Source organism: Coregonus lavaretus (genome assembly GCF_964263955.1).
Source record: "Coregonus lavaretus genome assembly, chromosome: 1".
NCBI lineage: Eukaryota > Metazoa > Chordata > Actinopteri > Salmoniformes > Salmonidae > Coregonus > Coregonus lavaretus.
In genome coordinates, this window is record NC_139988.1 from 19,129,322 (window position 1) to 19,251,217 (window position 121,896).

A 121,896-nucleotide genomic window follows, 5' to 3' on the forward strand; every position below is an offset into this window, starting at 1 on the left:
AAAAATCTCTGAAGCTGGAGACACTTATCTCCCTCCCTAACTTTAAGCATCAGTTGTCAGAGCAGCTTACTGATCACTGCACCTGTACACAGCCCATCTGTAATTAGCCCACCCAACTACCTCATCCCCATATTGTTATTTACATTGTTATTTATTTTGCTCATTTGCACCCCAGTGTCTCTATTTGCACATCATCTTCTGCACATCTATCACTCCAGTGTTAATACTAAATTGTAATTATTTTGCACTATGGCCTATTTATTGCCTTACCTCCATGACTTACTACATTTGCACACACTTTATATAGATTTTCTATTGTGTTATTGACTGTTCGTTTTTGTTTTCCATATGTAACTCTGTGTTGTTTTTATCGCACTGCTTTGCTTTATATTGGCCAGGCCGCAGTTGTAAATGAGAACTTGTTCTCAACTGGCTTACCTGGTTAAATAAAGGTGAAATAAAAAATCCACAGATCCTTCATCTGAAGACAGCACCTGCCAGGTTATCACCGAGACCAGCAGCACAGACACTCCCCCCACTCTGACCCCCTCCAAGCAGGCTGAGGCAGATGATGCAGAGACGCTGCGGAGGGCCAGGGAGGAGGGCCGTGTGGAGGTAGTGTTCCCAGGCTTGGTAACACAGGAGGGCTGCTGCCGCTTCGTCAGTGAGATACTGAAGTGTATCCTCTACCAAAGACAGCAACTGCCTATGACCTATGACCAGCTGGTTTACTCTCAGAAGAGACAGCAAGCTGCCATGCAGGTGAGTACTGGGCAGTGATGCTTCCAATGTTCTCAACCATGTTTCTCTCACTACATATTTAACATCAATGACAGTTTCTCAATTTGTCTTTCCTCGGTTCCTTGCTTCATCTCTCCTCACCTCCTCAAAACACATTGGAGAAGGTCGGAAGGCATGAACCTTGGGAACCTCCTCCAATACAGTTGAGAAGATGAGGACGAGGAATCGAAGAAACACTGGCTGCTATAATAGCCCTACTCCTAGCAGTGTTGTCTAGGATCTATGAGTTGCTGTTTAACCTCAGGCCCTCTCTCTTCCTCTTTACCCAAGAATGAGGCGGTGGTGGGCTGGAGGCCCGGTCAGTCCGCCGCAGAAGGCCTGGACTGGAGGAGGTGCCAGCGTACCCTCCAAGACCTTGAGGAGGTGCTACAACAACTGGAGGTGCTCTTCTCCCTCTCCCTGGTCCCCCGCGTGCTCCTCCTGCTCGGGGGCTCCCTCCTCCTTCCCAAGGAGCTGTACGAAGTCAACATGGAGGACGTGATACTAGCCGCCGGCGACCTGAGTCTCCGCGTTTCCTCGTGTTTGCGCCAGGTCTTCCGCACGCTCTTTGTGGCCGACCTGTTGTCTGACGCTAAACCTGTCCGGCTCACAGCCACGACGGTCATGGTTCTGGCCCATAGGGACTGTGGCGTGGGGTGGTTCCGGCCCAAGCTGAATTTCAAGGTCCCCACACGGGTGAAGAGCCAGGTTATTTCTCTGTCTTGTGACCCCAGTAGTGTCTCTGAGTCTGGGACGTCTGAGGGAGGAGGGCAGACTGACTGGCAGGACTATGTATGGTTTCAGGCCCCCATGGCTATCAAAGGCTTCAGTAAATGACATACAAGGGACAAGGAAGGTACGCTCATCCACAGCCATAGTATGAGATGAGACAAGGTCCTGTATTCAGAGTCTGAAAGTAAGAGTGCTGATCTAGGATCCGGTCGCCCCGTCTATATAATCCTACTCGTACTGATCTAAAGGCAAAACTGGGCCCGTCTTTATGAAGTGTCTGAGTTGGAGTGCAGATCTAGGTTCAGTTTGACCTTTTGGATCACAATGACTAACATTATATAGACAGAGGGCACCTGATCCTAGATCAGCACTCTGAGATCATTTGAGCAAATGGACCTGTTTAAACGCAGCCCAAGTGTTGACTAAGCGTATTGACACATTTGCCATACCTCTCTCTCTCAGGGACCCCTGTCTCTCTCGCTGCATTTACACAGGCAGTCCAGTTCTGATATATTTGTCACTAATTGGTGTTTTGACTATCTCAGATCAGGTCTGAAAAAGATATTGTGAAAAGATCTGATGTGATAGGAAATACCAATTAGTGAAAAAAATATATGAATTTTGCTGCCTGTATAAACGCAGCCTATGTAACCCTGAGCCCAGTCCAGGGACTGTGTTTTTTTAACAATTCATATGAATGACTGGTGTGATCTGTACAGAATGATTTTAATTAATTATATTTTGTCTTCGCTATGTATTTACTTATAGCTTGGATACATGCTGTAATGAAGCAGTGTTGGTGTTCTCACTGTGTATAATATAGCCTACTAAATGATTTTATGCACAGTATGCCTACTTGTCATCTGGTTGAGACGCAATACTGGCTGTATCAAATCAAATTTTATTGGCCACATGCGCCGAATACAACAGGTGCAGACATTACTGTGAAATGCTTAGTTACAGCCCTTAACCAACAGTGCATTTATTTTAAATAAAAATGTAGAGAAAAAAAGAGCAGAAGTAAAATAAAATGACAGTAGGGAGGCTATATATACAGGGGGGTACCGGTGCAGAGTCAATGTGCGGGGGCACCGACTAGTTGAGGTAGTTGAAGTAATATGTACATGTGGGTAGAGTTAAAGTGACTGACTATGCATTAATAATTAACAAGAGTAGCAGCAGCGTAAAAAGATGGGGTGGGGGGCAGTGCAAATAGTCTGGGTAGCCATGATTAGCTATTCAGGAGTCTTATGGCTTGGGGGTAGAAGCTGTTGAGAAGTATTTTGGACCTAGACTTGGCACTCCGGTACCGCTTGCCGTGCGGTAGCAGAGAGAACAGTCTATGACTAGGGTGGCTGGAGACTTTGAGAATTTTGAGGGCCTTCCTCTGACACTGTTAGTTGTCGTGTCTTGGTTGTCAATTGCTTAAAAATGGATGTCTGAAACAATCTTTTGTAAATATACAGTACTGTATGTCAGTTTTAGCTGGATCACTAAATTATTTCAGGTTTATTTGAATTGTACACATTTGCAGCTAAAAGCTGAATTGTTGTATACAGCCCAGGACCAGGCTTAAGCTGTGTCTGGGTTATTCTGGGAAACCAGCCCCACCAATAGTAGATACTACAAAATACTTAACAAACAAGCCAAGTAGTACAGGGTTGCCACAATAGACATGATTACAGCAGTAGTGCATTATTGCAACAAGGACAAGAGAAGGAAAGAGCTGAAACAAATGTGATTGATGCTGCTTCCACACAGTTGTCATGACTCTCCTGACAGTGGATCAAAGGACCCATCAGCTAGGCAAATGTTTGAGGATAGCCAGACCCCCTCTCTCCCACAGAAGAGGGGAAGGGGGGGGTCTGTGCCGGTCTTGACACCTTAACAATGGGTCGTAAATTTAAGCAGGAGAGAACTCTCTTCCTGGCTCTATAGTATTGAGAAAATAATGCCTTTGTCTAGAGAGAGTTTTGCGCCAAAACCTTTTTCCCTAAAAAGTGAACATTGGAACATTTATATCTATCATCCAAATGTTAAGAATGGTCAGTGGGGATCTAAAGAATAATCATGTCATATTGTTTATTATTTTGTGATGTCATTAAGGATGGTATAACGAAATAACTAACTCATTTTACATTTACATTTTAGTCATTTAGCAGACGCTCTTATCCAGAGCGACTTACAGTTAGTGCATACATTATTTTTTTTCATACCCCCTGTAGGAATCAAACCCACAACCCTGGCGTTGCAAACGCCATGCTCTATGCTACATCCCTCCTGGCCATTCCCTCCCCTACCCTGGACGACGCTGGGCCAATCGCGGCTGGCTACGACAGAGCCTGGATCCTGGAACTCGGAAAGTGTACACATTCTATTTGTCAAGTTTACATCTAAATGTTGTATTAAATATATGATTAAGTATGAGAGTATTTTGGTGAATATAGGAATGTGATTTTAGTCTTCTAATGAGAATTGTTTTTCATGTAAACTTTTGCCTAGTCAGTAACCACGCCCCAAGGGAGCACAGACATTGTGTCGGCGTGATGGAATGCCCTCTTTTTACCCGAGGATAAAATGCCTTGGTTACGAAATTCACTCAGACCAGGGGCCTGTTGCACAAAACTAGGATAAGGGATTAAGCCAGGATATCTTGGTGATCCTGGCTCAATTGATCCGTAATCCGGTTGCACTAAAGATGGATAGGGGGCAGGAGGATATGTTATGGTATAAATTACCATGGAGATTTATTCTGTGGAGCTAGCCTGCTCCAGACCAGGCTAAATTCCAGGATCTATTTAATCTCATCCCTAATGTCAGTCAGCAGTCACCACAAATGGAAACCAATAGTTATTTCACTGCTCACTATACATTGTTATCACATATAACTAGACCCACTGTCATTATTTAAACGTTTGTGATCATTAATTTCAATGATTTTGGATAAAAAATGATTGTTAGATGATGTTGCTATCATTAGATAATTTACAGTTTCCCATAGACTATAAGGCTATATATAAAATGATAGAATATTAGGGCCACAGAGGGGAAAAAAACACAAGTCATAATATTGTAACCAGTTGTTTTAAAGGAGGACAGTTGTTAAAATGACAGATGTGGGGCATTTCGTGAAATTGTACTTCAGTATGGTTTCATAAACAAAGACATGCTGATGTGCCAGAATATTAAGTATCACATTGTCATAAGTATCAAAACTGTAAAAACAATATGTAGCTTTTCTGCAGAAAGAACCAGCCTCATAAATTTATGACTTTATCCTTTTTCTTCAGTGTGGCCCTAGTACTCTGTCATATAAACAAATACACATTCCATATGAATATAAAAACACAATGTGTAACATTATGTTCCTTTATTGAATAAGGACAAAACAAAGCAGGTAAACCATCAGCTCCTTTCGAAACTGAAGTCACAGTGACTCTACAAGATGGAAAGCACAGAATCCAAGCATATTATACAAAATGATACATACACATTCAAAGGTCTGTATATAACACACCCTGCATGTCTGCACACTAAAATAAATGCAGGACAAATCCATACACATCAACTGAACAGACAAATGAATGGATGCAGTAGCCTCCCTGCAGCCTTGTATTACACACAGTATACCGCACAAACATCATAAGAGGCCAAATTCGTAAAAAAACGAACCCAAAAAAAACCAAATTCCTCTGCCACCGCAGGACATATTTAACCAAAATTGAAAGCACACATACTAACTAAAATAATTCAACACATATTGGTCCCTCAGCAGCCGACCACTGTCGTCATCAGGGAAGATTGCCGGATTGTCCCAGTCCATGGCTGGTGGCACTCTGGGGGCCCTCTCCTTCCTCAGGCAGGCCACATTGTGGAGGACAGCACAAGCCACAGTAATATCACATGCCCTAACAGGGCTGACCCTTAATTTGTGAAGGCAGTGAAAGCGTGCCTTCAGGAGGCCAAAGGTCATTTCAACTCTGGCCCTGGTCCTGGCATGGGCATGGTTGTAGGCCTGCTGTGCTTCCTGGGGGTCTGTGAAAGGTGTCAGGAGAAAAGGCTGGCAGCCATACCCCCTGTCTCCCAGCAACACACCAGAGAATTCACCTGTCAACACAAAATCTCATCATTACTACCTCATAAACACAGTGATATTCTTGACACAGCCATGATGGTTATAAATAGGGGTTGTGTGGCTTACCTTGTGATAGGCACTGATAGATTTCAGAGGCCCGAAAGATTCTGGAGTCATGGACTGAGCCAGGCCATTTTGCCACAACATTGCTGATCACACAGTCAGCATTGCAGACCATCTGAAATCATAAGATGAGGAATATTACACCAATCAATGCACATCACTGGCAATGCAGAGTGTTCGTCAATGGACAATATCAAAAAGTTATGTTCACCTGAACATTAATGCTGTGAAAGGATTTCCTATTCACAAAATCGGCCTCATGGGCACCTGAGGGGGCTTTTATCCTTATGTGTGTGCAGTCCACTGCACCAATGACATTGGGGAAACCTGTCACACAAAGTAATGAGTATCCTACTATGTGTTAACAGTTGTCCTGTAATTTGTAGATCCTCTTACCTGCAATCCTATAGAACTCCTCTTTGATGTCACAGAGTCTTCTGTGGCCAGGGAAGGAGATGAAGACATCTGCTAATGCTTTGATAGCCAGACACACACTCCTTATTGTGCGGCAAATTGTGGCCTTGTTCAGCTGTTCTGCATCCCCCACTGAGTACAGGAAGGCTCCACTAGCAAAAAAGCGCAAGGCCACACAAACCATTTGCTCCACACTCAGTGCATGGCTCCGTGCAGTGCGGTGCTTAATCCTGGGACCCAGTAGTCTGCATAGATACCTGATGCCATCTGCAGAAAACCTGTATCTTTCATATAGATGGTCATCAGGGAAGGCCAGTGGGTCCAACCGGTCCCTGAAGACCCTTTCTCGCCTGAAGGCTCTCCTCAGCACAAGTGCTTCTTCATCCACCACATCTCGCACGAATGGGCATGCCATTGTCAGAGCAGAAAGGAACACACAATTTTGGGCCTTCATATAGGCTAGTGGCCACACCTGGTGCTGGGGGGGTGGGCAAAAGAGGGCGATGCCTTATAACGATGACTTGGTTGTACTGATTGCTGGGAAAATAAAAAAAACCTTAGAAAGATGCCACCGTCCTGTGTGCTCACAATAAGAGCTCATATGTCATGGCTCACTTGACTTTACGAGAATATATCAAATTTTTATTTTGAGCTGTGTCATCTTCTTGGAGCTGGGGGAGGAAAGAAAAATAATGATTAATACATTTGTGTTACAGTTAGCATACAGTGTACATTGAAGGCATATCTCACCTCCCTCTCAAGTTTTTTTATTTCAAGGTCCAGTTTCCTAATTGTCCTCTTTTTTATTTCGGACTCCAGTGCAAGATTTTCCATCTTTTTCTTCTTGTACTGAATGTCTATGTCTGCCAGTTCTATTTGGCGCCGGAGGTGGTTGCCATACAACTTTCTGATAGCTTGTGAGCTCTGTGAACACAATACAATTAGCGCAGCTGGAATTTGGCAGGATGTGGTGTCCTTTTATTAATACGCACTATGTTGCCAGGCTGGTTTTCCCACTGTATAGCATCTGGGTCCTGTAAAAGAAATTAGATTTTTTGATTTTGATGAGGACTCCTCACCATTGTAGAGTAAATAGTACTTTCACAGTCTTAACATGATACCTCATGCCTTCTGGAATCCAGAGAGATGGTCTCCTCCTCATCATCGTCTCCATCATGTGCTGTTGCTGCTGCACTGGGGCCTTCACCCTATCACATTTAATCGGATTCATATTGAAGCTAGTAGACAAGACATGCCAGGCCTACAGTATGCCTTTGATGGAGTACTCACTGGATCAGCATCGTCTGGTGCTTGTGCTGGTGGCTCTAACAGGAACACAGTGCTGCCAGACACTGCAAGGCAATAGGTAAACCAAAGTCAGACAGTCCAAATTGATTCAATATGAATGTGGTTGTATCCCATGTAGAGATGGAAGGACATACCTTGAATGAAGCGGGTGGCATCTTGGGAGGAACCTATGCTCGTCTCTTTCCCCCCAGGGATCCCCTCTAAGACGGGCCTGCCTTTATTTAGCTCCAAGGCCATGTCCTCTGCTGGGGTAAGGTCAGCCTTTGGTGACCCACCACCCGTGCCTTGTCTGTGGGTATTCTTTTTCACTGCTAAAACAGTACAGACAATGTGTGAGCAGGCACCTTCTGGGTACAATATATGCTTGTGCTTTGTTAAATATTAGTCAGGGACCATACCATTCTGCAGAATGTTCTTGTATTTGATTTTGACCTGCTGCCATGTCCGTTTTGGCCCGTTCATGTTTAATCTACACACACACACACACACACACACACACACACACATTTAATGGAGTCACACTGCAAAAAATTACTTGGTATTTTTGTCTTGTTTTCAGTAAAAATATCAAAAAATGTATCATAGCTTTATACAGTGTGATGGAGTTACTTTACACAATTTCACTCATATCTGCAGTGCATTTCAATTAAAAATTTAACCGTTTCATAATTACAGTACAACTGCATTTTTGGAGATGTGAATTAAATATTTGAATTGTAATTGTGATGTTTCAGCGGAGCGGTGAGTGTGTAATTGTGCACTACTTACGCATTCAGGCGGTCTGCAATACTTTGCCACGCTTTTTCTCTTTGCTTTATCACTGTGGCGGTGTTGCCTTTCTTCTTAATTATATATTTTACCTCCTCGTATGCCTCCATGAGGATTTGTGCTTCCGACGGGGAAAAGTACGCGGCTCTAGTTGCCATGGTAAATCAGTTAATCTGTGATCTGTGGCGGGGTCTATTTGAGTGAGCCGTGAGCGCGCACCTATCCAGGATTGGTTTCACCTGGCTTAATGAATCCGTGTCTGCTCATCCTGGCTTGGTCTTTGTGCAACCAATTAAGCCTGGACGCACATGTTTTGGCTTCATTGAGCTCAGCTGAGTCATTTATCCCGGATGTCTTAATTCTACTTTTGTGCAACAGGCCCCAGCTGTACATGTAAAGTATTCTAGAACTTTGAATAACGACACGAGGGACCTGGGACACAGGTGAGTGCAATTCATTATCAGGTATAAAACCAGCAGGTTCCATACCTTGTAGGGCAGGGTTCCTCAACTGGAGGCCCGTGAATGAGTTCATTATTTTTGAGACAGAAAATACTAAAAACACCAGCAAATTGGCTCCAAGTGATTTTAATTTAGGAAATCTGTTCCAAAGTATTACCACGCATAATTTTACATTTCCATTTTAGTCATTTAGCAGACGCTCTTATCCAAAGCGACTTACAGTTAGAGTGCATTTTTTTTTTCATACATACATTCTAATACAGAGATATGTGATCGTATACAAATGTAAGCAAGGTTTGAAATTATGTTTTTGCCAAATATTATAACTCGTTGGGCTTCTTGCAGTCAATTTGTTTCGGCCCCCTGACCATCCGCTTAACAAAACATCGGCCTGCGGCTGAATCTAGTTGATGTTCCCTGTCATAGGGTAAGAGTTGAATACCCCTGTACTAGAATGTATAACTAGCCAATAATCCTTAAAGCCATGCAATAATAGGCAATAAATCCTAGGCCTTTTTAGTTTATTATCGCTTATATATATAATATATATATATATAATAGGTTTAGATTTGAGAAATACATTGGTGAGCAGAGTCTCATGTGACGTTTAATAATACAGTATTTTTCAATGATTTATTTAGCTGTACAACCAGGCAAACAAAACCGGGTAAGCTGCTCTGCAAAACAAACGCACTTAGCTACGTGTTAACTTTGGGTTGAAGTGATTGATGGAATCAAGATCAAGCCACACCCCTCAGCAAGCAGAAAGTGACGTCACCGTGTTTATATAAGAGCATAAATCGTCTGAGGCAAGGATTTGTTGTTTACGTGATACGATCGGAGTTGCAATTAAAATAGATATCAAACGGGAAAATGAACATGGAATGGAAGATCGTCGTTCCTTTGCTCGCGGTGGCCTTTACCGTGGCGAGCGCCGGTTTGATCGGAGGCCCCATGGACGCAAATATGAACGAAGAAGGAATGAGAAACGCCCTGCAGTTCGCCGTGGTCGAACACAACAAGAAAACAAACGACATGTTTGTCAGGCAGGTGGCCAAAGTTGTCAAAGCGCAGAGACAGGTCAGTTCCTCTTCCCTTTATTAGTTCAACGACAAGATCATTTTGGTAGTTTATTGTGTAGTCTACCCAGTGAACAAAATGACGTTGAAAATACGTATATTCCAGACGTCGAAATTAGGTTCATTGTTGGTTCTGAATGTATATTGAAAATATGTATTTTCCGGATGTTGACAAAAGGTATTTTCAGGATGTTGAAAACACCTATTTTCCGGAAGTTGGATATACCTAATTTATGGAAGTTGAAAATGCGTATTTTATGAATGTTGAAATTACTTTCTTTTGTCATTGTTTCTATGGAAAAATTTCAACTGTACATTCACTTATATCTACAGTCGTGGTCAAAAGTTTTGAGAATTACACAAGTATTGGTCTTCACAAAGTTCGCTGCTTCAGTGTTATGAGATATTTTTGTCAGATGTTACTATAGTATACTGAAGTATTATTACAAGCATTCCATAAGTGTCAAAGGCTTTTATTGACAATTACATTACGTTTATGCAAAGAGTCAATATTTGCAGTGTTGACCCTTCTTTTTCAAGACCTCTGCAATCCGCCCTGGCATGCTGTCAATTAACTTCTGGGCCACATCCTGACTGATGGCAGCCCATTCTTGCATAATCAATGCTTGGAGTTTGTCCGAATTTGTGGGTTTTTGTTTGTCCACCCGCCTCTTGAGGATCGACCACAAGTTCTCAATGGGATTAAGGTCTGGGGAGTTTCCTGGCCATGGACCCAAAATGTCGATGTTTTGTTCCCCGAGCCACTTAGTTATCACTTTTGCCTTATGGCAAGGTGCTCCATCATGCTGGAAAAGGCATTGGTCGTCACCAAACGTTCTTGGATTGTTGGGAGAAGTTGCTCTCGTAGGATGTGTTTGTACCATTCTTTATTCATGGCTGTGTTCTTAGGCAAAATTGTGAGTGAGCCCACTCCCTTGGCTGAGAAGCAACCCCACACATGAATGGTCTCAGGATGCTTTACTGTTGGCATGACACAGGACTGATGGTAGCGCTCACCTTGTCTTCTCCGGACAAGGTGTTTTCCGGATGCCCCAAACAATCGGAAAGGGGATTCATCAGAGAAAATGACTTTACCCCGGTCCTCAGCAGTCCAATCTCTGTACTTTTTGCAGAATATCAGTCTGCCCTGATGTTTTTCCTGGAGAGAAGTGGCTTCTTTGCTGCCCTTCTTGACACCAGGCCATCCTCCAAAAGTCTTCGCCTCACTGAGTGTGCAGATGCACTCACACCTGCCTGCTGCCATTCCTGAGCAAGCTCTGCACTGGTGGTGCCTCGATCCCGCAGCTGAATCAACTTTAGGAGACGGTCCTGGCGCTTGCTGGACTTTCTTGGGCGCCCTGACGCCTTCTTCACAACAATTGAACCTCTCTCCTTGAAGTTCTCGATGATCCGATAAATGGTTGATTTTGGTGCAATCTTATTAGCAGCAATATCCTTGCCTGTGAAGCCCTTTTTATGCAAAGCAATGATGACGGCACGTGTTTCCTTGCAGGTAACCATGGTTAACAGAGGAAGAACAATGATTTCAAGCACCACTGTCCTTTTTAAAGCTTCCAGTCTGTTATTCTAACTCAATCAGCATGACAGAGTGATCTCCAGCCTTGTCCTCGTCAACACTCTCACCTTTGTTAACGAGAGAATCACTGACATGATGGCAGCTGGTCCTTTTGTGGCAGGGCTGAAATGCAGTGGAAATGTTTTTTGGGGATTAAGTTCATTTTCATGGCAAAGAGGGACTTTGCAATTAATTGCAATTCATCTGATCACTCTTCATGACATTATGGAGTATATGCAAATTGCCATCATCAAAACTGAGGCAGCAGACTTTGTGAAAATTAGTATTTGTGTCATTCTCAAAACTTTTGACCATGACTGTACATGTCAATGAAGAAAGCATTATCACATTCAACATTTTTAATTCAAAATAAAATAAATTAGCAAACTGAAGATTGCAGTATGGCATATTTATTATAATAATACATTCCTCCCATCTGTCACATGCACTTATGTTATCTTTTTCAAAAAGCTTTAAAGCTGGCAGCGATGATGTTCAAAATAACCCAACCAAAATAATAAACCAACTACAATGACATTCTTAGGAACGGTTACAAAAATACTTGTTTCTTGCAATTACTGATATACTGTTTATCTAGCTTAGTTGAATGCACTGACTGTAAGTCGCTCTGGATAAACTGAATGACCAAAATGTAAAAAACTAACAAAGCATGCTGGGTATTATTCTAAAGAGCTTTGCCCTAAACATGTACAAATTTGGTCAGTCCTGACCAGACCAAATCTGAAAGAATCATAGACATCGAGGCGATGTTTCACAAGTTTGAACAGCACAGTACAGTACGGCACAGTACAGAGGTTTATTTAGTAAAGTACAGTACAATATAGTTTAATTCCGTAGAGTAAAGTAGGGTACAATATGGTACATTATACTGTGTTGTACTGTACTGTACTGAACTATACTTCATTTTCTCTGCTGTGCTGTACTGTACCGTACTGTGTTGCGCTCTACTGTGCTGTGTTGCGCTCTACTGTACCGTGCTGTATTGCGCTCTACTGTACTATAGCTTACTGTGCTACACTGTGCTGTACTGTGCTGTGCTCTACCGTTCTGTGTTGCGCTCTACTATACTGTACCGTACCGCGCTCTACTGTACTGTGCTGTGCTGTCCAAACTTGTGAAACATAGATGTCTATGATATGTTCAGATATGGACCAAATCAAGGCCGTTCCGGGCTGGACCAAATCTGAACCAAACATAGACGCCCAAAATACATCGGGTCCGTGCTTACTGGGTAGTTTGCTCATGTTTCATTCCTCAAGTGAAATGGGCCTAATCATTTAACTGTAAATCGCTCTGGATAAGAGCGTCTGCTAAATGACTGATGTAGAAAATGTAAATGGTAGAAAATGTAAATGTATCTTATTGTCAGGAATTATACAATGGGTGGGTCTAATCCTGAATACTGATTGGTTAAAACCGCATTCCAGCCGGTATCTATTCCACAAGTTACCACCGGCTAAATCTATGACGTTAAAATGCCTTTTTACTCTGTTATGTCTAACTGTGCAATCCACTGGCTCATTAGCCCAGCCATGCAATTTATAAACTTGATCTCCACTATAAAAAGCATCTAGACATTATCTGTGGTCCTCTGTAGCTCAGCTGGTAGAGCACGGCGCTTGTAACGCCAAGGTAGTGGGTTCGATCCCCGGGACCACCCATACACAAAAAATGTGTGCACGCATGACTGTAAGGCGCTTTGGATAAAAGCGTCTGCTAAATGGCTTATTATTATTATTATTATTATTATTATTATTTATTATTATTATCTCACATTTCTTTTAGACTGACATTTAGTTTTCAACAGTGGAGATTTGTATAAACTTTGTTGTGTCTCTCCAACATTTGCAACATTGTTTCAATATTCAGATTCGATTTCCAGCTGTCCCATAGTAATGAATGTGTCGGGAGTTGGGATGAGACGGACAGACAGGCAGCGTTTCTCAGCCAGTCGAAATCATGAATCAGCTGGCATAATTTGTATGGAAATATACAAAGAAATCGGAGGGAAAAAAAGGTAAAACGAAACGATTGTGTTAGCTGTGTTGTTGGCTAGCTCCTCTGAACAACAGTGTCCTGACAAGTGAGCACGTTTTCTATGCCTGGCGAAATCGCGCCTCATTAGCTCATTGTTATGGATGTATCCAAATAAATGTCACTAGAATACAGCTTAAGCGAATGCAAATGCAGCTACTTTGCTGTTATTCTGGCTGCACTTTTTGACGTGACTGTAAGTTAGCTGTAGTTGGCAAACTAGCAAGCAAGGGATAAGAACATTGCCAGCCAGTATGGCAAAGGAACATTTAGAACGAACGACTGGGTCACGTCTCTAGCAACCGAACCGATAGAACGAACGACCAGCCAGCTTGGGTAGCAACCTTAGATTTGTGTCGGGACTATAGCTTGTGGAAGGATGAAGTAGTATGAATAAATATATCAAAATAAAGTTTTTAATAAAAATGTCAGTCATTATTTGAATATGTTGGTAACCCTATTCATTTCTAAACCAGGCAAGCATCTGCGCTGATTTGAGAACACAACATAGTAGCAAGCAGAAGGGGAGGATCGTGGATGGGATTGTCACACCCTGGCTCTGGGACTCTATATGTTGAGCCAGGGTGTGTTCATTCTATGTGTTTTTCTATGTTGGTAATTCTGGTGTGTTTATTTCTATGTTGGCTAGAGTGACTCCCAATCAGAGGCAACGAGTGTCAGCTGTCGTTGGTTGTCTCTGATTGGGAGCCATATTTATACTGTCTATTTTCCCTTTGTGTTTGTGGGTTCTTGTTCCGTGTTTGGTCATTGATACCGTGGACGTCACGAGTCGTTTCTTGTTTTGTATTTCATGTTTAAAACTTTAACTAATTAAAGTATGTTTGTTCATCACGCTGCGCCTTGGTCTGTTCCTTACCTTGATCGTGACAGGGATTCTGGTTTTACCTGTTCAATTATTTATCATCAGTGCATGATAGGGAAAAGAGACTCTAGGATTAGGCCTAAATGCTGTTTACCAGCTCTGTTAGTTGACCTCATAGCCTGAGTGCCAGTGTTTGTGCTATAATGTGCTTTGTTTTGCATGACAGTTCTGTAAGGAGTTGGCAAAAGAGCAGATATAGACTGCCACCATGGCCTAATCTAAAAGGACATGGACAATCAGTAAAACTTGGAAAATTACTTTGAAAGCAGATATGATTACTGTATATGTGAATGATATGATCCCATGACATGATGGCCATGATTAAAAGGATTCTGTGTAACCCACCCTCTTGTATTCCACCCTGTTGTAACCCACCCGCTTGTATCCCAGCCTCTTGTATCCCAGCCTCTTGTATCCCAGCCTCTTGTATCCCAGCCTCTTGTATCCCAGCCTCTTGTATCCCAGCCTCTTGTAACCCAGCCTCTTGTATCCCAGCCTCTTGTATCCCAGCCTCTTGTATCCCAGCCTCTTGTAACCCAGCCTCTTGTAACCCAGCCTCTTGTATCCCAGCCTCTTGTATCCCAGCCTCTTGTATCCCAGCCTCTTGTATCCCAGCCTCTTGTATCCCAGTCTCTTGTAACCCAGCCTCTTGTCTACAGGTGGTATCTGGGATGAAGTACATCTTCACAGTGCAGATGGCCAGGACCCCGTGCAGGAAGGGAGGTGTTGAGAAGGTCTGCTCCGTGCACAAGGACCCGGAGATGGCTGCGGTAAGGACCACTAGGGCCTAGACTAGCCTGGTCCCGGATCGGTTTGTGCTCAGGCGACTGGCACTGCAACTCAATATTAGGAATAATGTTTTGTACACTCAGTGTATATAGACTAATGTGTGTGCAGCCTTTGGCCGTGTTCGAGAGCATCAAAACTGTGAATTGTGACTGACTGATAATGAATAGTTATTTATGATGCAAGTTGATTTGTAGTTCAGGCAGTCGGCTGCAATGTCGAACAAGCCCTTTGTCAAGCGTTCTGCTTGCTGAAAGGTTATGTTATTATGCCAACTCATGTTGCTTCATGTTGCTTTCTGTCTCCTCAGCCCTACCAGTGCACCTTCGAGGTGTGGAGCCGCCCCTGGCTGAGCGAAATCCAGATGGTCAAGAACCAGTGCAAGCAGTAAAGACACAATGAAGAGAAGAAGACTTCAATCAATGTCTAGTCTACCAAATAACCAGTATTATCTAGTGTTATTTGTTAGTCTTACCAATGCAGTTCAACCTCCTTCTCAAGGATATATTCAGAGAATCCAACTAATAACTGATTTTAAAACGTATTGCATTCCCACACTAATATAAGCACTTAATACAAACACTGCTATCTTGAAAATGTAGTATTAAAATGATGCAACAGTTACCTAAATAAAGAAATGCTTTGGAACATTTACATGTAGTTATTTGTCTAATTTTGTTGGCATATGCCCAAACCACTCCTTTACAAAGTAAGCTATAGATGTGTTATTTTCACAAGAATGTGTCCACGGTTGAGAAATACAACTTTCAGTCACGCCCAATGAGTCACATAGACCACAGAAAACAGGACGGGACAGATGAAAATATAATAAGACATCATAAAGGCTCATACATTCCACATTTAAGCAGGGGCAGCTGGCTATCTGGCAAAAGGCAGATGGGTTGGTCGGTTTTTAGCCCAGTGGGCCTGTAACTAGTTTTTTGTGTTGCGAAAAATGATCATTATCTGGCTAATGGGGGCCTCAAGGAAAAAAATGGGCCTGTGTGTTTGAAATGCCAGGGCCGATTTCTGGTCCCAGTCCGCCCCGTAAGGCATCACACCTGTTGTATATCACAACATTTAAAAATTGATAATAGGTCAGAGAGACAATTATGGTTTTTGCCACTGCACTTGAAGAAACTTTCAAAGTTCTTAAAATTTTCCAGATTGACTGACCTTCATGTCTTAAATAAATGATGGACTGTCGCTTCTCTTTGCTTATTTGAGCTGCTCTTGCCATAATATGGACTTGGTCTATCTTCTGTATACCACCCCTACCTTGTCACAACACAACTGATTGGCTCAAACGCATTAAGAAGGAAAGAAATTCCACAAATTAACTTTTAACAAGGCACACCTGTTAATTGAAATACATTCCAGGTTACTGCCTCATGAAGCTGGTTGAGAGAATGCCAAGAGTGTGCAAAGCTGTCATCAAGGCAAAGGGTGGCTACTTTGAAGAATCTCAAATATAAAATATATTTTGATTTGTTTAACACTTTTGGTTACTACATGATTCCATATGTGTTATTTCGTAGTTTTGATGTCTTCACTATTATTCTACAATGTAGAAAATAGTAAATATAAAGAAAAACCCTTGAATGAGTAGGTGTGTCCAAACTTTTGACTGGTACTGTAAGTATTCAGACACTTTACTCAGAACTTTGTTGACGCACCTTTGGCAGTGATTACAGCCTCGAGTCTCCTTGGGTATGACGCTACAAGCTTGGCACACATGGATTTCGGGAGTTTCTCCCATTCTGCTCCGCAGTTCATCTCAAGCTCTGTCAGGTTGGATGGGGAGCGTTGCTGCAGAGCTATTTTCAGGTCTCTCCAGAGATGTTTGATCGTGTTCAAGTCCGGGCCACTCAAGGACATTCAGTGACTTGTTCCTAATGTTTTGTACACTCAGTGTATAACAGCAACATTTACATTTTAGTCATTTAGCAGACGCTCGTATCCAGAGCAACTTACAGTAGTGAGTGGATACGTATTGGTCCACTGTGTGAATCGAACCCTCAACCCTGGCGTTGCAAGCTCCATGCTCTACCTCCTGAGCCACTTCACACGTAACAGATAGGGAACTGTCATGTATTTGTACAGTTGAAGTCGGAAGTTTACATACACTTAGGTTGGAGTCATTAAAACTAGTTTTTCAACCACTCCACACATTTCTTGTTAACAAACTATAGTTTTGGCAAGTCGGTTAGGACATCTACTTTGTGCATGACAGATTATTTCACTTATAATTCACTGTATCACAATTCCAGTGGGTCAGAAGTTTACATACATTAAGTTGACTGTGCCTTTAAACAGCTTGGAAAATTCCAGAAAATGATCTCATGGCTTTAGAAGCTTCTGATAGGCTAATTGGAGGTGTACCTGTGGATGTATTTCAAGGCCTACCTTCAAACTCAGTGCCTCTTTGCTTGACATCATGGGAAAATCAAAAGAAATCAGCCAAGACTTCAGAAAAACAATTGTAGACCTCCACAAGTCTGGTTCATCCTTGGGAGCAATTTCCAAACGCCTGAAGGTACCACATTCATCGGTACAAACAATAGTACGCAAGTATAAACACCATGGGACCTCGCAGCCCTCATACCGCTCAGGAAAGAGACGCGTTCTGTCTCCTAGAGATGAACGTACTTTGGTGCGAAAAGTGCAAATCAATCCCAGAACAACAGCAAAGGATCTTGTGAAGATACTGGAGGAAACAGGTACAAAAGTATATATGTCCACAGTAAAACGAGTACTATATCGACATAACCTGAAAGGCCGCTCAGCAAGGAAGAAGCCACTGCTCCAAAACCGCCATACAGACTACTTTTTGCAACTGCACATGGGGACAAAGATCGTACTTTTTGAAGAAATATCCTCTGGTCTGATGAAACAAAAATATAACTGTTTGGCCATAATGACCATCGTTATGTTTGGAGGAAAAAGGGAGGAATTGCAAGCCGAAGAACACCATCCCAACCGTGAAGCACGGGGATGGCAGCATCATGCTGTGGGGGTGCTTTGCTGCAGGAGGGACTGGTGCACTTCACAAAACAGATGGCATCATGAGGAAGGAAAATTATGTGGATATATTGAAGCAACATCTCAAGACATCAGTCAGGAAGTTTAAGCTTGGTCGCAAATGGGTCTTGTCGTATATGATGAGTGGTAGCAATTATTGCTGTCAACAAAAAGTCCGCTATGCTGCATCGTGTTAGAGGCTTTTATTAAAATCACGAATTTACAGCATAGATACAGACTCGCGATGTCCGGAGAACGGCTCCCAGATTGCTATGGCCGTTCTGCCGTCTCATCGTTTACCCCCTATTTATAAACAATGCAAAAAGAGGAGTGACTCCCCTCTTCTGGCCAATCACCAGTCTCCCCTGGGGCATCACCCTCCCAACGCTACATTTGAACTAAGATCATAAAACAACATTCTTTGTTCCTCCAAAACATTTAACAAAGGCATAATCTTCAGATACGATAGTCTTCCAAATGGACAATGGCTTAAGGACAACAAAGTCAAGGTATTGGAGTGGCCATCACAAAGCCCTGACCTCAATCCTATAGAAAATGTGTGGGCAGAACTGAAAAAGCTTGTGTGAGCAAGGAGGTCTACATACCTGACTCAATTACACCAGCTCTGTCAGGAGGAATGGGCCAAAATTCACCCAACTTATTGTGGGAAGTTTGTGGAAGGCTACCTGAAACATTTGACCCAAGTTAAACAATTTAAAGGCAATGCTACCAAATACTAATTGAGTGTATGTAAACTTCTGACCCACTGGGAATGTGATTAAAGAAATAAAAGCTGAAATAAATCATTCTCTCTACTATTATTCTGACATTCACATTCTTAAAATAAAGTGGTGATCCTAACTGACCTAAGACAGGGAATTTTTACTAGGATTAAATGTCAGGAATTGTGAAAAACTGAGTTTAAATGTATTTGGATAAGGTACATGTGAACTTCCGACTTCAACTGTATATTTCTCCATGTCCAATTTTATCTGTAGTGTCTAGGGGTTCTTTTTGCCTTGTCTGTCAAGGTTTACGGTTATATTTTCCAGATTAACAGAGTTAAGGCTGACCCAATTCAGGTTTTTGTGGACCGCTGGCCAGAATTCAATGTAATTCTCTGCAAACCATTATGTGAGAAGGTAACTACCTGAAATTAGTTAATAAAGATGCACCCGTACCAAACTTATAGAACTAATGTGTATTTTGTTGTCTCAACTCCTCATTTGCCCATTTTGCAGGAGGGGGACCTTTTTAAAGATGTGTTTTTACTAAAGATTAAGCTTCTTTTAGGAATATCCTTGGAGAGAACAACATAATTGACTGGACAATGTTCCTCTCTTTAGGTAATTACACTGTAATTACACTACCTGCCACTTGCACTTTGCCTGTTTACGGTGACTGTGGAAGCAATGTGAAGGTTAACCTCTACGGGATCGAAGTCCCGTATACGGGACGGTTGAGCTAACGTGCACTAATGTGATTAGCATGACTGTTGTAAGTAACAGCAAACTTTCCAGGACATAGACATGTCTTATATGGGCAGAACGCTTAAATTCTTGTTAATCTAACTGCACTGTCCAATTTACAGTAGCTATTACAGTGAAAAAATACCATGCTATTGTTTGAGGAGAGTGCACAACAACAAAAAACGTATCACTGCAACTGGTTTGATACGTTCACCTCTGAAGGTAAATAATGTACTTACATTCAGTAATCTTGCTCTGATTTGTCATCCTGAGGGTCCCAGAGATAAAATGTAGCATAGTTTGGTTTGATAAAATCAATTTTTATATTCAAATGTAGGAACTGGGTTCTACAGTTTGAACCCCTGCTGTCTCTGGCTCCACACCTACCCTGCCCGGCCATCTAGATGTGTGAAAGTTAGTGTGTAAGCTAATGATCCATCATGTATGACATTCCTGGGAGTGTGTAAACTTACATTTTGTATTACCATATCATTTTTGTATGTTCTCTATAGTTATGTACTTGAAAATGTATCAATTGACCAATTCGGCACATTTGGGCAGACTTGATACAAAATAGTCCAGTATTGCAATGCTTCACTGGATCAATCTGAAACTTTGCACACACTGCCAAAATCTAAATTGCGCCTAAACTGCAATATTATATTGTGGCCTTTCTCTTACATTTCAAAGATGATGAAAAAATATATACAGTGATCCCCTGCTGATTTTGTACGTTTGCCCACTGACAAAGACATGATCAGTCTATAATTTTAATGGTAGGTTTATTTGAACAGTGAGAGACAGAATAACAACAACAAAATCCAGAAAAACGCATGTAAAAAATGTTATAAATTGATTTGCATTTTAATGAGGGAAATAAGTATTTGACCCCCTCTCAATCAGAAAGATTTCTGGCTCCCAGGTGTCTTTTATACAGGTAACGAGCTGAGATTAGGAGCACACTCTTAAAGGGAGCGCTCCTAATCTCAGCTTGTTACCTGTATAAAAGACACCTGTCCACAGAAGCAAGATATAGCACATAAACAGGGCCGTCTGAAGTTTGCCAATGAACATCTGAATGATTCAGAGGAGAACTGGGTGAAAGTGTTGTGGTCAGATGAGACCAAAATCGAGCTCTTTGGCATCAACTCAACTCGCCGTGTTTGGAGGAGGAGGAATGCTGCCTATGACACCAAGAACACCATCCCCACCATCAAACATGGAGGTGGAAACATTATGCTTTGGGGGTGTTTTTCTGCTAAGGGGACAGGACAACTTCACCGCATCAAAGGGACGATGGACGGGGCCATCTACCGTCAAATCTTGGGTGAGAACCTCCTTCCCTCAGCCAGGGCATTGAAAATGGGTCGTGGATGGGTATTCCAGCATGACAATGACCCAAAACACACGGCCAAGGCAACAAAGGAGTGGCTCAAGAAGAAGCACATGAAGGTCCTGGAGTGGCCTAGTCAGTCTCCAGACCTTAATCCCATAGAAAATCTGTGGAGGGAGCTGAAGGTTCGAGTTGCCAAATGTCAGGCTCGAAACCTTAATGACTTGGAGAAGATCTGCAAAGAGGAGTGGAACAAAATTCCTCCTGAGATGTGTGCAAACCTGGTGGCCAACTACAAGAAACGTCTGACCTCTGTGATTGCCAACAAGGGTTTTGCCACCAAGTACTAAGTCATGTTTTGCAGAGAGGTCAAATACCTATTTCCCTCATTCAAATGCAAATCAAATGCAAATCATCATCAAACATCTTTGACATACGTTTTTCTGGATTTTTTTGTTGTTATTCTGTCTCTCACTGTTCAAATAAACCTACCATTAAAATTATAGACTGATCATGTCTTTGTCAGTGGGCAAACATACAAAATCAGCAGGGGATCAAATAATTTTTTCCCTCACTGTATATAGAAAATGCATGTTTTTTTATTTTTTATTATCTTTTACCAGATCTAAGGTGTTATATTCTCCTACATTAATTTCTACAAACTTCAAAGTGTTTCCTTTCAATGGTTTCAAGAATATGTATATCCTTGCTTCACGTCCTGAGCTACAGCCAGTTAGATTTGGGTATGTTATTTTAGGCGAAAATTGGAAAAAAAGGGTCTGATCCTTAAGAGGTTAAGTGCTGTAATTGTGGGCGAGAACACAGTGCAGCATTTGGTGGATGCCAGGTGCAGGGAGAGGCTGGAGATATAGGATCCGTCATGATGTAACATATACAGAGGATGTGGTCCTCTGTAGCTCAGCTGGTAGAGCACGGCGCTTGTAACGCCAAGGTAGTGGGGTCGAACCCCGGGACCACCCATATACAAAAAAAAAAATGTATGCACGCATGACTGTAAGTCGCTTTGGATAAAAGCGTCTGCTAAATGGCATATTATTATTATTATATTATTAAAACAGATTAGTAGAACTACAATGCGGACTGATGGAGCTTACATGGATGTTCCTGTAGTAAGTGGACCTACTGTAGGGGCTGGTGCTTCTGATGGTCCTGGCATGGTTTCAAGGCCTGTTCAGAAATGTTGTGCTCATGAATGTGCGGTGTCAAAGGGCACTTTGAAAATGAATAAAGTTGACTTCATATATTTTATTGGTAAGGTTATCAATACGACTTGGGTTATGGAAAGCAGAAATGCCAGGTTGAAGGTTATTGTGGAGATGGCAAAAGAGATATTGGGGGTAACAGATGTTACTGTTGAAATGGTTGTTGACATGCTGAACAATCCTAAGGGTGGATTGTTTCAGCATGATATAGATCAAGTTTAATGGGGTTGGGGAGGTTTTTTGGGGGAGAGGGTGTGGTAGAAGTTAGTAGGGATTTATTTGGTTTGGAATTTTATTTTCATGGTAGTATAGAATTGGGCAGATCATGATTGATCGGACATTCCAGCACAGTAGGTGGCGGATGCACTTTAAACATTTATTTGTGGTCTGCCATGATATCATAGAAGAAGAAGAAGAAGAAGAAGAAGACAGGCAGTGTCTTAGGTTAGCTATAAACTTCTTTGAACCAGCACTTACAAAAAAATATTGTCGTTTTGAAACTGCAGTAAAAGTGCAGTAACTGCAGTCGACTTTGGTATTTTGGACGCAGTAATTGCAGAATAACTATTGTGTACTGTAGTTGAACTGCAATTATACTGCACTCTAACTGCAGTTACACTGCAAAATTCCTTCAGTAAAAAAAAACGCAGTATTTTACGCATCCTGCAGTTATACTGCACTCTAACCCATTATTCAGCATCATCTAGAGATGTGTGCTACACAAGTTCAACATCACCTTCTGTTACCATTTCTGGCAACCCGTTTACACATACAGTTTGACACATACTGCACTGCAACTGCCTCTGCAACGTAATGTTGTAAGCAAACGCAGCGTTCCATTGGAAATGAATATACTTCTAGTGTACCAAAACGCAAAAACACAGTCGGTGTGTTCAAAGCATTAGGTCAATATTTTTTCGAAAGGGAGCTTTTGTCAAATTAAAGTCCGATTTGAATTTTCATAGCAAAGCTGGATCCCTTCTAGCAATGACTTTCTAACACTCGTCCACAGATAAAACAATGAGATAAATTAAAACATATTTGACTCGTCTACCCACGTTTCCCATGATGCAACGCACTGAGTGGAGTTTTTCAAAACGAACGAGCAGGGAAATTCTCATGGGGAGAGTAGAGACAACGAATACATTTACAAATGATCACAACCTTCAATCAAAAATGCGTCCTAACTTCGCAAGGAAACGGGATCAACATACACATTCAATTCGACACCGAATGTAACGTCCCTAGCCGGACAAACAACTTCTCAGACGAACCACCAGCTACGGAAACCTCTGGCGACTATCCCAGAAAACACCGACAACAACAAGCAATTGTACCACACCAAACAGCTCCAATTCAAATAAGCTATCGTCAGATGAGATGAAATCCAAAGATATCGTAGTAGGCACGGAAGATAAGGAAAACTACATCCACGCTGGTGTCTCTGATGTTGGTGCGTCTCTCTTGTATTCTTATTCACTTGCGCATGATGTTCACGTGTTGCATGTAGGTAACTACAGTACTTGTAGCTACAGTATCTCTCTCCATGTCCATGATAAATGTATCATACGTCAGTCAGCCAGGTCATACGCATACGTCAGGTGATCAATTCTTTGAAACAGTTATAGCAATTGTTTGTATTGCAAAATTGATGACAGCCTAGACTGGTTGCCTCCCACAATGGTGCCTAGGGTCTGGGTTTCCGAGACTAATGACAGCCTATTGCCTAAAAAGTTGTTATTTGACAGTGATTTGACAGTGTGATCTGCTCTAAATCTAAGGTGGACCTATCAGATTATTCTATTGTTCTAGCCACAGATCCTTAACCTGGCAGGTGATGTCTGCAATATGTTTCTTTCACTACATATTTAACATCAATGACAGTTTCTCAATTTGCCTTTCCTCGATTCCTTGCTTCGTCTCTCCTCACCTCCTCAAAACACATTGGAGAAGGTCGGAGGGGATGAACCTTGGGAACCTCCTCCAATACAGTTTAGAAGATGGGGACGAGGAATCGAAGTAACACTGGCTGCTATAATAGCCCTACTCCTAGCAGTGTTGTCTAGGATCTATGAGTTGTTGTTTGACCTCAGGCCCTCTCTCTTCCTCTTTACCCAAGAATGAGGCGGTGGTGGGCTGGAGGCCCGGTCAGTCCGCCGCAGGCCTGGACTGGAGGAGGTGCCAGCGTACCCTCCAAGACCTTGAGGAGGTGCTACAACAACTGGAGGTGCTCTTCTCCCTCTCCCTGGTCCCCCGCGTGCTCCTCCTGCTTGGGGGCTCCCTCCTCCTTCCCAAGGAGCTGTACGAAGTCAACATGGAGGACGTGATACTAGCCGCCGGCGACCTGAGCCTCCGCGTCTCCTTGCGGTTCCGGCCCAAGCTGGATTTCAAGGTCCCCACACGGGTGAAGAGCCAGGTTATTTCTCTGTCTTGTGAGGAGGGCAGACTGACTGGCAGGACTATGTATGGTTTCAGGCCCCCATGGCTATCAAAGGCTTCAGTAAATGACATACAAGGGACAAGGAAGGTACGCTCATCCACAGCCATAGTATGAGATGAGACAGGGTCCTGTATTCAGAGTCTGAAAGTAAGAGTGCTGATCTAGGATCCGGTCGCCCCGTCTATATAATCCTACTCGTACTGATCTAAAGGCAAAACTGGGCCCGTCTTTATTGACATTTACATTTAAGTCATTTAGCAGACGCTCTTTTCCAGAGCGACTTACACATTTATGAAGTGTCTCAGAGTAGGAGAGCTGATCTAGGTTCAGTTTGACCTTTTGGATCACAACATTATATGGATAGAGGGCACCTGATCCTAGATCAGCACTCTGAGATCATATGAGAAAATGGACCTGTTTAAACGCAGCCCAAGTGTTGACCGAGTGGATTGACACATTTGCCCAGGGGCGGTGTGTTCATTAGGGCGATATGGGCGATATGGGCGACGCACTGCCAAACGGGAAAAGGAAGGGATTTTTTTTCTAATCAATTATATCACGGCAACAGTAGTTTTCAGTGTTCTAATCTAGACGTCTGATCTGCCACTAAATGTCCAATCAGGCTAAAGTCGTGCTTCAAATGGCCCCGCCCGTTTTGGGGCGATTTCAGTCAGGTTGAAAATCGCCCCAGAAGTCTCTCAGACTCTCATGTAAAATCTTTTTTTTTTCAAATATCAGAGCTTTCAATACAATCTCTATGGGTTCCGGGAGGGCTTGCACGTACGCGCTTTCGTCATACGTAACATAACCATGAACATAACTAAGAAAAGAGCGGGTAGCAGCGTCAATCAATTCACGTACTACTGTCAAGATTGCTAGCGTTCAGTGCAACTCGATTGTCTCTTTGAAATAAGTTCATTTTTGTCTGCGAACAAATCAAGATAAATTGGCAACGAAACAATTAGGACCTCCCAGACCAAATTTAATAATTCAACAGCTTTCTACTAAAGGGGGAAAGTCCTACACCCGAGGATTTTCCAAAAATTGGTACGAACGAAAAACCTGGCTAGCAGGCTGCGATGTAGCTAATGCAGTCTTCTGCTACCCCTGCTTACTCTTTCACCCTGAAGGCGGCACGACAGACAGCACCGCTTGGACAGCGACTGGTGTAACCGACATGCACCATCTTTCAGAAAAGATTAAGAAACATGAGCTGTCAAAGACCCACATGGATAGCTGTTTGAGATTGTCTGCTTTGGGGAGAGTGAACATTGCCACTCAACTGGATGAGGGATACAGGCTAGCTGTCCGCCGCCACAACGATGAGGTTAGCAAGAACCGCCACATCCTCAGCCGGCTAATCCATTGTGTGAAGTTTTGCGGCGTGTTTGAGTTAGCTTTGCGAGGCAAAGATGAAACTGAGGGCTCCACCAACCCTGGTATTTTTCTTGGACTTGTCAACTTTGTGGCACAATTAGATGAGGTGTTTGATGACCATCTTAAAAATGCTAAAGTTTTCAAGGGCACATCAAAGACCATTCAAAACGAGCTACTGGAGTGTATGCTAGCGGTCATGAGGGAACATATTGTGGAGGAGGTGAAGTCGGCGAACTTCGTAGCTATCCAAGCTGACGAGACCACGGACGTTTCTACACAGACACAGCTGGTGCTTGTGCTGAGGTACATAGATAGCAAGAAGATTTTATTTTTTTCCTGGGGCTTTTTCACAAAATCATGCCCCACGTCGACATTCTGTACCAGAAGCTACAGAAGAAGGACATCGATGCTGTCTTCATCAAACGTGCCCTCGACAGCTTCACAAGCAGTGTGCAGGCCATAAGGTAAGATTAAACAATATCATTCGATCTTTCTCAAAGCAGAGCTTTATTTGAAAATGTATGCATGAAAGGAGACATCATCATATTTACAAATCTATACAATTGGCCAGAATATGGTTGTTCATTTTTACAAAGCCATACAGATAGCTGTGTTTACCTTTTCTAGAAATTATTTTCAAATTCTGTTTTCAGGCAAAATGTCTATCACTGTTCATTTTCACAAATCTATACAAGAGGGCAGAATATGGAAGTCTATAAAAATGTCTTATTACCAATAACTTGCATCAATGTTTTCAGTAGCCTCTATCAAAAGCTCCTGCTTGCTTGTTGTGAATTATGCTCAGGTGCACATATTTCCAATTCAACCATGAGGCCTTTTTGAAGCAAGTAATGTGTATATCAGTATTGACTTATATGCTGCCCCTGTCTTCATGTTGTTGCTGGACATATCTTTTTTTAAATGTGTGTAGGTCACCTAAATCATCAGAAAAATTGCCCCCCCTGAGAATGTTTTCAGGAGCCGCCACTGCATTTGCCATACATCTCTCTCTCAGGGACCCCTGTCTCTCTGGCTGCGTTTACACGGGCAGTCCAGTTCTGATATTTTATTCACTAATTGGTCTTTTGACCATCTCAGATCAGGTCTGAAAAAGATATTGTGAAAAGATCTGATGTGATAGGAAATACCAATTAGTGGAAAAAATATATGAATTGTGCTGCCTGTGTAAACGCAGCCTATGTAACCCTGAGCCCAGTCCAGGGACTGTGTTTTTATAACAATTCATATGAATGACTGGTGTGATCTGTACAGAATGATTTTAATTAATTATATTTTGTCTTAGCTATGTATTTACTTTTAGCTTGGATACATGCTGTAATGAAGCAGTGTTGGTGCTCTCACTGTGTATAATATAGCCTACTAAATGATTTTATGCACAGTATGCCTACTTGTCATCTGGTTGAGACGCAATACTGGCTTTACCTGTACTGTTCGTTGTCGTGTCTTGGTTTTCAATTGCTTAAAAATGGATGTCTGAAACAATATTTTGTAAATATAGAGTACTGTATGTCAGTTTTAGCTGGATCACTAAATTATTTCAGGTTTATTTGAATTGTACACATTTGCAGCTAAAAGCTGAATTGTAGTATACAGCCTAGGACTAGGCTTAAGCTGTGTCTGGGTTATTCCGGGAAACCAGCCCCACCAATATTAGACACTACAAAAGACTTCAGACTTAACAAACAAGCCAGACATTACAGTCTCCACAATAGACATGATTACAGCAGTAGTGCATTATTGCAACAAGGACAAGAGAAGGAAAGAGCTGAAACATCTATGATTGATGCTGCTTCCACACAGTTCTTGTGCAATATGGAAGACATTTGTAACCTGAATCTATTAGTGCTGATCATTCAGCTGTCTTATTACGGTACTGGTTAATTATGTTTTGACTGATAGTATACATTATCATTTATGTTTATTTTTTATTTATCTAGGCAAGTCAGTTAAGAACAAATTCTTATTTACAATGACGGCCTACCCCGGTCAAATGACTAAACTTGATCACATTACATTGATCTTAAATGATAATAGCATCGTTTGATAGAGTATTTAAAATATTGACTTGATAAGACAGTTGTTTGTGATTTTGAGCTTTGATTACAGTATAAAATGGTTTTAGAGAAACTTGGACTATAGTTAGTAGTTAGTGTTATCACAGAGGTGCACAACTAACTAAGTCCCTGAAGTTCTGCTGGTTCTCTTCCTGGCACTTGGCTGGAGAGTGCAGTGCTCATACCTGGGTTATGTTCATTACATACCAAATCCACGTCCCACACCTTCTCCTGACGGTCCCAAACGCTTCCTTCTCCTTTTCTTTGGGCCTAACCCTTCATTTCTGCAAATCTTTATTAAGGTGTCAGCAAATATGGTGGGCACTTCACCACTGCACTTCTAATACACTGCTCAAAAAAATAAAGGGAACACTAAAATAACACATCCTATATCTGAATGAATGAAATAATCTTATTAAATACTTTTTTCTTTACATAGTTGAATGTGCTGACAACAAAATCACACAAAAAATTATCAATGGAAATCAAATTTATCAACCCATGGAGGTCTGGATTTGGAGTCACCCTCAAAATTAAAGTGGAAAACCACACTACAGGCTGATTCAACTTTGATGTAATGTCCATAAAACAAGTCAAAATGAGGCTCAGTAGTGTGTGTGGCCTCCACGTGCCTGTATGACCTCCCTACAACGCCTGGGCATGCTCCTGATGAGGTGGCGGATGGTCTCCTGAGGGATCTCCTCCCAGACCTGGACTAAAGCATCCGCCAACTCCTGGACAGTCTGTGGTGCAACGTGGCGTTGGTGGATGGAGCGAGACATGATGTCCCAGCTCAATTGGATTCAGGTCTGGGGAACGGGCGGGCCAGTCCATAGCATCAATGCCTTCCTCTTTCAGGAACTGCTGACACACTCCAGCCACATGAGGTCTAGCATTGTCTTGCATTAGGAGGAACCCAGGGCCAACCGCACCAGCATATGGTCTCACAAGGGGTCTGAGGATCTCATCTCGGTACCTAATGGCAGTCAGGCTACCTCTGGCGAGCACATGGAGGGCTGTGCGGCCCCCCAAAGAAATGCCACCCCACACCATGACTGACCCACCGCCAAACCGGTCATGCTGGAGGATGTTGCAGGCAGCAGAACGTTCTCCATGGCTTCTCCATACTCTGTCACATCTGTCACATGTGCTCAGTGTGAACCTGCTTTAATCTGTGAAGAGCACAGGGCGCCAGTGGAGAATTTGCCAATCTTGGTGTTCTCTGGCAAATGCCAAACGTCCTGCACGGAGTTGGGCTGTAAGCACAACCCCCACCTGTGGACGTCGGGCCCTCATACCACCCTCATGGAGTCTGTTTCTGACCGTTTGAGCAGACACATGCACATTTGTGGCCTGCTGGAGGTCATTTTGCAGGGCTCTGGCAGTGCTCCTCCTTGCACAAAGGCGGAGGTAGCAGTCCTGCTGCTGGGTTGTTGCCCTCCTACGGCCTCCTCCACGTCTCCTGATGTACTGGCCTGTCTCCTGGTAGCGCCTCCATGCTCTGGACACTACGCTGACAGAAATAGCAAACCTTCTTGCCACAGCTCGCATTGATGTGCCATCCTGGATGAGCTGCACTACCTGAGCCACTTGTGTGGGTTGTAGACTCCGTCTCATGCTACCACTAGAGTGAAAGCACCGCCAGCATTCAAAAGTGACCAAAACATCAGCCAGGAAGCATAGGAACTGAGAAGTGGTCTGTGGTCACCACCTGCAAAACCAGTCCTTTATTGGGGGTGTCTTGCTAATTGCCTATAATTTCCACCTGTTGTCTATTCCATTTGCACAACCGCATGTGAAATGTATTGTCAATCAGTGTTGCTTCCTAAGTGGACAGTTTGATTTCACAGAAGTGTGATTGACTTGGAGTTACATTGTGTTGTTTAAGTGTTCCCTTTATTTTTTTGAGCAGTGTAGCTATCCAGAACCTACAGAACATAGAGGGGTAGGGAGCAATTTGGGATTGGCTGCTGTTGCATCATCAGCCCTACCACTTCTCCATCTTCCTAACAAACTGCAGCAGGTTGTTGGCCAGGAGCTGTGGCTCTTCGAATGCAGCGAAGTGGCCTCCTCGGGGGAAGTAGGAGTAGATGTTCCTGAACCTGGCCCACGGCTGGGGCACAATGTTATCTCATTGAGGAACGCCGCCAGGCCTGTAAGCACATATTGTACACCTTCCTGAGGACACAAGAGAGGTGAACAAACACTGCCGCACATTTACATTTTATTCATAGCAGACTCTCATTTAGCAGACGCTCTTTCCCAGGGTGACTTAGAATCAGGGCATTCAACTAAAGTAGGTCAAACAACCACTTCCAGCCCCTCATTAGGAGCCTGTTATCATAACCCAAAGCAAACATGATTAGGGCTCTGTAATTCAGTTGGTCATGGGTTCAAGTCCTGCAAGGATCACATACAACAACTACAAATGTACTGTAAATCACTTATGGCATATTCTTTTTATTAAAATAGGTATTAAATGACAGGCCCTTTAGGGAGAAAGCCAACAGCCTCATGTCATACTGGAGCACTGTGCCTCCACACAAACACTCACTCGTTATCCAGTCTGTTCTCGATGTTGGTCTTGAGGTTCTCTTTGTAGAACCTCATGGAGGAGACGATGGAACCCGTGGTCCAGTAGATCACGGTGTTGGTCAGCAGGTAGTCCAGGGTGAACTTCCTAAAGACAGGAAGAAGAAGGCTTTATCAATGACCAATCAGCAGCTCCGACAACAGGAAGAATGCTGTGTCTGCCTCTGAAAATTGTACTCTATTCCCTATATAGTGCTTTACTTTTGATCTGGGCCAATAGGGTCAAAAGTAGTGCACTATCTAAGGTTAAGGTTCAGTTTACAATAAGGGTTAGGGTAAGGATTAAGTTTAGGGTTAGTTGAAATGTTACTGATAATCTGTAGAACATCTACAGATGGACTAATCAAATAAAGTGTTACCCAAGTCCATGTTGTTTAAGTCAGTCCAGGTGGATAACTATTCCAGTCTTTAGGCAGCCAGGCCTGCTGGCGTGTCATTCACCCCTCAACCTGCAGGGGAAGACAGTCCACAACATGACTACAGCCACCTCGAATCCAGCAAATATAGGTTTCTTCAGAACGCCTGGATTAGGATTTAGAATTTATTTTGTTGTCCCTGAGGGGAAATGTGTTTTGGACATTAAAAAGTGCTGTTGCTTCCACAAACGATATCACAGGTTAAAAACATATATGATCATACAATACATCATATTACTACTTTGAATTTCAGATGGGCAGTTTGTGTGTTTGACAGTGAGGTAAAAACGTGTGTGATGATCACGTTCTCACCAGCGGAGTCTGGCTTGGTGGCCTGGATGTGCAGGTAGCCAGTCTCCCTGAGGATCTCGTATATACAGCACGTTCCCCTACATGAGACCTACTGAGCCATACAAACTCCTGACATCCTCCCGGGTGAACCCAACCAGCCAGGGCAGGTAGCAACCAATCAGGACAGAAAACAGGACACCCAACACCCTCTGTTTGCCAGTTAACATGTTGAGGTGGAGACCTTTCACACACCCACAGTAGCACAGGAAGAGAGAAAAAAAGGGTATAAAAATAATAAAACTGGAATAAAAAGAGAGAAAAAAAATATAATTTTAATGAGAGAATTAAACAAAGGGGGTCGTCTGCTTAGTGGGGTTTAGTGTGGATGATTTGACTCAAGTTCAATGCTCTTAAAACATTTGAATCTGGGTACACTAATGTCCCTGTGGCCCTAACCCTTCGAAATTTGCAGATCTGAAAGGTCTGTGTAGGTGTAAGCAGTATAGTGGTGGCGCTTCCACCATATTGCTTGCTTCCACCTAACAGATCAACAAAGACTAAAGGGGAAGGGTTCCAAGGGGAAGGGGAAGGGAGAGGATTGGGGCAAGCTGTCTCTGTTCTTAGGCTGCGTCCCGATTTTCCACCCTTCTCCCAAAGTGTACTGATGCACACTTTTTTTCTCATGGATTAAACATTTACATTTACATTTTCGTCATTTAGCAGACGCTCTTATCCAGAGCGACTTACAAATTGGTGCATTCACCTTATGATAGCCAGAGGGACAACCACTTTACAAAAAATTATTATTATTATTTTATTTTTTTGGGGGGGTAGAAGGATTACTTTATCCTATCCCAGGTATTCCTTAAAGAGGTGGGGTTTCAAGTGTCTCCGGAAGGTGGTGAGTGACTCCGCTGTCCTGGCGTCGTGAGGGAGCTTGTTCCACCATTGGGGTGCCAGAGCAGCGAACAGTTTTGACTGAGCTGAGCGGGAACTGTGCTTCCGCAGAGGTAGGGGGGCCAGCAGGCCAGAGGTGGATTAACGTAATGCCCTCGTTTGGGTGTAGGGACTGATCAGAGCCTGAAGGTACGGAGGTGCCGTTCCCCTCACAGCTCCGTAGGCAAGCACCATGGTCTTGTAGCAGATGCAAGCTTCAACTGGAAGCAATAAACCATACTGGCATATCACTCCAGCCAATGCTTACACCAATCACATCCTTTCAAATCCATGATTGGGAGTGTACAAGTGCACACATCTAGAAAAGAGTGGATAATTGGGACTCTGTTCTTACTATGGCTTCATCTGGGCCATGTTGGTAGTGATGAGTGAGCCCCTGTCTCCTCCCTGCAGATAATACTCAGAGAATCACAGACGCTCCATCAGCTTGTGGAAGACCCTCGCTGCATCCAGAGTGTTAAAGCCTGCCGGGGGGGACACCACAGAAGAAGAGCAGATACAATTAGTTAGTATGACACCAGAGAAGAAGACCATTGCCCTTAGTATCCTACCTATTCCTAGTACAGTGAACTAATAGTAAGACTTTACTGAATAGGGCTGGATTTAAAAGTAAAATGAAGATGAATGACCAGAATCAGAAAATTACGATGGACAATAACGTATTCTTCTTCTTCTTGAATCTCCTTATTGTATTCACATTGAACTATGAAATGTTGCTTGATAAATTGTTTAAATTAAAGGTAGAAGTGGGACATTTATTACTATTATACCTTCTAGTGTACAAACTTTTACAGATGCACCATTGAGAGCATTCTGTCGGGCTGTATCACCGCCTGGTACGGCAACTGCACCGTCCGCAACCGCAGGGCTCTCCAGAGAGTGGTTCGGTCTGCCCAACGCATCATCGGGGACACACTGCCTGCCCTCCAGGACATCTACAGCACCCGGTGTCACAGGAAGGCCAAAACGATCACCAAGAACCTCAGCAATCCGAGCCACAGCCTGTACAGAAGGCGAGGTCAGTACAGGTGCATCAAAGCTGGGACCAAGAGACTAAAACAGGTTCTATCTCAAAGCCATCAGACTGTTAAATAGTCACCACCAACCGGCCTCCGCCCAGTACCCTGCCCTGAACTTAGTCACTGTTGCTAGCCGGCCACCACCCGGTACTCTACCCTGCACCATATTTTTACATTTTACATTTTAGTCATTTAGCAGACACCATAAAGGCTCCTGCCAATGTACATAGACATGGAACATTGGTCACTTTAATGGAACACTGGTCACTTCAATAATGTTTGCATACTGTTTTACCCACATCATATGTAATATACTGTATTCTAGTCAAGGACTATCCTATTTAACTATTGCTGTACATATACTATTCTATCGTACATATTCTTCAGATATATTACATATTCTAACCATATACTGTCCATAATGTCTATACATCCCATCATATTGTTAGTTATACAACAGGTGGGTGTAATCCTGAATGCTGATTGGTTAAAACCGCATTCCAGCCAGTGTCTATTCTACAAGTTACCACCGGCTAAATCTATGACATTAAAATGCTTATTTACTCTGTTCCATCTGACTGAGCAATCCACTGTCTCATCAGCCCAGCCAGGCAATTTATATACTAGATCTACACTGTAAAAAGCATCTAGACATAATCTCCCATTTCACCCTAGCAGAGCTGGTTAGGCTGTTTTCATGTTATCTAGAGCATTGGTGACTGTAACTGTGCTGCTGGCAAGAATTGAATTACGTTTTTTGGCCAACGTTTACTGACCCCGGTCATATACCACAGGTGTTGCGGATTCGTAAATGCATCTATTATTTTACGCTCTGGCACACTCAGAAGAGAGTGCTCTGAAATCGGAGTAGACAGCCAGAGTGAATTTACGAACACACCCTATATTGTCACGGGTGTTGTTAGGCCCGAGAAGAATTCGAGAAGTGATTGACATACCGGTCAAAAGTTTTAGAACACCTACTCATTCAAGGGGTTTTCTTTATTTTTACTATTTTCTACATTGTAGAATAATAGTGAAGACATCAAAAATATTGAAATAACACATATGGAATCATGTATTAATCAAAAAAGTGTTAAACAAATCAAAATATATTTTATATTTGAGATTCTTCAAATAGCCACCCTTTGCCTTGATGACAGCTTTGCACACTCTTGGCATTCTCTCAACCAGCTTCATGAGGTAGTCACCTGGAATGCATTTAAATTAACAGGTGTGCTTTCTAAAAAGTTGATTTGTGGAATTTCTTTCCTTCTTAATGCGTTTGAGCCAATCAGCTGTGTTGTGACAAGGTAGGGGGGGGTATACAGAAGATAGCCCTATTTGGTAAAAGACCAAGTCCATATTATAGCAAGAACAGCTCAAATAAGCAAAGAGAAACGACAGTCCGTCATTACTTTAAGACATGAAGGACAGTCAATACGGAACATTTCAAGAACTTTGAAAGTCTCTTCAAGTGCAGTCGCAAAAAAACATCAAGCGCTATGATGAAACTGGCTCTCATGAGGACAGCCACAGGAATGGAAGACCCAGAGTTACCTCTGCTGCAGAGGATAAGTCCATTAGAGTTACCAGCCTCAGAAATTGCAGCCCAAATAAATGTTCAAGTAACAGACACATCTCAACATCAACTGTTCAGAGAAGACTGTGTGAATCAGGCCTTCATGGTCAAATTGCTGAAAAGAAACCACTACTAAATGACACCAATAAGAAGAAGAGACTTGCTTGGGCCAAGAAACACGAGCAATGGACATTAGAACGGTGGAAATTTGTCCTTTGGTCTTTGTGAGACGCAGTGTGGGTGAACGGATGATCTCCGCATGTGTATTTCCCACCGTAAAGCATGGAGGAGGAGGTGTTATGGTGTGGGGGTGCTTTGCTGGTGACACTGTCTGTGATTTATTTAGAATTCAAGGCACACTTAACCAGCATGGCTACCACAGCATTCTGCAGCGATACGCCATCCCATCTGGTTTGGGCTTAGTGGGACTATCATTTGTTTTTCAACAGGACAATGACCCAACACACCTCCAGGCTGTGTAAGGGCTATTTTACCAAGAAGGAGTGTGATGGAGTGCTGTATCAGATGATCTGGCCTCCACAATCCCCCGACCTCAACCAAATTGAGATGGTTTGGGATGAGTCGGACCGCAGAGTGAAGGAAAAGCAGCCAACAAGTGCTCAGCATATGTGGGAATTCCTTCAAGACTGTTGGAAAAGCATTCCAGGTGAAGCTGGTTGAGAGAATGCCAAGAGTGTGCAAAGCTGTCATCAAGGCAAAGGGTGGCTATTTGAAGAATCTCAAATAAATAATATATTTTGAATTGTTTAACACCTTTTTGGTTAGTACATGATTCCATATGTGTTATTTCATACATTTTACATTTACATTTTAGTCATTTAGCAGACGCTCTTATCCAGAGCGACTTACAGGAGCAATTAGGGTTGAGTGCCTTGCTCAAGGGCACATTTACGTCATTTAGCAGACGCTCTAGTCCAGAGCGACTCACAAATTGATGCATTCACCCTATAGCCAGTGGGATAACCACTTTACAAATTTTTTTTTTTGGGGGGGGGGGGTAGAAGGATTACTTTATCCTATCCCAGGTATTCCTTAAAGAGGTGGGGTTTCAAATGTCTCCGGAAGGTGGTGAGTGACTCCGCTGTCCTGGCGTCGTGAGGGAGCTTGTTCCACCATTGGGGTGCCAGAGCAGCGAACAGTTTTGACTGGGCTGAGCGGGAACTATGCTTCCGCAGAGGAAGGGGAGCCAGCAGGCCAGAGGTGGATGAACGCAATGCCCTCGTTTGGGTGTAGGGACTGATCAGAGCCCGAAGGTACAGAGGTGCCGTTTCCCTCGCTGCTCCAAAGGCAAGCACCATGGTCTTGTAACGGATGCGAGCTTCAACTGGAAGCCAGTGGAGTGTGCGGAGGAGGGGGGTGACGTGAGAGAACTTGGGAAGGTTGAACACCAGACGGGCTGCGGCATTCTGGATGAGTTGTAGGGGTTTAATGGCACATGCAGGGAGGCCAGCCAACAGCGAGTTGCAGTAATCCAGACGGGAGATGACAAGTGCCTGGATTAGGACCTGTGCCGCTTCCTGTGTAAGGCAGGGTCGTACTCTCCGAATGTTGTAGAGCATGAACCTGCAGGAGCGGGTCACCGCCTTGATGTTAGCGGAGAACGACAGGGTGTTGTCCAGGGTCACGCCAAGGCTCTTCGCACTCTGGGAGGAGGACACAACGGAGTTGTCAACCGTGATGGCGAGATCATGGAACGGGCAGTCCTTCCCCGGGAGGAAGAGCAGCTCCGTCTTGCCAGGGTTCAGCTTGAGGTGGTGATCCGTCATCCATACTGATATGTCTGCCAGACATGCAGAGATGCGATTCGCCACCTGGTTATCAGAAGGGGGAAAGGAGAAGATTAGTTGTGTATCGTCAGCGTAGCAATGATAGGAGAGGCCGTGTGAGGATATGACGGAGCCAAGTGACTTGGTGTATAGGGAGAAAAGGAGAGGGCCTAGAACTGAGCCCTGGGGGACACCAGTGGTGAGAGCACGTGGTGCGGAGACAGCTTCTCGCCACGCCACTTGGTAGGAGCGACCGGTCAGGTAGGACGCAATCCAGGAGTGAGCCGCGCCGGAGATGACCAGCTCGGAGAGGGTGGAGAGGAGGATCTGATGGTTCACAGTATCAAAGGCAGCAGACAGGTCTAGAAGGACAAGAGCAGAGGAGAGAGAGTTAGCTTTAGCAGTGCGGAGAGTCTCCGTGACACAGAGAAGAGCAGTCTCAGTTGAATGACCAGTCCTGAAACCTGATTGGTTTGGATCAAGAAGGTAATTCTGAGAGAGATAGCAAGAGAGTTGGCTAAAGACGGCACGCTCAATAGTTTTGGAAAGAAAAGAAAGAAGGGATACTGGTCTGTAGTTGTTGACATCAGTGGGGTCGAGTGTTGGTTTTTTGAGAAGGGGAGCAACTCTCGCTCTCTTGAAAACGGAAGGGACATGGCCAGCGGTCAAGGATGAGTTGATCAGCGAGGTGAGGTAGGGGAGAAGGTCACCGGAGATGGTCTGGAGAAGGGAGGAGGGGATGGGGTCAAGCGGGCAGGTTGTTGGGCGGCCTGCAGTCACAAGTCGCAGGATTTTATCTGGAGAGAGAGGGGAGAAAGAAGTCAAAGCATAGGGTAGGGCAGTGTGAGCAGGACCAGCAGTGTCATTAGACTTAACAAACGAGGATCGGATGTCGTCAACCTTCTTTTCAAAGTGGTTGACGAAGTCATCCACAGAGAGAGAGGAGGGGGGGGGGGGGGAGGATTCAGGAGGGAGGAAAATGTGGCAAAGAGCTTCCTAGGGTTAGAGGCAGATGCTTGGAATTTAGAGTGGTAGAAGGTGGCCTTAGCAGCAGAAACAGATGAAGAAAATGTAGAGAGGAGGGAGTGAAAAGATGCCAGGTCGGCAGGGAGTTTAGTTTTCTTCCATTTCCGCTCCGCTGCCCGGAGCTCTGTTCTGTGAGCTCGCAATGAGTCATCAAGCCACGGAGCTGGAGGGGAGGACCGAGCCGGCCGGGAGGATAGGGGACACAGAGAGTCAAAGGATGCAGAAAGGGAGGAGAGGAGGGTTGAGGAGGCAGAATCAGGAGATTGGAGGGAGAAGGATTGAGCAGAGGGAAGAGATGATAGGATGGAAGAGGAGAGAGTAGTGGGAGAGAGAGAGCGAAGGTTGCGGCGGCGCATTACCATCTGTGTAGGGGCAGAGTGAGTAGTGTGGGAGGAGAGCGAGAGAGAAAAGGAAACAAAGTAGTGGTCGGAGACATGGAGGGGAGTTGCAGTGAGATTAGTAGAGGAGCAGCATCTAGTGAAGATGAGGTCAAGCGTTTTGCCTGCCTTGTGAGTAGGGGGGGACGGTGAGAGGGTGAGGTCAAAAGAGGAGAGGAGTGGAAAGAAGGAGGCAGAGAGAAATGAGTCAAATGTGGACATAGGGAGGTTGAAATCCCCCAAAATTGTGAGGGGTGAGCCATCCTCAGGAAAGGAACTTATCAAGGCGTCAAGCTCATTGATGAACTCTCCAAGGGAACCTGGAGGGCGATAGATGACAAGGATATTAAGCTTAAATGGGCTAGTGACTGTGACAGCATGGAATTCAAATGAGGAGATAGACAGATGGGTTAGGGGAAAAATTGAGAATGTCCACTTGGGAGAGATGAGGATTCCTGTACCACCACCCCTCTGACCAGATGCTCTCGGGGTATGCGAGAACACATGGTCAGACGAGGAGAGAGCAGTAGGAGTAGCAGTGTTTTCAGTGGTGATCCATGTTTCCGTCAGCGCCAGGAAGTCGAGGGACTGGAGGTTGGCATAGGCTGGGATGAAGTCAGCTTTGTTGGCAGCAGAACGGCAGTTCCAGAGGCTGCCTGCGACCTGGAACTCCAGGTGTGTGGTGCGTGCAGGGACCACCAGGTTAGAGAGGCAGCAGCCACGCGGTGTGGTGCGTTTGTGTAGCCTGTGCAGAGAGGAGAGAACAGGGATAGGCAGAGGCATAGTTGACAGGCTGTAGCAAATGGCTACAAAAATGCAGAGGAGATCGGAATGAAATGAGCTAAGCATCTGGGAGAGGAGAGAGCAGGGCCTCCCTCACCAAAAACTTCTACCTCAGAAACTAAAATTGTTTCACTGAACCACCCGAACAAAAAACTCTCCCAACTTCCACCTTTAGAAATCAGAATTGTTGTGAACCACAGCGGTTCAATGTTTAAAGGAATAGACTCAACCCACTTTATTCAGCTAGCTAACTATGACACCATAGCTAACTAGCATGCTAGCATCCAATAACAATAACACACAGTTTAGCACCAACACTTGGTCACAACAAACCACCAATAGTGTGTTAACTAGCTAACTAGCATGCTAGCATCCAGTAACACACAGTTTAGCACCAACACTTGGTCACAACAAACCACCAATAGTGTGATAACACACTAAACAGATCATTCGTGTCTGTGTCAAGTTCCTTTCATGACGCAGCAATGATTAAACGTTGGCTAGCTAGGACAAGTATATTGTATTTAGCTACTACAGTACAGTTAGCTGGTCGTGTTGGGTAGCTAGCAATGGCCACTGTGTTGACTTTGTTTGAAGAACGGCTAGCTAGCTAGCTTCGTGCTACACCCGGCACACAATGGCTACTGTGTTGACTCTGACTCTGTTCGAAAAACGGCTAGTTAGCTCGCTTCGTGCTACAGCCGGCACGGCCGAAGACACTGCCAAGACACACCAATAGTGTGATAACACACTAAACAGATCATTCGTGTCTGTGTCAAGTTCCTTTCATGACGCAGCAATGATTAAACGATGGCTAGCTAGGACAAGTATATTGTATTTAGCTACTACAGTACAGTTAGCTGGTCGTGTTGGGTAGCTAGCAATGGCCACTGTGTTGACTTTGTTTGAAGAACGGCTAGCTAGCTAGCTTCGTGCTACACCCGGCACACAATGGCTACTGTGTTGACTCTGACTCTGTTCGAAAAACGGCTAGTTAGCTCGCTTCGTGCTACAGCCGGCACGGCCGAAGACACTGCCAAGACACACCAATAGTGTGATAACACACTAAACAGATCATTCGTGTCTGTGTCAAGTTCCTTTCATGACGCAGCAATGATTAAACGATGGCTAGCTAGGACAAGTATATTGTATTTAGCTACTACAGTACAGTTAGCTGGTCGTGTTGGGTAGCTAGCAATGGCCACTGTGTTGACTTTGTTTGAAGAACGGCTAGCTAGCTAGCTTCGTGCTACACCCGGCACACAATGGCTACTGTGTTGACTCTGACTCTGTTCGAAAAACGGCTAGTTAGCTCGCTTCGTGCTACAGCCGGCACGGCCGAAGACACTGCCAACCTACAGTAACTACCCACAACAACCCACGATGCCTAGCTATGACGCCATAGCTAACTAGCATGCTAGCATCCATTAACACACAGTTTAGCACCAATGCTTGGTTACAACAAACTGCCAAGAGTGTGTTAGCACACTAAACAGATAATTCATGTCCGTGTCTAGTTCCTTTCATAACGCATAACGAAGCAAAAATTAAACGTTGGCTAGCTGCACATTAACATTGGAAACAGCTCTCCACCGTTGCTAAACGTTACCAGTAGCTACCCGCTAGCTAGCTAGCCTCGTGCTTCAACACTAACCTACAATTACCTACGGAAACCTACAATAACAACATAACAACAATACTAACCTACAATAACTACAATACCTAACTACAACTAACTACCTACCTACGATCTAATACATGGTTAAGCTTTACTCAACACCATATGAGAAGCTTACCTCCTGCTTACCTCCTGCTAGAGAAAAACACAACCTCTCCCGATGGTGTCCACCAGCCCTGTAGTGACACTTGAAACCCTACCTCTTTAAGGATAGTTTTGATGTCTTCACTATTATTCTACAATGTAGAAAATAGTAAAAATAAAGAAAAACCCTTGAATGAGTAGGTGTTCTAAAACGTTTGACCGGTAGTATATGTTCATTAACTCTATTTTCATTAATTTATTCATACTATTTCATCCTTCCACGAGATATAGTCCCGACACAAATCTAGGGTTTCTACCCAAGCCGGCTGGTCGTTCATGTTATCGGTTCAGTTGCCAGAGACGCGACCCAGTCGTTAAGTCTTTTTGTTCTAAATCTATGGATGCTACCCAGTCGTTTGTTCTAAATGTTCCGTTGCCATGATGGCTGGCAACGTTCTTATCCCTTGCTTGCTAGCTTGCCAACTTTGGCTAATACAGTCACGTCAAACAGTGAAGCCGAAATAACAGCAAAGAGCTGCATTTGCGTTTGAAGGATTACTTTTATACTATCCCAGGTATTCCTTAAAGAGGTAGGGTTTCAAGTGTCTCCGGAAGGTGGTCAGTGACTCCGCTGTCCTGGCGTCGTGAGGGAGCTTGTTCCACCATTGGGGTGCCAGAGCAGCGAACAGTTTTGACTGGGCTGAGCGGGAACTGTGCTTCCGCAGAGGTAGGGGGACCAGCAGGCCAGAGGTGGAAGAACGCAATGCCCTCGTTTGGGTGTAGGGACTGATCAGAGCCTGAAGGTAAGGAGGTGCCGTTCCCCTCACAGCTCCGTAGGCAAGCACCATGGTCTTGTAGCAGATGCGAGCTTCAACTGGAAGCCAGTGGAGTGTGTGGAGGAGCGGGGTGACGTGAGAGAACTTGGGAAGGTTGAACACCAGACGGGCTGCAGAATTCTGGATTAGTTGTAGGGGTTTAATGGCACAGGCAGGGAGCCCAGCCAACAGCGAGTTGCAGTAATCCAGACGGGAGATGACAAGTGCCTGGATTAGGACCTGTGCCGCTTCCTGTGTAAGGTATGGTCATACTCTGCGAATGTTGTAGAGCATGAACCTACAGGATCGGGTCACCGCTTTGATGTTAGCGGAGAATGACAGGGTGTTGTCCAGGGTAACGCCAAGGTTCTTTGCACTCTGGGAGGAGGAAACAACGGAGTTGTCAACCGTGATGGCGAGATCATGGAGCGGGCAGTCCTTCCCCAGGAGGAAGAGCAGCTCCGTCTTGCCAAGGTTCAGCTTGAGGTGGTGATCCGACATCCACACTGATATGTCTGCCAGACATGCAGAGATGCGATTCGCCACCTGGTTATCAGAAGGGGGAAAGGAGAAGATTCATTGTGTGTCGTCTGCGTAGCAATGATAGGAGAGACCATGTGAGGATATGACAGAGCCAAGTGACTTGGTGTATAGAGAGAATAGGAGAGGGCCTAGAACTGAGCCCTGGGGGACACCAGTGGTGAGAGCACGTGGTGCGGAGACAGATTCTCACCACGCCACCTGGTAGGAGCGACCTGTCAGGTAGGACGCAATCCAAGAGTGAGCCGCGCCAGAGATGCCCAACTCGGAGAGGGTGGAGAGGAGGATCTGATGGTTCACAGTATCAAAGGCAGCAGATAGGTCTAGAAGGATGAGAGCAGAGGAGAGAGAGTTAGCTTTAGCAGTCACTCCAGGATAAGCCTACACGAAACACAGCCCTTATTTTAAGTGTTTCTAAAATCCCCTATGGGAAAAGGTAATGGTGGGGAAATTATTGGAAACATTTCCCTGTTTGACTGCTAGGTTTTATGGGTATTATGACCTCCACTGTGGGGCTCTATATCCTCCTAACACTGGCTTCTCAGCCATTATATCTTAAATATTACTGCACCAGCATTTCGCTACACCAGCTATAACATCTGCAAAATATGTGTATGCGACCAATAAAATTGTACTTGATTTTCTACAAGTCCTCCAGCCTGTGTTTATTGTTGTCATGATGAGGTTACTGTAGGCTATATAACAACCACAGAAGCCAATTCACAAATCTAGTCTAGGCAGGGCTCTCCAACCCTGTTCCTGGAGAGCTATCATCCTGTAGGTTTTCACTGCATCCCTAATCTACCGCACCTGATTCTAATAAACTGGTTGTTGATAAACTGAATCAGGTTAGTTACAACTGGGGTTGGAGCGAAAACCTATAGGAAGGTAGCTCACCAGAAACAGGGTTGCAGTCCCCTGGTAGTCTGTACTGTCATAATGCTATACCCTCAAACTCAACTCTGGACCTAGTAGCCAGTTCCACTGCCTTGTGCATTTTTTCATTGTTCCCTCTAATCAGGGACTGATTTAGGTCAGGTATAAAACCAGAAGGCACCGTACTTTGTAGGGCAGGGTTCCACAACTGGAGGTCTGTGGATGAGTTTATTATTTTTGGGACAGAAAAGACTGTAAAAACACCTGCAAATCGTCTCCAAGTGAGTTTCATTTCAGGAAATCTGTTCCAAATTATTCCCACGCATAATACAGAACTATATGTGATTGTATACTAATGTAAGCAAGGTTTGAAATTATTATGTTTTAGCCAAATATTATATATGTTTGGGCTTCTTGCAGTCAATTTACAGTCTACAAATTATTTGTAATGATGTTTCTGCCCCCTGACCATCTGCTCAAGAGACAATCTGCCTGCGGCTGAATCTAGTTGATGTTCCCTGTCGTAGAGTAAGAGCTGAATACCCCTGTACTAGAATGTATAAATAGCCAATAATCCCTTAAACCATGCAATAATAGCCAATAAATCCTAGTCATAGGTCTTTTTGGTTTATTACCGTGTGTGTAAAAAAAAAAAGACGTTTCGCTTCTTGAGAAATCCATTGGTGAGCAGCGTGTTTTGTGACGTTTCATAATACAGTATTTTTCAATGATGTATTTAGCTGTACAACCAGGCAAACAAAACCGGGTAAGCTGCTCTGCAAAACAAACGCACTTAGCTACGTGTTAACTTTGGGTTGAAGTGATTGGTGGAATCAAGATCAAGCCACACCGCTCAACAAGCAGACAGTGACGTCATCGTCTTTATATAATAGCATAAATCGTCTGAGGCAAGGATTTGTTGTTGTTTACGTGATACGATCGGAGCTGCAATTAAAAAATATATCAAACGGGAAAATGAACATAGAATGGAAGATCGTCGTTCCTTTGCTCGCGGTGGCCTTTACCGTGGCGAATTATTGGAAACATTTCCCTGTTTGACTGCTAGGTTTTATGGGTATTATGACCTCCACTGTGGGGCTCTATATCCTCCTAACACTGGCTTCTCAGCCATTATATCTTAAATATTACTGCACCAGCATTTCGCTACACCAGCTATAACATCTGCAAAATATGTGTATGCGACCAATAAAATTGTACTTGATTTTCTACAAGTCCTCCAGCCTGTGTGTATTGTTGTCATGATGAGGTTACTGTAGGCTATATAACAACCACAGAAGCCAATTCACAAATCTAGTCTAGGCAGGGCTCTCCAACCCTGTTCCTGGAGAGCTATCATCCTGTAGGTTTTCACTGCATCCCTAATCTACCGCACCTGATTCTAATAAACTGGTTGTTGATAAACTGAATCAGGTTAGTTACAACTGGGGTTGGAGCGAAAACCTATAGGAAGGTAGCTCACCAGAAACAGGGTTGCAGTCCCCTGGTAGTCTGTACTGTCATAATGCTATACCCTCAAACTCAACTCTGGACCTAGTAGCCAGTTCCACTGCCTTGTGCATTTTTTCATTGTTCCCTCTAATCAGGGACTGATTTAGGTCAGGTATAAAACCAGAAGGCACCGTACTTTGTAGGGCAGGGTTCCACAACTGGAGGTCTGTGGATGAGTTTATTATTTTTGGGACAGAAAAGACTGTAAAAACACCTGCAAATCGTCTCCAAGTGAGTTTCATTTCAGGAAATCTGTTCCAAATTATTCCCACGCATAATACAGAACTATATGTGATTGTATACTAATGTAAGCAAGGTTTGAAATTATTATGTTTTAGCCAAATATTATATATGTTTGGGCTTCTTGCAGTCAATTTACAGTCTACAAATTATTTGTAATGATGTTTCTGCCCCCTGACCATCTGCTCAAGAGACAATCTGCCTGCGGCTGAATCTAGTTGATGTTCCCTGTCGTAGAGTAAGAGCTGAATACCCCTGTACTAGAATGTATAAATAGCCAATAATCCCTTAAACCATGCAATAATAGCCAATAAATCCTAGTCATAGGTCTTTTTGGTTTATTACCGTGTGTGTAAAAAAAAAAAAAGACGTTTCGCTTCTTGAGAAATCCATTGGTGAGCAGCGTGTTTTGTGACGTTTCATAATACAGTATTTTTCAATGATGTATTTAGCTGTACAACCAGGCAAACAAAACCGGGTAAGCTGCTCTGCAAAACAAACGCACTTAGCTACGTGTTAACTTTGGGTTGAAGTGATTGGTGGAATCAAGATCAAGCCACACTGCTCAACAAGCAGACAGTGACGTCATCGTCTTTATATAATAGCATAAATCGTCTGAGGCAAGGATTTGTTGTTGTTTACGTGATACGATCGGAGCTGCAATTAAAAAATATATCAAACGGGAAAATGAACATAGAATGGAAGATCGTCGTTCCTTTGCTCGCGGTGGCCTTTACCGTGGCGAATTATTGGAAACATTTCCCTGTTTGACTGCTAGGTTTTATGGGTATTATGACCTCCACTGTGGGGCTCTATATCCTCCTAACACTGGCTTCTCAGCCATTATATCTTAAATATTACTGCACCAGCATTTCGCTACACCAGCTATAACATCTGCAAAATATGTGTATGCGACCAATAAAATTGTACTTGATTTTCTACAAGTCCTCCAGCCTGTGTGTATTGTTGTCATGATGAGGTTACTGTAGGCTATATAACAACCACAGAAGCCAATTCACAAATCTAGTCTAGGCAGGGCTCTCCAACCCTGTTCCTGGAGAGCTATCATCCTGTAGGTTTTCACTGCATCCCTAATCTACCGCACCTGATTCTAATAAACTGGTTGTTGATAAACTGAATCAGGTTAGTTACAACTGGGGTTGGAGCGAAAACCTATAGGAAGGTAGCTCACCAGAAACAGGGTTGCAGTCCCCTGGTAGTCTGTACTGTCATAATGCTATACCCTCAAACTCAACTCTGGACCTAGTAGCCAGTTCCACTGCCTTGTGCATTTTTTCATTGTTCCCTCTAATCAGGGACTGATTTAGGTCAGGTATAAAACCAGAAGGCACCGTACTTTGTAGGGCAGGGTTCCACAACTGGAGGTCTGTGGATGAGTTTATTATTTTTGGGACAGAAAAGACTGTAAAAACACCTGCAAATCGTCTCCAAGTGAGTTTCATTTCAGGAAATCTGTTCCAAATTATTCCCACGCATAATACAGAACTATATGTGATTGTATACTAATGTAAGCAAGGTTTGAAATTATTATGTTTTAGCCAAATATTATATATGTTTGGGCTTCTTGCAGTCAATTTACAGTCTACAAATTATTTGTAATGATGTTTCTGCCCCCTGACCATCTGCTCAAGAGACAATCTGCCTGCGGCTGAATCTAGTTGATGTTCCCTGTCGTAGAGTAAGAGCTGAATACCCCTGTACTAGAATGTATAAATAGCCAATAATCCCTTAAACCATGCAATAATAGCCAATAAATCCTAGTCATAGGTCTTTTTGGTTTATTACCGTGTGTGTAAAAAAAAAAAAGACGTTTCGCTTCTTGAGAAATCCATTGGTGAGCAGCGTGTTTTGTGACGTTTCATAATACAGTATTTTTCAATGATGTATTTAGCTGTACAACCAGGCAAACAAAACCGGGTAAGCTGCTCTGCAAAACAAACGCACTTAGCTACGTGTTAACTTTGGGTTGAAGTGATTGGTGGAATCAAGATCAAGCCACACCGCTCAACAAGCAGACAGTGACGTCATCGTCTTTATATAATAGCATAAATCGTCTGAGGCAAGGATTTGTTGTTGTTTACGTGATACGATCGGAGCTGCAATTAAAAAATATATCAAACGGGAAAATGAACATAGAATGGAAGATCGTCGTTCCTTTGCTCGCGGTGGCCTTTACCGTGGCGAATTATTGGAAACATTTCCCTGTTTGACTGCTAGGTTTTATGGGTATTATGACCTCCACTGTGGGGCTCTATATCCTCCTAACACTGGCTTCTCAGCCATTATATCTTAAATATTACTGCACCAGCATTTCGCTACACCAGCTATAACATCTGCAAAATATGTGTATGCGACCAATAAAATTGTACTTGATTTTCTACAAGTCCTCCAGCCTGTGTGTATTGTTGTCATGATGAGGTTACTGTAGGCTATATAACAACCACAGAAGCCAATTCACAAATCTAGTCTAGGCAGGGCTCTCCAACCCTGTTCCTGGAGAGCTATCATCCTGTAGGTTTTCACTGCATCCCTAATCTACCGCACCTGATTCTAATAAACTGGTTGTTGATAAACTGAATCAGGTTAGTTACAACTGGGGTTGGAGCGAAAACCTATAGGAAGGTAGCTCACCAGAAACAGGGTTGCAGTCCCCTGGTAGTCTGTACTGTCATAATGCTATACCCTCAAACTCAACTCTGGACCTAGTAGCCAGTTCCACTGCCTTGTGCATTTTTTCATTGTTCCCTCTAATCAGGGACTGATTTAGGTCAGGTATAAAACCAGAAGGCACCGTACTTTGTAGGGCAGGGTTCCACAACTGGAGGTCTGTGGATGAGTTTATTATTTTTGGGACAGAAAAGACTGTAAAAACACCTGCAAATCGTCTCCAAGTGAGTTTCATTTCAGGAAATCTGTTCCAAATTATTCCCACGCATAATACAGAACTATATGTGATTGTATACTAATGTAAGCAAGGTTTGAAATTATTATGTTTTAGCCAAATATTATATATGTTTGGGCTTCTTGCAGTCAATTTACAGTCTACAAATTATTTGTAATGATGTTTCTGTCCCCTGACCATCTGCTCAAGAGACAATCTGCCTGCGGCTGAATCTAGTTGATGTTCCCTGTCGTAGAGTAAGAGCTGAATACCCCTGTACTAGAATGTATAAATAGCCAATAATCCCTTAAACCATGCAATAATAGCCAATAAATCCTAGTCATAGGTCTTTTTGGTTTATTACCGTGTGTGTAAAAAAAAAAAAGACGTTTCGCTTCTTGAGAAATCCATTGGTGAGCAGCGTGTTTTGTGACGTTTCATAATACAGTATTTTTCAATGATGTATTTAGCTGTACAACCAGGCAAACAAAACCGGGTAAGCTGCTCTGCAAAACAAACGCACTTAGCTACGTGTTAACTTTGGGTTGAAGTGATTGGTGGAATCAAGATCAAGCCACACCGCTCAACAAGCAGACAGTGACGTCATCGTCTTTATATAATAGCATAAATCGACTGAGGCAAGGATTTGTTGTTGTTTACGTGATACGATCGGAGCTGCAATTAAAAAATATATCAAACGGGAAAATGAACATAGAATGGAAGATCGTCGTTCCTTTGCTCGCGGTGGCCTTTACCGTGGCGAGCAGCGCCGGTTTGATCGGAGGCCCCATGGACGCAAATATGAATGAAGAAGGAATGAGAGACGCCCTGCAGTTCGCCGTGGTCGAACACAACAAGAAAACAAACGACATGTTTGTCAGGCAGGTGGCCGAGGTTGTCAAAGCGCAGAGACAGGTCAGTTCCTCTTCCCTTTATTAGTTCAACGACAAGATTGAGGTTGACAATGGGTATTTTCACTACGTTAAAAACACCATTTATTTTGTGGATGTTGAAAATACTTTATTTTGTCGTTGTTTCTCTGGCAAAATTTCAACTGTACATACATTTACTTATATCTACATGTCCATGAAGAAAGCATTATCACATTCAACATTTTAAATTCAAAATAAAATAAATTAGCAAACTGAAGATTGCAGTCACATGCACTTATGTTATCTTTTTCAAAAAGCTTTAAAGCTGGCAGCGATGATGTTCAAAATAACCCAACCAAAATAATAAACCAACTACAATGACATTCTTAGGAACGGTTACAGAAATACTTGTTTCTTGCTATGACTGATATACTGTTGTTTATCTACCTTAGTTGAATGCACTGATTGTAAGATCTCTGGATAAGCTGAATGACATAAATGTAAAAACGAACAAAGCATGCTGGGTATTTATTCTGATGAGCTTCGCCCCGAACATGTACAAATTTGGTCAGTCCTGACCAGACCAAATCTGAAAGAATCATAGACGCCGAGGCGATGTTTCACAAATTTGAACAGCACAGTACAGTAAGGCACAGTAGAGTACGGTACGGACAGAGGTTTATTTAGTACAGTACAATATAGTTTAATTCCGTAGAGTAAAGTAGTGTACAATATGGTACATTATACTATGCTGTACTCTACTGTATTAAACTATACTTCATTTTCTGTACTGTGCTGCACTGTACTGTACCGTGCTGTGCTTTACTGTGCTGCGATGTACTGTACCGCACCGCACTGCACTCTACTGTACTGGATCGTACTGTGCTATGCTGTCCAAAGTTGTGAAACATAGATGTCTAATCTGAACCAATCATAGGCTTCTAGGTTTGGGCCAAATCAAGGACATTCCCGGGCTGGACCAAATCTGAACCAAACATAGACGCCCAAAAGACATTGGGCTTCGGTCCGTGCTTACTGGGTAGTTTGCTCATGTTTCATTCCTCAAGTGAAATGGGCCTAATTACATTTACGTCATTTAGCAGACGCTCTTATCCAGAGCGACTTACAAATTGGTGCATTCACCTTATAGCCAGTGGGATAACCACTTTACAATGTTTTTTTGTTTTTTTTGGGGGTGGGGTAAGGGGGGTAGAAGGATTACTTTATCCTATCCCAGGTATTCCTTAAAGAGGTGGGGTTTCAAGTGTCTCCGGAAGGTGGTGAGTGACTCCGCTGTCCTGGCGTCGTGAGGGAGCTTGTTCCACCATTGGGGTGCCAGAGCAGCGAACAGTATTGACTGGGCTGAGCGGGAACTGTGCTTCCGCAGAGGTAGGGGGGCCAGCAGGCCAGAGGTGGATGAACGCAATGCCCTCGTTTGGGTGTAGGGACTGATCAGAGCCTGAAGGTACGGAAGTGCCGTTCCCCTCACAGCTCCGTAGGCAAGCACCATGGTCTTGTAGCAGATGCGAGCTTCAACTGGAAGCCCAACTGGAAGCCAGTGGAGTGTGCGGAGGAGCGGGGTGACGTGAGAGAACTTGGGAAGGTTGAACACCAGACGGGCTAAGTCGCTCTGGATAAGAGTGTCTGCTAAATGACTGAAATGTAGAAAATGTAAATGAGGGTATTGTCAGGAATTATACAACGGGTGGTCTGAATGCTGATTGGTTAAAATTGCATTCCAGCCAGTGTCTATTCCACAAGTTACCACCGGCTAAATCTATGACGTTAAAATGCCTATTTACTCTGTTCCATCTGACTGTGCAATCCACTGTCATCAGCCCAGCCATGCAATTTATAAACTTGATCTCCACTATAAAAAGCCTCTAGACATTATCTCACATTTCTTTTAGACTAACATTTAGTTCTCAACAGTGGAGATTTGTATAAACTTTATCTGTCTCTCCGACATTTGCAACATTGTTTCAATATTCAAATTAGATCTCCAGCTGTTCCATAGTAATGAACGTGTCGGGAGTCGGGACGAGACAGATAGGCAGCGTTTCTCAGCCAGTCGATATCATGAATCAGCTGGCATAATTTTTATGGATATATACAAAGAAATGTCAATTGAGAAAAAAAAAAAAAGGGTAAACCGAAACGAAGTGCAGCTAGTTTGCAGTCTTTCCAGCTTCAGTTTGAAGTGATTGTGTTAGCTGTGTTGTTGGCTAGCTCCTCTGAACAACAGTGTCCTGACCAGTGAGCACATTTTCTATGCCAGGCGAAATCGCGCCTCATTAGCTCATTGTTATGGATGTATCCAAATAAATGTCACTAGACAACAGCTTATGCAAATGCAGCTACTTTGCTGTTATTCTGGCTGCACTTTTTGACGTGACTGTAAGTTAGCTGTAGTTGGCAAATTAGCAAGCAAGGGATAAGAACGTTGCCAGCCAGTATGGCAAAGGAACATTTAGAACGAACGACTGGGTCACGTCCATAGATACAGAACAAAAAGACTGAACGACTGGGTCACGTCTCTAGCAACCGAACCGATAGAACGAACGACCAGCCGGCTTGGGTAGCAACCCTAGATTTGTGCCGGGACTATATCTTGTGGAAGGATTAAATAGTATGAATAAATATATCAAAATAAAGTTTTTAATAAAAATGTCAGTCATTATTTGAATATGTTGGTAACCTTATTCATTTCTAAACCAGGCATCTGCTCTGATTTGAGAACACAACATAGTAGCAAGCAGAAGGGGAGGATCGTGGATGGGATTCTGGTTTTACCTGTTCAATTATTTATCATCAGTGCATGATAGGGAAAAGAGACTCTAGGATTAGGCCAAAATGCTGTTTACGAGCTCTGTTAGTTGACCTCATAGCGTATGATTGCCTGAGTGCCAGTGTTTGTGTTATAATGTGCTTTGTTTTGCATGACAGTTCTGTAAGGAGTTGGCAAAAGAGCAGATACAGACTGACACCCTGGTCTAATCTAACATGACATGGACAATCAATACAACTTGGAAAATTAGTTTGAAAGCAGATGTGATTACTGTATATGTGAATGATATGATCCCATGACATGATGGCCATGATTAAAAGGATTGTCTGTGTAACCCACCCTCTTGTATCCCAGCCTCTTGTAACCCACCCGCTTGTATCCCAGCCTCTTGTATCCCAGCCTCTTGTATCCCAGCCTCTTGTATCCCAGCCTCTTGTAACCCAGCCTCTTGTCTACAGGTGGTATCTGGGATAAAGTACATCTTCACAGTGCAGATGGCCAGGACCCCGTGCAGGAAGGGAGGTGTTGAGAAGGTCTGCTCCGTGCACAAGGACCCAGAGATGGCTGCGGTAAGGACCACTAGGGCCTAGCCTGGTCCCAGATCGGTTTGTGCTCAACCGACTGGCACTTAGGCTATCAGAGCTTCCTCAATGTCCGGCTTATGACTGGTTCATTTTTAGCTCGTAGATAGTTTATAACATGTTACAAACAGTCATAGCACATTGGTAACTAATAATTCAGGGTACCGTTGATAAACTACTCATACATTCTTGCTGAGGTTGAGGATCAGTTCAGTTGTTATTGCTATATGCTGATTATACAAAACATTAAGAATACCTGCTCTTTCCATGACATAGACTAACCAGGTGAATCCAGGTGAAAGCTATGATCCCTTACTGGTGTCACTTGTTAAATCAACTTCAATCAGTCCATGCCCGACAAACTGAGGCTGTTCTGAGGGCAGGGGAGTGGGGGATAACGTTTTGTACACTGAGTGTATATAGACTAATGTGTGTGCACCCTTTGGCTGTGTTCGAGAGCATCAAAAAATATATTGTGGGTAAATTGTGACTGACTGATCTACAAATAATGAATAGTTATTTATGATGCAATTTGATTTGTAGATCAGGCAGTTGGCTGCAATGTCGAACAAGCCCTTTGTCAAGCGTTCTGCTTGCTGAAAGGTTATGTTATTATGCCAACTCATGTTGCTTCATGTTGCTTTCTGTCTCCTCAGCCCTACCAGTGCACCTTCGAGGTGTGGAGCCGCCCCTGGCTGAGCGAAATCCAGATGGTCAAGAACCAGTGCCAGCAGTAAAGACACAATGAAGAGAAGACTTCAATCAATGTCTAGTCTACCAAATAACTAGTATTATCTAGTGTTATTTGTTAGTCTTACCAATGCAGTTCAACCTCCTTCTCTAGGATATATTCAGAGAATCCAACTAATCACTGATTTTCAAACTTATTGCATTCCCACACTAATAAAAGCACTTATTACAAACACTGCTATCTTGGAAATGTAGTATTAAAATGATGCAACAGTTACCTAAATAAAGAAAAGGTTTGGAACATTTATATGTAATTATTTGTCTCATTTTGTTGGCATATGCCCAAACCACTCCTTTACAAAGTAAGCTATAGATGTGTTATTTTCACAAGAATGTGTCCACGGTTGAGAAATACCACCGTCAGTCATGCCCAATGAGTCACACAGAACCCACAGAAAACAGGACGGGACAGATTAAAATACATTATAAAGGCTCATACATTCCACATATAAGCAGCTGGTCGGTTTTTAGCCCAGTGGGCCTGTCTAACTTGTTTTTTATGTTGTGAAAAATTATCGTTATCTGGCTAATGGGGGGCCTCAAGGGAAAAAATGGGCCTTTGTGTTTGAAATGCCAGGGCCGATTTCTGGTCCCAGTCCGCCCCGTAAGTCATCATACCTGTTGTATATCACAACATTTTAAAATTGATAATAGGTCAGAGAGACAAGGGACTACTAAAAACAAACAAGTTGTATAATAAGTAAAGGATTATTGGCTATTTATACAGCATTATAAACTGGGTGGTTCAAGGCCTGAATGCTGATTGGCTGAAAGCCATGGTATATCAGACAGTATATCACGGGTATGACAAAACATTTATTTTTACTGCTCTAATTAGGTTGGTAAGCAGTTTATTATAGCAATAAGGCACCTTGGGGGTTTGTGGTATATTGCCAACATACCACGGCTAAGGGCTGTATCCAGGCACTCCTTGTTGCGTCGTGGCTAGGAACAGCCCTTAGCCGTGGTATATTGGCCATATTAAATCAAATTTTATTTGTCACATACACGTGTTTAGCAAATGTTATAGCGGGTGTAGCGAAATGCTTGTGCTTCTAGCGCCGACAGTGCAGTAATATCTAACAAGTAATATCTAACAATTTCGCAACATATACAGTGGGGAAAAAAAGTATTTAGTCAGCCACCAATTGTGCAAGTTCTCCCACTTAAAAAGATGAGAGAGGCCTGTAATTTTCATCATAGATACACGTCAACTATGACAGACAAAATGAGGAAAAAAAATCCAGAAAATCACATTGTAGGATTTTTAATGAATTTATTTGCAAATTATGGTGGAAAATAAGTATTTGGTCAATAACAAAAGTTTCTCAATACTTTGTTGTATATCCTTTGTTGGCAATGACACAGGTCAAACGTTTTCTGTAAGTCTTCACAAGGTTTTCACACACTGTTGCTGGTATTTTGGCCCATTCCTCCATGCAGATCTCCTCTAGAGCAGTGATGTTTTGGGGCTGTCGCTGGGCAACACGGACTTTCAACTCCCTCCAAAGATTTTCTATGGGGTTGAGATCTGGAGACTGGCTAGGCCACTCCAGGACCTTGAAATGCTTCTTACGAAGGCACTCCTTCGTTGCCCAGGCGGTGTGTTTGGGATCATTGTCATGCTGAAAGACCCAGCCACGTTTCATCTTCAATGCCCTTGCTGATGGAAGGAGGTTTTCACTCAAAATATCACGATACATGGCCCCATTAATTCTTTCCTTTACACGGATCAGTCGTCCTGGTCCCTTTGCAGAAAAACAGCCCCAAAGCATGATGTTTCCACCCCCATGCTTCACAGTAGGTATGGTGTTCTTTGGATGCAACTCAGCATTCTTTGTCCTCCAAACACGACGAGTTGAGTTTTTACCAAAAAGTTCTATTTTGGTTTCATCTGACCATATGACATTCTCCCAATCCTCTTCTGGATCATCCAAATGCACTCTAGCAAACTTCAGACGGGCCTGGACATGTACTGGCTTAAGCAGGGGGACACGTCTGGCACTGCAGGATTTGAGTCCCTGGCGGCGTAGTGTGTTACTGATGGTAGGCTTTGTTACTTTGGTCCCAGCTCTCTGCAGGTCATTCACTAGGTCCCCCCGTGTGGTTCTGGGATTTTTGTGATCATTTTGACCTCACAGGGTGAGAACTTGCGTGGAGCCCCAGATCGAGGGAGATTATCAGTGGTCTTGTATGTCTACCATTTCCTAATAATTGCTCCCACAGTTGATTTCTTCAAACCAAGCTGCTTACCTATTGCAGATTCAGTCTTCCCAGCCTGGTGCAGGTCTACAATTTTGTTTCTGGTGTCCTTTGACAGCTCTTTGGTCTTGGCCATAGTGGAGTTTGGAGTGTGACTGTTTGAGGTTGTGGACAGGTGTCTTTTATACTGATAACAAGTTCAAACAGGTGCCATTAATACAGGTAACGAGTGGAGGACAGAGGAGCCTCTTAAAGAAGAAGTTACAGGTCTGTGAGAGCCAGAAATCTTGCTTGTTTGTAGGTGACCAAATACTTATTTTCCACCATAATTTGCAAATAAATTCATAAAAAATCCTACAATGTGATTTACTGGATTTTTTTCCCTCATTTTGTCTGTCATAGTTGACGTGTACCTATGATGAAAATTACAGGCCTCTCTCATCTTTTTAAGTGGGAGAACTTGAACAATTGGTGGCTGACTAAATACTTTTTTCCCCCACTGTACCTAATCCACACAAAACTAGTAAGGAATGGAATTTAAGAAAATATACATATATGGACAAGCAATGACAGTGGCATGGACTAAGATACAGTAGAATAGAATGCAGTATATACATATGAGATGAGTAGTGCAAGATATGTAAACATTTTAAAGTGACTGTAAACATTATTAAAGTGACTAGTGTTCCAGTGATTTCAATAGGCAGCAGCAGCCTCTAATGTGCTAGTGATGGCTATTTAACAGTCTGATGGCCTTGAGATAGAAGCCGTTTTTCATTCTCTCGGTCCCAACTTTGATGCACATGTACTGACCTCGCCTTCTGGATGATAGCGGGGTGAACAGGCAGTGGCTCGGGTGGTTGATGTCCTTGATGATCTTTTTGGCCTTCCTGTGACATCAGGTGCTGTATGTGTCTTGGAGGGCGGGTAGTTTGCCCCCGATAATGCGTTCGGCAGACCGCACCATCCTCTGGAGAGCCCTGCAGTTGCCGTACCAGGTGGTGATACAGCCCGACAGGATGCTCTCAATTGTGCATCTGTAAAAGTTTGTGAGGGTTTTAGGTGCCAAGCCGAATTTCTTCAGCCTCCTGAGGTTGAAGAGGCTCTGTTGCGCCTTCTTCACCACACTGTCTGCGTGGGTGGACCATTTCAGTTCGTCGGTGATGTGTACACCAAGGAACTTGAAGCTTTCCACCTTCTCCACTGCGGTCCCGCCGATGTGGATAGGGGGGTGCACCCTCTGCTGTTTCCTGAAGTCCACGATCATCTCCTTTTTTTTTTACGTTGATTGAGAGGTTATTTTCCTGGCACCACACTCCCAGAGCCCTCACCTCCTCCCTGTAGGCGGTCTCGTCATTGTTGGTAATCAAGCCTACTACTGTTGTGTCGTCTGCAAACTTGATGATTGAGTTGGAGGCATGCTTAGCCACGCAGTCATGGGTGAACAGGGAGTACAGGAGGGGGCTGAGCACGCACCCTTGTGGGGCCCCAGTGTTGAGGATCAGCGAAGTGGAGATGTTGTTTCCTACCTTCACCACCTGGGGGCGGCCTGTCAGGAAGTCCAGGACCCAGTTGCACAGGGCGGGGTTCAGACCCAGGGGCTCGAGCTTAATGATGAGCTTGGAGGGTACTATGGTGTTGAATGCTGAGCTATAGTCAATGAACAGCATTCTTACATAGGTATTCCTCTTGTCCAGATGGGATAGGGCAGTGTGCGGTGTGATGGCGATTGCATCGTCTGTGGATCTGTTGGGGCGGTAAGCAAATTGAAGTGGGTCTAGGGTGGCAGGTAAGGTAGAGGTGATATGATCCTTGACTACTCTCTCAAAGCACTTAATGATGACAGAGGTGAGTGCTACAGGGCGATAGTCATTTAGTTCAGTTACCTTTGCTTTCTTGGGTACAGGAACAATGGTGGACATCTTGAAGTATGTGGGAACAGCAGACTGGGAAAGGGAGAGTTTGAATATGTCCATAAACACACCAGCCAGCTGGTCTGCGCATGCTCTGAGGACGCGGCTAGGGATGCCGTCTGGGCCAGCAGCCTTGCCGGGGTTAACATGCTTAAATGTCTTAATCACATCGGCCACGGAGAAGGAGAGGCCACAGTCCTTGTTAGTGGGCCTCGTCAGTGGCACTGTGTTATCCTCAAAGCGGGCGAAGAAGGTGTTTAGCTTTTCTGGAAGCGAGATGTCGGTGTCGGCGACGTGGCTGGTTTTCCTTTTGTGGTCCGTGATTGTCTGTAGACCCTGCCACATACGTCTTGTGTCTGAGCCGTTGAATTGCGACTCCACTTTGTCTCTATACTGATGTTTTGCCAGTTGAATTGCCTTGCGGAGTGAGTAGCTACACTGTTTGTATTCCCAGTCACCTTGCCATGGTTGAATGCAGTGGTTCGCACTTTCAGATTGGCGCAAATGCTGCCATCTATCCACGGTTTCTGGTTAGGGTAAGTTTTAATAGTCACAGTGGGCACAACATCACCTATACACTTCCTGATAAACTCAGTCACCGTTTCAGTGTATTCGTCTAAATTATTTTCGGAATCTACCCGGAACATATCCCAGACCAGCGTTGAATAGTCCTTAGCACGGGTATTTCCTGTTTGAGTTTCTGCCTATATAAAGGGAGGAGCAAAATGGAGTCATGGTTAGATTTGCCGAAAGGAGGGCGGGAGAGGGCCTTATAACCATCCCGGAAGTTTGAATAGCAATGGTCGAGAACTTTGGCAGCGCGAGTTCAACAGTCGATATGTTAATAGAACTTCGGCAGCCTAGTCCTCAAATTTGCTTTGTTAAAATCCCCGGCTACAATAAATGCAGCCTCAGGATATGTGGTTTCCAGTTTGCATAAAGTCCAGTGAAGTTCTTTGAGGGCCGTCGTGGTATCGGCTTGAGGGGGGATATACATGGTCGTGAATATAACCGAAGAAAATTATCTTGGGAGATAATTTGATTGTGAGATATTCTAGGTCGGGTGAACAAAAGGACTCGAGTTCCTGTATGTTACTACAATTACACCATGAGTCGTTAATCATAAAACACACACCTCCGCCCTTCTGCTTCCCGGAGAGATATTTATTCCGGTCTGCGCGATGAACTGAGAACCCCTCTGGCTGGACCGATTTCAACAGAATATCCCAAGAGAGCCATGTTTCCGTGAAACAAAATATGTTACAGGCCTTGATGTCTCTCTGGAAAGAAATCCTTGCCCGGAGTTCGTCGATCTTGTTAACCAAAGACTGAACATTAGCGAGTAGTATACTTGGAAGCGGTGGGTGGTGTGCGCGCCTCCTAAGTCGAACCGAGTGCCTCTCCTCCGCCGGCGATGTTTTGGGTCAGCCGCTGGAATCAGTTCAGTTGCCCTGGGGAGAGCAAACAAAGGACCTGCTTCGGGAAAGTCGTATTCCTGGTCGTAATGCTGGTGAGTTACCGCCGCTCTGATATCCAATAGTTTTCCCCGGCTGTATGTAATGATACAAAACACTTTCTGAGCTAATAATGTAAAAAATAATAAATAAAAAAACAAAATACTGCAAAGTTTCCTAAGAGCTAGTCGCGAGGCCGCCATCTTCGTCGGCGCCAGATACAGACTATACCACACCCCCTCGGGCGTTATTGCTTAACTATATTATAGCATTACTTTTAGGAAAATGTTAAAGCATTTAAGATTTTTTTCTTCTCAGTCCAGTCTCTACAGCAGTGCTGAATAACACAAGACGTTACTGATGGCCTACTTGGCAAGTCACTAAGATGGATCTTGTCTTGGCTTCATAATACAACAGACTACAGAAATGTCCATGACTCAGAATACAGTTAACATTTTTATTTTGGTTGGTTAAAACATGGTCGCACGGCCTGTTTGACAGGACAACAACAAAAAACTAGTTTTATGAAATGAATAGGCTTCTGATTTTAAAAAAAGTAAATAAACATGTTTTATTTGGTCCCAACATTAATGGACATGGATAGTGCAGCAAATATGATTCTGCATAGATTACATTTCACAATTCACATTTATAACATGAATAGACGCCCAATGTCTAAACAGCCCCTGGCTAACACTAATAATTGAACTGGTACCCTGCAGCCCTGCATTGAGGGTCCTCAGTAAAGCCCAGGTTGGTGAAGAGGCTGTAGGACAGTGTGTTCTCCTCCTCAATGAAGCAGTACACTGGGTAGCCCTGAGCATAGAGCCTCCTGGACATGCTGCTGACCAGGGCTTTGGCCAGGCCCTGTCCTCTGTTCCCCTTTACAATATACCTGGAGCAGGGTAGGAACCATAGCTTTGGTAATTGTTTCCCAGGGGGAACATATAAAGCACCCCTTGGTCCGGTTCAGGTGAGAGCTGTGCAGATGTTACATGCTCCGAGGTGAAGTTTCCCCTAGGAACAGATCTAGGATTAGCTTCCCCTCCCACAATCCTAACCTTAAATTGGGGAAATGCAAAACTGACCCAAGATCAGCTTCTAAGGGAAACTTCACCCTACACTTAGGGTGTGTAGATGTTACCTACCAATTGCACAGTAGTCATACAAGAGGATCCAGCACACAGGCTTGTCTGTGATGCAGCATGTAAGGAAGTGACTGATGAGGTGTTTAATGTTCCTGTAGCACTGCTCGTCCCCACCTAAGTCAATGTGTGTTTCATTCAGGGAGGAGACCCACGATTCAATGCCACTGTGGAGGAAAGAGAATGGAAATGATGATACCCACACGTCGTTGAAGGAAAATTGTTGAATATAATAAACTACATTCATCAATCTGCCTCCTATATTATGTGAATAAATGCAACAGGCCCTGTACGTCTCAGGAGGAATCTAGTCACGGTAGCGAGCCTTACATCACCTCTCAATATGACTATAATGAACATGTGTATATCTTGAACCGTTATTCAATTATTAAGAGTATCACATTTCAGGAGAAGACCCAGATGCAGACAGTGTCCAAGTAACAAACGTTTTTTATAAAAACAGGGGGCAGGCAAACGACAGGTCAAGGGCAGGCAGAGGTCAGTAATCCAGATCGGAGTCCAAAAGGTACAGAACGGCAGGCAGTCTCAGGGTCAGGGCAGGAAAATATCAATAATCCAGGGTGGTGGGACACGGTACAGAACCTCAGGGTCAAGGTGAATGATCAAAACCGGGAAAACAGGAAGGCATTAATTTATTAAGGCAAGTAGATCAGAGATGTCAAGGTGGTACCCAAGCATGTGCTATATGTATAGTGTAAATAACAACTATCAATAGACCTACTAAATTATGAATGTAAGGTCAATCAAATAATTACTCTGTAAAACGAGGACTGCATTTACTCAATTCAACTAATAGGATGTATTAGTCACGACATAATTCACACTCCAACAATTAGAGTGTAGATGAAATACATGATACATTACAAAATAAAAACAGAGTAAATGACTATCAACTAAATAATACTTGCTGCAGAGGATAAGTTCATTAGAGTTACCAGCCTCAGAAATTGCAGACCAAATAAATGCTTCACAGAGTTCAAGTCACAGACACATCTCAACATCAACTGTTCAGAGAAGACTGTGTGAATCAGGCCTTCATGGTCGAATTCCGCATGTGTAGTTCCCACCATAAAGCATGGAGGAGGAGATGTTATGGTGTGGGGGTGCTTTGCTGGTGACAATGTCTGTGATTTATTTACAATTCAAGGCACACTTAACCAGCATGGCTACCACAACATTTCTGCAGCGATACGCCATCCCATCTGGTTTGGGCTTAGTGGGACTATAATTTGTTTTTCAACAGGACAATGACCCAAAACACAGACAGGCTGTGTAAGGGCTATTTGACCAAGAAGGAGAGTGATGGAGTGCTACATCAGATGACCTGGCCTCCACAATCCCCCGACCTCAACCCAATTGAGATGGTTTGGGATGAGTCAGACGGCAGAGTGAAGGAAAAGCAGCCAACAAGTGCTCAGCATATGTGGGAACTCCTTCAAGACTGTTGGAAAAGCATTCCAGGTGAAGCTGGTTGAGAGAATGCCAAGAGTGTGCAAAGCTGTCATCAAGGCGAAGGGTGGCTATTTGAAGAATCTCAAATATAAAATATATTTTGATTTGTTTAACACTTTTTTGGTTACTACATGATTCCATATGTGTTATTTCATAGTTTTGATGTCTTCACTATTATTCTACAATGTAGAAAATAGTAAAAATAAAGAAAAACCTTGAATGAGTAGGTGTCCAAACTTTTAACTGGTACTGTATGTTAGCCTACTTGTACTGTAATTTTTCAACACTGACAATAGGCCTGTCTGTTATTTTGTCATTATGTGATGGGAGTCGAATGCTTATGAAAACTTGTACAATGCATTATAATCATAGAAATATAATTATATTTATATTCTATTCTATTTCTATGATAATAATGGGAATGCATTAGTTATATACTGTGTATTTAGTTTGTTATTGACTGCTCACATGGTGTCTGACGCAAATCTTTATTTTTCTTAATTTAAAAAATATATATTTTATTTTAAACTTTGTTTTGTCTGGTGCCATTTCCACATCCTGTCTTGGTTCTGGCAGGGTTATACCACAGCTAGAACAATGAGAGCAATAATAAGCAAGACCTAGCAAGAATAAGGCCATGACCTCGGCGATTTCCCTTCAAAATAAAAGTCACGCAATGAAGATTGTAAAAAAGTATACAAATAGTCGAAATGTGTAAAATTGTATTAGTAAATGTTAGCAGACTTTTTAGCAATATAAAAACATAAAAAAAGTAATAGCTTAAGTAGCATAAATAATATTATAGCATTGACAATACTGTTAACAGCATTAAAATAAATGATTACTACAATAGGTAGTTACATTTACATTTACGTCATTTAGCAGACGCTCTTATCCAGAGCGACTTACATTATTGAGTGCATACATTATTTATTTTTTATTTTTTTCATACTGGCCCCCCCTGGGAATCAAACCCACAACCCTGGCGTTGCAAACGCCATGCTCTACCAACTGAGCTACATCCCTGCCGGCCATCCCCTCCCTTACCCTGGACGACGCTGTGCCAATTGTGCGCCACCCCATGGGTCTCCCGGTCACGGCCGGCTACGACAGAGCCTGGATTCGAACCAGGATCTCTAGTGGCACAGCTAGCACTGCGATGCAGTGCCTTAGACCACTGCGCCACTCGGGAGATTATTATTATGGTATCATGCTGGGAGCACAAGGGCACGTGGCCCCTCAGATTTGTCCTGTAAAAAAATTATATATATATACAGTTGAAGTCGGAAGTTTACATACACCTTAGCCAAATACATTTAAACTCAGTTTTTCCCAATTCCTGAAATGTAATCCTAGTAAAAAATTCCCTGTCTTAGGTCAGTTAGGATCACCACTTTATTTTAAAAATGTGAAATGTCAGAATAATAGTAGAGAGAATGATTTATTTCAGCTTTTATTTATTTCATCACATTCCCAGTGGGTCAGAAGTTTACATACACTCAATTAGTATTTGGTAGCATTGCCTTTAAATTGTTTAACTTGGGTCTTAGCCTTCCACAAGTTTCCCACAATAAGTTGGGTGAATTTTGGCCCATTCCTCCTGACAGAGCTGGTGTAACTGAGTCAGGTTTGTAGGCCTCCTTGCTCACACATGCATTTTTAGTTCTGCCCACACATTTTCTATAGGATTGAGGTCAGGGCTTTGTGATGGCCACTCCAATACCTTGACTTTGTTGTCCTTAAGCCATTTTGCCACAACTTTGGAAGTATGCTTGGGGTCATTGTCCATTTGGAAGACCCATTTGCGACCAAGCTTTAACTTCCTGACTGATGTCTTGAGATGTTGCTTCAATATATCCACATAATTTTATTTCCTCATGATGCCATCTATTTTGTGAAGTGCACCAGTCCCTCCTGCAGCAAAGCACCCCCACAGCATGATGCTGCCACCCCCATGCTTCACGGTTGGGATGGTGTTCCTCGGCTTGCAAGCCACCCCCTTTTTCCTCCAAACATAATGATGGTCATTATGGCCAAACAGTTCTATTTTTGTTTAATCAGACCAGAGGACATTTCTAAAAAAAGTACGATCTTTGTCCCCATGTGCAGTTGCAAACCGTAGTCTGGCTTTTTTATGGCGGTTTTGGAGCAGTGGCTTCTTCCTTGCTGAGCAGCCTTTCTGTTTATGTCGATACAGGACTCGTTTTACTGTGGATATAGATACTTTTGTACCTGTTTCCTCCAGCATCTTCACAAGGTCCTTTTTTGTTGTTCTGGGATTGATTTGCACTTTTCGCACCAAAGTACGTTCATCTCTAGGAGACAGAACGCGTCTCCTTCCTGAGCGGTATGACGGCTGCGTGGTCCCATGGTGTTTATACTTACGTACTATTGTTTGTACAGATGAACGTGGTACCTTCAGGCATTTGGAAATTGCTCCCAAGGATGAACCAGACTTGTAGAGGTCTACCATTTTCTTTCTGAGGACTTGGCTGATTTATTTTGATTTTCCCATGATGTCAAGGAAAGAGGCACTGAGTTTGAAGGTAGGCCTTGAAATACATCCACAGGTACACCTCCAATTGACTCAAATGATGTCAATTAGCCTATCAGAAGCTTCTAAAGCCATGACATAATTTTCTGGAATTTTCCAAGCTGTTTAAAGGCACAGTCAACTTAGTGTATATTAACTTCTGACCCACTGGAATTGTGATACAGTAATAATATAATAATAATAATAATAATAATAATAATAATAATATGCCATTTAGCAGACGCTTTTTATCCAAAGCGACTTACAGTCATGTGTGCATACATTTTTACGTATGGGTGGTCCCGGGGATCGAACCCACTACCCTGGCGTTACAAGCGCCATGCTCTACCAATTGAGCTACAGAGGACCACAGTGAATTATAAGTGAAATAATCTTTCTGTAAACAGTTGTTAGAAAAATTACTTGTGCCATGCACAAAGTAGATGTCCTAACCGACTTGCCAAAACTATAGTTTGTTAACAAAAAATTGTGTGTGGTTGAAAAACAAGTTTTAATGACTCCAACCTAAGTGTATGTAAACATCCGACTTCAACTGTATAATATATATATATTTATTTTTTTGTTTCACTGTAATACTACTAGCCAATTGCCTGTAAGTTACAGACACACAAATATCATACCCCCAAGACATGCTAACCTCTCACCATTACAATAACAGGGGAGGTTAGCATTTTTGGGGTGGTTAGGGTTAGGGTTAGATCCAAACTGTTATAGACCTATATCCATCCTGCCCTGCCTTTCGAAAGTATTTGAAAGCCAAGTTAACAAACAGATCACCGACCATTTCAAATCCCACCGTACCTTCTCCGCTATGCAATTCAGTTTCCGAGCTGGTCATGGGTGCACCTCAGCCACGCTCAAGGTCCTAAACGATATTATAAACGCGATCGATAAAAGACAGTACTGCGCAGCCGTCTTCATCGACCTGGCCAAGGCTTTCGACTCTGTCAACCACCGCATTCTTATTGGCAGACTAAATAGCCTTGGTTTCTCTAATGACTGCCTCGCCTGGTTCACCAACTACTTCTCAGATAGTGTTCAATGTGTCAAATCGGAGGGCCTGTTGTCTGGACCTATGGCCGTCTCTATGGGGGTGCCACAGGGTTAAATTCTCGGCGCGACTCTATTCTCTGTGTATATCAATGATGTCGCTCTTGCTGCTGGTGACGCTCGGATCCACCTCTATGCGGACAACACCATTTTGTATACATCTGGCCCTTCATTGGACACTGTGTTAACAAACCTCCAAACGAGCTTCAACGCCATACAACACTCCTTCTGTAGCCTCCAACTGCTCTTAAACACTAGTAAAACTAAATGCATGCTCTTCAACCGAACGCTGCTTGCACCCGCCCACCCGACTAGAATCACTACTCTTGGCGGGTCTGACCTAGAGTATGTGGACAACTACAAATACCTAGGTGTCTGGTTAGACTGTAAACTCTCCTTCCAGACTCACATTAAGCATCTCCAATCCAAAGTTAAATCTAGAATCGGCTTCCTATTTCGCAACAAAGCCTCCTTCACTCATGCTGCCAAACATGCCCTCGTAAAACTGACTATCCTACCGATCCTTGACTTCGGCGATGTCATTTACAAAATAGCCTCCAACACTCTACTCAGCAAATTGGATGTAGTCTATCACAGTGCCATCCGTTTTGTCACCAATATAGTACCCGCCATTGTGACCTGTACGCTCTTGTTGGCTGGCCCTCACTACATATTCGTCGCCAAACCCACTGGCTCCAGGTCATCTATAAATCACTGCTAGGCAAATCCCTGTCTTATCTTAGCTCACTGGTCACCATAGCAACACCCACCCGTAGTCTGCGCTCCAGCAGGTATATCTCACTGATCATCCCCAAAGCCAACACCTCCTTTGGCCGCCATTCCTTCCAGTTCTCTGCTGCCAATGACTGGAACGAACTGCAAAAATCTCTGAAGCTGGAGACACTTATCTCCCTCACTAACTTTAAGCATCAGTTGTCAGAGCACCTTACCGATCACTGCACCTGTACACAGCCTTTCTGAAATTAGCCCACCCAACTACCTCATCCCCATATTGTTATTTATTTTGCTAATTTGCACCCCAGTATCTCTATTTGCACATCATCTTTTGCACATCTATCATTCCAGTGTCAATACGAAATTGTAACTATTTTGCACTATGGCCTATTTATTGCCTTACCTCCATAACTTACTACATTCGCACACACTGTATATATATTTTCTGTTGTATTTTTGACTTTATGTTTTGTTTACCCCATATGTAACTCTGTGTTGTTGTTTTTATCGCACTGCTTTGCTTTATCTTGGCCAGGTCGCAGTTGTAAATGAGAACTTGTTCTCAACTGGCTTACCTGGTTAAATAAAGGTGAAATAAAATAAAATAAAAAAAAGGTGACTCCAAAATGACAATACATTATTTACCATTCATTTATATTGGGCACAAAATAATCTGTAACACAACCAAATGGAGGGACTATGTACAAAAACTGCTGTAATTTCTAAACGGTCCCCCCGATATTGTATCATTTCAAATCCAAAGTGGTGGCTGGAGTACAGCGCCAAAACAACAAAAACATTTGTCACTGTCCCAATACTTTTGGAGCTCACTCTATGTACAGTCCAATAAATGATAGGAGTACACACACAAAAAACATGTTGACACATAAATCACAAACTATCTTTAAAAATACTTTTGATTATTCTTTGTAGGATAACTTGTATAAATATATCGATAATTGTGCACATTTCCCCATAATTTTCACCCTAATTACTAATTTACAAAGTATACAGGACAGGACGTTTTGTAGGCACTAACTCCGCCATGGACAAAGCCTATGGGAATATGAATGGAGTTTTTGTAGGGCTTTTGGTTAACGCCGAAAATAAGGTCTGTGGTAAACACAGGTTTAAGAGATTAATAATAATTAATTAAGAGATCTTATACGTTTTGTTCTGAGATAATCTTCAACAGTTTTTCATCACTTTTTGTGAATTTTTAAGCATTTATGTAATTTAAATAAAGCACATAAAAGGCTTCATAATTCATAAAGGTCATGTTAATTGACTGATATTATCTCATAGAACAAAACTTATAAGATATCCTAAGCCTATGTTAACCTCAGACCTTATTTTCGGCATTTATCCCAAAACACTATTCTTTCCCCATTCATTTTCGCCATAGGAATGGCTCAACGAACCAGAGGTAAGTCATTTCTGGTTTTTAGGACTACAACTGTATGAAGATAGGCTAAAACCGTTTCTCCATTATAAATCCCCGATCACACTTGTAGGCGATGTTGGCTAGCAAAGCTCATGCATACAAACAAGTCATCGGGGCAAACGGTCGTCTCGCGCCGAACTGCGCATGTGCAATCCGGCAAATCAAATACACTCCTTTGTTCGATATAAAAATGTTTTCGACGAAAATAAAAACGTTTCAGTTTGTCACTTTCACGAAGTTGGAGTAATACCATGTTCAACTACGTAAGACGATGGCTCGAATCTAGGCTGTGCCTTTAGATTTTGAGAAAATGAACAACTAAGGAAGAATGTTTCACTTCTCTCATTGACTTCTCAACCCCCTAACCACGGCCTGATCTGTTTCGCAAGAGTTCCTGGAAGTCTCGCGATGTTGCGCCTCTGTGTTTAGAAACTCTGTGACTACAAGGTGCCGAGCTGTACTTTGAAGGATTCCAAAAATCCGTGACCCGGAAGTGCGTGGTTATTCTTGCCTGCTTCACAACGGTATATTTATATGCATGCTTGGTTCAAAAATACAATCTTCAACCTAGCCTGCATGCAAAGAGTTTGCGGCATGTGCCTTATTTTCACAGCTGATTCGGGATGTTTTATTCAAATCGCTGTTACTATGGCAGCTTGCCACACTAATATTACTCTCAATGATTAAGCTATGCATAGCCTATGTATGTTTGAATAGTGGCCGATGTGAAATCAATTTCCCTCCTTGTAATGCCGAAAGTAAAGTGCTGAAGGTTGTACAATTTGTTGAAGTAACAGTTAAGTGTTCAGTATTGCGTTATACATTCAGGAAGCATATAATGAATTGCCCGTTTATGACTATCTAGCCTATTGTGCAGTCGTTTGCTCAGTGTCAAATCCTGCATGTGTGTCAGAACGGGGAACGTGCCATGGAGCAACTGAATGAAAAGCAGCTGAAGACTGTTGAGACCCAACTGAAAGAGCTATTTCCTCAGTCGCAGCAGGTGGGTATTAAGGTAGTATAGTGTGCGTTATATTCATTTTTATTATTCAATTATACTTTTTTTGTAAAGTGTATTAAGGCTTAGATTTACTTTAAATAAATTGTAATTTGATTTGATAATGCAAAGATTATGGTTTTTGGAATAGATTACATTATTATCTATTAGTATAGAATAACTATTTTTCCTAGAGGAAACCACCTTAGTTGTGGCAAGTCGGATAAGATGTAGCCTAAAGATATATTAAAACATACACTGAGGGTACAAAACATCAGGAATACCTGCTCTTTCCATGACATAGACTGACGAGGTGAAAGCTATGATCCCTTATTGATGTCACCTGTTAAATCCACTCAGTGTAGATGAAGGGAAGGAGACAAGTTAAAGAAGGATTTTTAAGCCTTGAGATAATTGAGACGTTTGTATTTGTATTTATTATGGATCCCCATTAGCTGCTGCCATGGAAGCAGCTACTCTTCCTGGGGTCCGTCAAAATTAAGGCAGTTATACAATTTTAAAAACATTACAATACATTCATAACAGATTTCACAACACACTAAGTCCACTACCACATATCTACAACACAAAATCCATTTGTACGTGTGTGTATAGTGCGTATGTTATCATGTGTGTGTACGCACATGGATTGTGCATGTGTGCCATTCAGAGGGTGAATGGGCAAGACAAAATATTTAAGTGCCTTTGAACGGGGTATGGTAGTAGGTGCCAGGCACACGCGCACCGGTTTGAGTGTGTCAAGAACTGCAAAGCTGCTGGGTTATTCACGCTCAACAGTTTCCCATGTATATCAAGAATAGTCCACCACCCAAAGGACATTCAGCCAACTTGACACAACTGTGGGAAGCAGTGGAGTCAACATGGGCCAGCATCCCTGTGGAATACTTTCGACACCTTGTAGAGTCCATGCCCTGATGAATTAAGGCTGTTCTGAGGGCAAAAGGGGGTGCAACTCAATATTAGTGAGGTGTCCCTAATGTTTTGTACACTCAGTGTATAACAGCAACATTTATATTTGACATTTTAGTCATTTGAGAAAAAAGAAGAAACCCGCAAACTGACGAAGCTCTGACTAAGGCCTTGAGGCCGATACGTAAAGCTTAATAAAGAGCAGTGATACTAGCAAGAGCAGTGATACTATCAAGAGCAGTGTGCAGGTTTCTTCAATTATTACCATGCACCTGCAACAAAGATGGCTCAGATGTGCAAGTGCCTTTTGAATCACATTTTAGTAATTAGAGTACATTTTTCATACTTTTTGTCCGTACTCGTCCCCCGTGGGAATCGAACCCACCTATCAACTGAGCCAAACGGGACTTCACACGTAACAGATACAAATGCTAGACAAGATATATTGAGTATTTCATTTATATCATACTTAGTTTTCTAAAGGAGGCTTCTAGGGAACTTTCACGTATTTGTATATTTCTCCATGTCCAATTTTATCTGTAGTGTCTAAGGGTTCTTCTTGCCTTGTCTGTCAAGGTTTACGGTTACATTTTCCAGATAAACAGAGTTAAGTCTGACCCGATTCAGGTTTTTGTGGACCGCTGGCCAGAATTCAATGTAATTCTCTGCAAACCACTATGTGAGAAGGTAACTACATGAAATTAGTTCATAAAGATGCACCCGTCTCAAACTTATAGAACTAATGTGTATTTTGTTGTCTCAACTCCTCATTTGCCCATTTTGCAGGAGGGGGACCTTTTTAAAGACACATGTGTTTTTACTAAAGATGAAGCTACTTTTAGGAATATCCTTGGAGAGAACAACATAATTGACTGGACAAAGTTCCTCTGTTTAGGTAATTACACTACCAGCCACTTGCACTTTTCCTGCCCCACCCCCTTTCTTTGTTTCTCAAATAAATTAAATTCAAAGGGCTTTATTGGCATGGGAAACATATGTTGACATTGCCAAAGTAAGTTTCTCTCTCCCTCTTAAAACCATCACCCATGGACCTTAAAATGTATGTAGCATTTTGAGAATTCCCCATTCGGAGTGTAAGGCCCTCTTCAGCTCTCTCTCAAGCGCCCCCAAACTGAGCTCTGGTTCAGGTCATTATTGCACCTTCCTCTACTAACGTAGTGGAGGAACGCGCACCAACAACCTGGACCAGAGCGACCCACAAACTCAGCCTTGCCCTGCTGCAGCAGATAGCAGGGGATGGTGAGCTCCCCATTGTTTTGTATTCATTTAACCTATTGCTTTATCCAGGAAGTCCCATCAGAAGACCTCTTTTACAAGTAAAGAAAGACCTGGGCTGCATGTATAAAGCTTGCCAGAGTGGGAGTGCTGATCTAGGATCAGTTTTGCATAATTTTGAACAGGGAGGACCTGATCCTAGATCAGCACTCCTATTCGGAGACGCTTGATAGATACGGCCCCTGGTGTCTCTGGTTGTCTCTAGACTGCTGGGATCTGGGGTGGTTTCATTAGTCGCACAATATATAGCACAAAGTTTACTCTAAACGCCATGCAACATGATGTAAAAGCAATTGAGTTTCATTTCGTAGAAGTTGTTTGCCAAAGGTACAGCCCTCTCCTATTTTAGGCACCAGTCTTTGCTATGAGGAGATGGTGATGGCGGTGGCTTCTGAGAGAAAGGTGCCAGGGAATAAAGTAGCTGTGTGTCACATGATGACACTCCAGGATCCATCCCGCCTTCCACCTGTAGAAAGGTATGATGGGCTCAGCCACACACACACACACACTCTCTCTTTCTGTCTCATTCACTGAGGGAGTTCGATTCATTTTGCCATGGGATAGACATTTTTGCAATTTTAAAGCGTATTTTCTGCAATTCTACACATTTTGCCATGGCTTATGCTATGTTCATATGATATCTGAGTGAACGTCACAAAACAAAATCAATAGCAAGTGCCCTGCATGCATGGTCGGTACCATTGTTGACATTGGCTACTTGAGTGACTGTCAGTGACTGACATAACAAGAGGAAAACTGCAGATGCACTATACCAAATTTCAAATCAAAGTTTATTGGTCGCGTACACAGATTTGAAGTTGTTATAGCAGGTGCAGTAAAATGCTTATGCTACTAGCCCCAACAGCACAGTAGAATGTCTAGCAAATTCAATACGCAAATAATCTAAAAATCTAAACAAGAAATCAAGAAACGAGAACAAGTACAATTAAAAATCCAAAGTAGATACTATATTAGAGTGAGCGATGTCAAAATCCAGAATATAACTACATGGTGTGTATAGACAGTATATCATTTGGAAAAGAAAATGGTAGGTACAGTAGTAGGTATATTAGGATGAGCTACAGTGGGGATAACAAGTATTTGATACACTGGCGATTTTGCAGGTTTTCCTACTTACAAAGCATGTAGAGGTCTGTAATTTTTATCAAATGTACACTTCAACTGTGAGAGACAAAAATCCAGAAAATCACATTGTATGATTTTTAAGTAAATCATTTGCATTTTATGGCATGACATAAGTATTTGATACATCAGAAAAGCAGAACTTAATATTTGGTACAGAAACCTTTGTTTGCAATTACAGAGATCATACGTTTCCTGTAGGTCTTGACCAGGTTTGCACACACTGCAGCAGGGATTTTGGCCCACTCCTCCATACAGACCTTCTCCAGATCCTTCAGGTTTCGGGGCTGTCGCTGGGCAATATGGACTTTCAGCTCCCTCCAAAGATGTTCTATTGGGTTCAGGTCTGGAGACTGGCTAGGCCACTCCAGGACCTTGAGATGCTTCTTACGGAGCCACTCCTTAGTTGCCCTGGCTGTGTGTTTCGGGTCGTTGTCATGCTGGAAGGCCCAGCCACGACCCATCTTCAATGCTCTTACTGAGGGAAGGAGGTTGTTGGCCAAGATCTCGCGATACATGGCCCCTTCCATCCTCCCCTCAATACGGTGCAGTCGTCCTGTCCCCTTTGCAGAAAAGCATCCCCAAAGAATGATGTTTCCACCTCCATGTTTCACGGTTGGGATGATGTTCTTGGGGTTGTACTCATCCTTCTTCTTCCTCCAAACACGGCGAGTGGAGTTTAGACCAAAAAGCTATATTTTTGTCTCATCAGACCAAATGACCTTCTCCCATTCCTCCTCTGGATCATCCAGATGGTCATTGGCAAACTTCAGACGGGCCTGGACATGCGCTGGCTTGAGCAGGGGGACCTTGCGTGCGCTGCAGGATTTCAGTTGTTCATGGTGTAGTGTGTTACCAATTGTTTTCTTGGTGACTATGGTCCCAGCTGCCTTGAGATCATTGAAAAGATCCTCCCGTGTAGTTCTGGGCTGATTCCTCACCGTTCTCATGATCATTGCAACTCCACGAGGTGAGATCTTGCGTGGAGCCCCAGGCAGAGGGAAATTGACAGTTATTTTGTGTTTCTTCCATTTGCGAATAATCACACCAACTGTTGTCACCTTCTCACCAAGCTGCTTGGCGATGGTCTTGTAGCCCATTCCAGCCTTGTGTTAGGCCTACTGCTGCTAGGTAGCTCTCTCTGCTCTCCCCCTCCCCTCTGTCTGTCCTTGATTGCAGGAGTGAAGTCTGGTGTGCGGGAGTCAGGGTTCCAGCTGCAGCTCATTCACCATAATCACCTCAGCCTTAAAGACCCGGTCAAACTTGCCACTCATCGTCAGATCATAGTCAAGACTACCATGTTAGTTTCGCTGTTGACTCAACCTGCTTGTTTTCGCCTTTGTGTTTTTGGCCTGTTCTAGTTACTTTTCTCCTGTGCCACAGATTATTGGAACCTGACTCCTGCCTCCGCTTCACTCCTGCCACCACCATCCTGCTTTCCACTACCGGACCTTCCTTTTGGACTCACCACGGACACTAGGACGTTACGGTACCACTCCTGCTCTGAACCTGGATCTGTTACCCTCCCTGTAAACCTGGACTTGCTCTTCCCCTATTATTGGAAACCTGGACAAATTGAACTTTGTAAATAAACCTGTTAAACCTTCTCTGGCTCGGTGTAGTTGTCTGCATTTGGGTTCAAATCCAGTTGAATCATGACACCTTGTGTAGGTCTACAATCTTGTCCCTGACATCCTTGGAGAGCTCTTTGGTCTTGGCAATGGTGGAGAGTTTGGAATCGGATTGATTGCTTCTGTGGACAGGTGTCTTTTATACAGGTAACAAGCTGAGATTACAGCTCGTTACCTGTATAAAAGACACCTGGGAGCCAGAAATCTTTCTGATTGAGAGGGGGTCAAATACTTATTTCCCTCATTAAAATGCAAATCAATTTATAACATTTTTGACATGCGTTTTTCTGGATTTTTGTTTTGTTATTCTGTCTCTCACTGTTCAAGTAAACCTACCATTAAAATTATAGATTGATCATGTCTTTGTCAGTGGGCAAACGTACAAAATCAGCAGGGGATCAAATACTTTTTTTCCCTCACTGTACATACACAGTGAGTAAACAACAGTTTATAAACAGTAAATGAAGTGACCCGTGTTCAATGTCTCTATTATATGGTGCATTAGTCTCAAGGTGCAGGGCAGAGTACCGGGCAGGTAGCCGGCTAGTGATGGCTGTTCAACAGTCTGATGGCTTGGAGATAGAAGCTGTTTTTCAGTCTCTCGGTCCCAGGTCTGAAGCACCTGCTAGATGGTAGCAGAGTGAACGGACCGTGGCTCGGGTGGCATAGGTCCTTAATGATCTTAAGTGAACCTTGTGTATTCTACTTTTACAACAGTAATGTGAGTCCCCTAGCGACCGCCCTACGATGTGCTATCTCTCACACATCTCTTCTTTCTTTCCTTCTCAAATCCACAGTGAAATTGAATCAACGATATCCTCACTAGACGAATCCCACACTGATCTAGTCAACAAAACCTGGAAGTTCGGGAACGCGGAGCACAGTGTCCGGATGATCCGGAACATGATCCGGCACTACCCGTCCTGCTGTGTGCTGGATGCAGAGAGCCAGCAGCCCATAGCCTGGGTTCTGATCTACCCCTCCTGTGCCATGGGTATGTGGAACATCTACAGTGCCTTCAGAAAGTATTCACACCCCTTGACTTTTTCCACATGTTGTTGTGTTACAATGTGGGATTACAATGGATTTAATTGTTATTTTTTGTCTACAATCTACACAAAATACTCTGTCAAAGTGGAAGAAAAATTCTAACATTTGGAGAGAAAAAAATCATGAAAAATAAAACACTAATATATCTTGATTAGATATGTAAGTATTCAACCCCGAGTCAATAAATGTTAGAATCACCTTTGGCAGCGATTACAGCTGTGAGTCTTTCTGGGTAAGTCTCTAAGAGCTTTCCACACCTGGATTGTGCAATATTTGCACATTTATTATTTTCAAAATTCTTCAAGCTGTCAAATTGGTTGTTGATCATTGTTAGACAACCATTTTCAGGTCTTGTCATAGATTTTCAAGTAGATTTAAGTCAAAACTGTAACTCGGCCACTCAGGAACATTCAATGTCTTCTTGGTAAGCAACTGGCGTTGTGTTTTAGGTTATTGTCCTGCTGAAAGGTGAATTAATCTCCCAGTGTCTGGTGGAAAGCAGCCAGCCGCGACCGGGAGACCCATGAGGCGGCGCACAATTGGCCAAGCGTCGTCCGGGTTAGGGGAGGGTTTGGCCGGCTGGGATGTCCTTGTCCCATCGCGCTCTAGCGACTCCTTGTGGCGGGCCGTGCGCCTGCAAGCTGACTTCGTCGCCAGCTGTACGGTGTTTCCTCCGACACATTGGTGCGGCTGGCTTCCGGGGTAAGCGAGCACTGTGTCAAGAAGCAGTGCGGCTTGGCGGGGTCGTGTTTTGGAGGATGCATGGCTCTCGACCGCCTCTCCCGAGTCCGTACGGGAGTTGCAGCGATGGGACAAGACTAACTACCAATTGGAAATCACGAAATTGGGGAGAGAAATTAGGAAAAATAAAAAATAAGGAAGGACGCCTGTATCTTTGTAGTGACTGGGTGTATTGATACACCGTCCAAAGTGTAATGAATAACTTCACTATGCTCAAAGGGATATTCAGTGTCTGCTTTTTTTTTTTACCCATCTACCGATAGGTGCCCTTCTTTGCGGGGCATTGGAAAACCTTTTTTTATTTTTTTTTATTTCACCTTTATTTAACCAGGTAAGCCAGTTGAGAACAGGTTCTCATTTACAACTGCGACCTGGCCAAGATAAAGCAAAGTAGTGCAATAAAAACAACACAGAGTTACATATGGGGTAAAAAAAAAACATAAAGTCAGAAATACAACAGAAAATATATATACAGTGTGTGCAAATGTAGCAAGTTATGGAGGTAAGGCAATAAATAGGCTATAGTGCAGAATAATTACAATAGTATTAACACTGGAATGCTAGATGTGCAAGAGATTATGTGCAAATAGAGATACTGGGGTGCAAAAGAGCAAAATAAATAACAATATAGGGATGAGGTAGTTGGGTGGGCTAATTTCAGATGGGCTGTGTACAGGTGCAGTAATCGGTAAGGTGCTCTGACAACTGATGCTTAAAGTTATTGAGGGAGATAAGAGTCTCCAGCTTCAGAGATTTTTGCAATTCGTTCCAGTCATTGGCAGCAGAGAACTGGAAGGAATGGCGGCCAAAGGAGGTGTTGGCTTTGGGAATGACCAGAGAGATATACCTGCTGGAGCGCATACTACGGGTGGGTGCTGCTATGGTGACCAATGAGCTAAGATAAGGCGGGGATTTGCCTAGCAGTGATTTATAGATGGCCTGGAGCCAGTGGGTTTGACGACGAACATGTAGTGAGGACCAGCCAACAAGAGCGTACAGGTCACAGTGGTGGGTAGTGTATGGGGCTTTGGAGACAAAACGGATGGCACTGTGATAGACTACATCCAATTTGCTGAGTAGAGTGTTGGAGGCTATTTTGTAAATGACATCGCCGAAGTCAAGGATCGGTAGGATAGTCAGTTTTACGAGGGCATGTTTGGCAGCATGAGTGAAGGAGGCTTTGTTGCGAAATAGGAAGCCGATTCTAGATTTAACTTTGGATTGGAGATTCTTTATGTGAGTCTGGAAGTTGAGTTTACAGTCTAACCAGACACCTAGATACCTCCCTGGTCTTTGTGGTCGAATCTGTTTGAAATTCACTGCTCGACTGAGGGACCTTCAGATAATTGTATGTGGGTTACAGAGATGAGGTAGTCATTAAAAAAATTATGTTGAACACTGTTATTGCACACAGAGTGAGTTCATACAACTTATGTGACTTGTTAAGCACATTTTTACTCCTGAACCTATTTAGGCTTTCCTTAACAAGGGGGTTGAATACGTATTGACTCAATACATTTCAGCTTTTCATTTTAAATTAATTTGTAAACATTTCAAAAAACATAAATCCACTTTGACATTATGGGGTATTATGTGTATGCCAGTGACAAAACACACTCAATTTAATCAATTTGAAATTCAGGCTGTAACACAACAGAATGTGGAAAAAGTTAAAGGGTGTGAATACTTTCTGAAGGCACTGTACACAGCTCTCACTTGAACAGGACTAAGTGGTGCTTTTATAGACTTTACATGTTCCTCCTAATTTCGTGCGCCCCGGGAAACAATTACTAAAACGATGGTTCCTTCCCTGCTCCAGGTATGTTGTACACCCTGCAGGAGCACAGAGGACAGGGCCTGGCCAAAGCCCTGGTCAGCAGCATGTCCAGGAGGCTCTATGCTCAGGGCTACCCAGTGTACTGCTTCATTGAGGAGGAGAACACACTGTCCTACAGCCTCTTCACCAACCTGGGCTTTACTGAGGACCCTCAATACAGGGCTGCATGGTTCGACTTTAACAGTTTATGACTAAGGTCTTGCATAGTGATCACTGTTGACATTAAAAGCTATGCTATTAGCTCCAAATAAGAAGACAGTGTGTGGCGAGATCATTGCAGGATGGACTTTGAGCAAATATTACTTTCAACAGTCATTAAATATGTTTTATATGCATCTTATCTATGCAAACGATTCAAATACCTTTTAGACTAGCAACGATTCCATTATTCAACATTTAGTCATTTAGCAGACGGCGACGTTCTTATCCAGAGTGACATACAGTAGTGAGTGCATACATTTATAAAAACGTTTTCCTGCTGGTCCCCTGTGGGAATCAAACCCACAACCCTAGCGTTGGAAGCGCCATGCTCTACCAACTGAGCCACACGGGACCCCATTATATTTGTGTTTCTCCATGCTTATTTTCCGTGTGGTGTAATTAGAACGCCACATAGTAGATTATGCTAATTGTATTCTGAGCTATAACACTTCATCCGTGTTGTTTATATTTCTGATTCCAAATGTTAATTTAAAACCTTAAATGAGGGAATGTTAAAAAATATATATACACTACCGTTTGGGGTTACTTGTTTTCGAAAGAAAAGCAATTTTTTTGTCTATTAAAATAACATAAAATTGATCAGAAATACAGTGTAGACATTGTTAATGTTGTAAATGGCTATTGTAGCTGGAAACGGCTGATTTTTAATGGAATATCTACATAGGCGTACAGAGGGCCATTATCAGCAACCATCAGTCCTGTGTTCCAATGGCACGTTGTGATTGCTAATCCAAGTTTATAATTTTAAAAGGCTAATTGATAATTAGAAAACCCTTTTGCAATTATGTTAGCACAGCTGAAAACTGTTGTGCTGAATAAAGAAGCAATAAAACTGGCCTTCTTGAGACTAGTTGAGTATCTGGAGCATCAGCAATTGTGGGTTCGATTACAGGGCCAAAATGGCCAGAAACAAAGAACTTTCTTCTGAAACTCATCAGTCTATTCTTGTTCTGAGAAATGAAGGCTATTCCATGCGAGAAATTGCCAAGAAACTGAAGATCTCGTACAAAGCTGTGTACTACTCCCTTCACAGAACAGCGCAAACTGGCTCTAACCAGAATAGAAAGAGGAGTGGGAGGCCCCTGTGCACAACTGAGCAAGAGGACAAATACATTAGTGTCTTGTTTGATAAACAGGCGCCTCACAGGTCCTCAACTGGCAGCTTCATTAAATAGTACCCGCAAAACACCAGTCTCAACGTCAACAGTGAAGAGGCGACTCCAGGATGCTGACCTTCTAGGCAGAGTTGCAAAGAAAAAGCCATATCAGGCTGCCCATCTTAATATTTTATTTTTATTGGCCAGTCTGCGATATGGCTTTTTCTTTGCAACTCTGCTTAGAAGGTCAGCATCCCGGAGTCGCCTCTTCACTGTTGACGTTGAGACTGGTGTTTTGCGGGTACTATTTTCATTTTGAGCCTGTAATCGAACACACAATTGCTGATGCTCCAGATACTCAACTAGTCTCAAGAAGGCCAGTTTTATTGCTTCTTTAATCAGCACAACAGTTTTCAGCTTTGCTAACATAATTGCAAAAGGGTTTTCTAATGACCAATTAGCCTTTTAAAATGATAAACTTGGATAAGCAAACACAATGTGCCATTGGAACACAGGACTGATGGTTGCTGATAACGGGCCTCTGTACGCCTATGTAGATATTCCATAAAAAAATCAGCTGTTTCCAGCTACAATAGCCATTTACAACATTAACAATGTCTACACTGTATTTCTGATCAATTTGATGTTATTTTAATAGACAAAAAAATTGCTTTTCTTTCTAAAACAAGGACATTTCTAAGTGACCCCAAACTTTTGAATTGTAGTGTGTGTGTGTATATATATATATATATATATATATATATATATATATATATATATATATTGTGTCAAACATGATAAACTATTTCTCATTCATCTTTGTTTAGTACTGAACTTCACAGGCTGATGCTACCATCTAGTGGTTAGAGTTCCTCAGAAGTGATGTTCCCATTTTAAATGAAAAAAAACCCCTCAACATTTAGACTAGAGGAAAGGTTGTTCAATACAACAGTTTTACAAGGTGTAAGGTCAATTATGCATTTTCCAGCTTGAAATACTTCCTCGAGGTAACACAACACTAAAATAATGGTTGTTGTCAAACGTGTCCGGCTCAAAATAGAGCAATGGAGCAAAAATACAGTCACAGGACAGAGTATAAAATGCTTAATTGTCAGTTACTGAGCAGACTGTGACACTCCTAACTCCAAGTCACCAATCAAATGTGACCAAGTCTCAGAAAAGACAAGGAGTTTCTGTTTATGGGGTGACTGTACTTCTAGGTCTCAGTAAAGTAGCAATGCACTTAAAATATAATATAACTTCATTGTCCATCCAGGATGGACATTCTTCTTACAGAACGGATCACATGTACATAGACATGAAACATGCAGATGAAACCAGTCAGTCCAGCACACGACATACACAAACACACAAAGGACATTGACACATTCACTCACAAGTGGCTGCTACCCCTACTGCACCATCCGCAGCAAAGACACCATTCATCCACCTCCTCTCTGTGCACTCCTCCAGTCTTACCAGCCATCTCTCCCAGTACTGTAGCACCTGATCTGAGCTCAGTAGAATTATCTTTATATGCCCCCACTATCAGTCCATTCTCAACCTGCAGGGAGAGCGAGAACCCATGGAGGAAATTAAGCACACTGTGTATTATGTGAGAAAGACATTTGAGAGAGACTCATTTCGCTCTCTGTCCTTCCCCCTTGGCCCTAACTATTCGATGTTTGCAGATCTGTAAGGTGGCAGCAATACTGGAAGCTCCATCACTACACTGCTTATACATGCAAACATTGAAGGGTTAGGGCCAAGGAGGAGTGGTAGGAAGTGAATTAGGACAGGCTGAGAGAGTGTGGTGGTCTCACTCAATCACACCTACCTGGTACTTGTAGTTCACATCGTTGTTTAAGGCCGCAACGTAGGCTGCCACCTGTAGAGGGTTGTCGTACGTGTTGCTGAGGAAAGGTTTCCACCTCTGTTTTCTAGTCGATCACACACAGCACACCCCTGAGGAACGAAGGCTGAGCTTTAGGGGCCAGTTTCTTGGACACAGATTAAAACTAGTCCAGGGGCCAAACATTAAAAGCACTTTCAATTGAGATTTTTTTTAGTCCAGGACTAGGCTTTGTCTGTGTCTGGGAAACTGACCCTAGGAATCACAAGTGGAGAGAATGAATAAAAGTGTGAATTGGCCAAATAAATTGACAGGTCAGGTAGAGCCTCTAGTCCTTTCTTTGAGAAGATGTCGGTCGCATTCCAGGCTGACAACATTGCAGACGTTGTTGCATTACATCAAATGATGTGGTTAGCTGATATGTTGAACATCTATCCAGTCGTTGAGAGATCTGGTAGTGATGGGTAATATATTATCTATTATGCGCATTTGCTTACATTATTAAAAACTATTGAGGCCTTGACAGCAGAAAGTTCTCAGAAACCTGCAACCACAATTGCCACATTGTCTGACACCTCACCCCCTGATACTGAGTTCGTGGGAAGACAGGATTAGGAGAATACTTTGTTGTTACTAGGGCAAGTTCAGGGTCAGGCTATGGGAAGGGAGTGAGTGTTAGTATAAAAAGCAGAGATTGTTTTAGACACTTTGCAGAACTTATGAAGAGCTATACAAATCCTGTTGACTCTGTATTAACTTCTGCCTGCAATTGCATAACTAAAGATATTTTACATATACTCAGAAGCCGTTGTCTGTGTCATTTTCTAAAGTTTAAAGTTTGTTTACGAATAAGAGAATATCAGCACTGTGCAAAGAACCCTCTACAGTAGTCGTCTGCAATGTAGTTAGCCTGGAACTTGGCCATCCTCACCTGTAGAAAGCAACGCAGTCCACAATCCCCAGATAGCCTAGTTTGTCATGCTGCACACGGCTCTCGATGGCTTTCACTCCCCTAACGTCCTCCAGCACATGGCCATCACTAGCCGGCTACCACCCACCACCCAGCACATGGCCATCACTAGCCGGCTACCACCCACCACCCAGCACATGGCCATCACTAGCCGGCTACCACCAGGTTACTCAACCCTGCACCTTAGAGGCTGCTGCCCTAAATACATAGACATGGAATCACTGGCCACTTTAATAATGTTTACATACTGCTTTACTCATCTTATATGTATATACTGTATTCTATTCTACTGTATTTTAGTCAATGCCACGCCGAGCTTGCGCATCCTAATATGTATATATTTCTTAATTCCATGATTTTACTTTTAGATTTGTGTGTATTGTTAGATACTACTGAACTGTTCGAGCTAGGAACACAAGCATTTCGCTACACCCGCAATAACATCTGCTAAATATGTGTATGTGACCAATAAAATGTGATTTGATTTGATACTCTCCATGTATCCCTCTACCTCTGCTGGAACCTCTGGTGCCTTCTCAGGATCTGCTGTGTCTTCCCCTGGTGCCTCCTCTGTTGTCAATGGGCGAACACTCTTCACGGCCACGTGGAAAAGCGTCCCTTGCCTGAATAGATCTGACATAGAAACATTTGGGTCATTTGAAGGAGAGTGAGAGTGTTTGTTCATATGTATCATGTCCTCATGTGTGGCAAATTCATATTTTAGATAATTAAATAAACTTTTACAATCAGAGGGTTCTGCTTACGCCTACTTACTCTGGCTGTATTCCTTGAAGCCATCCTCTCCCAGTTGTGTGATCATCTTCCTCCTACACCTCTCCAGGTAAAACGGTTGTTCCGGGGACAGTGTCTGCTGAAGGATAGGGGTCACAATGGGCACAGAGCCCCTGTCCTGACCACTCGGTAGAATAATTCTGGCTGGAGCACGTCCAAGCTCAGTTTCAAATGTTCTGTCGCGGTTAAGCAACGTGTGGAGGATTTTAGGCACTTTGGGTTGCAGTTGGGTGTTTGGGATTTAATGTAGATCTGGCTCCTCTACGATATTGGGAGTTTGAGCACTGACTCAGTGGGACACGACTGACTTGACAAGTGAAGAGTAACGTCCTCTGTCCACGGAACTGTATGGACTACTTTTCTTACGAGGTGGAGAAAGTATTCACGGAAATCAGGGTACAATGGGAAAAGAGTCCACACAACCGTAGCTGGCTCCCACACACGCTGGGCACATATCAACACCTCTCCCAAACGTAGCACGATTTTGTTGTTACCACGTTTTGACGGATGAGGGACAGGTTGCCGGGCGTGTAGTTTTTTCTCAAGTAAATCCTGGGTGGGACATGATAGATAAAACTACAAGTCCAGTAATGCCTTGAAGGTGTGTCTTTGACGCCGGTCCGTTTTTTCCTGACATGGAACTAAAGTGGACCAAAGTGAACTTTGAAAAGTCCACATACGCTGTGGCCATATACAGTACATTATTAAAATATGTAATGATTTAGGATGTTTAATGTTGTTTCGGTACCGTATGTTCGAAATGCGATGTTGGTTGAAAAAAAAGCAACAAACTATTTTGATTGACGTTCATAAACCTTGTCCAATCAAAAACATCAGGGTGAGTCATTGGGCGGGATTTATCTGTCATGGGACAGGAAGCGAAACGGGGTTTGTTTTCAGAAGCTAGCGTAGCTAGATTTGCAGCACAACACGACGATCTGTAGCGTTGTTTTTGTTGTACCTTTATAATCATGACGTCTACTCTTGATGATAGCGAAAAAGAAAAGGTACGTTATGAGCGATGTACTCGAATAACGTCGATTCGTATTCGTTTGCCAACTAACGTTACCTAGCTATTTGGTTAATGTTAATTAGCCAGCTAACTGCTAGCTGTAACCTATATTTTAGCTAGCGAGAAAGTTTGAGATCCTCACTTGCTTAAAACGCAACTGTGCAGTATTTAGGTAAAGTTATTCATACAGTCAGCTATCTATGATAACTTTAGCTGGCTAGCTAATAAACTGAAAATAAGGCTGCCTGGCTAGCTAAATTAGTTATCGAGAGGAATCAACAGTTGCAGTCTGTTGAAAGCAACAGTCAGTAACTTATAACGTCAACTAGTATTGGAGACGGAATAGAAAGCATTCTACCACCATCTTTGGCATTGGCCTAACTGGCTAGCTACTTCACAGATGAATATTGTTGTCACAAAATGTCTTATCCATTATTGTATTGTCACCACCCCAGGCTACTTTAGTTTTACCATACAATACTTCATATCGTAGCCTCTAAATGTTGTTCTGCCTCTGAATAGAGAGCTGGGCTTTTGCACTTCCTCAATAACGTCAGGCCAGGCTCGCTGGTTTAATTTTCCGCTCTTGCTGTTTCCCCCAATTACTGTTTTGAATTATATGTGCCTAGAGGGCTATTGATTTTAGAATATGGAACACAGACCACTCATCTAACCATTGCATTTGGCAACGTGGCAGTAACAGGCTAGTATTGTCCTGGCCAATGACAGAAGAATTCAGATTGCGTACACATGGACTGGCGTGGAATTGGACAGGCCTGTGGTTATTTTAGTTTCTGCTAAAAAAAAAAAATCATTTCCTGTGAGACTTTCCAGAGGAAACTTCCTCTGCTTTATTTCGGTTGACTCTGCAAAGCTGAGTAGCAGAGTTCAGGTAGTAGTATGGTGGAACTCTACTGAGGCTCAGTGGATCATTCACACAGAGAGTACTGGCTAAATTGATAGAGCATGGTGCTTGCAACGCCAGGATCGTGGGATCAGTTCCCGCTGGGGCCACCCATACGATCAATGTTTATCCTACTTAAACAGAAACAGCTGTTCAGATGGGAGAAATTTAGCCTTGACAATAATGACCGTAGGGAGTGGTAAGATGCCACAAACAGATCTGGGACCAGGCTAGGAGAAATGTGCACTAGCAAGCATACTCTTGGGAACACTGACCCTTTTGGGAAATTATCTGGAGTTATTGCTTCAAGTGTGTGTGATTCAATCCCAAGGATGAGTCACATCACTGGACTTTGAATTCAGTGAAGAGGAATGGGAGTTACCTGTAATCCAATCTAAAGTGAAAGAGAGCCTTCATTTGTGTTATGCAGGGCTCAAAACTGCGACCAAAACACTCGCATTTGCGACCCTTTGACTTGGCTGGTCATATTAGCTTTTGGTTCACAATTTGCTTATTTTTATAAATTACCATGATGTATTCAAAAGCTAATGTGCAATTGACAAAAAATAGCCTAAACCATATAAAAGTATTTGCCTGTCGGCTGCTATGTCAGTGTGAGCGAGCTATTCCCTTTCCCTACTGTGCTAACGGAGGAGAGGCGTGCATTCTAATAAGCGTAACTGTATGACCGTTGCTGAAAATGCAATTGCGGAAAAAATACAGTTTTCAAAGCAACTACTGCTCTAGTTACAGAGAGGAGAGTCGCAGCTTTCTGTGAGTATATAATTTATTTCTCAGTATTGAGTTCATGGCACCACTGTAGCCTATGTAGTATATGGTTTTGATTCGACCGCAAACGCAGCCAAGCAGAGCGTGCCGTTATCAAGTAGCCTGTATAGGCCTAGCGCTGGAAGTTTTTGTAGGACATTACATTTACTGATAGATTAATCAGTTGGCCTACATGGCTATCTAGCAACATTCATATTTATAATTAGTAATCTTGCTAAGTGTTTTGAGTTCCCACTTTCTCAGGTGGTGAGTAATATAGCCTAGGCCAATATGAACAAGATGGCAAAAATAAATCTGGTAATTCTGGATCCTATTTCGACAGGTTGCCCATCAATAATGCATTCCCTGGATATGTTAGATGAAATAGTTTGCTTTTTAAATCATAGGCTACCATCTCAGTTGTCTTATCACTGGAAAAAAATGGTCTACTGGCTACTGTTGAGTGGACAAAAAGACACCTATCATTTGTCTTGGTTAGCCTACTGTAGACATACAGTGGGGGAAAAAGTATTTAGTCAGCCACCAATAGTGCAAGTTCTCCCACTTAAAAAGATGAGAGAGGCCTGTAATTTTCATCATAGGTACACGTCAACTATGGAGAAAAAAAATCCAGAAAATCACATTGTAGGATTTTTAATGAATTTATTTGCAAATTATGATGGAAAATATGTATTTGGTCAATAACAAAAGTTTCTCAATACTTTGTTATATACCCTTTGTTGGCAATGACACAGGTCAAACGTTTTCTGTAAGTCTTCACAAGGTTTTCACACACTGTTGCTGGTATTTTGGCCCATTCCTCCATGCAGATCTCCTCTAGAGCAGTGATGTTTTGGGGCTGTCGCTGGGCAACACGGACTTTCAACTCCCTCCAAAGATTTTCTATGGGGTTGAAATCTGGAGACTGGCTAGGCCACTCCAGGACCTTGAAATGCTTCTTACGAAGCCACTCCTTCGTTGCCCGGGCGGTGTGTTTGGGATCATTGTCATGCTGAAAGACCCAGCCACGTTTCATCTTCAATGCCCTTGCTGATGGAAGGAGGTTTTCACTCAAAATCTCACGATACATGGCCCCATTCATTCTTTCCTTTACACGGATCAGTCGTCCTGGTCCCTTTGCAGAAAAACAGCCCCAAAGCATGATGTTTCCACCCCCATGCTTCACAGTAGGTATGGTGTTCTTTGGATGCAACTCAGCATTCTTTGTCCTCCAAACACGACGAGTTGAGTTTTTACCAAAAAGTTCTATTTTGGTTTCATCTGACCATATGACATTCTCCCAATCCTCTTCTGGATCATCCAAATGCACTCTAGCAAACTTCAGATGGGCCTGGACATGTACTGGCTTAAGCAGGGGGACACGTCTGGCACTGCAGGATTTGAGTCCCTGGCGGCGTAGTGTGTTACTGATGGTAGGCTTTGTTACTTTGGTCCCAGCTCTCTGCAGGTCATTCACTAGGTCCCCCCGTGTGGTTCTGGGATTTTTGCTCACCGTTCTTGTGATCATTTTGACCCCACGGGGTGAGATCTTGCGTGGAGCCCCAGATCGAGGGAGATTATCAGTGGTCTTGTATGTCTTCCATTTCCTAATAATTGCTCCCACAGTTGATTTCTTCAAACCAAGCTGCTTACCTATTGCAGATTCAGTCTTCCCAGCCTGGTGCAGGTCTACAATTTTGTTTCTGGTGTCCTTTGACAGCTCTTTGGTCTTGGCCATAGTGGAGTTTGGAGTGTGACTGTTTGAGGTTGTGGACAGGTGTCTTTAATACTGATAACAAGTTCAAACAGGTGCCATTAATACAGGTAACGAGTGGAGGACAGAGGAGCCTCTTAAAGAAGAAGTTACAGGTCTGTGAGAGCCAGAAATCTTGCTTGTTTGTAGGTGACCAAATACTTATTTTCCACCATAATTTGCAAATATATTCATTAAAAATCCTACAATGTGATTTTCTGGAGAAAGAAAATCTCAATTTGTCTGTCATAGTTGACGTGTACCTATGATGAAAATTACAGGCCTCTCTCATCTTTTTAAGTGGGAGAACTTGCACAATTGGTGGCTGACTAAATACTTTTTCCCCCCACTGTATCGATATCGTCTGAAAAGCAGTCTGGTTTAAAGTGACAATTGCCTATTTTGAGATGTAAAAAAAAATCTTTAAATGACAGGCGTACTTTAGAAACAAATTATTTCCAAAGAATAGAGTAATGGCTTACATTACTAAATTACACTGAGCTCCAAAAGTATTCAGACAGTGACATATTTTGTTGTTGTTGTTTTGGCTCTGTACTCCAGCACTTTGGATTTTAAAAAAATGAAAATGTAAAATGATACAATGACAATGAGGTTAAAGTGCAGACTGTCAGCTTTAATTTGAGGGTATTTTCTTCCATATCGGGTGAATCATTTAGAAATTACAGCACTTTATGTACGTAGTTCCCCCATTTTAGGAGACCAAAAGTACTGGGACAAATTCACTTATGTGTATTAAAGTAGTTCAAAGTTTAGTGTTTGGTCCCATTAGGATAAAGTAATCCTTCTACCCCCCCCCCCCCCCCCCCCCAAAAAAAAAATGGTAAAGTGGTTATCCCACTGGCTATAGGGTGAATGCACCAATTTGTGAGTCGCTCTGGATAAGAGCGTCTGCTAAATGACGTAAATGTGCCCTTGAGCAAGGCACTTAACCCTAATTGCTCCTGTAAGTCGCTCTGGATAAGAGCGTCTGCTAAATGACTAAAATGTAATGTAAATGTAATATACCTAGCACGCAATGACTACATCAAGCTTTTGACTACAAACTTGTTGGATATTTTTTCTGTTTGTTTTAGTTAAATAATAATAATATGCCATTTAGCAGACGCTTTTATCCAAAGCGACTTACAGTCATGTGTGCATACATTTTTACGTATGGGTGGTCCCGGGGATCGAACCCACTAGCGTTACAAGCGCCATGCTCTACCAATTGAGCTACAGAGGACCACTGTAGTTGTTTTAGATTATTTTGTGCCCTATAGAAATGAATTTTAAAGTCACTTTTATTGTAAATATAGAATGTTTCTAGACACTTCTACATTAATGTGGATGCTACCATGATTACGGATAGTCCTGAATGAATCGTGAATAATGATGAGTGAAAAGGTTACAGATGCACAAATATCATACCCCCCCCAAAAAATACTAACCTGCCCTGTTATTGTAATGGTGAGAGGTTAGCATGTTTTGGGGATATGATATTGTGCTTCTGTAACTTTTCTCACACATCATTATTCACAATTAATTCAGGACTATCCGTAATCATGGTAGCATCCACATTAATGTAGAAGTGTTTAGAAACATATTCTGTTCTTATTTACAATAAAAGTTCATCCAAAATGATACATGCATTATTTACCATTCATTTCTATATGGCACAAAATAATCTGAAACACAACCAAAACAAACAGCAAATTAATTCAACAAGTTTGTAGAGTCACAAGCTTGATGTAATCATTGCGTGCTAGGTATATGGGACCAAATACTAAACTTTTGTCTACTTTAACACACACAAGTGAATTTGTCACAATACTTTTGGTCCCCTAAAATGGGGGGACTATGTACTAAAAGTGCTTTAATTTCTGAACGGTTCACACTATATGGATGAAAATACCTTCAAATTAAAGCTGACAGTCTGCACTGTATCATTTCAAATCCAACGTGCTGGAGTACAGCGCCAAAACAACAACAAATGTTTCACTGTCCCAATACTTTTGGAGCTCACTGTATATAATGCAGCTTTTAAATACCTAATTGATTAATAACTAAATATAGCCTATTACTAGCTGAATATAGAGAGAAAGCATGCACCCCAATGCATTTATAAACTGCCAGTGAGAAAAAAAAGTTAGCCTTGAACCTAGTGTAAATCTATCTAAATCAATGTAAGAACAGAAGGTCATGCTAATTTAAAAGATGGCTAGTCATTATTAGCCTGGTTTTGTATGGAATGCAGGTACATTATGGGACACAGGTCGGCAGGGGCAAAAAAATTGGTGCGATCAAATCATGTGCTGGTGCCATCAACTGCAAAAGTTGGTACCACCAGTGGAAACAGTTAGTCTAGAACCTTGTTCTGTGTTAGGCCTACCTGTATTCACCTCTCTCTCCACTCTCTCTCTCTGTCCTCTAAGGTCACATTCAATAGCACATGAGTAGCCTAAATCAAGGATTTCGAGAATATGTTAGGGAGTCGGGACTAGGTAGCCCTGAGACATGGCTATAGGAATCTACTGTCATGTCTCAAAGCTAAGGACTAGGCGATTTGTTCTTCAGGCCTCAAATAGCCTATATACTGATTCCCCTTCCTGTGAATGCCATTGTCCATAATGTACAGATGAAGGATTCTGCCAACTGGTAGGCCTAGTTGTGAAAGTTGACCTTTGTCCTTTACCCTGTTCCCCCTTCTCTTAGGTGCGCTCTGTGTCTGTGGACCTAAACAACGATGCCTCTCTGCTCATCGACATTCCTGATGCACTCTGTGAACGTGACAAAGTCAAGTTCACTGTCCACACCAAGGTAAAAACAGCAACCCTACAGTTTCAATTCCCAAGCTAAGGGTCACCGCTAGTTCCCTCACTTCCCTGTCAGTTATTCGAGTAATATAGTCCTAATGTTATTAGTGTGCAGCAGGCTCGAACTACAGCTTATGTTGTTTCTATGTCAAATGTAGTTGTCTTACCTACCTTAGTTGAATGCTGCACTGACTGTATGTCGCTCTGGATCAGTGTCTGCTAAATTATCAAAATGTGTGTGTGTGTGTATATATATACAGTGCCTTCGGAAAGTATTCAGACCCCTTGACTTTTTCCACATTTTGTTACGTTACAGCCTTATTCTAAAATGGATTAAATAAAAAATTATCTTCAGCAATCTACACCCAATACCCCATAAATTTTAGCAAATGTATAAAAAACAAAACATAAATACATTATCTACATAAGTATTTAGACCCTTTGCTATGAGACTCGAAATTGAGCTCAGGTGCATCCTGTTTCCATTGATCATCCTTGAGATGTTTCTATAACTTGATTGGAGTCCACCTGTGGTAAATTCAATTGATTGGACATGATTTGGAAAGGCACACACCTGTCTATAAGGTCCCACAGTTGTTAGTGCATGTCAGAGCAAAAACCAAGCCATGAGGTCGAAGGAATTGTCCATAGATGCTCCGAGACAGGATTGTGTCGAGGCACAGATCTGGGGAAGGGTACTAAAAAATGTCTTCAGCATTGAAGGTCCCCAAGAACACAGTGGCCTCCATCATTCTTAAATGGAAGAGGTTTGGAACCACCAAGACTCTTCCTAGAGCTGGCCGCCCGGCCAAATTGAGCAATCGGGGGAGAAGGGCCTTGGTCAGGGAGGTGACCAAGAACCCGATGGTCACTCTGAAAGAGCTCCAGAGTTCCTCTGTGGGGATGTTTTTCTGCGGCAGGGACTGGGAGACTAGTCAGGATCGAGGCAAAGATGAACAGAGCAAAGTACAGAGAGATCCTTGATGAAAACCTGCTCCAGAGCACTCAGGACCTCAGACTGGGGCGAAGGTTCACCTTCCAACAGCACAATGACCCTAAGCACACAGCCAAGACAACGCAGGAGCGGCTTTGGGACAAGTCTCTGAATGTCCTTGAGTGGCCCAGCCAGAGCCCGGACTTGAACCTGATTGAACATATCTGGCGAGACCTGAAAATAGCTGTGCAGCAACGCTCCCCATCCAACCTGACAGAGCTTGAGAGGATCTGCAGAGAAGAATGGGAGAAACTATGCTGTAATCGCTGTCAAAGGTGCTTCAACAAAGTACTGAGTAAAGGGTCTGAATACTTATGTAAATGTGATATTTCTGTTTTTTTTTTTGTAATAAATGTGCAAACATTTCTAAAAACCTGTTTTTGCTTTGTCATTGTGGGGTATTGTGTGTAGATTGATGAGGGGGGGGGGGAAACAATTTAATCAATTTTAGAATAAGGCTGTAACGTAACAAAATGTTGAAAAAGTCATGGGGTCTGAATACTTTCCGAATGCACTGTATTACAACCGTGATAATGCACTTAAAATGGAGCTTGACTTGAATTGTCTTGTCTGTCAGACCACCCTGAGCTCCTTCCAGAAGCCAGACTTCTCTGTTCCTAGGCAACATGAGGACTTTATCTGGCTCCATGACACGCTGGTTGAGACTGAGGACTACGCTGGGCTCATCGTGAGTGTCCTGTTAAGTCCACCACACACACACACACAGGTTTGGGATTATGCTGGGCTCATTGAGTGACTTAAGTACTAGAGCTGGGTGATGTGGAGAAAAATCCATATCTCGATAAATTGCCTGGATTGATGCGATAATGATAAATAGAATGATATGTTTAAAACATTAATGTGCACCACAGTACTTTTTGTAAAATCCTTAACTACTACTACTAGTTTGATGGTTGTAGCCATCAGTTGTCCCATTAACAATCACCCATATTAGCAAACATTTCATTTCAAACTTCTCTAGTATAGGCTACTTATCGTAATAAAAGATATCAGCAAAATGCCTGTGATAAGTGATCGGGATGGTCAGTGTCGATCATTTTCAGTTTATCGTCCCAGCTCTAGTCTACGGAACGCGCACACACACACCACTTATTTATAGTATAGTTCACACTAGGGCTGTCCCCGACTAAAATAAGTCTTGGTCGACCGAAAGTCGTCTGTTCTTTCGACTAATCGATAGGTAAACATTTTTACCCGTGTATTTTTCCATATAGACACACCCTATGTGTTTTCATAAAATCAACTACAGTGAGGGAAAAAAGTATTTGATCCCCTGCTGATTTTGTACGTTTGCCCACTGACAAAGAAATGATCAGTCTATAATTTTAATGGTAGGTTTATTTGAACAGTGAGAGACAGAATAACAACAAAAAAATCCAGAAAAACGCATGTCAAAAATGTTATTAATTGATTTGCATTTTAATGAGGGAAATAAGTATTTGACCCTCTCAATCAGAAAGATTTCTGGCTCCCAGGTGTCTTTTATACAGGTAACGAGCTGAGATTAGGAGCACATTCTTAAAAGGGAGTGCTTCTAATCTCAGTTTGTTACCTGTATAAAAGACACCTGTCCACAGAAGCAATCAATCAGATTCCAAACTCTCCACCATGGCCAAGACCAAAGAGCTCTCCAAGGATGTCAGGGACAAGATTGTAGACCTACACAAGGCTGGAATGGGCTACAAGACCATCGACAAGCAGCTTGGTGAGAAGGTGACAACAGTTGGTGTGATAATTCGCAAATGGAAGAAACACAAAATAACTGTCAATCTCCCTCAGACTGGGGCTCCATGCAAGATCTCACCTCGTGGAGTTGCAATGATCATGAGAACGGTGAGGAATCCGCCCAGAACTACACGGGAGGATCTTGTCAATGATCTCAAGGCAGCTGGGACCATAGTCACCAAGAAAACAATTGGTAACACACTACGCCGTGAAGGACTGAAATCCTGCAGCGCCCGCAAGGTCCCCCTGCTCAAGAAAGCACATATACAGGCCCGTCTGAAGTTTGCCAATGAACATCTGAATGATTCAGATGAGAACTGGGTGAAAGTGTTGTGGTCAGATGAGACCAAAATCGAGCTCTTTGGCATCAACTCAACTCGCCGTGTTTGGAAGAGGAGGAATGCTGCCTATGACCCCAAGAACACCATCCCCACCGTCAAACACGGAGGTGGAAACATTATGCTTTGGGGGTGTTTTTCTGCTAAGGGGACAGGACAACTTCACCGCATCAAAGGGACGATGGACGGGGCCATGTACCGTCAAATCTTGGGTGAGAACCTCCTTCCCTCAGCCAGGGCATTGAAAATGGGTAGTGGATGGGTATTCCGGCATGACAATGACCCAAAACACACGGCCAAGGCAACAAAGGAGTGGCCGTGGAAGAAGCACATTAAGGTCCTGGAGTGGCCTAGCCAGTCTCCAGACCTTAATCCCATAGAAAATCTGTGGAGGGAGCTGAAGGTTCGAGTTGCCAAACGTCAGCCTCGAAACCTTAATGACTTGGAGAAGATCTGCAAAGAGGAGTGGGACAAAATCCCTCCAGAGATGTGTGCAAACCTGGTGGCCAACTACAAGAAACGTCTGACCTCTGTGATTGCCAACAAGGGTTTTGCCACCAAGTACTAAGTCATGTTTTGCAGAGGGGTCAAATACTTATTTCCCTCATTAAAATGCAAATCAATTTATAACATTTTTGACATGCGTTTTTCTGGATTTTTTTGTTTGTTATTCTGTCTCTCACTGTTCAAATAAACCTACCATCAAAATTATAGACTGATCATGTCTTTGTCAGTGGGCAAAAGTACAAAATCAGCAGGGGATCAAATACTTTTTTCCCTCACTGTATGGTGATACGGCCTCAGCAGAAGTCGGGGCTTTCATACTTCTTGCGCTTGGTGGAGCAGTGCAGAGCTGTTGTCAAGGAAGTGAGTTTGTGTTTTTTTACCGTCAACCAATCATGTCAATGCGGAGCTATACAGAGCCCTCTGCATTGTTACAAAATTTGGGAGGCGCATGGCTATGTGTATGGAGCTTGATTTGGCCTCTGCATGCCTCCGGAGGTTCCGCAATTGCGTCAAACCCTCCATATGGAGCCTCCGACCACGTTTTTGGATCAAGCATAAATTGGCTTTTAGTCTAGGCCTCCGCAATGGATTAGTTCACTGAGATGTGTGCGAATATATATTTGTTACTGCTCGACTAAAACAATCTCGGTCGACCAACAGCCTAACGACCAAACAATCGACCAGTCGACTAATTAGGGTCAGCCCTAATTCACACTCACAGTCAATGCTGCCACTGTGGATGTAATTTCACAAGTTCACTGTCAGTACAAGTGAGAGTGTTATTTGTTGAAGGGGAAGGTGCAAAGGACTCTGGTATCTGCTCATATGTTTTTAAAACCATCAGCTATATCAACTGAGTTTTATTGCAGCTCTGCATGCATGGACATGCCTGTGGGTGGCAGGAAGCTAGTAGTTGGTGTAGGAAATCTTACCTGAAGCTCCATCTGCTCTCCTCTTTTTTTTTTTTTCCTCCTCCTCTCCCCTTCCTCCACCTCTCTTCCTCTACCTCTACCCCTCTCCTCCTCCTCCTCTCCCCCTCACCCTTCTCCCTGTCTGTCCAGATCCCTCCAGCCCCACCGAAGCCAGACTTCGAGAGCCCCAGGGAGAAGATGCATAAACTGGGAGAGGGTGAGGCCACCATGACCAAGGAGGAATACACCAAGATGAAGCAGGAGTTAGAGGCGTGAGTTCTGACCCTTACCCCTTGTCACTGTGTCCAAGCTTCATTGGCATAGTTTTGCATGTTTAAATGATGTTGCTCTGGAAAATGTTGCTTCCCTGTGGGAAGGATTCTGGTGATCTCCAGCTTGTGTGTGTGTGTGTGTGTGTGTGTGTGTCTGTCTGTGTCTATGTGCGCTCTATCAGTTAGTAATTTGCTGTCTACCGGCTCTCTGTCTCCCAGTGAGTACCTGGCTGTATTTAAGAAGACTGTACAAGTCCACGAAGTATTCCTGCAGCGATTATCTTCTCACCCCATCCTGAGCAAGGACAGAAACTTCCAGATATTCCTGGAGTATGACCAGGATGTGAGTTTGACACTTGGAAAAGGAAACATAGAAGACAGACTGCACTTTCCAACAGTACTGACTTCCTGGTTTGCTGCTGGGTCGTGTTCACTAGAGCACACCGTAGCAAAACATTTCCCAATGCAGTTCAGATAGTATCTCTCTGTTTCGAGTCGGTTTCTTCCATTTTGTGCCTAGTGAACACGACCCCCTCCCCCTTGTCAGGCAGTACTGTAGGAGGTAGAGATGGAGGATAGAGGGAGGGGGATAGAGGAAGAGAGGCAAGCAGACCTAGGACACACATCCTGCTGCTGAGTTCAGCTCTAATTCCAAACCCCTCGGTCAGTGGAGCTGTTAGTCAGCTAGGGTCTGCTGAGATGGTTTTGTTTGTCCTTTTGGGAAATGTTATACAGGCATTTATTTATAAAAATATCAGGAAAAACCTAAACACTTATTGTAGTTCTTACTCTCTTTCTTCATTCCTATGTGGAACAAAAGGCTTCCACAAGACGGTACCACAGCTATTGTAGCTCACATAATCAATTTTACATTGCAAACTTGTACTGTGGTCTCATTGGCTGAATAAATAATTTCCCTCCCTACGATTGGTCCGCATAGCTGACCGTACGGAGGAAGAACGCCAAGGAGACGTTTGGGAGTTTCTTTAAGAACATGGTCAAGAGCGCTGACGAGGTCATCATATCAGGGATAAAGGTGGGTGTGGCCTCCTCGTATATCATACAATACTAGCCACGTTCGAGAGCATCAAATCCGTGAGGCATTGTGGGTAAATTGTGACTGACTGACTGATCTACAAACAATAATGACTAGTTATTTATTTATGCAAGGTGATTTCAAGATCAGTCAGCAGTCGCCTGCATTGTCAAACAAGCCCAATGCTTTTATTGTCTATTTCCATGAAATTTCATTTTGTGTAAGGTCAGCAATGCATTATAAACTAGATGCAGAAAGTCAATGCATTACAGTAGCAGACTTTAAAAAAGAGAAACAAATGCACCCACAGATCGTCACGGTTTACAAGCTGAGCAGGGACCTTCGTATCCAGGATGAAGATCTGGCTTTGTGTGTTTGACTGTATCTTAGGCAGAAGGTTGATGTTTTTTAAATGATTTTTCTTGCAGGAAGTAGATGATTTCTTTGAGCAGGAGAAGACCTTCCTACTTGATTATTCGTCCAAGATCAAAGACTCCACTGCCAGGGCAGAGAAGATGACACGCTCTCACAAAAGTATGATTTGATAACAACAACAACCAACTTTAATTGGAAATTTGTCTTTTTGCTTTTTGAGTTATTGATAAGAACAGTGTTTTTTCGTCATAGCTGAATCAATCAATCACATGTATTTTATATAGCCCTTTTTACATCAGCAGTTGTCACATAGTGCTTTGCAGATACCTAGCCTCAATGCTGGACTTGGACTGAAATAGGTGCCGGTACTCATTTTGGGTGCCGGTACTGTTTATAGTTAGGTGCAGGAGCTCCACAATACTTTTGAGCGAATATTCTATGAGAGGAACAGAACATTTGAGGTGCCGGTACTCAACTCCTGCCCAAGTCAAACACTGCCTAACCTAAAACCCCAAAGAGCAAGCAATGCAGATGCAGAAGCACAGTGGCTAGGAAAAACTCAGAAGGCAGGAACCTAGGAAGAAACCTAGAGGAACCAGGCTCCGAGGGGTGGCCAGTCCTCTTCTGGCTGTGCCGGTTAGAGAGGAACCAGGCTCTGAGAGGTGGCCAGTCCTCTTCTGGCTGTGCCGGTTAGAGAGGAACCAGGCTCCGAGGGGTGGCCAGTCCTCTTCTGGCTGTGCCGGTTAGAGAGGAACCAGGCTCTGAGAGGTGGCCAGTCCTCTTCTGGCTGTGCCGGGTAGAGCGGAACCAGGCTCCGAGGGGTGGCCAGTCCTCTTCTGGCTGTGCCGGGTAGAGAGGAACCAGGCTCTGAGAGGTGGCCAGTCCTCTTCTGGCTGTGCCGGGTAGAGCGGAACCAGGCTCCGAGGGGTGGCCAGTCCTCTTCTGGCTGTGCCGGGTAGAGCGGAACCAGGCTCCGAGGGGTGGCCAGTCCTCTTCTGGCTGTGCCGGGTAGAGAGGAACCATGCTCTGAGAGGTGGCAAGTCCTCTTCTGGCTGTGCCGGGTAGAGAGGAACCAGGCTCTGAGAGGTGGCCAGTCCTCTTCTGGCTGTGCCGGGTAGAGAGGAACCAGGCTCTGAGAGGTGGCCAGTCTTCTTCTGGCTGTGCCGGGTGGAGATTTTAAGAGTACGTGTGGCCATTAAGGCCTGATCGGTCTTCAAGACGTGAACAGCAGGATGTGTGGTAACATTGTGGGCTGTGACCAAAGTGGTGCAACTTCTTACAGTATGTTACCCATGCTGAGTGTTTTTTATTGATTGCTTGGAATTTACAGCCATTGGCCCTTGGCCTCAGGGAGACCACCTAGAGGTCACCTAGGATACCAGGTTTTGCATTATGGCGACCCCTAACCTCTTGGAAGTCACTGGGGCTGAGTTCAGATTTTAAGGAGGGCCAAGAATTTCGATTTCCGATTTTAACATTAACACATTGTGTCTTTTATCTCAGATGTCGCTGATGATTACATCCACATCTCTGCCACTTTGAACAGTCTCTCTGTCGATGACAACACAGCACTTAAAAAGTGAGTAACAATATGAATACACTATAGTTCGAAGTATACGAATGGTGCCATTGTTTCCTCAAGCCAACTACGGGTGGCTTAATCTCGGTTAACCCAGAACTAAAGTCTGGCTTAATTGGTCAGACGCTTGATTAAGTTCTGGGTCCTTACGTGTTAAGAGAAGATGTGAAGAGATGCTAGAATGAGGAGCTCCAACCTCTCTCTTTGCAGATTACGGGCAATTATATGGGCGAAATCGTGATTTGTCCAAATAATCAGTGATGGAAAACCCAAGCACCGGAACTATTGCTGCTTGTTAGTTATTGGTGCCCATAGTATAACGACCGATCTACGGTACCGTCTATGTTTACGTAGTCTGGCCATGAGAGATTACGGGTTGCTAAATTAATGGTTTATATCTCACACAATATCGGCAACAAAAAAAATCTGACTTTGCCCAGGTGTTCATGGTTTGTGTATTCCCTTCAGGCACCTTGAGAAGTTTGCGGACCTGTTTGAGAAACTAAGGGTAAGAACCACAGTGCTGATCTTCTGCACTTCTCATCCTCGACTATCTATTTTTCTATTCTAGGTTTTTATATAATCCCTATATTGTCAATTTCCATGCAAATTCATTTTGTGAGGTCAGCAATACATTTAAACACTTGTGTGTGCATTTGCTTTTGTGAGCTGTGCAAATGTCTACATTTTTTACATTTGAGTCATTTAGCAGACGCTCTTATCCAGTTAGTGCATTCATCTTAAGATAGCTTGGTGAGACATTTCTCAGTCATAGTAAGTACATTTTTCCTCAATAAAGTAGCTATCAGCAAAGTCCATGCTAGTAGGAAAAGTCAAGTGCGAGTGTTAGTTATTTATATATATATATATATATATGTGTGTGTGTATGTGTGTATATATATATATATATATATGTATGAATGAATGTGTATCTTAGGTTCTTTGAGCATGGCGGTAGCATCAATGTTCTATCTATCTGGTCCTGCCTGTAGAAAGTGGAGGGTAGAGTGGCGTCAGACGAGGAGCTGAAGCTCACAGAGCTGCTCCGGTACTACATGAGGGACATCCAGGCAGCCAAGGTGAGCCACGTCTAGTCTATCTGTTTCTCAAAAACCCTCTAACTTTTATTGAATCGTTTTTTTCTCAATACACGTGGAAACACGATAGGCGTGCATATTACATGCATATAACATGCGTATTACATGCATTCTCTGTGAGATGCTGTCTGTGTATGTGTCTTAACCGCTATATGGGTGTGTGTGTCAGGACCTGTTGTACAGGCGAGCCCGGGCCCTGGCTGACTATGAGAACAGTAACAAGGTTCTGGACAAGGCCCGGCTGAAGAGTAAAGACATCGCCCAGGCTGAGGAGCACCAACAACAGTGTCTGCAGAAGTTTGACAAGCTCTCCGAGTCGGGAAAAAGAGGTGTGTGTGTAAGACAGTGTGCATGTGTGTTTGGGCTAAAATTTTCTTCCATAATACAGTACAGTGAGTAAACTGCCAGTATGGTGTTCTCCTCCCAGAGCTGACCAGTTTTAAGGGCAGGAGAGTGGTGGCTTTCCGTAAGAACCTAATAGAGATGGCTGAACTGGAGATCAAACACGCCAAGGTGAGTCAGGGTGCACATAGTTGTTTTTCCTTCCTGTATTTGAGATTGTTTGGAATATGCAGTAATGAAATACAGGGGGAGGAGAGAGATCGAATGACACACAAATAGAAGCTGTGGGATTCAATCCCACATTAACACTTAACTGTATTATGTGCTGCAGGAAGCATTCCCGACTAAACAAACCCCAGACACAACACTCTACATTGTTGGTGCTTTTCTCTATAACTCTAGCAACTATGAGCAAAATGTGGTTCATGTTATGTACCCAAATCCTTGTGAAATGTCATTTGTTGTTGAATGGATATGATACTGATATCCCTGTTCTCTCTGTAACCACAGAACAACATGGCTCTGCTGCAGGGCTGCATTGAGCTTCTCAAGAGCAACTGAACCACCTGTCTCCTACCAACCCTCCCAGACCACCAGACCAGACCACCACCCACTGACCAGCTAGCCTGGGTGCCAGTCTGTTTTTTGCTGTCTTGCCAACTCCAAATGGAACTGTCATGCAGAACGGTGACAATGGAGTAGGCAAAAGCACAAACAGATCTGGGACCAGGCTACTGACCCAGCCTTTGAGAATGGAACCTTGATACCCCTTCTTACCACCCTCTACCCCCAGGGGACCCTGGGTCGTGTTCATTAGGGCACATGGTTGAAAAACTTCCATTTGCAACAGAAAACGAAAAGGAGCATTTCTTATTGCACAAAATTAGATAGTCCCTCACTGATTCACTCAGTTTCGTAGGTTTTCGTTCCTATTGAACACGATCCTGGGTACCCCCACCCTCCACCCCCAAATGATGCCATTTCAGAAACCTGCACAAGAACCTGCAGCTGTCTGTATTTCTGTCTGTCTCAATGTTTACATAGTCCATGCCCACCTGACAACCCTTCTCCTTCTACCCCTCCTCCATGTCCCATGGAACACTCACCTTTTGTGATGACAGCGTTCCGGAACAGGGAGAATGTAGCAGCTTGCATTGTCTTCTGGTCTTCCTCTTCCATCTGTTTTTGAATCATAGATTATCTGATCAATTTTTCTATTCTGGATGGATTATTCTTGTATTGGATTTTCTATTTTTAACGAGGATGCTGATGGTGGAATGTTTGCCTCATTGTGATGTTTTGCTTGCTTTTCAAGGCACACGCTAACTAAGCCCGTTAGGTCCCGCACTTTTATATACATAAACACATACATCTGGGTCGTGTTCATTAGAGAACTCCGTAGCAAACCGTTTTGCAACAGAAAACGAAAACAAATGTTTAATTTAGGTTGAATTTGGTCCTACTGAACACAACTCTGAAGCATAAGAGTTGAACTTGGCAGAGTTTAGTTGTTTTGGAATAACCAAAGGTTTTTATGGTGCGGGTATAGCTAGCTATAATAGAATAGTTATGTTCCCTTTAGTTTTCTTATTGCAATGCCTCTTTAAACCACAAGTACTCTGAGGACTGACACAGTGAATAACTGACAGCTGAGCTCAGCTGCTTCTCTGGTTTGTAATGGAACAGTTTAAAAGGTCGTATTAGGCCACGCTGTAGCAAAACATTTTGCAATAGAAAACGAAAACAATTTCTTATGGGACAAGTTTAGATAATCCCACCTCCATTTTTTTTTCCTTCGGTTTTGTGCCTAGTGAATATGACCCAGATGGAGCAACTGTTCATAAAGAACAGATAAAGTGGATGGAAAAGGGAGAGAGACTACCTTAGTGCCTAAATAAAAGGTCCTTATGACTGCGTCCCGGTTGTCCACCCTTCTACCACTTGCACACTCCCGTCGTGGATTTAAATGCATGGGGTTGATGTAAGCATTGGCTGATGGGAGTTTCCACCATTGTTAAATCCATGACAGGGAGTGTGGAAGTGCACACTTTGGGAGAAAGGTGGAAAATTGGGACTTAGCCTATATACTCTGAGATTAGGCTGGACCGAACTCACTCAAGCCACCAGTAAAGTGAAGAGAAGTTCTCTTTTTCATGGTTAAGAAGGCTGAGTACACGCTAGTGTGTGGTAGTTTATCCGTGCTGAGTGGTACCACACAGAAATGCTCTGGACATACCTCAGGAATGGCAACATGGCTCTTTTCTCACATTCGTCTTCATTACTGGCAGTAACTGGAGCCAAATTCTTAAGATTCACATTGATTTTGACAAGTTTACTTACACATAATATGGACCAATATATTATTTTCACTACGGCCCTTGTTAGTGTCAGCACTGGTAGTTGTCCCTTTGTCAAAGTTTACTGCCATACATGTGATGTGGACCGATTTCATTATTTTCAATCTGCCCAGTCTAGACTAGTGAGTGCCAGGCAGCACTGGTTTCTGTCCTCATTGAGTAAATGTTCAGTAGACTAGTTTGAGACAGTCAGTCAGTGAAGTTCACCCATAGCAGCTGACTGTATTGTATGCCTATGAATCACCTGACACACACACACAGCAGGAAGTATGAGGCCAGCAGCAGGTCCTAGTCCACTCACCCTTCAGCCAGTTGCTCTACGGCATTTCCATGGTAATGGAATTACACTGAGACTCAGATGTTTCACTTTAAAATGTACACCAACCAAAACAATGAATTTAAAAGTTAACATTTACATTTCCACTGAAAAGTTTACAAAAGCACATTTTACAGGAAGATCTTTGCACATACAAAGTTTGGTAAGAATACAACTGAGGGAGACTTTTCTGTAATTCTGTTACCAAACTTTGCATCTGCCCAGTTGATCCTGTAATTTATTTATTTTACTGTGTTTAATTAACTAATTGTTTAAACTAGTCATTTTGCATAGAGTTGTATGGTTTGTTAAACTTTGAAATCAATGGTTTTTGCTTGACATACATGTTAAAGTTACTGTGGAATTGCCCTCTATCAAGTCAGCACAAACATTACATTGCATATGTAGCCTAGTCAGTTGGGAAGCTTCATGCATTATATAGTTAACATTAAGCAAGCATCAAGCAATAGACTTACAAGGCTAGTGACACTTATATTGGCTATTGGAGTGTAACTCTGGTCCCAGCACTTATTCAGAGGAGTATGACTGACTTGTGTCCTTCAGCATCTGCTTGAAGCTGTTGTCTATGTTCCAATTATATGACATTCTGCCATAAGTGTGCACTTGTTCACGCCCCTTCATGAATTTGAAAGGGACTGACATGCTTACACAAATCCAATGCTTTTAATTGTGTGATGAGGACACTAGTACTCTACCTAGAGAATTGGGATGCAGAGAGTAGGCTACATGACTGTGCACTTCATTGATTTCCTGTTGTTTACCAGTGGCCTACTGCACCTGCTTACAGAGTAACACTAACCTAACCCATCCACCAACCCCCTTGCTTCTTACTGCTAATGCAGTATTTGTTTTTAAGAAATTAATTTTTGTGTCGCCTATATTTCTCCCATTGCTTTTTGTTACTGACAGAACCTTTGCCAGGCCTAAACTAGCCTGGGTTCCAGTCTGTTTCTGCCCTCTTGCCTAGTCCTTATGGATTTGTCATGCCTTGTCTGGCTTGACTATGACAGCAATGGAGTTGGCAAGAGCACAAACAGATCAGGGACCAGGCTAGGCCTAAACTCATTAACCTGTGAAAGGAAAGGGTTCATATTGAAACAAAAACGATTGAATTCTTTGAATTGCTTTGGAAAATAATGCACTATGAAGGTGGTAAATACTTAGCAATCATTTCCAAGCCCAGAGAGAGCTGTGTTATAAAGAGATATAAAGTGTTTTTTGATAATTGATTGTATTTCTAATGGATTACAACTGTGTGAAATACTTTCGTTTTTTTTCTTACGGAGCATCTACATTAAAAAAAAATCTATAATTATATTAAATAAGTCCTACTTTCACAAAATCCTTACAGTGTTATTTTATTAATGCAATAGAACCGTGTGTGATATCATCACTCTTATACTGTTGACTCGTTCAAGACAAATCTGACATTTTTGACTTGGAAACTCGTAGAAAGATGAGGTCCGAGTGTCCCACTTGGAAATTATCAGCATCAACCAATAAGAAGCTCTACACAAAAAAATAACATATGCAAATTTGAAAGTAGCATATTATTATTGAAGCGATCATCTGTGCAATTCAACTGTCACCAGGACCATGGCACCTTCACACCAGCAGGTGGTGCAGTCTGCATGCTGAAGAGGATAGGAGAGAGCAGACCACCAAAAACCTAAACTACTAGAATATCTGGAAGAGTGTTTTTTTTAACTTACTGGTTTGCCTTTTCGCATCCCACAATAGGCTATGTCAGTTGGTGTAGGGAGTTATAGGGTATTTTTATGTACAACATTATGAAAATGCAAATCAACAAAACCATTTTTTTGCAAGAATAGACCCCATAATCACCTCAACACTACTACACAATGACATACTTTCTCTCAGAGCGTTGCCACTATACCGTTGAACCTACAGTATTCTGTGCCTGTTCAGAGTTCCCCTGCTCACAGTAAGGTCCACAGTAAGATTGTCATTGGCAATGCTGATTTGATGACAAGATATTTGGGAGTGTCATGGGACGGTTGCATATATTTATACTAGAAAAGGCTGCCAGTTGCAATGCCAGGTGCAATTTCCCCTTTGACTGTAACTTTACTCAACTGTAAGAGTAACTTCTGTATCTTATAACAGTAAACTATGTGTGTGTCTGTGTGTCTGTTAAAAAGATTGGTCACTCATCCTGTGTCCTGAGATGGGACTGGGGCAGACAGTCTGGTGTAGTGTACTGTAGGGTTAGGATTGGTCCTGAGATGGGACTGGGACAGACAGTCTGGTGTAGTGTACTGTAGGGTTAGGATTGGTCCTGAGATGAGACTTGGACAGACAGTCTGGTGTAGGGTTAGGATTGGTCCTGAGATGGGACTGGGGCAGACAGTCTGGTGTAGTGTACTGTAGGGTTAGGATTGGTCCTGAGATGGGACTGGGGCAGACAGTCTGGTGTAGTGTACTGTAGGGTTAGGATTGGTCCTGAGATGGGACTGGGACAGACAGTCTGGTGTAGTGTACTGTAGGGTTAGGATTGGTCCTGAGATGGGACTGGGACAGACAGTCTGGTGTAGTGTACTGTAGGGTTAGGATTGGTCCTGAGATGGGACTGGGGCAGACAGTCTGGTGTAGTGTACTGTAGGGTTAGGATTGGTCCTGAGATGGGACTGGGACAGACAGTCTGGTGTAGTGTACTGTAGGGTTAGGATTGGTCCTGAGATGGGACTGGGACAGACAGTCTGGTGTAGTGTACTGTAGGGTTAGGATTGGTCCTGAGATGGGACTGGGACAGACAGTCTGGTGTAGTGTACTGTAGGGTTAGGATTGGTCCTGAGATGAGACTTGGACAGACAGTCTGGTGTAGGGTTAGGATTGGTCCTGAGATGGGACTGGGGCAGACAGTCTGGTGTAGTGTACTGTAGGGTTAGGATTGGTCCTGAGATGGGACTGGGGCAGACAGTCTGGTGTAGTGTACTGTAGGGTTAGGATTGGTCCTGAGATGGGACTGGGACAGACAGTCTGGTGTAGTGTACTGTAGGGTTAGGATTGGTCCTGAGATGGGACTGGGACAGACAGTCTGGTGTAGGGTTAGGATTGGTCCTGAGATGGGACTGGGGCAGACAGTCTGGTGTAGTGTACTGTAGGGTTAGGATTGGTCCTGAGATGGGACTGGGACAGACAGTCTGGTGTAGTGTACTGTAGGGTTAGGATTGGTCCTGAGATGGGACTGGGACAGACAGTCTGGTGTAGTGTACTGTAGGGTTAGGATTGGTCCTGAGATGGGACTGGGACAGACAGTCTGGTGTAGTGTACTGTAGGGTTAGGATTGGTCCTGAGATGGGACTGGGACAGACAGTCTGGTGTAGGGTTAGGATTGGTCCTGAGATGGGACTGGGACAGACAGTCTGGTGTAGTGTACTGTAGGGTTAGGATTGGTCCTGAGATGGGACTGGGACAGACAGTCTGGTGTAGGGTTAGGATTGGTCCTGAGATGGGACTGGGGCAGACAGTCTGGTGTAGTGTACTGTAGGGTTAGGATTGGTCCTGAGATGGGACTGGGGCAGACAGTCTGGTGTAGTGTACTGTAGGGTTAGGATTGGTCCTGAGATGGGACTGGGACAGACAGTCTGGTGTAGTGTACTGTAGGGTTAGGATTGGTCCTGAGATGGGACTGAGACAGACAGTCTGGTGTAGGGTTAGGATTGGTCCTGAGATGGGACTGGGACAGACAGTCTGTTGTAGTGTACTGTAGGTGAGTTGAGAGGAAATGCCAGTGTGCCTCAGGGACTTGTCACCACCAAAACACACTGTGACTACATATCCTGCTTGGTGAGCGCTGCTTAGCAACCACTACTAAACAAACCAGTGGGCCTACAGCCTGAAAAACACTGGCCAAGCTCTTTACAGCCCTGCACTGGGGCCTCTGAAATACGCTGGCCAAGCTCGTTACAGCCCTGCACTGGGGCCTCTGAAATACACTGGCCAAGCTCTTTACACACTTCTGCTTGTTTGGGTTCAGTGAGAATATGATTGGTAAAAGCTTTGCTAAGGCCTGATGCTGTCTACTATCTACAGAACTGATGCTGTCTACTATCTACAGAACTGATGCTGTCTACTATCTACAGAACTGATGCTGTCTACTATCTACAGAACTGATGCTGTCTACTATCTACAGAACTGATGCTGTCTACTATCTACAGAACTGATGCTGTCTACAATCTACAGAACTGATGCTGTCTACAATCTACAGAACTGATGCTGTCTACTATCTACACAACTGATAATGTCTACTATCTACACAACTGTACATGTACACTACCGTTCAAAAGTTTGGGGTCACTTAGAAAAGCACTTTTTTTGGTCCATTAAAATAACATCAAATTGATCAGAAATACAGTGTAGGCATTGTTAATGTTGTAAATGGCTATTGTAGCTGGAAACGGCTGATTTTTAATGGAATATCTACATAGGCGTACAGAGGCCCATTATCAGCAACCATCAGTCCGGTGTTCCAATGGCACGTTGTGTTTGCTAATCCAAGTTTATCATTTTAAAAGGCTAATTGATCATTAGAAAACCCTTTTGCAATTATGTTAGCACAGCTGAAAACTGTTGTGCTGATTAAAGAAGCAACAAAACTGGCCTTCTTGAGACTAGTTGAGTATCTGGAGCATCAGCAATTGTGGGTTCGATTACAGGGTCAAAATGGCCAGAAACAAATAACTTTCTTCTGAAACTCGTCAGTCTATTCTTGTTCTGAGAAATGAAGGCTATTCCATGCGAGAAATTACCAAGAAACTGAAGATCTCGTACAACGCTGTGTACTACTCCCTTCACAGAACAGCACAAACTGTCTCTAACCAAAATAGAAAGAGGAGTGGGAGGCCCCGATGCACAACTGAGCAAGAGGACAAATACATTAGAGTGTCTAGTTTGAGAAACAGGCGTTCTGCCTACAACAAAATCTCTTCCATAGTTAGTTTTGCATACTAAGTCTTGCATAGTTTGTTTTGTTTCGGTATGTTCGATTGAAAGTGGCTAATATTGCGTTGATTCGATCACAATTCCCACAGTAAAGGGAAACGTTGAAAGTGTTATTTAATGAGGAAAACTCTAGAAAGTTGAGTGAAGTTCAATCTCGTGCTTCTCCGCGCAGGCTGATATTTATTTTGCTCGTGCACAGCTTAGAGGGAACATTGCTGGGAATACAGATATGCATCTGTTAGTCACAGATACCTTTAAAAGAAGGTAGGGGCAGGATCAGAAAAGCAGTCAGTATCTGGTGTGACCACCATTTGCCTCATGCAGCACGACACATCTCCTTCACATAGAGTTGATCAGGCTGATTGTGGCCTGTGGAATGTTGTACCACTCCTGTTCAATGGCTGTGCGAAGTTGCTGGATATTAGCGGGAACTAGAACACGCTGTCGTACACATCGATCCAGAGCATCCAAACCTGTCTGGTGAATATGCAGGCCATGGAAGAACTGGGACATTTTCAGCTTCCAAGAATTGTGTACAGATCCTTGCGACAATGGGCCTCAGGATCTCGTCACGGTATCACTGTGCATTCAAATTGCTATCTATAAAATGCAATTGTGTTCGTTGTTTGTAGCTTATGCCTGCCCATATCATAACCCCACCGCCATCATGGGGCACTCTGTTCACAACGTTGACATCAGAAAACCGCTTGCTCACACATCGGCCATTGGCCCGGTACAGTTGAAACCGGGATTCATCTGTGAAGAGCACACTTCTCCAGCGTGCCAGTGGCCATCGGAGGTGAGCATTTGCCCACTGAATTTGATTACGACGCTGAACTGCAGTCAGGTCAAGAACCTGGTGAGGACGATGAGCACGCAGATGAGCTTCCCTGAGACGTTTTTTGTTCGTTTTTGCAGACATTCTTTGGTAGTGCAAACCAACAGTTTCATCAGCTGTTGGGGTGGCTGGTCTCAGATGATCCCGCAGGTGAAGAAGCCGGATGTGGAGGTCCTAGGCTGGCGTGGTTACACGTTGTCTGCGGTTGTGAGGCCAATTGGACGTACTGCCAAATTCTCTAAAATGAAGTTGGAGGCAGCTTATGATGGAGAAATGAACATTACATTCTCTGGCAACAGCTCTGGTGGACGTTCCTGCAGTCAGCATGCCAATCCCTCAAAACTTGAGACATCTAAGGCATTGTGTTGTGTGACAAAACTGTACATTTTAGAGTGGCATTTTATTGTCCCCAGCACAAGGTGCACCTGTTTTTGAGAGAAATAAGCTTTTTGTTCGTATGGAACATTTCTGGGATCTTTTATTTCAGCTCATGAAACATGAGACCAACACTTTACATGTTGCGTTTATATTTTTGTTCAGTGTAGATTTTTGCAGCTTGTATTGCAGCTAGTTTTACCCTCCTCTGCACAGCTCTATAAGGTCTGGAGGAAATGTGCTGTGAGGTTGTGGAATTTGTGTCTTTGTTTACAGTGTGTGTGTGTGTGTGTGTGTGTGTGTGTGTGTGTGTGTGTGTGTGTGTGCATGCGTGCGTGTCTCCTCCTCCTCCTCCTCCTCCTCCTCCAATGTGAGAGCTGTGATTGCTGAGACTTCCTGAACAAACGTTGTTCTAACGTGTGGAGAGCAAACAGTAATTTCCTAGACAGCAGACTGACTGGCAAATAACACTCACTATTCAACTGCAGAATGGCAAATAGTGTTCACTATGGTTGCGTCCCAAATGGCACCCTATTCCCTATATAGTGCACTACTTTTGTGGTCCTCTGTAGCTCAGCTGGTAGAGCACGGCGCTTGTAACGCCAAGGTAGTGGGTTCGATCCCCGGGACCACCCATACACAAAAATGTATGCACGCATGACTGTAAGTCGCTTTGGATAAAAGCGTCTGCTAAATGGCATATTATTATTATATTATTTTGACCAGGGCCCATAGGACTGGTCAAAATAAGTGCATTATATAGGGAATAGGGTACCATTTTGGATGCAGACATACGTCTATCAGCACCAAGGGAAAGTGGTCTGATAGGCCATGTTGATGTTTGAGTAAATTAGAAGAGTTGTTTGAATGTTAAAAAATAAATAATAACAAAGACCCGTGCCTTCCTGTCCAATGAACTCGTCCAAAGTCAATGCCATGGAGGGAATACACACTATGTAACCAAGGCGGTCATAGAGTCTTTGTGAGTACTCTGAGGTTATAAGGGATATGGCTGCACCGCTTATAAACCCTTAATAAATCCCTCTGAGAATAGTAAAGTGTTACCTTTTTATCTCTCATCATGAAACATGTCAAACTTGTTGTTTTCCGTTAATTGAAGTTTAAATGTCTTTGTAAGTATGAATGCCCCTCCCTGTCTCTTTGGGTGAGGTGACTGGTGACATAATGGTTAAGGCCCATTACACACACACAACCATCTCTCACTTCAGCTCCACCAGCTTTCCCCATACTGTAGACATCATGACTTCTAATGCATTTCTTGTTGATGTTAGGAAAGCTGATCTTGAATCAGTTGTTAAAGGTAGAAAAAAACCAGAGTCCTTTATATGAGACAGAGGAGTAGGATAGAGTTTCTTCTTGACACTGATATAATGTCCGTTTTGTGTTTCTCCTCTTAATGGTTAAGGTTAGGATTTGGGTATGGTAAGCTGATCCTAGATCTGTGGCTACGGGCAACTTTTATCCTTTACTCAGATCCATCCAGTCACGCCCCAGTTGGGTTGGCCTGACCAGGCCTCCTACTACCGACTCATAGGGTCAGAGTGACCACTAGGTCCTGTTTCCTAAAGCCAACTGTGGTTGACAGTTCGAAGTAGCAACAGTGACAGGAGACTACAACTGACTTACAGAGTCACAGTGACTCCTATAGTAGGTCCTGTGGTTGAGTGTTGGAACCACTGCAACTCCAGTGTGTGTCATACAAAACCTCACTGACCTCACTGGAGAAGAGCCAATGAGAACAGGACACATCAAAAGGTCAAGCCAGGTCAAGCCAGGGCCGTATTCACTAGGGCACTTTCGAAGTAGACCTACTGTATATATTAATATTGATGCTGTCAGCCCTATGACTTGATGTACTAGTCCATTGTATTCCCTAAAACTGTGTCATTGTGGATTTTATATGTTCAATGTTGTTGTTTTTATGCTTCTTTGCTGCAAACCAATTGCCCTCTGGGACAAATCAAGTTGTAACTTGAACTTGAAGCAAATTATTTTGCAACAGAAAGCGAAAACAAAAATGGCGTTCTTATTGGACAAGTCGAGGTTGCTAGTCTCTCCCTGTTTCTGTCCGCTTTCTCCTGTTAGGCACCTAATGAATATGACCCAGTCATCTGCCAGCCCATGTGACCGATCCAGCCACAGCAAATTAAACAACATGGGTTTGGAGCATGTCACTAGAAAATAGCTACAGTTATTGTCAACCTGTTGGCAACTTACCAGAGAACAGATCCAAAGAGCAACATCCTACAGTCCTACTTGGATGGAGTCAACCATTAACATGGGATATCAGAGCAGGCTGATCTATGATCCTACAGTCCTACTTGGATGGAGTCAACCATTAACATGGGATATCAGAGCAGGCTGATCTATGATCCTCTGAGAGGTCACACGCACACACGTACGTATACACAGACAGACAGACACACACACACACACACACGGATGGCAGAGTGTAGTGGTGTTGGTGGAGACTGGAATGTTTTTTCCTCTCAGCATCTGGCTGGCTATCCCTGGATGGAGCTGTGTGGTTGTCTCTCCTATCTGCATGTCTCTCTTCTCACTGTTTATACAGGCAGCCCAATTCTGATCTTTTTTTCACTGATTGGTCTTTTGACCAATCAGATCAGCTCTACAAAGATCTGATGTGAAAAGATCCGATGTGATTGGACAAAAGACCAATTAGTGGAAATAATATCTGAATTGGGCTGCCTGTATAAACGCAGCCTATTAAGCTCCACATTAAATCTGGATGTTATGTACACCCACAATAGGAAAATGGAGCAGGATGCTGGTATGAGGAACTAGCAGGGAGAATTGCCCCTGGTGGGATAAATAGAGTTGAATTATATTGAATTTAATTGCATAACTTGTGAAAAATGTTGTGTCTTGCTTGAATAGACACACCTGCAGCAGAAGCCTGGTGAAACCAACTACTGAAATGACTTGCCATAATGAGCGAAAGACAGAAAGAATACTACAGTTTTAGACACAGTCATTCCGGAATCCAGCAATGCAATCTGTTTAGATATGCCTCTATATTGACATCTTGCAGCTGCAGATGCCAAAAAGCCCCCGTTCCAAAATGGCTGCTTTATCAGAGAGTTGTCTGTCAATGGTTGCGTCTGAAATGGTTCCCTATTCTCTATATAGTGCCATTTCACACACAGTCAGTTATCATTGATGCAGGACCAGCAGGGGGTTTCCCTGGCACGCCCCCAGGGGCTCTGCCTGCTGTTGTGAGAGGCTCTACCTTGGACTAACAGTGAATTTAATAAGAGGCCTTTCATCCCAATATGTATGTCTAGATGTGTAATGTAATGGACTGGAAGAAAATGGAAACAACATAAGAAAAAAAAGACACAGGGTATTTTTCTGGGATCATATCTTCAGCAACAAACTACATTTGGATTTGCCAGTGCTGTGTGTTTGAGCCAGTATTTCATTACTGCAGATAGACAGGTTAGTTCGCCCTGCCCTGCCCTGCCATATCAAATCTCTATCTCTATCTTGTTGTCTGGGGCATAAATACTGTACTTCATGTAAATTGTATTGCGGTTTTCATGTGAATATATCATTCTGTATCGGACATAATGCTAATACATGTGTAAGGGAGTCAGGAAGTAGGCGCAGAGTTTAATAATAATAAACATGAAGAAAATACAAAACAGGAGCCCCTTACTGAACATAACCAAAACCAATACTGCCTGATGGCTGAGGCTACTGAGGGCTATAGGAAGGGAGAGTAATCAGGGTGGTGTTGAAGTCCAGGTGTGCGCAATGTGGGTTGCCAGGACCAGTGGTTAGTAGACTGGCGACGTCGAGCGCCGGAGGGAGGGAGGGAGCAGGAGTAGGTGTGACAATGTGCCATGAGCTGCAAACAGGAAGCAGCATTTGTAAACCAGCAGCAGGACTTCGGTACAGAGTAGGGCGGAGAAAAGGCTCCTATGAACTGACTGAACTGAAGTCAATGTCTGCATCCCAAATGGCACCCTATTCCCTATAATATAGTGCGCTATTTTTGACCCTAACCATATGGGCCCTGGTCATAAGTGTTGAACTTTATAGGGCGTGGGGTGCCATTTGGGACGCATCCAATGTTGAACTTTTAGGAGCTGGATATGAGTCACATAGTGTTGCCAAAAACGAGGAAACAGAGCCGGAGAGCAGAGCAGTACAAAAACATAGGCTTCAGGGCCCGTGGTCATACTGTCAGTATCAGTACAGGCCCAGGAGAGGATATAAAGTGCTTCAGGCTCTCCTTCATGCTGGGTTGAACTCAAAGATGAAAATTGGAGTCTTGGGTTCCAGTAGTGCATCAGAGAGACACACGCATGACATGAACTGTGTGCTCTTAGTCAGTTGGTTGGCAGTAAAGGGTTGTGCGTCTGAAAGTACTTCACATGAGGCTCACACACCACAGAGCACTGAAGTGCAGTCCATGTCAAGGGTAGAGTGCCTTCACAAAGGATTTACACACCTTGACTATTTCAAAATGTTGTTGCGTTCCAGCCTGAATTTAAAATGGATTCAATTGAGATTTTGTGTCATTGATCTACTACACACATTACCCCATAATGTCAAAGTGGAATTGTGTTTTTAGAAATGTTTACAAATTAATTCAAAATGAAAAGTGAGTCAATAAGTATTCAACCCTTTGTTATGACAAGCTTAAATAAGTTCAGACTAAAAATGTGCTTAACAAGTTACAAAGTATGTTGCATGGACTCACTCTGTGTGCAATAATAGTGTTTAACATTATTTTTGAATGACTACCTCATTTCTGTACCCCACACATACAATTATCTGTAAGGTCCCTCAGTCGAGCAGTGAATTTCTAAACACAAATTCAACCACGAAGATCAGGAAGGTTTCCAATGCCTCGCAAAGAAGGGCACCTACTGGTTGATGGGTACAAATTTAAAAAAGCAGACATTGAATATCCCTTTGAGCATAGTGGAGTTATTTATTACACTTTGGATGGTGTATCAATACACCAAGTCACTACAAAGATACAGGCGTCCTTCCTAACTCAGTTGCCGGAGAGGAAGGAAACCACTCAGGGATTTCACCTTGAGGCCAACGGTGACTTTAAAACAGTTACAGAGTTTAATTGCTGTGATAGAAGAAAACTGAGGCTGGATCAACAACATTGTAGTTAATCCAATATACTAACCTAATTGACAGAGTGAAAAGAAGGAAGCTTGTTCAGAATAAAAATATTCCAAAACATGCATCCTGTTTGCAACAAGGCACTAAAGTAATACTGCAAAGAATGTGGCAAATCAATTATCTTTTTGTCCTGAATACAAAAGTATTCTGTTTGGGGCAAATCCAATACAAGACATTACTGAGTACCACTCTCCATATTTTCAAGCATAGTGGTGGCTGCATCATGTTATGGGTATGCTTGTAATCATTAAGGACTGGGGAGTTTTTCAGGATAAAAAAGAAACGGAATTGAGCTAAGCACAGGCCAAATCCTAGAGGAAAACCTGGTTCAGTCTGCTTTCCACCAGACCAGGGGTATTAAACTCTTACCCTACTAGGTCCAGGGCCTGCTGGTTTTCTCTTCTACCTGATAATTAATTGCACCCACCTGGTGTCCCAGGCCTAAATCAGTCCTTGACTAGAGGGGAACAATGAAAAAATGGAAATGGTTTCGAGGTCCAGAGTTCAGTTTGAGGGCACTAAACACTGGGAGATGAATTTCTCTTTCAGCAGGTCAATAACCTAAAACACAACGCCAAATATGTACTGGAGTTGCTTACCAAGATGACATTGAACGTTTCTGAGTGGCCTAGTTACAGTTTTGACATAAATCAGTTTGAAAATCTATGGCAAGACTTGAAAATGGTTGTCTAGCAATGATCAACAACCAATTTCACAGAGCTTGAAGAATTTTTAAAATAATAAATGGGCAAATGTTGCACAATCCAGGTGTAGAAAGCTCTTAGAGACTTACCCAGAAAGACTCACAGCTATAATCGCTGCCAAAGGTGATTCTAACATGTACTGACTCAGGAGGTTGAATACTTATCTAATCAAGATATATTAGTGTTTTATTTTATATTAATTAAGGAGTATTGATTCAATCATTTTAATCCCAAAATGTGGAAAAAGTCAAGGGGTGTGTCAAGGTGACGTGTATGCGGTGAACGAAGTCAAGCGCAGGACACCGAGCTACTGGCAGACGTACTTTACTAGTGTCACGATCGTCTGAAGAAGCGGACCAATACGCAGCGCGTGGAGTGAACATGATGACTTTATTTAATAAAGCAACCACGAAAAACAACAAATGACGATAGTGAAGTCCTCTGTAACACTGACAGAAACATGGAACAAAAACCCACAAACCAAGGAGAAACCACACAGTTTAAATATGGCTCCCAATCAGAGATAACGAGCCGACAGCTGACACTCGTTACCTCCGATTGGGAGTCACATGACTAATCAAGAACAATACCCAAACATAGAAATGAACAACTAGAATACCCAACATAGAAATACACCCAAACAATGAAAATGAACAACCCTGGCTCAAATAATCAAAGTCCATGGAGCCAGAGTATCACAGTACCCCCCCCTAAAGGTGCGCACTCCGGGCGCACCAGCATACAGTCTAGGGGAGGGTCTGGGTGGGCGTCTGTCCATGGTGGCGGCTCTGGCCCAGGTCGTGGTCCCCACCCCACCTTAGTCACTATCCGCTTCCGTAGCCCCCTCCACCTGACCACACCCCAATTAAACCCCACTGGATTAAGGGGCGGCACCGGACTAAGGGGCAGCACCGGACTAAGGGGCAGCACCGGACTAAGGGACAGTACCTGACTAAGGGGCAGCACCGGACTGAATGGCGGATCCTGGCTGGCTGGCTCTGGCGGATCCTGGCTGGACGGCTCTGGCGGATCCTGGCTGGACGGCTCTGGCGGATCCTGGCTGGCGGAAGGCTCTGGCTGATCCTGTCTGGCGGAAGGCTCTGGCTGATCCTGTCTGGCGGAAGGCTCTGGCTGATCCTGTCTGGCGGAAGGCTCTGGCTGATCCTGTCTGGTGGAAGGCTCTGGCTGATCCTGTCTGGCGGAAGGCTCTGGCTGATCCTGTCTGGCGGAAGGCTCTGGCTGAACCTGTCTGGCGGAAGGCTCTGGCTGATCCTGTCTGGCGGAAGGCTCTGGCTGATCCTGTCTGGCGGAAGGCTCTGGCTGCTCCTGTCTGGCGGAGAGCTCTAGCGGCTCCGGTCTGGCGGACGGCTCTGAAGGCTCATGGCAGACGGGCGGCTTTGCAGGCTCAGTACAGACGGGCAGTTCCTGCGGCGCTTGGCAGACGGACAGTTCAGACGGCGTTGGGCAGACGGACAGTTCAGGCCCCGTTGGGCAGACGGCAGACTCTGGCCGTCTGAGGCGCATCGTAGGCCTGGTGCGTGGTGCCGGAACAGGAGGTACCGGGCTGAGGACACGCATCTCAGGGCTAGTGCGGGGAGAAGCAACAGGGCATGCTTGGCCCTGGGGACGCACCGTAGGCCTGATGCGTGGTGCCGGAACTGGAGGTACCGGGCTGAGGACACGCATCTCAGGGCTAGTGCGGGAAGCAGCAACAGGGCATGCTTGGCCCTGGGGACGCACCGTAGGCCTGATGCGTGGTGCCGGAACTGGAGGTACCGGGCTGAGGACACGCATCTCAGGGCTAGTGCGGAGAGCCGGAACAGGGCATGCTGGACCCTGGGGACTCACATCACGCCTAGTGCGGGGAGAAGGAACAGGGCATGCTGGACCCTGGGGACTCACATAACGCCTAGTGCGGAGAGCCGGAACAGGGCATGCTGGACCCTGGGGACTCACATAACGCCTAGTGCGGAGAGCCGGAACAGGGCATGCTGGACCCTGGGAACGCACATAAGGGCTAGTGCGGAGAGCAGCAACAGGACGCACAGGACTCGGGAGACACACAGGAGGCTTGGGGCGTGGTGTAGGCACTGGTGGGAAAGGGCTGGCGACGCGCACCGTATCCCTGGTGCGAGTGGCCGGAACAGGCCGGGCCGGGCTGGCGACGCGCACCGTATCCCTGGTGCGAGTGGCCGGAACAGGCCGGGCCGGGCTGGCGAAGCGCACCGTGTCCCTGGTGCGAGTGGCCGGAACAGGCCGGGCTGGGCTGGCGCAGCGCACCGTATCTTTGGTGCGAGGGGTCGTAACAGGCCGGACCGTACTGGAGGCACACACCACTGGCTCTACCCCGGGAACTGGAACGGGCCGGACCGGACTGGATACACACCTCAGTCTCTCACGCCGTGCCTCTACATCTCCTTTCCCTACTTTGGCCAGTGACCCCCGTAACCTGGTTGCCTCTTGAATTCGCCCCTTCTCTGCCTCCGTCAGTCCTGTGGCCCAAGCCATGTGCCCCCCCCAAAAAACTTTTTGGGGTTGCCTCTCGTCCTTCCAACGATGATGGCCCTGCTGACGCCGTTGCTCCTCTCTCGCCAGGGCCTTGATCTTCCCCCAAGGTCCCTTGCCCCCGAGCATGTCCTCCCAGGACCACGATTTGCCCACCTGGGCCATCGCCAGCCTCTCGATCTCTTTACCAGGCGCTTCCTCCCATGTCCAGCTGTCTTGCTCCTGGACACGCTGCTTGGTCCTTCTATGGTGGGTTTTTCTGTCACGATCGTCTGAAGAAGCGGACCAATACGCAGCGCGTGGAGTGAACATGATGACTTTATTTAATAAAGCAACCACGAAAAACAACAAATGACGATAGTGAAGTCCTCTGTAACACTGACAGAAACATGGAACAAAAACCCACAAACCAAGGAGAAACCACACAGTTTAAATATGGCTCCCAATCAGAGATAACGAGCCGACAGCTGACACTCGTTACCTCCGATTGGGAGTCACATGACTAATCAAGAACAATACCCAAACATAGAAATGAACAACTAGAATACCCAACATAGAAATACACCCAAACAATGAAAATGAACAACCCTGGCTCAAATAATCAAAGTCCATGGAGCCAGAGTATCACAGAGCGGGCGTTACGTACCGATCCTACTCCCCCACAGTGTCCAGAGGGTCGGAAGTACGTGCCGCTCGAGGTTCGTGATCGATTGATATATTGGGCTCACATGTCACCCTCCTCTGGTCATCCTGATATTGGTCGGACAGTGCACTGCCTTAGTGGGAAGTACTGGTGGCCCACTTTAGCTAAGGACGTGAGGGTTTATGTTTCCTCCTGCTCGGTGTGCGCCCAGTGTAAGGCGCCTAGACACCTGCCCAGAGGGAAGTTACAACCCCTACCCGTTCCACAACGGCCGTGGTCTCACCTATCGGTGGATTTTGTCATGGACCTTCCCCCTTCCCAGGGGAACACGACGATCTTGGTCGTTGTGGATCGGTTTTCGAAGGCCTTCCGTCTCATTCCTATGCCATGTCTTCCTACAGCCCTACAAACTGCTGACGCCCTGTTTACACACGTCTTCCGGCACTACGGGATACCTAAGGATATAGTGTCTGATCGGGGTCCCCAGTTCAACTCTAGAGTCTGGAGGGCATTTATGGAACGTCTGGGGGTCTCAATTAGCCTTACCTCAGGTTTTCACCCCGAGAGTAATGGGCAGGTGGAGAGAGTGAACCAGGATGTGGGTAGGTTTCTGAGGTCCTATTGCCAGGACCGCAGGGGGAGTGGTCGGGATATATCCCCTGGGCAGAGATAGCCCAAACTCACTTCGCCACTCCTCCACTAACCTTACGCCTTTTCAGTGTGTGCTAGGGTATCAGCCGGTCCTGGCACCTTGGCATCAGAGCCAGATCGAAGCCCCTGCGGTGGACGAGTGGTTTCGGCGCTCGGAAGAAACCTGGAACGCTGCACATGTCCATCTGCAACGGGCTATCAGGCGGCAAAAGGCGAGCGCCGACCGCCACCGCAGTGAGGCTCCAGTGTATGCACCGGGAGATCGGGTCTGGCTCTCGACCCGACACCTGCCCCTCCGCCTGCCCTGCCGGAAGCTGGGTCGGCGGTTTGTTGGGCCATTTAAAGTCCTGAGGAGATTGAACGAGGTATGTTATAGGTTACAACTGCCCAATAATTACCGCATTAACCCCTCGTTCCATGTGTCTCTCCTCAGGCCGGTAGTAGCTGGTCCACTCCAGGAGAGTGAGGTACGAGAGGCTCCTCCGCCCCCACTGGACATCGAGGGGGCTCCGGCGTATTCAGTCCGGTCCATCTTGAATTCGAGGCGTCGGATGGGGGGCCTGCAGTATCTCGTGGAGTGGGAGGGGTACGGTCCGGAGGAACGGTGCTGGGTCCCTAGGAGGGACATCCTAGATCCCTCCATGTTGAGGGATTTCCACCGGAGTCATCCGACTCGCCCTGCTCCGCGTCCTCCTGGCCGTCCCCGAGCTGGAGCCGCGCGTCAAGGGGTGGGTACTGTCACGGATTCAGCCGAGGCTGCTCCTCCTCCTTGCTCGGGCAGGCTTCGGCGTTCGTCGTCCCCGGAGTACTAGCTACTACCGATCTATGTTTCTGTGTTTGTCTTGTTTGGTCTTTATTGTTTACACCTGTTTCCCATTATGTTACATTGTATTCCCTTTAAGTACCCCTGTCTCTCATTGTTTGTTGTGTGTGATTGTTTTCCGTGAGGTCGGCAGTTGCTGTTTGTATGCGCGTATTGTTCCTCCCTGTCAGGAGGTTTTGTTTTGTATGTTCCTTTACTGTGCTAGTTGTGATACTCTGGCTCCATGGACTTTGATTATTTGAGCCAGGGTTGTTCATTTTCATTGTTTGGGTGTATTTCTATGTTGGGTATTCTAGTTGTTCATTTCTATGTTTGGGTATTGTTCTTGATTAGTCATGTGACTCCCAATCGGAGGTAACGAGTGTCAGCTGTCGGCTCGTTATCTCTGATTGGGAGCCATATTTAAACTGTGTGGTTTCTCCTTGGTTTGTGGGTTTTTGTTCCATGTTTCTGTCAGTGTTACAGAGGACTTCACTATCGTCATTTGTTGTTTTTCGTGGTTGCTTTATTAAATAAAGTCATCATGTTCACTCCACGCGCTGCGTATTGGTCCGCTTCTTCAGACGATCGTGACACGCTCGATGTCCGCATCAACCTCCCACACCACCGGTGCCACCAGACAAGACTCCGGAAGTATGGGAGTGGGCTCAATGGACCTCTCCTCTGTGTCATATAGTCGGGACAGGGCGTCTGCCTTAGCGTTCTGTGACCCTGGTCTATAGGTGAGCTTAAATACAAATCGGGTAAAAAACATAGCCCACCTTGCCTGGCGAGGGTTCAGCCTCCTCGTTGCCCGGATGTACTCCAGGTTACGATGGTCAGTCAGAATGAGAAAAGGGTGTTTAGCCCCCTCAAGCCAATGCCTCCACACCTTCAGGGCTTGAACCACAGCTAACAGCTCCCTGTCCCCCACGTCTTTATTGCGCTCCGCCGGACTGAGCTTCTTAGAATAGAATGCACAGAGGCAGAGTTTTGGTGGCGTACCCGAGCGCTGAGACAGTACAGCACCGATCCCAGCCTCAGACGCATCCACTTCCACTTGGAACGCCAAAGAGGGATCCGGATGTGCCAGCACTGGAGCCGAGGTAAACAGGTCCTTCAGATGTCTAAAAGCCCAGTCCGCCTCAGCCTACCACTGCAGACGCACCAGACCCCCCTTTAGCAGGGAGGTAATGGGAGCTGCTACCTGTCCAAAGCCCCTGATAAACCTCCGGTAGTAATTGGCAAAACCCAAGAACCGCTGCACTTCCTTCACCGTGGTGGGAGTCTGCCAATTACGCACGGCTGAAACGCGGTCAATCTCCATCTCCACCCCTGACGCGGACAACCGATGTCCCAGGAAGGAGATGGACTCCTGGAAGAACAGACATTTCTCCGCCTTCGCATACAGGTCATGCTCCAACAGTCTACCAAGCACCCGACGCACCAGAGACACAAGCTCGGCTCGTGTAGCGGAGTATATTAGAATGTCATCAATATACACCACTACACCCTGTCCATGCAAGTCCCGGAAAATCTCGTCCACGAACGATTGGAAGACTGAAGGAGCATTCATTAAACCGTATGGCATGACGAGGTACTCATAGTGACCCGAGGTGGTACTGAATGCTGTCTTCCACTCATCTCCCTCCCTAATGCGCACCAGGTGTAGCCGGCCGCAACCGGGAGACCAATGGGGCGGCGCACAATTGGCCCAGCGTCGTCCAGGGTAGGGGAGGGAATGGCCGGCAGGGAGGTAGCTCAGTTGGTAGAGCATGGTGTTTGCAACGCCAGGGTTGTGGGTTCGATTCCCACGGGGGGCCAGTATGAAAATAAAAAAGAATAATGTATGCACTAACTGTAAGTCGCTCTGGATAAGAGCGTCTGCTAAATGACGTAAATGTAAATGTTGTACGCGCTCCTGAGATCCAATTTTGTGAAGAATCGCGCCCCGTGTTCTGACTCCGTCATACTAGCAATCAGAGGGAGAGGATAGCTGTATTTGATTGTGATCTGATTGAGACCACGGTAATCAATACACGGGCGTAAACCCCCATCCTTCTTCTTCACAAAAAAGAAACTTGATGATGCAGGGGAAGTGGACGGCCGTATGTATCCCTGTCTCAGAGATTCGGTGACATATATCTCCATAGCCGCCGTCTCCTCCTGAGACAGAGGATACACATGACTACGAGGAAGCGCAGCGCCTACTTGGAGGTCTATCGCACAATCCCCCTGTCGATGAGGTGGTAATTGAGTCGCCTTCTTATTACAGAAGGCGAGTGCCAAATCGGCATACTCAGGTGGAATGTGCATGGTGGGAACTTGGTTCGGGCTTTCCACCGTCGTTGCCCCTACGGAAACACCTACACACCGCCCGAAACACTGATCAGACCATCCCTTGAGAGCCCTCTTTTGCCATGAAATATTGGGGTCATGAGATGTTAACCAGGGAAGCCCCAACACCACGGGAAACGCAGGAGAATCAATCAAATACAAAACGAATGATCTCCTCATGGCCCTCCTGCGTTTTCATCCTGAGAGGCGCTGTGACTTCCCTAATCAATCCTGACCCCAAAGGGCGGCTATCTAGGGCATGGATAGGGAAGGGCACATCAACGGGTACAATAGGAATCCTTAACTTATAGGTGAACTGGCGATCGATAAAATTCCCAGCTGCGCCTGAATCTACTAGCGCCTTATGCTGGGAGTGAGGAGAAACCTCGGGAAACACAACTTTAATACACATATGCACAACAGAGAGCTCTGGGTGAGTTGGGTGCCTACTCACCTGGAATGACTCATCAGTGCGCTGCCTACTGCCTCGATTCCTAGGAGACCCTCCCCAGCACCGACCAGCAGTGTGTCCTCTGCGGCCACAGTTGGTGCAGGGGACAGCCTCTCTCCTGGTCTCTCTCCTGGTCTCCCTAGCACCAGCACCTCCGAGCTCCATAGGGGTCGGCTCGGAAGTACTGGGGGATGGAATGGACGGCCCTGAATCCGGACGTCCGCGGGTAGCCAACAGGGTATCCAGGCGAATTGACATGTCCGCCAGTTGGTCGAAGCTGAGGTTGGTTTCCCTGCAGGCCAATTCCCGACGCACGTCCTCCCTCAGGCTACATCTGTAGTGGTCGATGAGGGCCCTCTCATTCCATCCCGCGTTGGCAGCCAGCGTCCGGAAGTCCAGTGCGAACTCCTGTGCGCTCCTCCTCCCCTGTCTGAGGTGGAATAGACGCTCACCCGCCGCTTTACCCTCTGGTGGATGATCGAATACTGCCCTGAAGCGGCGGGTGAACTCCGCATAGTTGACAGTAGCGGCGTCTATTCCCCCCCACTCGGCGTTGGCCCACTCCAGCGCCTTGCCGGACAGACAGGAGATGAGGGCGGACACACTCTCGTATCCCGAGGGCACCGGGTGGATGGTTGCCAGGTAGAGTTCAACCTGGAGCAGGAAACCCTGACACCCGGCAGCTGTGCCATCATAAGCCCTCGGGAGCGAGAGCCGAATCCCACTGGACCCCGGAGGTGAAGCGATGGGCATCGCCGATGGTGGTGGTATCGTCGGAGGAGGTGTAGGAGGTGTAGGCAGACCCCCTCTTTCCCATCGCTCCATAGTGCTCACCACCCGTTCCATGGCGGTGCCAAGAGCCTGGATCATGGCCGCTTGTTGTTCGACGCGTTCTTCCATTGATCCAGCTGGCACCGCCGCTCCTGCTGACTCCATGTGTGGTGTATGATTCTGTCAAGGTGACGTGTATGCGGTGAACGAAGTCAAGCGCAGGACACCGAGCTACTGGCAGACGTACTTTACTAGCACAGTAAAGGAACATACAAAACAAAACCTCCTAACAGGGAGGAACAATACGCGCATACAAACAGCAACTGCCGACCTCACGGAAAACAATCACACACAACAAACAATGAGAGACAGGGGTACTTAAAGGGAATACAATGTAACATAATGGGAAACAGGTGTAAACAATAAAGACCAAACAAGACAAACACAGAAACATTGATCGGTAGTAGCTAGTACTCCGGGGACGACGAACGCCGAAGCCTGCCCGAACAAGGAGGAGGAGCAGCCTCGGCTGAATCCGTGACAGGGTGTGAATACTTTCTGATAGCACTGCTAAATTGCAGTGGTCTGAAGGGATAGTTCCATTCTATAAATGTTACTTCTATGATTGAAATGCCCCGCTGTTGTCACGATCGTTATAAACAGCGGACCAAGGGCACCGGTGGAACAGGCACGGACCGATCACACATAGAAAATCCACACCCTGGCTCAACATATAAGAGTCCCCAGAGCCAGGGCGTGACAGCTGTATTCAAGAGCATGTTGTATCTCAACACAAAATCCTCAGACGATGTGAAATAGGGTCTAAGCTACAACCTATGCGAACAGATAATTAACGTTAAAGGTTAAAAAAATGACAATTTTAATATTAAGCATTTATTTCAAGAAATAATAAAATTGTTTGAGAAGAGTATTTGTAAGCTTTTTAATTATATCAAACTCAACCATTTATCTTTCCCAGTGATGAAGACATGGATGTCTCATGGTATGGTGGGGTATGCAAAATGGATCAACTTTGAGCACCTTTATCTCCTGAATATTTTGGGATTCAGGTCCAAAAAGTCACTTTCTAGACCATTTCTTCCATGGGCAAACATGTACGGAAAGTTTTGTTTAAATCAAAATGGATGCTGTCAAAAAGTTATTGAATTCAAATGGTTTTACCCATATAATATAGCTATTATATAATATACAACATACTGTGGTAGGCTATATTGTAAATGCTGTATCAGGCTGGTGTTGGGCTCAACATGCATCAAAATGTTCAACATCATTATACAGTATGTTCACTAATCATGGATCAAATTAATCAATCCTAAAAGGTACTTTTAGCATTTCCTTTCATGAATTAAGCATTTCCTTTTTTTTAGGTCATGCAATTACTATTTTTACTGGGTCAATGGAAAACAAATATTTTTGTGTGCACAAGAACAATTCATTTGTCAGCATTGGAGGATTGATCGGATTCCATTCTTTGGCTTAGGACTTTGTGTATATAGCAACAATGTATCGCAGCACCCCCACCCCCCAACTACTT

The 121,896-nt window shown here is 43.9% G+C and overlaps 7 protein-coding genes, 1 long non-coding RNA gene and 2 pseudogenes across 13 annotated transcripts in view; 7 read left to right on the forward strand and 3 right to left on the reverse strand.

Moving 5' to 3' along the window:
- LOC311127702 (MAD2L1-binding protein-like) overlaps nt 1–3,934 on the forward strand; it is a 5,568-nt gene extending 1,634 nt beyond the window's left edge. Inside the window, exons 2-4 of one of the 2 annotated variants that reach the window (XM_084159571.1) lie at nt 473–762; nt 1,072–1,636; nt 3,738–3,934. In XM_084159571.1, coding sequence (XP_084015697.1) covers nt 473–762; nt 1,072–1,617 — 836 coding nt within the window. In that variant the 3' untranslated portion in view covers nt 1,618–1,636; nt 3,738–3,934. Of the gene's footprint in view, nt 1–472; nt 763–1,071; nt 2,359–3,737 lie in introns of those variants that run through there. The other variant, XM_084159572.1, reaches the window with a different exon arrangement.
- A 5,491-nt stretch (nt 3,935–9,425) lies between these two features.
- On the forward strand, nt 9,426–15,694 carry LOC311129066 (cystatin). 2 transcript variants are annotated; one of them, XM_084161335.1, is made up of 3 exons: nt 9,426–9,741; nt 14,914–15,024; nt 15,351–15,694. In XM_084161335.1, the coding sequence occupies exons 1-3, from the start codon at nt 9,535–9,537 to the stop codon at nt 15,429–15,431; spliced, it is 399 nt and encodes a 132-aa protein (XP_084017461.1). In that variant the 5' UTR covers nt 9,426–9,534; the 3' UTR covers nt 15,432–15,694. The 2 variants fall into 2 exon arrangements, with proteins under 2 accessions (XP_084017461.1, XP_084017460.1); XM_084161334.1 differs by lacking the exon at nt 9,426–9,741 and adding an exon at nt 10,806–13,354 and having other exon boundaries at nt 13,848–15,024.
- Nucleotides 15,695–22,937: 7,243 nt separating this feature from the next.
- On the forward strand, nt 22,938–33,824 carry LOC311127719 (uncharacterized protein). The gene is made up of 3 exons (XM_084159586.1): nt 22,938–23,539; nt 24,206–26,367; nt 33,029–33,824. The coding sequence occupies exons 2-3, from the start codon at nt 26,261–26,263 to the stop codon at nt 33,327–33,329; spliced, it is 408 nt and encodes a 135-aa protein (XP_084015712.1). The 5' UTR covers nt 22,938–23,539; nt 24,206–26,260; the 3' UTR covers nt 33,330–33,824.
- On the reverse strand, nt 29,966–32,768 carry LOC311116050 (epoxide hydrolase 1-like; annotated as a pseudogene). Its single transcript has 5 exons — nt 32,569–32,768; nt 31,830–31,834; nt 31,380–31,518; nt 30,533–30,658; nt 29,966–30,080 (listed from the first exon to the last, which is right to left on the reverse strand). The product of its transcript is annotated as an epoxide hydrolase 1-like (transcript).
- Nucleotides 33,825–47,153: 13,329 nt separating the features above from the next.
- Nucleotides 47,154–52,687, forward strand: LOC311127810 (cystatin-like). The gene is made up of 3 exons (XM_084159691.1): nt 47,154–48,364; nt 51,568–51,678; nt 52,347–52,687. Exons 1-3 carry the CDS (start codon nt 48,155–48,157, stop codon nt 52,425–52,427), a joined length of 402 nt encoding a protein of 133 aa, XP_084015817.1. The 5' UTR covers nt 47,154–48,154; the 3' UTR covers nt 52,428–52,687.
- Nucleotides 52,688–58,705: 6,018 nt separating this feature from the next.
- LOC311124158 (glycine N-acyltransferase-like protein 3) lies at nt 58,706–59,990 on the reverse strand (the record flags this gene model as incomplete). Its single annotated transcript, XM_084158262.1, has 3 exons — nt 58,706–58,904; nt 59,154–59,321; nt 59,986–59,990. The coding sequence occupies 3 exons, from the start codon at nt 59,988–59,990 to the stop codon at nt 58,706–58,708; spliced, it is 372 nt and encodes a 123-aa protein (XP_084014388.1).
- Nucleotides 59,991–66,373: 6,383 nt separating this feature from the next.
- On the forward strand, nt 66,374–76,250 carry LOC311124263 (glycine N-acyltransferase-like; the record flags this gene model as incomplete). Its single annotated transcript, XM_084158277.1, is given in 8 exon segments — nt 66,374–66,392; nt 67,300–67,334; nt 67,336–67,425; nt 68,914–69,024; nt 69,124–69,232; nt 69,983–70,109; nt 73,205–73,401; nt 76,018–76,250. Coding segments are annotated over 8 exon segments (897 nt in total). The 3' UTR covers nt 76,227–76,250.
- On the forward strand, nt 71,650–72,382 carry LOC311101843. The gene is made up of 2 exons (XR_014609955.1): nt 71,650–72,076; nt 72,160–72,382. It is a non-coding gene; the product is annotated as an uncharacterized lncRNA (long non-coding RNA).
- A 2,023-nt stretch (nt 76,251–78,273) lies between the features above and the next one.
- Nucleotides 78,274–80,996, reverse strand: LOC311124363 (mitochondrial genome maintenance exonuclease 1-like; annotated as a pseudogene). Its single transcript has 6 exons — nt 80,951–80,996; nt 80,688–80,809; nt 80,138–80,253; nt 79,192–79,319; nt 78,834–78,918; nt 78,274–78,278 (listed from the first exon to the last, which is right to left on the reverse strand). The product of its transcript is annotated as a mitochondrial genome maintenance exonuclease 1-like (transcript).
- Nucleotides 80,997–81,866: 870 nt separating this feature from the next.
- Nucleotides 81,867–101,453, forward strand: LOC311132572 (sorting nexin-5-like). 2 transcript variants are annotated; one of them, XM_084165830.1, is made up of 13 exons: nt 81,867–81,975; nt 88,118–88,222; nt 89,790–89,900; nt 92,865–92,986; nt 93,206–93,329; nt 93,927–94,022; nt 94,451–94,556; nt 95,901–95,976; nt 96,445–96,484; nt 96,969–97,055; nt 97,243–97,402; nt 97,501–97,586; nt 97,926–101,453. In XM_084165830.1, exons 1-13 carry the CDS (start codon nt 81,940–81,942, stop codon nt 97,974–97,976), a joined length of 1,200 nt encoding a protein of 399 aa, XP_084021956.1. In that variant the 5' UTR covers nt 81,867–81,939; the 3' UTR covers nt 97,977–101,453. The 2 variants fall into 2 exon arrangements, with proteins under 2 accessions (XP_084021956.1, XP_084021957.1); XM_084165831.1 differs by lacking the exon at nt 89,790–89,900.
- The last annotated feature ends 20,443 nt before the right edge of the window (nt 101,454–121,896 follow it).

Bases quoted from the DNA above. Each gene is read 5' to 3' on its own strand.
- LOC311127810 (XM_084159691.1), top strand. From the start codon at position 48,155: ATGAACATAGAATGGAAGATCGTCGTTCCTTTGCTCGCGGTGGCCTTT. The intron at 48,365-51,567 runs GTCAGTTCCTCT...TCTTGTCTACAG, and splicing joins TTGTCAAAGCGCAGAGACAG to GTGGTATCTGGGATAAAGTA. The intron at 51,679-52,346 runs GTAAGGACCACT...CTGTCTCCTCAG, and splicing joins AGGACCCAGAGATGGCTGCG to CCCTACCAGTGCACCTTCGA.
- LOC311127719 (XM_084159586.1), top strand. From the start codon at position 26,261: ATGCCCCACGTCGACATTCTGTACCAGAAGCTACAGAAGAAGGACATC. The intron at 26,368-33,028 runs GTAAGATTAAAC...AAACTTTTACAG, and splicing joins AGCAGTGTGCAGGCCATAAG to ATGCACCATTGAGAGCATTC.
- LOC311132572 (XM_084165830.1), top strand. From the start codon at position 81,940: ATGACGTCTACTCTTGATGATAGCGAAAAAGAAAAG. The intron at 92,987-93,205 runs GTGAGTTCTGAC...TCTGTCTCCCAG, and splicing joins ATGAAGCAGGAGTTAGAGGC to TGAGTACCTGGCTGTATTTA. The intron at 97,403-97,500 runs GTGTGTGTGTAA...TTCTCCTCCCAG, and splicing joins CTCCGAGTCGGGAAAAAGAG to AGCTGACCAGTTTTAAGGGC.
- LOC311129066 (XM_084161334.1), top strand. From the start codon at position 14,563: ATGATGGCCATGATTAAAAGGATTCTGTGTAACCCACCCTCTTGTATT. The intron at 15,025-15,350 runs GTAAGGACCACT...CTGTCTCCTCAG, and splicing joins AGGACCCGGAGATGGCTGCG to CCCTACCAGTGCACCTTCGA.